Source organism: Aquarana catesbeiana, linkage group LG02, assembly GCF_042186555.1.
Source record: "Aquarana catesbeiana isolate 2022-GZ linkage group LG02, ASM4218655v1, whole genome shotgun sequence".
NCBI classification, from domain to species: Eukaryota; Metazoa; Chordata; class Amphibia; order Anura; family Ranidae; genus Aquarana; species Aquarana catesbeiana.
In genome coordinates, this window is record NC_133325.1 from 580853580 (window position 1) to 580969633 (window position 116054).

At 42.9% G+C, this 116054-nt stretch overlaps 2 protein-coding genes across 3 annotated transcripts; one reads left to right on the forward strand and one right to left on the reverse strand.

The window, feature by feature from the left end:
• Positions 1-1564: 1564 nt before the first annotated feature.
• On the reverse strand, positions 1565-28844 carry GPATCH3 (G-patch domain containing 3). The gene is made up of 6 exons (XM_073616169.1): positions 28373-28844; positions 22191-22618; positions 18682-18856; positions 18381-18562; positions 7817-7944; positions 1565-3637 (listed from the first exon to the last, which is right to left on the reverse strand). Exons 1-6 carry the CDS (start codon positions 28683-28685, stop codon positions 3472-3474), a joined length of 1392 nt encoding a protein of 463 aa, XP_073472270.1. The 5' UTR covers positions 28686-28844; the 3' UTR covers positions 1565-3471.
• Positions 28845-29572: 728 nt separating this feature from the next.
• Positions 29573-103098, forward strand: NUDC (nuclear distribution C, dynein complex regulator). 2 transcript variants are annotated; one of them, XM_073616170.1, is made up of 9 exons: positions 29573-29792; positions 49463-49540; positions 53975-54169; positions 59942-60010; positions 65666-65779; positions 75562-75756; positions 77014-77097; positions 79872-79990; positions 101789-103098. In XM_073616170.1, exons 1-9 carry the CDS (start codon positions 29706-29708, stop codon positions 101838-101840), a joined length of 993 nt encoding a protein of 330 aa, XP_073472271.1. In that variant the 5' UTR covers positions 29573-29705; the 3' UTR covers positions 101841-103098. The 2 variants fall into 2 exon arrangements, with proteins under 2 accessions (XP_073472271.1, XP_073472272.1); XM_073616171.1 differs by lacking the exon at positions 101789-103098 and having other exon boundaries at positions 29574-29792; positions 79872-79994.
• The last annotated feature ends 12956 nt before the right edge of the window (positions 103099-116054 follow it).

Genomic DNA, 116054 nt, shown 5'->3' on the forward strand with positions numbered 1-116054 from the left:
AAAAATGCTATACTTGCCTGTTCTGTGCAATGGTTTTGTACACAGCAGCCCTGATGCTTCTCTTTTTAGGTCCCCCGCGGGCGCTTCTGGCTCTTAAACCCCCCCCCCCCCCGCCGAGTGCCCCCATAGTAAGCTGCTTGCCCCCATAGTAAGCTGCTTGCTATGGGGGCACCTGTGTGTGCTTGCTCCTGAGCTGGCTGTGTGTGTGTGTGTAAACACAGTGTGGCTCAGCCCTGTCCCCCTGCTACCTCCTCACTGGCTGTGATTGACAGCAGCAAGTGCCAATGGCTCCCGCGCTGTCTCTGAGCCAATGAGAAGGAAAAGAGCTTCACCTTTTGCACAGGTACTTCTGGGGCTAGTCTGACAAATGTTATGGTAGAATAAAAAAAAAACAAGGATCTAAGTCAACTATAGGTTCTTTTTGTTAAAAATTGCCTTACTAGTTAAACCTGCCCCAAAAAAAAAAAAAGGGGGGGGGGGGAATTGCTGCATAAAGTGAATGGAACCCAAGTGTTGGCTTTGTGGCTACCATAACAGGTAGAGCTTACAATGGAATTTGCTAAAGTGCAATGTGTAACTGACTAGGGGAGGATTCCATGCCCCCCCCCCCTCCCCAAACAAATGTGAAGACCTTTAGATTACACACTTGACCTGCCAATTTTGTGCTATTCAGCACTGTGTTACTTTAACTGCCAATTGAACAGTCTATTATATAAAATGAAAAAAAAAAAAAAAAAAAGATTTTTTTTCTCTACAGTTATAAAACATATGCAATAGAATCAAAAATGTCTTCATAAAATGAAAAGGCCAACATGTATTCTGCTACATGTCTTTGGTAAAAAAAAAAAAAAAAAAAAAAATCCCAGTAAGTGTATATTATTTGGTTTGTATGAAAGTTATAGCGTCTATAAGCTATGGTATACACACACTGAAATTTACACAGCTCTGACTTTCTGACTGCCAGGACGTACAAACACTCCCCAAATGACCGCTTTTTGGAAAGTAGACACACCAAGGTATTTTGCTGAGAGGCTCTTGGAGTCTTTAAGATTTTTACCACAAGGTTTTGGAAAATGACTTTTTTTTTTTTTTTTTTAAACACAAAGTTGTCACTTTAATGAGCAATTTCTCACACATGTGATGACTATATGTGGAATTACACCACAAAACATATTCTGCTACTTCTCCCGAGTATGGGGATACCACATGTGAGAGACTTTTCTGGCAGCCTAGCCATGAACAGGGGCCCAAAATCCAATGACCACCTTCAGGCTTTCAAGGGATGTTAATTTGGCATTGGATTTCCTGACAACCCATCACGTTTTCAGAGGCCCAAAAATGCCAGGACAGTATAAACACCCCCAAATGTCCCCTTTTTGAAAAGCTGATACTCCAAGGTATTTGACACGGGGCATGGTGACTATTTTGCAGATCTAATTTTTTTGTCAAAAGGTTTTGAAAAAAAAAAAAAAAACAAACAAATTATAACGCAATAAAAGCAAACTTTTTTTTTTTTTAGTTCTTTATTAACTTTTTTTTGTAACTTTACTTTCAGAACTATAAATTTTCTAGCAGTTTCATGACTGACTAGCATCTTTCGAGACCCTTCTTGTGCAGAAGTGTGTGCTGTGCCCTACCCTAGACCAATAGTCCACTTTGGGGTGGCAGCAACAGAAGCAGTCCTTGATACAGAAGCCAGGTTAGCCAGGACAGGAGGGAACAAAAAAGTAAAATAAATAAATAACATGGCTGTCGCGCTGTATTCCGCATTTACCATAGATGCATCTTTTTCTGTCTGTCCTTTGTGTTGGGGTATGTGGGAGGACATCTGTGAAATGCCTCTCATGCAGCCAGCAAACTGCATCAGGATTTGGGCTTTGGGCCACAGCGCCTTCTGGATACTAAAGAGCGGAGGAGTTTATCACTTCCTGAAATTTTAGAAAGGATCCAGTTCTTGTAAATACCAAAGCATTGTATAGAACCAACTGAAAGCAATAGCCAGCCAATTAGAGTTTGCAAGCACCTTAGGAAGGCTAATATAGGCTCTACAAGCCTCTGCTCAAATTCTTGGTGGCTGCGGTTGCATTACGCTACTAGTGCTAGCCACCTCACCAGCTTGTACTGCACTGCTGATGCATGCCACTTCACCATGAAATACTGTAGTGCTGGTGTCTAAAAGGTCAGGATTTACTATGCTGCTGGTGCTTGTCAGGTCACCAAAAAGTAGTGCAGTGCTAGTACTTGCACCCTGCTGCAAAGGAGCATAATTAGGCGTTTCTAGAACCTCAGCAACATGGGGTCGGGTATGCCTGGTTTCACCATCTGAGCTAGCTGTTAGGGTAACGCTGCTTTCTACAGGTTTATATTCTGGCCCCCCTTCGCTCTTATCTGTCATGCTCTGAATCCTGTACGCCTCCTCACTAGTGTACCTTTTTTGGATATTTTGTATCTTTGCAATTACCTAGTGGCGACTATGGAGAAAAAAAAAAAAAAAAAAGTTCCTGGCTAGCATTCAGGGACTGCTTGTGCACTAGAAATAAAATGAACTGCTAGTGCTAGCAGAGATCAGGCCTTATCTTGCCAACACTGAAGTTTTGCAGACAGTGTATCAGAGGTGGCAGTGATCAGAAAAGTTATACTGACAGTTGGGGGGGGGGGTGTCAAATGTAAGTGCTGGCAGTGATCAGGGCTGATCCTGCTAACACTGCATTTTTGGGGACACTAGTATAGTTCTGACCAGGATACAGACCAGTGATCAGCGACTTAGTGTGACACTGATAGAGTAGCAGGCAATCAGGAACTTGCGCTGACACAGTGATCAGTGATACATACTGTACTAATGACACTGGTGTCAGGGCAATCAAGGGGTTAAATATGCCTAAGGTGTATGTATCTGTCCTTTCCTCCTTGAATGAAAAAAGCTCAGGGTGAGAAGAACCAGCCAGATTGTGTGTCTGTTTACAAGCAAGACACGGGGCTACAGCCAATCAGGTTCACAACTAAAGTAAAATCATTGGCTGAAACCAGCTGACAAACCTGTACTGTAGCCAATCACAGCATGGGTCAGCAGGGGGTGCACACTACAGGTACATTGCCGAGCCTGCACCTGCCACCTGCTCGCAGTATATTAACTGTGAGCGGGTCAGCAAGTGGTTAACGTTTTAATAAATAAACGAAAATCAATACAAAACATTAATATAATGTTATTAATAGTAAATAAAATACTTTGTGTATATAAAAATATATACAAAAAAAGTGTCACACAAGATTACTGCAATGCTTGTGCAAAAATCCACAGTGCTGCTCCTGAAATCCAAAATGCATTTACAAGACTCAGGTTCATGCGCAGAGGCTCTACAGGATATCCTTGGAACCGTATAAAAAGCAAACAAACATTCTCAAATCAGCAATCATTGTGGACTGATGTATTAACTTCATGAAGTTCTAGACACTCGAAGTCAAGGAATTTTTCTAATTGTTCATCTGTACATTACAATACTTCATAGAAGTTGAGGGCATACGTCGCAGCAGTGAGTCTCCAGTATCCTCTTCTTTTGGTTTATCATAAATTGTAGAAATGAAATACTTTGTTTTTTTTGGTGCCGAGTTGAATGTTGATAGTTTTTCTCCATGATACCTGTGAAAAACAGAACAATTACATTTACAATCCATTCATACCGATACTCTAGTTACTTATAAGGAATCAGTCTCAAAACAAATACATGTACGGGAAACCTTATTGCAAAGTGGCAATCTCATAACCTAAGCACAATCCGAATTACAGGACATTCATTTTTATGTGAAGCCGAACAGCGTCAGTTTTACTTTCTGGTAAATAGTATGTGGCATGGAGTCCGTCTTCTCACATAAGTTTGAGACAGATTCTTTGCATTTGATGTTGCCCATATCAACCACTTCTTGCCACTGGGTAGCTTTCTCCCTTGGATGACTGGCTGTTAAGAATTAACCTTCTACCCCACATTTCTTTTACTACCAGGTCCTTTTTCATGCAATACCTCCCAGGTCTTTTTTGTCTTCTGGTGGCTCTGGCTTCAAGATTACTTCCACAATTACCTTTCTACATTTCGCGCTTTCATAGTTACCTGGCCAACCTGATCTATATGCCTGCATGTACAGTTGGTACTTTAGCATTTATGTGCTTTTTATACCTTTGATACTCCCTTGCACTTTTAACAACTTCCCGCCCGCCGTATGCAGAATGACGTCCGGGAAGTGGTTGCATTATCCTGACTGGGCGTCACATGACGTCCAGCAGGATAACATGCTGGTGCGCAGCGCGGCGATCGCGAGTGCGGCGTGTCAGTCTGACACCCCGCATCTCCGATCGTGATAAGAAGTCTCTGTCAGAGGCTTCTTACCATGTGATCAATCACAGCTAATCATCGCGAGGCGAGAACCAGGAAGTGCCGGTAAACGGCATTTCTCGGTTCACGCTGACAGGGAGAGCCAATCGGCAGCTCTCCCTGTCAGAGGGAGGGTCTGTGCTGATAATCAGCACATTGATTATCAGCACAGCCCCCTCAGATGTGCCCCCTTAACTGTCAGTCAGTGCCCCAATTAAAACACAGCTCGCAGTGCCCATCAAAGTGCCAATAAGTGCCCATATCAGTGCCCACCACAGTGCCAGTCAGTGTCCATCTCAGTGCCCAGCAGTAAAACCTGTCAGTACCTCAACATCAGTGCTGCCCATCAGTGCTGCCCATCAGTGCCCATCACAGCCGCCTGTCAGTGCCTAGTGCCGCCTGTCAGTGCCCATCAGTGCCGCCTATTGGTGCCCATCAGTGCCGCATAGCATTGCCGCACATCAGTGCCCATCAATTCTACATATCCTTGCATCCTCATCAGTGCCCATCAGTGCCACCTCATCAGTGCCCGTCAGTGAAGGAGAAAACAAAATTTTATAACCGAAACGAAGAAAAACTTTTTTTTTTCAAAAATTTTGTTCTTTTTTAGTTTGTTTAGCAAAAAATAAAAACCGCAGATGTGATCAAATATCACCAAAGAAAGCTCTATTTGTGGGAACAAAATGATAAAAATTTTGTTTGGGTACAGTGTAGCATGACCGCGCAATTGTCATTTAAAGTGCGACAGCGCTGAAAGCTGAAAATTGTCCTGGGCGGGAAGGGGCGAAAGTGTCTGGTATTGAAGTGGTTAAGTACCTAGTCTAAACAGATCATGTATTTACATTGTACTGTCTGCCAGAATAAAATGGGGCCCTTAGTGTTTATACCTGCAAGCTCCTTGGTAGGAGGAAATGCTTCAAATGAGGCACATTGGTATGCATGATTCTGCATGGCTAATATCGGTAATAACTCACACAACAGCTTTGATATGATTTCTTTTTATTCAGGAGAGTGAAAAAGATTGAAGGAACAGCCTATTAAATATTAGAACCGATGAGCATGTAACTAAACATGTTTTGTATTCCTATGACGTATGGATAGATTCTTACTTGGTTATGTCATGTGTATCATATTGCTTTTGCAGTTCATGGTGAATATAGAATTAGAATTTGCAGAGGATCTCTTCTAGTGCTCGGTCCGGAAATAAGGAGGAGAATCTCTGCGAATTATATCTGAAAATTTGATCAAAGGTCTCTTTAAAAGCGGAGTTCCAGTCGTTTTTGCGTTTATTAAAAGTCAGCAGCTATAAAAAAAAGGAGCTGCTGGCTTTTAATAAACACACACTCACCTGTCCCAGGATCCAACGATGTTGCCGCCCAAAACCTCGGTTCTCTCTCCTCGGCGCTGGAATTACAAGTGTGGGCACCCGGCTGTGACAGCTTGTGGTTTGTCCTCAATGGTCAGGCAATCTTCTGGGACCTTTGACCTGTCCTAGAAGATTGCAGGGAGGGGGAGAGTAGAATTTCCCTCGGATCGCCTAAGCAGTCCGAGCGGAAACCTGTCAAAATTAGGTACCCCCCCCAAAAAAATTTACATGCCAAATGTGGCATGGGAGAGGGGGCTAGGACTGCTTAAAGCAGAACTTTCCTTTTGGTGGAGCTCCGCTTTGAGTAAGGATGTTTGAAAGGGACATTATAAGCTTTGCCTTCTTTTTAGAAAAGAAATGTAGGATGGACATAGAAATTTGTAGGTTCCATTTGTCCACTGAATGTACTGTAGATTTATATGTCAGTGATGCAGGATTAATGTGATTTTAAATGTCTGGTGAGGTGTGCAGTGACAAAATAATTGTTTTGTTACTTTTATAGTGGTAAATTGATTACGTCCCAGCTTGGTTATCTCTATTTTCAAAAAAAGGGGTCATTATAATGAGAGTCTAAAGATATGGGAACTGGTCCAGCTGGGAACGTCTAACTAGATAAAGTACACGCTTACTCCCTTTGGCGTTCATGAACCTGCAACTTAGCTAAAAAAATTTCACTACACAAAAACTTAAGAGTGAACTTGTTCTCCACACTGGATATTTCTTTTATTTTACATTGCAGAAAATGTAGTAACATGAAAAACACTTCTGCTGAAGCAGGAAGGAGTAAGGCCCCTTCCAGTGGCGGAGTCTGCCAGCGGATCCGCCCACTCAGCAGGGGATCTCTCCGCTGATCCCCGTTGTTTAGGCAGAGCAGACAAGGACGCAGCCCGCTTTCCTCTATGAGATGTCAGGTGGAAACGGACTGTCATCCGATCCGCTAGATGGATCCGTCCATCTGATTTTAGCGGATAGGATCGGATGTTGGAGGGTATCAACAAACACATGTCCGTTGACATCCGCCGCTCCATAATGGATGGTCCAATTGGGTCCATCTGAAAAACTGAGGTGGACCCAATCGGTTTGGAGGTGTGAAAGGGGCCTAAATCTTCAAGGCAGGTATACGAAGAGATAACTGTAATGCCGCGTACACACAGTCGGACTTTCCGACAGGAAGTGTTCAATGTGAGCTTGTTGTCAGAAAGTCCGACTGTGTGTATGCCCCATCGAGAACACTTGCTGTCGGAATTTCCAGCCACAAATGTTTGAGAGCTGGTTCTCAAATTTTCCAACAACTTCACTTGTTGTCGGAAAACCCGATCGTGTGTACACAAGTCCGTCGCACAAAAGCTCACGCATGGCTATTGAACTTCCTTTTGCTCGGCTCATCGTACGTCTTGTAAGTCACCGCGTTCTTGACATTCGGAATTTACAACATTTGTGTGACCGTGTGTATGCAAGACAAGTTTGAGCCAACATTCTTTGGAAAAAAATCCACGGTTTTATAGTCAGAAAATCCGATCGTGTGTATGTGGCATTATTGGATAGATCTCACTGCTGGAATGCGTTGAGGTTTAAAAATAACAATATATATTAGGTCAGATAGCACACAGTCTTAAATTTAATTCTAGTTATAAGTGGATTGACCTTTTAAAAAGGGGAATTCCACTACTGTTAAAATAAATAAATAATAAAAAATAGCCATACATGACATTTTGTAAATTTTAGGGTTATTAAAAATGACCTAACTGCCATTCCAAGAGTTAAATAGTTCTACAGGGATGCCAATACTTTTCACACTGGAACAACGCAAAGTGCAACAGGTGATTATGAGTACCCCTTTAGTATTCAGGAATCAGTCTTGCAAAATAGAGCAAAACGGACAGATTTCTCTTCAGAACAGACACAGGTAGGACTCTCCTACAAAGTTTAGTAAAATCCTTGTAATGTACCATAGATCTCCGAGAAGTGATTGTTTTTCTCAATAAAATTCGAGTTACCGTTAAAGAGATGACACAAAGGTTTAACAATAAGGATTATGGAACATTAGGATTATATAAACAAATATGCATTTTATTTGTGGACATACCCAAAGCCACGCTTGCATTTAGGATTCTGTCCTTCATTCTCCAAAGCCTCTGGTATTCCTAAACCCCTAGCACCAAGTCCTTTTCCTTCCATCCAGCCATGACGCTCCAATACCCTTCGCCCAACTCCCTGTAAAAAGAAGAGCATAAGATAAAGAATGAGTGGATGGGCAAATTGCAGTGTGTGTGTGTACTTAGCAGACACCAACAAATAAAGCTATCCAGCAAAAAAGTGGCAGTTTAAAGGGTTGAGAAAAAACATTTACCACGGTCAGGGGTGCTTACAATGGTCAGCATTTATTTTTTTCAACACCTTTATCCCAAAATGGGGAAAAAAAACATTGCTGGACCTGCTTAAAAAAGTGTTAGCTGGAGACTGGCTTTAAATTGTTACTCACTTATGTAAAGTCCAACTAACCTAGCCAACCTAAGAGAGGAGGTGCGTTTCTGGCTGATAGATAAAAATAAAGGAATAAAAGCTTTACTAAAAACAAAGAAATGCAGACACATTCAATGATTGGTAAGTTACAATAATGTACGTTTTTGTTTTTGTGTTTGGATACACTTTAACCGCTCTGGAAGATTTTACCTTTGTGACCAGGCCATTTTTTGCCATTAAAGCACTGCGCTACTTTTTAAAAAAATTTTAGTAACAAGTACAAAACAGACAACCACCACTACAATGCAACAGCACCAGCAGTCTGAAAGGCTCCTATTGAATACATTAAGTTTCTCATACAAGAATAAGGCTTCACATCACAATAAAAAGCACGTGGAAAAGAGAAAAACCCAAACACAAAACTCCAATACAAGATCCACATCACACCTAAAAAAAAAAAAAAAAAAAAAAGTCACATGAACAGAAATATAGTGGAAAAATGTATGTAGAAACCGCACTAAGGAAACCAAAAAAAAGTGGTGGCAAGACAATTACCAACCATCCACAAAATTGGGAGCCGCAATAAATATGTACAACATCAATACAAAGGTATATAAGAAAAGTAAAAAATCGTGCCAACCAACCAAAAACTGTGCGATTAATAATTAATAAGATCCAAAATCAATATACAATTGTGATATTGCATATCATATATAGTATATATACACAATAATATGTGAGATTAATCAACAGTGCAAAAGAATGCATATAAATACTTAAAAAACATATGACGTGAATTAATGTTAAACATCAAAAATCATTGGCAATTAATAAATTGAATAGCAAATGATAAATAAACCACTCTAGGTGCACAAAAATAAAAACCATAAACAGTACAATGTAACATACACCAGTGAGTGGTGAAATAAAGTCCATAAACGGTGAACAAATTGTCTTCAAATACTGTGTGAAATCCACCACCAATATCAGCAGGAATGCGCCCTTACCAAAACACTGTGATCCCCCATCACAGGGGATCAGGGAGAGCTTGTGTTATACCATAGGCTGGCTCCATGGGACAGCAGGCAATACCCCAGGTACTGGATGGCCACCTCACAACAGCAGAAAGATTGGACTTGTACAGGTGTACACCTGACAAGCCAATCAAGCTTGGAAGGTAACCAATGAGGCACCAATTCAATGTATGGAATACAGCGTTTTGATGGATGTTCCGCTGAATTCAGCAGAGTAGACACAGCTTACATGCAGATGAAAATCAGCCAAACCATAGATAAAGGAAAGAGATAGGGCACATAGAGTAATACTGTATAGGATATTTATTCCAGATAAAATCATAAGTATTACACTTACATTTGCCAATAGGAATACATAGCAAGAAATCCCGACGCGTTTCGCCTAAACAGGCATACCCCAGATGCCTGTTTAAGCGAAACGTGTTGGGTTTCTTGCTGGTCCACAGTTGTCTCTTTTTCAAGCGCCTGTATTCCTATTGGCAAATTTTAATTTTTTAAAATAACATTTTATTATATTTAAACAGATATGTGAGCATGCGCTAGGAGTATGTATGTGTGGTTTTGTTGAGAAGTCATTATTGCTGTTGTAAAGAGTATCCTGTTAAATGTTGTTGTATGTATACAACAACGACAATAAAGTATATCTTATCTTAACATATTTATGCAGATATTGTCAAATTGTACTCATAATTTCAATGTGGATTTCTTTTTATATTACTCTTGAAATATTTAATAAACATATTCAACCTAATTGCATGCTGTATATAATTCTAATGGAAAATGGTTATTGAAATGAATGATCTGGTGACAGGATCTCTAACTACTTGAAGCTGCCAGTTATAACCCTGTTTTTTTGGGGGGGTTTTTTCAGCCGGCGATCCCCCCCCCCCCGTTGTATCTCGGGCTTACTGCTCTCACCAGCAAGCCCAAGAAACAATCTGGCAGTTCGCGCAGTTGGCCCTAGAGCACCTTTATGATCTAAGAGGCTGGAAGCGAACCCAGATGTCTCCATAAAGAGGACCTGTAATCCCTTATTTCTATTACAAGGGATGTTTACATTTTATTCTGATAGAAATAAAAGCGAAAGGTTAAAAAATAAAAGGTAGAGGGTAAAAATTAAAAAAATTTTAATTCACATTTTTTACACCCCCATTCGTCCATGCTTGTGAGTAGAAGCGAATGCATGTGTAGGTTACGCACATGTAAATGGTGTTCGCACCACAGGTATCACCGCAAAACGTAATAGCATCGCCCATTAAGTATCATAGTTTGTCGCCATTCCACAAGCATGCACAAATTTTAAAGCATGACTTGTTAGTTATCTATTTATTCTGCATAGCATCATATTTTACCAAAAATTGGGACATATATTAATTAATGAATTTTAATGCAAAAAAATAAATAAAAAATGTTGTTTTTCCAAAAAAATTATATGTTTGCAAAACCGTTGTGCAAATACTGTGCGACATAAAAAAAAATTTTCAACGAACACCATTTTGATCTCTAGAAAAAAATCTATATATTTGAGGGTTCCAAGTGCATGTCTAGCAACAAAATATGGATTTTTAACTTATAAAAACAAAACAAAAAAAAAAAAAAGTGTCAGAAAAAGGCCTTGTCTTAAACATTGTGGTACCTGCGTCAGCCATGCAAATTCCACCATAGTTAGTCAGGTTGAAAAAAGACACAAGTCCATCCAGTTTAACCATAAAAAAACAAATAAAATAGAAAACATTGTACAATCCAAAGTACCCAATTCTATACCCACAGTTGACTCAGAGGAAGGCAAAAACCCCCAGCAGAGCATGCTCCAATTTGCTACAGCAGGGGAAAAAATTCCTTCCTGATCCCCCAAGAGGCAATCAGATTTTCCCTGGATCAACTTTACCTATAAATTTTAGTACCCAGCTATATTATGTACATTTAGGAAAGTATCCAGGCCTTTCTTAAAGCAATCTACTGAGCTGGCCAGAACCACCTCTGGCAGGAGTCTATTCCACATTTTCACAGCTCTTACTGTGAAGAAACCTTTCCCTATTTGGAGATGAAATCTCTTTTCCTCTAGATGTAAAGAGTGCCCCCGTGTCCTCTGTGTTGACCGTAAAGAGAATAACTCAAATCAAGTTCACTATATGGACCCCTTATATATTTGGACATGTTGATGATATCCCCCCTTATTCTCCTCTTCTCAAGAGTGAATTCAGTTCCTCTAATCTTTCCTCATAGCTGAGCTCCTCCATGCCTCTTATCAGTTTGGTTGCCCTTCTCTGCACTTTCTCCAGTTCCCCGATATCCTTTTTGAGAACTTGTGCTCAAAACTGAACTGCATATTCCAGATGAGGTCTTACTAATGATTTGAACAGGGGCAAAATTATATCTCTCTCTGGAGTCCATACCGCTTTTAATACAAGAAAGGACTTTGTTCGCTTTGGAAACCGCAGCTTGGCATTGCATGTTATTATTGAGCTTATGTTCTACCAAAACCCCCAGATCCTACTCCACTACTGATTCCCCCAGTTGTACTCCCCCTAGCATGTATGATGCATGCATATTCTTAGCCCCCAAGTGTATAACATTACATTTCTCAACATTAAACCTCATCCGCCACATAATCGCCCAATTAGACAGTGCATTGAAGTTGGCTTGTAAATTAGAGACATCCTGTAAGGACGTTATTCCATTGCATAGCTTGGTGTCATCTGCAAAGACAGAAATGTTACTTTTGATCCCAGAGCCAATATCATTTATAAAGATATTAAAAAGTAAGGGTCCCAGCACTGAACCTTGAGGTACACCACTGATAACTTTAGACCATTCAGAGTAAGAATCATTAACCACTACTCTCTGAATTCTGTCTTTTAGCCAGTTTTCTATCCATTTACAAACTGATATTTCCAAGCCTGTAGACTTTACCTTACATATGAGCCGTGTGTGCGGAACTGTATCGAACGATTTTGCAAAATCCAAGTATACCACGTCCACAGCCACCCCTCTGTCTAAGGTTTTACTTACCTCTTCATAAAAAGAAATCAGGTTTGTCTGACAACTTCTGTCTTTCATGATTCCATGCTGTCTGTTGCTTAAAATGTTTTTTTCCAGAAAGAACTCGTCTATGTGGTCTTTTATTAAATGCTCCAGTATCTTCCCGACTATAGAAGTTAAGCTAACAGGTCTATAGTTACTTGGTAAAGACTTTGATCCCTTTTTAAATATAGGCACCACGTTCACCCTGTGCCAATCCAGTGGTACTATTCCAGTCATTAATGAGTGCCTAAAAATTAGATACAATGGCTTTGAAATTACAGAGCTCAATTCTTTTAGGATCCGTGGGTGGATGCCATCAGGTCCAGGTGCTTTATCCACCTTTAGTCTGTCTAAATAGTTCTGGACCATATCACTTTTGAGCCATTGTGGATCATTCAGGGCTGTGTCAATACCACCCCCATTATGGACATGAGCTCCCCCATGCTCTTTTGTATACACAGAGCTGAAGAAAGTATTTAATAAATTAGCCTTCTCTTTGTCCCCGGTCTCCCACTCTAGATTATTTTGTAAAGGGCCTACATGCTCAGACCTGACCTTTTTACTATTAATATATTTGAAGAATTTTTTGGGGTTTGTCCTACTTATCTTTTGCAATCTGTTGTTAGTTTTGAATTTTTGCATCCTTGATTTCCTTTTTACATAGTCTGTTAAATTCTTTGTAACAATTAAACAACACTAGAGTTCCTTAATTTTTATATTTTTTAAAAGCTCTTTTCTTATGGTTTATAGTTTTTTTTTTTAACTTTGACTGTGAGCCACATAGGTTTTATTTTTAGCCTTTTAAACTTATTGCCCATGGGAATATACTTTGCAGTGAGGTCCCAAACAGTCTTTTTGAAGAATTCCCATTTCTGTTCTGTGTTTATCAATGCCAATATTCCCTCCCAGTCTAAATCCTGGAGAGCAGCCCTCATCCTTGGAAAACTTGAAGTTAAGTGTTTTTATCTTTCCCATATGTATTTCTTGTTTACAGCTAACATCAAATGAAATCATGTTATGATCACTGCTACCCAGGTGTTCCTTTATCTGAACATTAGTAATTAGCTCTACATGGTTTGAGATTACCAGGTCCAACAGAGCTTCATTCCTAGTTGGGGCCTGAAACTGGACCATAAAATTGTCTTGTAATAGGTTTATAATTTTTTGCCCTTTAACTGTCCCAGCAGTGCCATTACTCCAGTCCATTTCTGGGTAGTTAAAATACCCCATTATTATCACCGTCCCAGCCTATGCAGCCCTTTCCATCTGTGCAAAGAGCTGAGTCTCCACCTCCTCATTAACATTGGGTGGTCTATAACAAACTCCAATGATTAACTTTGAACTATGCACATCTATATGCAGTTCTACCCATAATGCTTCAGGCTCATCACATTCTCCATCAACCAGGTCCTCGTTCACACTTGCTTTGAGATCACTTCTCACATAGAGACAGACCCCACCACCTTGCCTTTTTACCCTGTCTCTCCGAAAGAGTGCATAGCCAGGAATAATAATAGCCCAGTCATGTGAGGATTGAAGCCAAGTTTCAGCAATACTGATTACATCATAGCTCTCCTCATGCACCAGAGCTTCCAACTCACCTATTTTGCTTGGCAGACTTCTGGCATTGGTGAACAAACACTTTAATGCATTATTACATTTTGCTCTGGTGTTTTTCATATAATTTTTAGTAGTACAAATGGCACTATAGTTTCCAATGGCTGTTTGCAACATGGGAACTTTCTTGTCACCTGCCATAACCCCCCCCCCCCCCCCATCTATCCTCATTCCACCCTCCATTAATGTCTGACCCCTAACTGACCTGTCTCCCCGATGTAATTCTACTTCACCCTCCCCCCTCAATTCTAGTTTAAATACTCCTCCAGCCTTCCCATAAACCTCTCCCCCAGCACAGCCGACCCCCTTCCATTCAAGTGCAAACCGTCTTTAGCATATAGGTTGCACCCCAATGAAAAGTCAGCCCAGTGCTCTAGAAACCCAAATCCCACCCCCCTACACTAGGTCTTTAGCCAAGCATTCAGCTCTCTAATCACCCCCTGCCTTTCCTCTGTTGCGCATAGCACAGGCAATATTTCAGAGACTATCACCTTGGAGGACCTTACCTTCAACTTGCAGCCTAGTTCTTGAAATTGATTCTTAAGGAGCCTCCACCTTCCATGTATACTGTCATTGGTTCCAACGTGGACCAAGACAGCTGGGCCATGCCCAGCCCCTCCCTCTAATTTATCCACCCGGTCCACCACATGCCAAACCCTAGCACCAGGGAGACAGCAAACCATTCGGTTGAGGCGATCCTGGCGACAAATTATTTTATCAGTCCTTCTGATTATAGAATCCGCTATTACCAACTGTCTAGGCCTACCTGCACTCCCCTCACCACCTCTACTAGATGGGCTGCTCTCCCGGTTGTTAGGGGGTAGCAATGACATCTAGGGCTGTCACCTCTGTTTGCCACCTCCACATCTTCACCCAACTTGGCAAATTTGTTTTGATGCACAAATGCAGGACTGGCCTTCCTTTTCTGCGAGCCTCTTCCACTCCCTCTAACTACATTAACCAATCTTCCCATCTGATAATCCTGACTTGCCCCTCCACCCTCCACATCAACCCTACTGACCACCTGCTCAGCGAGCAGAGGGCCCCTTTCAAGGTTGTCCTTTCTGCCCAGTGTTGCAATTGCTCCTCCAGATCTCTAATGTGAGCTTCCAGAAGGGCAACCTGCTCACATCTGTCACAGTGGTATCCATCCTGGAGCTGTTGCACCAATTTTTCATACATGTGGCACATTGTGCACTGAGCAAAACCTTCAACCCTGCTAGCACTCATTTCCCAGTTACAATACAATTACTTAAAGGAATTTTAAGATTTTACTTACAGGTTAGAAGACTCCTGTCTTAACTCCTGTTTTCAACTCCTGGTTATTAACTCTCCACTTTAGTTCAAAATTCCACCTATGTTCACAAAATCCACATGTAAGGCACCATCAGCAGGGAGCAAGCTCCTAGGGGAGTTTGTATAGACGCTTTTATACACCTGTGAATAAACCACTCCCCTTAACCACTTCCCGACCACGTCACGCAGATATACTGCGGCAGAAGGGCACGTACAGGCAGATTAACGTACCTTGCCCTTTAAGAGGCGGCTCGCGGGCGCCAGCCGGGAGCTCCGCGATCGTGGGTCCCGCGGATCAGATGTCTGCAGGGATACCTGCGATCGTCTCACGGTGAGAAAGAATGGGGAGATGCTAATGTAAACAAGCATCTCCCTGTTCTGCCTAGTGACGCTGTCACTGATCTCTGCTCCCTGTGATCGGCGATCAGTGTAGTGTCACACACAGCCCCTCCCCCCACTGTTAGAAACACTCCCTAGGACACACTTAACCCCTACAGCGCCACCTAATGGTTAACCCCTTTACTGCCATTGACATTTTTACAGTAATCAATGCAATTTTTTAGCATTAATCGCTGCATTAATAATAATAAAAAAAAAAAAAATAATCATCAATAAAAATGCCATAAAACTATCCTCTATTTTGCAGACGCTATAACTTTTGCGCAAACCAATCAATAAACGCTTATTGCGATTTTTTTTAATCAAAAATATGTAGAAGAATACATATCGGCCTAAACTGAGGAAAAAAAATGTTTTCGTAAATATTTTTTGGGGATATAGCAAAAAGTAAAAAATCCTGTGTTTTTTCAAAATTGTCGCTATTTTTTAGTTTATAGCGCAAAAAATAAAAACCGCCGAGGTGATCAAATACCACCAAAAGAAAACTATTTGTGGAAAAAAAAAAAAGGACGTCAATTTTGTTTGGGAGCCACGTCGCAAGACCGCGCAATTGTCAGTTAAAGCGTGCAGTGCTGAATCACAAAAAGTGCTCTGGTCAGGAAGGGGGTAAATTCTTCCGGGGCTGAAGTGGTTAATTAGCAGGAAGAAAAAAAAAAAAAAGCTGTTTAAAAAGTGTCAGAAAAAAAAAGGAGGGAAAAAAAGTATTTTAAAAACTGATAGCAAACGTATCAAAGGAGGAAAAAAACCCCAAAAACAACGCTTGCAAGCAGAAGCAGTCAAAAGCACAACTACTGGTTACCAACTCTCCCCACTTTAGTTCAAAATTCCACTTATGTTCACAAAATCCACATGCAAGCCACCATCAGCAGGGAGCAAGCTCATGTCACAGTAACTTACGGTTTAGTGACCGATTTTTTTTTCTTTTTTATGTATATAGCAGCAGTCATGTAAAATACCAAGCCGCTGAATCAGTGCCATCATTTAAGCACCAGCTCAAGTTATTTTAAACTATCTGGTTCTAGGGAATTCTCCAGGTATTCTATATTGATTTACATTTTTTGAAATCTTAAAATAAAAAAACAAAAAAAAAACAAAACAACAAACAAAAACAAAACAATTTGTCAAATATGGATTTATTTTTATGGACATTGGAAGCACTGTCAAACTGGTACGTGTTCCAGTTTCTTTGCTGTAAGGAGATGCTCTAGACCTACAAGCATTGTTTCAATAGTTTAACCTTATATAGTAAAAATGTGTATATAAAGAAAAATAAGGAAATTATATCCACACATACATACACACACACACACATACAGTTGTGCTCATAAGTTTCCATACCCTGGCAGAATTTATGATTTCTTTTCTTTCAAAAACTTTTCTTGGTTAGTGTTTGGCTGAAGCCATTTATTATCAATCAACTGTGTTTACTCTTTTTAAATCATAATCACAACAGAAACTACCCAAATGACCCTGATCAAAAGTTTACATACCCCAGTTCTTAACCACTTAAGGACCGAACCTCTGAGATTTGTTGTTTACAAGTTAAAAACAGGTTATTTTGCTAGAAAATTACTTGTCACACCGTATTTGCGCAGCTGTCTTACAAGCACATTTTTTTTTGGAAAAAAATACACTTTTTTGAATTAAAAAAAATAAGACAACAGTAAAATGAGCCCGATTTTTAAAAAAAAAATTGTTAAAGATAATGTCACGCTGAGTAAATTGATACCCAACATGTCACGCTTCAAAATTGCGTCCGCTCATGGAATGGTGACAAACTTTTACTCTTAAAAATCTCCATGGGCGACGTTAAAAAAATTCTACATGTTTTGAGTTAAAGAGGAGGTCTAGGGCTAGAGTTATTGCTCTCGTTCTACCAATCGCGGCGATACCTCACATGTGTGGTTTGAACACCATTTTCATATGCGGGCGCTACTCATGCATGCGTTCGCTTCTGTAAGCAAGCTCGCGTTTAAAAATATCTATTTTTTTTCTTATTTATTTTTACACTGTTCTTTAAAAAAAATTAAATAAATTGTGTCACGTTTATTCCTATTACAAGGAATGTAAACATCCCTTGTAATAGAAAAAAGCATGACAGGACCTCTTAAATATGAGATCTGGGGTCAAAAAGACCTTAGATCTCATATTTACACTAAAATGCAATATTGAGTTGGCCCACCCTTTGCAGCTACACATAACCAAATGATTTGAACCAGTGCACAAATAGAGATTATATATTAGGGCTGCAACTATTATTTTTTATAATCGATTAGTTGGCCGTTTGTTTAGATTAATCGGTTTAGAACCTTAAAAATTGTGGTGTATAATTTAGTTAATATGTAAAGTTTTTAAAAAAGGCAATTTATTCTTAAATATCTCTATGCAGTAGTAAATATAAATGACCAACTATATGGTTAGGGAGAAAAACATCTGATCCACTCTGAGAATAATAGACAGAAGAGATATACTGTATATACTATTTAAAGGGTGAATCTGGTAAATAGACTCAGAGATTAAATTTTTTTTATTTAACCACTTGCCAACCACTGCACGCCAATGTACGTCGGCACAATGGCAGCAGTGGGCAAATGGGCGTACCTGTACGTCCCCTTTAATTGGCGGGGCTAGCAGGCGGACGTGCCCGCCGCGTACATCGTGACCGTGCCCGCGGAACCGTCAGACTCGATGTCCGCCGGACTCCCGGCGATCGTGTCACGGAGCAGAATGGGGAAGTGCCTATGTAAACAAGGCATTTCCCCCTTCTGCCTTGTGACATGACAGAGATCACTGCTCCCTGTGATCAACACCACCAACCTTTGTATGTCGCTCAAAACAGCCAAGGCCATTTTTTTTCTCTTTTGCGTCATCCAGTCCATCTCGCCTTCTACATTCTAACCGCATCTTTAAATAATCTTTGGCATCCTTATCTCCAGCACCAGGTTCATAATATTCACTCATATCTACATCCCAATCATCAGCAGTTTGTTCATCAAAATCTAGTAAAGAAATGAAAATATTGTTTTAGGACAAAACACAAAGATCATGGAAGAAAAGCACTTTAAATGTGTATTCAATCATTTCTTAAATCTGCACCTCTTCATAGATCAATACTTACCCCCTTCTTCCTCTTGCCAGAATTGAGCATCTGTGTAGAACACCAGTCCTGATCCACCCTTCTCCCATTTCAGTTCAATTTCCTCCTCAAACAAGCGTTCCTTGCAACGCTCCTGTGACGTGACATCCTCATGTAAAGCTTCATGCCGCTCCCATTCCTCACATGTGTCATTATCCTTAAAACAAAAAAAAAAAAAAAGACAAATGCTCACACACTGTGCTAAAATAGTGGTCAAAAACATACAATTCCACCCTCCTAATTTGTTACAAGGGTAGAGGAGCAGCACCTCAACATAATGGGTGATATTTCACGTTAATGACTATTTAAAGTTTCCCATTGTTTTCTTGCTCTTTGAGAATGGTTATCAAGAGTCCTACTCAGTGAAATTTCCTTTTGATTGCATTTCATTCGATGAGATCAATTTGTGCTGTGTGCGCATGTAGGGAGATACTGTAAATCAGCCAATTCCTTTTTGTTATGTTTGTTTCTTTTTTTCATTTAAAAAGGTGCTCATTAGAGGACAATGAATAGTTTACTACTTACAACGTAAACAGCAGTCATTCCTAGTACCTACAAAATAAGCTGAGAAATAATCAATTAGGAGGTACATCAGTGCAAAACAGAATAAGGGCTCTTTCACATGGGGCGGATCAGTGATGATCCGCCCCGTGAACATCCGCTTGCCCACGGGGATCGCTCCGCCGATCCCCGCTGAGCAGGAAAATGACAGTGTGCAGCGACGGACCTGTCAGAGCGCCGCTCTCCCCTATGGGGGATCGGGTGATGACGGACCGTAGAGTCCGTCGTCACCCGATCCGAAAACGGATGGAAAAGTAGGTTTTTCCTCCGTTACACTTTTTCGGATCGGAGTGGGTCGGATGTCAGCGGACATGTCGCCGCTGACATCCGACGCTCCATAGACCTCCATGGAGTGTCCGTTCAGGTCCACCTAAAAAACTGACAGGCGGACCTGAACGGACAGTCCGTGTGAAAGAGGCCTTAGGAAGCTGGTATAAGCGGACAGTTAACTGCAATGATAACCTGCTAAGTAGACTATGAAAAAAAAAGTAAAATCAACACTACATGCTGAAGTGGCCAATGTCTTCCCAATAGTATCATCAAAGTTTGGGCAATTCAGAATTATAGTAGTCAGATGATGTAACTACATTGCAGTCTGTTGTAAAAGAGCCAAGCTGGGTCTGTGCGAACCAGAGTTTTTGAGAACTTTTTCTTTTTTTTGGGGGGTGGACAAAAGAGGACGAGGAGGATGGGACAAACAAATTTCTTTCCGACTGCACTGAGTGAAAGTAGGCCTGGGATATTCTGATGAGTAGAGCTTGCAGCAAAAAACAAGAGTCTGGGCATCACATTCATTTTAAGCACGTTGCAGCAGCCAAACCAGGATTAGGTCAGCAGACAAGGAAGACCATACAGGCTGGAAGTTGAGCTTAAAAATTTAATTTAAATTTACGGGGATGTTGGTTCCCAGGTATTTAATAAAGTGAGTGGCCCACCTGAATGGGAACGTTGGACAAAGCCCGGCTAGTGCAACCTGGGAGAGAAATGCTAAGTGTTATATGTTAAGAAATGGTAATGTTAAGTGATTTTTGGAAGTTGACCTTAAAAAAGTAATTACGATGACTCCTTTAAAAGTGTTACTAAACCTAAAAATGTTTACCTTAAAGTGCATTGTTTGCATTAAAAGGTAAACATTTTTTTTTTCAGTGTCCCTGTGCCCCCTGTGTGAAGGGGAAAAGAGGGGAGAAGAGATCAGCGCTGTGCAGTGCTGCATCTTTTCTCCCCTTACTTTCTCTTTGCATAGCATTCAAGCAGCAGCAGGAGCCATTGGCTCTTGCTGCTGTCAATCAGAGGCAGTGAGGAGGAAGTGGGGGGCGGGCCTAAATCCCGCTGTGTAAGTCTATGGAGCGCCGCTCTGTAGATACACAGGTCGGGAGCGCAGGGACTACGCTCTCCCCATAGCCAGCTGCTGGCTATGGTGGGCCCTCTAAAGAAGAGGAGGAGCCAAGATCGCCACCGGGGACCCCAATTGGGGGGGGGGGGGGGGGGGGGAATCGGGGCCACTTTGTGCAATACCACTGCACAAAGCAGGCACGTATACCAGGTTTATTTTAATTAAAACATTTTTTTAGTTTAGCAACACTTAGAGAGGGCAGGGAGGTGAGAGGTTCTGTGATGTAGAAAAGGAGATTGACAGCGTAAGCCGCTACCTTGTGGTTGTAGTTGCCAGCCTGAACACCCCATATGATCCATTTCCAAATGTCAATTACAATCAAAGTTTTATTAGAAAATATTACAACTTATATGTTGAATAAAATAAAGTGTTAGCATAGTTCTAACACAACACCTTATTGCATACATCCATCAATCAACCCATAACACCACTGGCTAAAGTTTTGATAGTATGTAACAGCTACTTCAGTTTGTGGGCGACAGGGTTAAAGCTGGGCGCATTTTATAAACACTTCTTCACTTGTGTGCAGTGGTTTGCTGTCTCCCTGTGGCATATCTTTTTGATACAGCGTTATGCTTTTGGGCTTTATTTAGCCATTAGCACTGTTGTAACCTAATTAAGGACCTGTATGACTGGACGACTTATGGCCCTCCTTTTTACCTCTTGTATACCAGGAATTTAATTTTTCATCTGCCCCGGCTTATGTATTCAGCGATATTATATTTATTCCTAGCCTCTGAACATACTACTCATCTTATCGTGGCTATATATGACTTTATATCCTAAACTAAGGTAGAGAAACATATTCTCTTATCTGCTTTGTCTTTGAACCTTGGCTGTGTCCTGAAGAAGCCTAGTGGCGAAACGTGTAGACATACAAGGGCTCACTGCACTTAAGCATAGATGCATATTTTTCATACTTTTATTCTATTTGATTGTTTTTGTATTGTTAACCTTAATAAATTTAATTGTTTATAATATCTCTTTTCCATTGTTTCTTAGCCTAAAAAGTCTGCCTTGTTGGTAATACTAAGTATTGCCCCCCTTCCTTCTATTTATGTTCCCCCTTTCCCTCTTTGGGATGGAATAGAATCAACATTGGCTATATCCATATTTTTTGTTCCTCGTCTAGTCCAATTATATTATTCATTACATTCATCTTACTTATATCATAGCTCTGGATATCAGATATTGTTGGCAACTTTTTTTTACCCATGGCTAAGTTTTTTTGGTTTGTTATAACCTAAATAATCTGAAAACGGCCTTTTTTTCTTAAATATAAAATTGAAAAAAAAAAAAAATTAACCTTTCACTATAGTCATCTCATCAAGCAACAGGTGTTCATAATCCTCAAAATGTCTTGGGGATCTGCATACTTCATCAATTCTAAGGGAAGATCATTCTCCGGTTTGTAGGATAAACCAAAAGGTTTCAAGTACGTCATTTTTTTTTTTTTTTAGGATTAATGCTTTATTAATGCTCTTTTTGACATAAATGGCAACTCCTCCTCTTTGCTAGTAGTCAAATCAATACTTACATCATCAGACTGTGACTCCTCCACAATGTTTTCTTCCTCCACAATGTCTTCCTCGTCTTTGAGCACTTTAGATCCTATACTTCCCCCTTCTGTTATCTCATGTCCAGTAGCTGTATATACACCTTCTTCTTGCTTCGCAATCTCTGTTCCTACATAGTCATACTGTACATTCCCATAGCGTCGTCTTGAGCGACGGAACTGTAGCCCCAATCGAGGTATAAGTTTAGGTGGTAAGCGACAAGACCTTATTAACTGTAAAAATGTGGATATTGTTGTCCCAACATTTCCCTGAGCCATCAGTGCTGGAGGGTTGAATTCAGACATCCTAAGTAGCTCTTTTGAAGTTACTTGTTTTTCCTCATCAGTAGTATGTTTCTGGGCTTCAAGACGTGCTTCACGACGTGTCTTGTATGGGAAGTCTTGCAAGTCTATTATAGTTTTCAAAACACAAGAAAAAAAATACATTAGCGTCTACAACATAACAGGAAATTTGACCTACTAGTAAATTCCAAATTTTTGAGTACAGTGCAGGACACAAAGTATTCATAGACCCTGGGATATAGTCTCACAGCCTCAAGTGATCGGACACTGGAAAAGGTTTTGAAGACATGCCCCCTGGGTATCTGGCCTATAATCCTATCCCACTCCATAAATTCTCAGTTTTGCAAGCAAGAAATGCAGAGTAACCAAGGAACGGAAAGGAGAGTGGCCTGTACTGTACTACAAGACATGGATTTTACATGCAAGTCATAATTTCTCTCATCTAAAAACGTAAAGCACAGGACACAGACAAAGTACTCATTGACCCTGGACATCCCCATGCATCGAATGAGAAGGTTTGGCAACAAGGCAAACAGTACTGTGCCAAAAGACTCAACAAGGGTCAAAAAGGAACCTTACTGCCAAAATGCCCAGGAAACTCCCACTGAGCTGGTGGGAATGGCATGTGAATGAGAAAGCAAAACCCGCCTAAAGCAGGTCAGAAGGAGATTAATAGCCCTTCTTCATGAATTCTAAATGATCTCAAAAGCATTTTTAAATTATGTCAAGCCTAAAGAATGTTGTCACTGGCCCTAAAGTCTCGTTTACACCTGAGGGAGGAAGGGTAGGAAAAACATGTGATTGAACTTTGTTTTTACCGGGGGTGTGCACATGCTGGGGCTGAGATCCATTGCAATGCAACAAAAATTATCCCTATGTTGAGCTCAGTGGGCAGTACTACCCACCGAAAGTGACCAATTCATCTGAATAAAGCTGCACTGCAACCATGTGTATTTCACGGGGGTGTGGTGGTGCAGGTATTTGAGGGTTAGCCTGGCGATCAAATCCCCTTTGAAATGCGATTCACTGTGCATCACTCTTCAAAAGGACATTGCAAGTGTAAATGAGCCCTTAACACAGACAACTATCCCTGTGCCAATGACAGCAGCATGTATCTGCTGAATCCTGCAGCTGTTTCTGCCACCTGTGAGCAGCTAGCTGCTTCCATGGCAGTTGTTGTTGCACTTTGCATGCATCCAGCAGTGAACACCGAAGGTAACCACTGGCTGTTCGGCTAGGCACAGATAGCTGCGGCTGCCACCGACTTGGCACTGAAGTGTACAGGGCTCAGCGGCCAGATGGCAGAAATGCAAGATTCATGCTGCTGTCATTTGGGCTAGGACTAGCCGCCTGTGTGAATGTAGCATTAGGGCTTAGGTTACCAGACATCCTTATCCTGCATTTGACATACATCTGGTATGTACTTCAAACACATATCAGCAAAATTACCACGACTATAACTGAGCGGTACACATGGCTGTTCAGGGGCTGCATTTCATCTGCTTGGAGTTGTGCTGAGGTGCTTTACAGGCAGCATGTCCTATTATAATGTATCTGTACTGCAGGCAGAGCAGATGAAACACAGCCTTTTCTTGCTTATTTCTACGTAAACCCAGCTGCTGGTGATAAAAGTAGAAAAAGCTGCGTCTGACTAGCACACTTATTGTCGTAAACCCCAAGACTGGTGCCAACCACCCTGCTTTTTACATATACCCTCCCCAGTTGCTGCCCACCACTTATTTATAAGTTAGGAGAGTGTAAAGTGACAATCCGCTATTCAATTGGATTGTACATTCTCCCATCAACTTTGCAGGCCTGTCTGATTTGATACAGATGCAATGAATAGTGTAGGTCTAGCCTCATAATACAGTTTTTTTAAGGGTAGCCAGATGACTGCTTATTCAATCAGCCCGAGGTGGATGGAGGAATCCTCCGGTGTCAGAATACATTGATAAGAGCTGCAGCTGACTGGCTAAAGTCACTGAACAAAAATGAAAATTTACCGACAAGACCATTCGATAGGAGTTGCTCAATAGATTGACTTCTCTAGACTGAAAACAGCCATAATTGGATGAAACTTTGGTTAGTCCTTGTTGACGCAATCGAATTTCAATCCACTCATGGCCCCATGGGGAGCAGTGATCCTGAGATCATGGCTACTGTCAAACTTTACAGCCAGCGAGCGGCTTATACATCTGTCTGACCACTTTTACAGGGGGAGGATGGGGGGTGATGTGGGTGGTTGGGCCATATGACCATAGAAAAGAAAGAACTTCTGTTCCCCAACCATCTCTATGATGTGTGAGACTGGAGCGGACGAGGATTTAGTCACTTCCAGTTTTGGCATTTTATTTACTGGGTTTGACTGGCTGCTTTGGAAGGCAGAGGAGAGATCTCGGTTCCCCGGACCTCTCAATAAAGAGTACCTGTCACTGCCCATGCTATCACGAGGGATGTTGTTCATCCCGGGGAAGGGAGGAGGGAGAAGAAAATGTAAAAAAAAAAAAAATAAATAAATAAAAAATGAAAAAAAGTGTCCCCATCCCTGCGTGCTTACTTATGCGCAAATGCAAACATGCACATAGGTCCAGCACACATATGCGATTCGTACCACACGCATGTAAGGTATTGCCACAAACATCAGAGAGCAATAATTCTAGCACCAGACCGCCTGTGTAACCCTAAACGGATAACCTGTAAGGGCTTTTAAAGCATCACCTATGGATAATTCAGTGTACCGTAGTTTGTCGCCATTCCATTGACGTACGCAATTTTAAAGTGTGCCATGCTAGATATCTATTCAGCAGAACGTAACATCATCTTCTATATTTTTCCAAAAAATGGGTATTATATTGGGTTTGTGTAAACGAACATTCAGCAAAGTGTATTTGCTCCAGAGAAATTGCGCTTGATAAACCGTTGTGCAAATATCAGGTGGGAAATGTCAGTACTGGCCCAAATGGCAAGTGGTTAAAGCTGCCCATAGATGGGTCCGTTTTTTTTGTTATTTTTTCATTCTGCCAGCGGGTTTAACGAAACTCCCCCCCCCCCCCAAAAAACTGACCCCATATCCCCAGCCACACATAAAATATAAATGCAGGAATCCTCCCTGCTATGGTCATTGTATTCGAACAGTGGGGCTCCCAATCATCAAAATACACTGATTGGCGCTGAAGCCGACTGGCTGAAAGTGCTGACTGAATGGAAATTTCCTAGCAGGACAGTTCATGAGAAGAAGTTGCTCGATAGATCAACTTCTCATCAACAGGAATGGCCATAGATGGATCAAAATTTGGCTGCTGAATTTCTATCAATGTATGGCCAGCTTAACCACTTGCCTACTGGGCACTTTTACTCCCTTCCTGCCCAGGCCAATTTTCAGCACTGTCACAATTTGAATGACAATTGCGTGGTCATGCAACACTGTACCCCAATTTTTTTTTCACACAATGTCCCTTTCTGGCCTTGTTCACATCAAGGTGCAGAGATGTCAGTTTTTCTGCACGCGTTTTGTTTTCTAGGTACCCTGTTTACACCACAATGTGCAGATTTTTTCAATGTGTATGCAGTTTTCTGCAGGAGAAAAAAAAAAAAAAAAAAAAACGGACATGACATCAACATTGGCCTGAATAGGGCACATAACTGATATTAACCACTTACAGACCAGCCTCATTTTGAGATTTTGATGTTTACATGTTTAAAACAGTTTTTTTTTTTGCTAGAAAATTACTTAGAACCCCCAAACATTATACATTGTTTTTTTTCTAACACTCTAGAGAAAAAAATGGCAGTCATTGCAATACTTTTTTTCACACCGTATTTGCACAGCGGTCTTACAAGCGCACTTTTTTTGGAAAAAAATCACTTTTTTGAATAAAAAAATAAGACAACAGTAAAGTTAGCCAAATTTTTTTTTATATTGTGAAAGATAATGTTACCGTGAGAAAATTGATACCCAACATGTCACGCTTCAAAATTGCGCCCGCTCATGGAATGGCGTCAAACTTTTACCCTCAAAAATCTCCATAGGCGACGTTTAAAAAATTTTAAAGGTTGCATGTTTTGTGTTACAGAGGAGGTTTAGGGCTCTAGGGCTAGATTTATTGCAATCACGGCGATACCTCACATGTGTGGTTTGACCACTGTTTTCATATGCGGGGCGTTTTAAATTTTTTTTTTTTCTTATTTTACTTGATTTTATCCCTTGTAATAGAAAAAAAGCATGACAGTCAAAAAGTCCTCAGATCTCATATTTAGACTTAAAGCGGGATTCCATCATTAAAAAAAAAAAAAATTAAAAGTCAGCAGCTACAAACACTGTAGCTGCTGACTTTAAATAAGTACTTACCTGTCCTCGGTGCCCGCGATGTCGGCTGCCCGAGGCCGACCCGTCCCTCGGCTCTCGGGTCCCGGCACCGCCATCCTAGGTACATAATCACACACATAGGTTGGACTTGATGGACTTGTGTCTTTTTTCAACCTCACCTACTATGTAACTATGTAGGTAAGGGAAACAGGCAGTGGAGCCTTGCGGCTTCACTGCCAGTTTCCTACTGCGCATGCGTGAGAGCTTTATGAATGCGACATACACAGTTCCCATAACACACCGCACCCCATTCCCCAGAAGACAACGCGGAAAGCAGAAGACTGAAGATCACCACGGTGTAGGAAGAGGCAGATTAGGAAGACTGCCTAGCAACAGCCATTTCACGTAAGTAAAAAATTTTTTTTTTTTCTTTTCCTCCATTTTTCAGGTATTTTTTGGTGCATTTTTTTTTCAGCGTGGACCTCCACTTTAAATGCAATAAAAAAAAAAAAAATTGTCATTTGAAAAAATGACAACAGAAAAACGTGCGTTTAAGACGTTTGGACGGAAGTGACGTTTTGACGTTGCTTCCGCCCTGCTATGGTATGGAGATGGGAGGGGGCCACCTTCCCCTCCCTCATCTCCATACCCAGCAAGGAGACAGATATGATCGCATCCGCCGCTGCCAACGGCTCCGGTAAGCGGCAGAGGGCACCGGATCGCGGCGAGAGGGCCCCTCTCCCGCCACTGATAAAAGTGATCTTGCGGCGAATCCACTTTTATCTTGTAGCCAACCGCCGGCCGAACACGGGGATACCGGAGTTATGGGAGCTAGCTGCTGCCATCACAACGATATCCGTCCCCAAAAAAGGGATGTACATCGGTGGTCGGCAAGTGGTTAACAAGCTTAAAAACTCACTGAAAACGCACATGAAATCTGTTGTCTCTGCAAGTGAAATTTGCATGGTTTTCCCCATCAGTTTTCATACATGTATGGTGTGAACAAACCCTTAGAGAAGACGGTTATCGGCTCTCTTCTCCTCTGGCAGCATGAGGAAAGGAGTGCCGATAACCGGCTTCTATTTACATCCACAATCAGCTGTGGCTGATCACATGGTAAAGAGCCGCTGATTGGCTCTTTACCTCAGTCTGTGATCAGCTGTGTACTCTGGACACTGATCACAATGTGTGCCACCCATGCGATCACGGGAGAACGTCATACGATGGCCTCCCAGAACTAGCCGTCATTCAGCTATAGTGCAGTTGGCAAGTGGTTAAAAGCAGAACACCCCCCCCCATACTTTACAGCCAAGAAGCTGCCATCTTGGCCTTGGTTTGAGCTTCAACCGCCATGATGATCAATTATATGCGATCAGTTATAACACCAACCGTTTGACAGTTTGGTTGAGAGCACAATCAATGTGACAGTTATAGTCCACGTGTAACTGTTTTATGAAACGGTTAAATCAATGGGTTTAGTCTGAAGGAGATTGTTAAATGTATGGGCAGCACATATCATGCATATCTTTCAGTGGATATAGCCAGACACACTCACCTTCTTTTGGAGCTGGCCGCACCTTATAGATCAGGCACTTCCCTGGCACCTGATTGCCCTCTTTATCTATCCAGGGTTTGCCATGATACATGGAACGGAAGCTGTGCGCTCTCTCCGGCTTCACCGTCACCGGGCAGCAGAAAGTCACAGGTTTACCGTCGGGACCCCTCCGCTCTGGGCGATGCCGGTAATGGAAGCAGACAAAGCCACCACTCTCCGTGAACTGGCTGAAGTAATGGCGGAGCTGGGCTGATCGAAAACTCCGAGGAATCCCACTCACAACAAACACTACCGGACAGCTGGGCGCCTCCATCTTCCAGGAACTGCTAGCGAAAGTCACCTGACCACTGTTTCGTCAGATTAGGCGACCCCTCGGAATGTGTAACGGAAGTGACGTTTCGTCGCCGCCATCTTGCTACACCCCGCACGCCTCCATAGTAAGGATACACTGGGAAGGGGGACAGCGGACATCTTGTTACACCCACCGGAGTTTTGCATTCTACACTATTTTTTAACAGTAAACTGAGGCTATATAGTGAAATACAGTACTTAGAACTCCGTATGACTGTTTAGATATTGAATTTTAAAAGCAGCGAACTTCTGTCAGATTAACAAACCTGTGAGATAAGCAGGCTTGCCGCTTCTTTGAAAATTCAACATCTAACCAGTCACACGGAGTTCTAAGTACTGTATTTTACTATATAACCTCAGTTTACTGTTAAAGATAAGTGTACAGTGCAAAATTCCGGAGAGTGTAACAATATGTCCGCTTACCCCCTTCTTAGTGTATTCTTACTATGGAGGAGTGCGGGGTGTAGCAAGATGGCGGCGACGGAACATCACTTCCGTTAAAAAGTCTGACGGGTCGCCTAATCTGACGAAACACCGCCCGACATCTTGCTTGCGGAAGCCAACTCCATAGTCACTGGACCTTCCGCCATCTTACTGAGGAGAAGGCGTGGCCGTTTTTTTTTCTGTTGCAGTTGATTGGAAGTGAGGGGAGATAGGTAGAGCTAGGAAGTCGTAGTGGTGAGGTCCCCTCATTTGTCGCTATACGGAGCTAAACAGGAGACAAACTAAGAACATTCTAGACTATTCTGATGATTGGCTGAAAACCACTTCTTGCAGCGTTAGTCGTTAGCCAATCGTCTTTTACTTCGGACCATAGAGTATTAGAAACGACACTTCCGGTCGCGCTTCTAGAGCGCCGTTGGGTAACTGTAGCAACGGCTGTAGCGTAGTAGAGTGATTGCAACGATTGGCTAGACTGGTGGTAGGAGGGGCGTATTGGGGGCTTCGCGGAAGCTGTGCAGCGTGTGTTAGACTGAGCAGGATGGCGGCGAGCGGGTGTGCAGATGACGAGCGCTTTGACTCGATGTTACTGGCTATGGCTCAGCAGCACGAGGGCGGCGTGCAGGAGGTGAGCGCTGTCTATACTCCGCACTCCTCTCTCATTAGCAAACCCCTACTTCATAGATCTCAATACACTCATTGATGTAAAGAGAGCCATGGTCACAGCATTGCAATACAATATATATATTAACTTTTTTTTTTTTTTTTTAACCATCCAATATAAACTTGGAAAATCTCCTTTAGGCCCCATTCACATGTAGCGATTTGGAATCACAGGTAGAATTCTGCCTGTGTTTCGAAAATCGTGATGAGACACCCGTTTGGGTGCCATTTCTTCTTAATGGTACCTCAAATGTGGTGCAATTTTGCTGTGTGAAAAAGTTAGGCAAAAAGATGCAGCAGCTCCTTTTTGTGTGACAAACACACAAAGGGCAGGTTGTTCAAATGAATGGGCTGCCCCGAGTGTGTCACGTGTAAATGGGACCCCCCCCCAAAAAAAAAAAAATCGTAAGAGGATAAGCTTCTTCCCACTACACAAAGTGTGAATGGGGCCTTAATGTTGTGAGTTTTGCCTGCCTGCTGGCCATCTCACCATGACTTCCTGCATGGTTTGCGGCTTCTCCTCCTGATGTTTACTTTCAAGGTCTAAGGACTACATATCCCATGGTACTTTGCTACCGAAACTCCTCCTCAGCATCTCTGTAGAGCAGAAGGCAGACTCTGTGAAATGTGTGACACAGCAGTGCCTACACGCAGGACATGGTGAATATGAGTCACAGTATTTAAAGTAAATATATGGGGATTTTCACAAAGGGTTTACAAACTATAACGGGGGTTGCCCACGACCTGCTCTGGGATGGTGGGGCTGCAAGCCCAGATTGCAGGTTGCTGACCCGCCATCCTAGAGCATCAGTGTTGTGTCTAGAGCCAGCGAAGGAAGCATGCAGCTGTGGATGGAGCATAACCGTATAAGCCAATGCTCCCTTTATAGTGCTGGGACAGTAACATTTCTACATCAGGCGCCCAGTGATTTCTGCAGAAAGGACGATTCCTGGAGATCACAAAGTGAAGGCTCATTAAAGTGTTACTAAACCTAGTAATATGAAAATAGTTAATCCGCCCCCCACAGCTTATAAATCTTATTTTGTACATTAAAATATTGCCACTAGATATACCTTTTGGAGCTCATCTGTATCACCACTGTCAGTGATAAACTGCAGTTTCTCCAGTGCTGAGAGTTCAGGTAGGAGGAGATTTCCACTGCAGCATGTATACACGCCCATATGTGTGATGTCAACATCATGTGACCTGGCTAGTTCATCTCAACAAGGAAATATTTTCTACAGCATAAAAGACACAACTGAACATGTGCAGGTCGGGTACCCTGCCTATGTTAGCTGGCCTATCCCAGATAAGACCGTGCAGGAGGGGAAGGATCTGAGTATACAGGATAAAACAGCCTTTTTACACAGTGCAGAGGATTAACCTCATAACTTCCACAGTGAGTATAACAATCACGCTATGCTGCATATACAGACTAATTTTACTGTTGGGGGTTTAGTAACACTTAAGAGGTCATTTTATGAAAATGACTGTTTGTGTGTGTGTGTGTGTGTATATATATATATATATATATATATATATATATATATATATATATTAATTACACACACACACTCGCTCTCACCAGCCACTTTATTAGGTATAGCTGTTCAATTGCATGGTAACTCAAATTGCTAATCAGCCAATTACATGGCAGCCACTCAATGCGTTTAGGCATCTAGACGTGGTAAAGACAGCTTGCAGAAGTTCAAACCAAACATTAGAATGGCGGAAAAAAGGGGATTTGCTTTGAACATGGCATGGTTGTTGGTGCCTGACGGCTGGTCTGAGTGTTTCAAAAATTGCTGATCTACTGGGATTTTTAGAAGATTGGAAACACCTTGCCTGGTCTGATGAGTCTCAATTAGGGCTGAAACAACTAATCAATTAATCGGCAACTAATCGATTATGAAAATAATCGATTACTATTTTCATTATCGATTAATCGGCAAGTAACATAATGGGGTTAAAAAAAAACTAAAATTAGTCCTTTATAGTACAAAAAGAGTAAATAATTGCTACTGTAAATATTACTTTCACAGTTCTACAGTAATAAAATTAACCCCTTACAGTAGTGATTATCTGCTTTTTTTGTACTATAAAGGGCTCGTTTTATTTTTTTAACCCCATCATGTTACTAAACGTCTTAGACCTGGTTCACATCTGTGTTTTTTGGTGCTTTTTGCAGAAACGCACTACAGTTCATTTACATGGTTTCCTATGGGACACGTTCACATCTATGCTTTTTTTTAGCCACTGCGTATTTGGAAAGGGTCAGGGACTTTTTTTAACGCAAAACTGTGCTTTTTTGGTTCAATACACTTCAATGGAGAAGCTGCAGAAAAGCATGTAATGCGTTTTTGCAGCAATTTGTGTTTTTTAACCACTTAAGGACCGCCTAACGCCGATTTACGTCGGCAAGGCGGCACGGGCAGGCAAAATCACGTACATGTACGTGATTTGCCTCTCGCGGGTGGGGGGTCCGATCGGACCCCCCCCCGGTGCCCGAAGCGGTCCCGTTCTGTTCCCCGGCGATCCGAGATGAGGGGGAGGCCATCCGTTCGTGGCCCCCCCCTCGCGATCGCCGCCGGCCAATGGGAACACTCCTTTGCTGCTGTATGCTAAACAGCAGCAAAGGAAATGATGTCATCTCCCCTCGGCTCGGTATTTTCCGTTCCAGCGCCGAGGGGAGAAGACATCAATGTGAGTGCACAACACACTACACACACAGTAGAACATGCCAGGCATACAAAACACCCCGATCCCCCCCCCGATCGCCCCCCGATCCCCCCCCAATCACCCCCCCCCCCTGTCACAAACTGACACCAGCAGGTTTTTTTTTTTTTCTGATTACTGCATAGTGTCAGTTTGTGACAGTTACAGTGTTGGGACAGTTAGTATTACCCCCCTTTAGGTCTAGGGTACCCCCCTAACCCCCCCTAATAAAGTTTTAACCCCTTGATCACCCCCCGTCACCAGTGTTGCTAAGCGATCATTTTTCTGATCGCTGTATTAGTGTCGCTGGTGACGCTAGTTAGTGAGGTAAATATTTAGGTTCGCCGTCAGCGTTTTATAGTGACAGGGACCCCCATATACTACCTAATAAATGTTTTAACCCCTTGATTGCCCCCTAGTTAACCCTTTCACCACTGATCACCGTATAACCGTTACGGGTGACGCTGGTTAGTTTGTTTATTTTTTATAGTGTCAGGGCACCCGCCGTTTATTACCTAATAAAGGTTTAGCCCCCTGATCGCCCGGCGGTGATATGCGTCGCCCCAGGCAGCGTCAGATTAGCGCCAGTACCGCTAACACCCACGCACGCAGCATGCGCCTCCCTTAGTGGTATAGTATCTGATCGGATCAATATCTGATCTGATCAGATCTATACTAGCGTCCCCAGCAGTTTAGGGTTCCCAAAAACACAGTGTTAGCGGGATCAGCCCAGATACCCGCTAGCACCTGCGTTTTGCCCCTCCGCCCAGCCCACCCAAGTGCAGTATCGATCGATCACTGTCACTTACAAAACACTAAACGCATAACTGCAGCGTTCGCAGAGTCAGGCCTGATCCCTGCGATCGCTAACAGTTTTTTTGGTAGCATTTTGGTGAACTGGCAAGCAAGCACCAGGCAGCGTCAGGTTAGCGCCAGTACCGCTAACACCCACGCACGCACCGTACACCTCCCTTAGTGGTATAGTATCTGATCGGATCAATATCTGATCCGATCAGATCTATACTAGCGTCCCCAGCAGTTTAGGGTTCCCAAAAACGCAGTGTTAGCGGGATCAGCCCAGATACCTGCTAGCACCTGCGTTTTGCCCCTCCGCCCAGCCCACCCAAGTGCAGTATCGATCGATCACTGACACTTACAAGGCACTAAACGCATAACTGCAGCGTTCGCAGAGTCAGGCCTGATCCCTGCGATCGCTAACAGTTTTTTTGGTAGCATTTTGGTGAACTAGCAAGCACCGGCCCCAGGCAGCGTCAGGTTAGCGCCAGTACCGCTAACACCCACGCACGCAGCATACGCCTCCTTTAGTGGTATAGTATCTGAACGGATCAATATCTGATCCGATCAGATCAGATCTATACTAGCGTCCCCAGCAGTTTAGGGTTCCCAAAAACGCAGTGTTAGCGGGATCAACCCAGATACCTGCTAGCACCTGCGTTTTGCCCCTCCGCCCGGCCCAGTCCAGCCCACCCAAGTGCAGTATCGATCGATCACTGTCACTTACAAAACACTAAACGCATAACTGCAGCGTTCGCAGAGTCAGGCCTGATCCCTGCGATCGCTAACAGTTTTTTTGGAAGCTTTTTATTGAACTGGCAAGCACCAGCGGCCTAGTACACCCCGGTCATAGTCAAACCAGCACTGCAGTAACACTTGGTGACGTGGCGAGTCCCATAAGTGCAGTTCAAGCTGGTGAGGTGACAAGCACAAGTAGTGTCCCGCTGCCACCAAAAAGACAAACACAGGCCCGTCGTGCCCATAGTGCCCTTCCTGCTGCATTCGCCAATCCTAATTGGGAACCCACCACTTCTGCAGCGCCCGTACTTCCCCCATTCACATCCCCCAACGAAATGCAGTCGGCTGCATGAGAGGCATTTTTATGTGCTCCCGAGTACCCCTACCCAACGAACCCCCCCAAAAAAGATGTTGTGTCTGCAGCAAACGCGGATATAGGCGTGACACCCGCTATTATTGTCCCTTCTGTCCTGACAATCCTGGTCTTTGCATTGGTGAATGTTTTGAACGCTACCATACACTAGTTGAGTATTAGCGTAGGGTACAGCATTGCACAGACTAGGCACACTTTCACAGGGTCTCCCAAGATGCCATCGCATTTTGAGAGACCCGAACCTGGAACCGGTTACAGTTATAAAAGTTAGTTACAAAAAAAGTGTAAAAAAAAAAAATATATATATAAAATAAAAAAAATAGTTGTCGTTTTATTGTTCTCTCTCTTTTTTTACTGTATTCTATTCTGCAGTGTTTTATTGTTATTGTTATTGTTATTGTTATTGTTATTATGTTTTATCATGTTTGTTTTTCAGGTATGTAATTATTTATACTTTATTGTTTACTGTGCTTTATTGTTAACCATTTTTTTGTCTTCAGGTACGCCATTCACAACTTTGAGTGGTTATACCAGAATGATGCCTGCAGGTTTAGGTATCATCTTGGTATCATTCTTTTCAGCCAGCGGTCGGCTTTCATGTAAAAGCAATCCTAGCGGCTAATTAGCCTCTAGACTGCCTTTACAAGCCGTGGGAGGGAATGCCCCCCCCCCCCCACCGTCTTCCGTGTTTTTCTCTGGCTCTCCTGTCTCAACAGGGAACCTGAGAATGCAGCCGGTGATTCAGCCAGCTGACCATAGAGCTGATCAGAGACAAGAGTGGCTCCAAACATCTCTATGGCCTAAGAAACCGGAAGCTACGAGCATTTTATGACTTAGATTTCGCCGGATGTAAATAGCGCCATTGGGAAATTGGGGAAGCATTTTATCACACCGATCTTGGTGTGGTCAGATGCTTTGAGGGCAGAGGAGAGATCTAGGGTCTAATAGACCCCAATTTTTTCAAAAAAGAGTACCTGTCACTACCTATTGCTATCATAGGGGATATTTACATTCCCCGAGATAACAATAAAAATGATTTAAAAAAAAAAAAAAATGAAAGGAACAGTTTAAAAATAAGATAAAAAAGCAAAAAAATAATAAAGAAAAAAAAAAAAAGCACCCCTGTCGCCCCCTGCTCTTGCGCTAAGGCGAACGCAAGCGGCGGTCTGTCGTCAAACGTAAACAGCAATTGCACCATGCATGTGAGGTATCGCCGCGAAGGTCAGATCGAGGGCAGTAATTTTTGCAGTAGACCTCCTCTGTAGATCTAAAGTGGTAACCTGTAAAGGCTTTTAAAGGCTTTTAAAAATGTATTTATTTTGTTGCCACTGCACGTTTGTGCGCAATTGTAAAGCATGTCATGTTTGGTATCCATGTACTCGGTCTAAGATCATCTTTTTTATTTCATCAAACATTTGGGCAATATAGTGTGTTTTAGTGCATTAAAATTTAAAAAAGTGTGTTTTTTCCCCAAAAAATGCGTTTGAAAAATCGCTGCGCAAATACTGTGTGAAAAAAAAAAATGAAACACCCACCATTTTAATCTGTAGGGCATTTGCTTTAAAAAAATATATAATGTTTGGGGGTTCAAAGTAATTTTCTTGCAAAAAAAAAAAAACTTTTTCATGTAAAAAATAAGTGTCAGAAAGGGCTTTGTCTTCAAGTGGTTAGAAGAGTGGGTGATGTGTGACATAAGCTTCTAAATGTTGTGCATAAAATGCCAGGACAGTTCAAAACCCCCCCAAATGACCCCATTTTGGAAAGTAGACACCCCAAGCTATTTGCTGAGAGGCATGTCGAGTCCATGGAATATTTTATATTGCGACACAAGTTGCGGGAAAGAGACAAATTTTTTTTTTTTTTTTTTTTTTTTTTGCACAAAGTTGTCACTAAATGATATATTGCTCAAACATGCCATGGGGATTTGTGAAATTACACCCCAAAATACATTCTGCTGCTTCTCCTGAGTACGGGGATACCACATGTGTGAGACTTTTTGGGAGCCTAGCCGTGTACGGGACCCCGAAAACCAAGCACCGCCTTCAGGCTTTCTAAGGGGCGTGAATTTTTGATTTCACTCTTCACTGCCTATCACAGTTTCGGAGGCCATGGAATGCCCAGGTGGCACAAAACCCCCCCAAATGACCCCATTTTGGAAAGTAGACACCCCAAGCTATTTGCTGAGAGGTATAGTGAGTATTTTGCAGACCTCACTTTTTGTCACAAAGTTTTGAAATTTGAAAAAAGAAAAAAAAAAAAAGTTTTTTCTTGTCTTTCTTCATTTTCAAAAACAAATGAGAGCTGCAAAATACTCACCATGCCTCTCAGCAAATAGCTTGGGGTGTCTACTTTCCAAAATGGGGTCATTTGGGGGGGGTTTGTGCCACCTGGGCATTCCATGGCCTCCGAAACGGTGTTAGGCAGTGAAGAGTAAAATCAAAAATTCACGCCCTTAAAAACGCTGAAGGCGGTGATTGGTTTTCGGGGCCCCGTACGCGGCTAGGCTCCCAAAAAGTCCCACACATGTGGTATCCCCATACTCAGGAGAAGCAGCTAAATGTATTTTGGGGTGCAATTCCACATAGGCCCATGGCCTGTGTGAGCAATATATCATTTAGTGACAACTTTGTGCAAAAAAAAAAAAAAAAAAAAAAAAAGTGTCACTTTCCCGCAACTTGTGTCAAAATATAAAATATTCCATGGACTCAATATGCCTCTCAGCAAATAGCTTGGGGTGTCTACTTTCCAAAATGGGGTCATTTGGGGGGGGGTTGTGCCACCTGGGCATTCCATGGCCTCCGAAACTGTGATAGGCAGTGAAGAGTGAAATCAAAAAGTTACACCCTTAGAAATCCTGAAGGCGGTGATTGGTTTTCGGGGTCCCATACGCGGCTAGGCTCCCAAAAAGTCCCACACATGTGGTATCCCCGTACTCAGGAGAAGTAGCTGAATATATTTTGGGGTGCAATTCCACATAGGCCCATGGCCTGTGTGAGCAATATATCATTTAGTGACAACTTTTTGTAAATATTTTTTTTTTTTTTTTTTTTTGTCATTATTCAATCACTTGGGACAAAAAAAATAAATATTCAATGGGTTCAACATGCCTATCAGCAATTTCCTTGGGGTGTCTACTTTCCAAAATGGGGTCATTTGGGGGGGTTTTGTACTGCCCTGCCATTTTAGCACCTCAAGAAATGACATAGGCAGTCATAAACTAAAAGCTGTGTAAATTCCAGAAAATGTACCCTAGTTTGTAGACGCTATAACTTTTGCGCAAACCAATAAATATACGCTTATTGACATTTTTTTTACCAAAGACATGTGGCCGAATACATTTTGGCCTAAATGTATGACTAAAATTGAGTTTATTGGATTTTTTTTATAACAAAAAGTAGAAAATATCATTTTTTTTCAAAATTTTCGGTCTTTTTCCGTTTATAGCGCAAAAAATAAAAACTGCAGAAGTGATCAAATACCATCAAAAGAAAGCTCTATTTGTGGGAAGAAAAGGACGCAAATTTCGTTTGGGTACAGCATTGCATAACCGCGCAATTAGCAGTTAAAGCGACGCAGTGCCAAATTGGAAAAAGACCTCTGGTCCTTAGGCAGCATAATGGTCCGGGGCTCAAGTGGTTAATCTGCCCAACAACAAATTGGCCAAAAAAATGCAAAAACGCAAATTGCAGAAAAATCACATGTGCAAAAATCAAAAAGCACTGCAGAAACAGATCACAAGCAAACTGCATAGGTGTGTACCGAGCCTTATGCTGGCCACACGGATCAATTTTCAGACAAGAATATTCAGACGAAAAATCTTTATACATTCGCTGAATGAAAGAATGTTGTTTGAAATTTTCACTTGCTTTTAACATTTCTGTTTAAAATGAATGTAATCTCTGAACGAAAATCACATACACTGTCTGAAAATTCTTTTGACCAAGAAGTTTTCTATTATTTCCAAATTTTCACTGTGGTTAAAAATGAACGTCAATTTGACCCCACTAACGATTAGAAAATCGAAAACTAACGTTCTTTAAATTACATTTTTTTTTTTTTTTTTTTTTTTTTTTTTTGAAGGAAGACTTTGTTTTTTTAATACAAAAATGTGATCTCTGAGTCTGATATTTACCAGATTTACTCTCTAATAGTATATACAGTATATGTTTTCTGTCTGTTATTCTCAGAGTGGATTAGAGATTTTGCTCCCTAACCATATGGTTGGTTATTTATATTTACCACCGCATAGAGATGTTTAAGAATAAATTGCCTTTTTTTTTTTTAAAAACTTTACATATTAACTAAATTATACACCACACTTTTATTTTTTTATGTTATTAACCAATTAATCGAAACAATCGGCCAACTAATCGATTATGAAAATAATCATTAGTTGCAGCCTTAGTCTCAATTTCAGCAGGGACATTCAGATGGTGGGGTCAGAATTTGGCATAAACAACATAAAAGCATGGATCCATCCTGCCTTGTATCAATGGTTCAGACTGGTGGTGTAATGGTGTGGGGGGATATTTTCTTGGCACATTTTGGGCCCCTCAGTACCAACTGAGCATTGTTTACGTCTCACAGCCTACCTGAGTATTGTTGCTGACCATGTCCATCCCTTTATGACTACAGTGTACCCATCTTCTGATGGTTCCTTCCAGCAGGATAATGCACCATGTCACAAAGCTCAAATCATCTCACCACTGGTTTCTTGAACATAACGATGAGGTCACTGTACTCAAATGGCCTCCATAGTCACCAGATCTCAATCCAATAGATCACCTTTGGGATGTGGTGGAACGGGAGATTCACATCATGGATGTGCAGCCGACAAATCTGCAGCAACTGCGTGATGCTATCATGTCAATATGGACCAAAATCTCTTGTTAAATCCATGCCATGAAGAATTGAGGCAGTTCTGAAGGCAAAAGTGGGTCCAACCCGATACTAGCAAGGTGTACCTAATAATAAAGTGGCCGGTGAGTGTATATAGCAATGGGCATATCTATTCTGCAATGGTTACTAGGCTGTTTTCAAACTGATCTGCAGGTGCAGTGCAATGCACCTGTGGTCTACCTGCACTGAGCCATAGATTTCTATTACCTGCGGTTTCAGCGCACTTTCTGAAAGTGCACCAAAGCTCCTGAATGTAGGAGTTTTGGTGTGCTTTCAGAAAGTGCACTGCACCTGCAAGTTATAATAGAAGTCTATGGCTCAGTGCAGCAAAGCCACAGGTGCACAGCCTTGAACCCACAATGTGGGTAAACCGCAGCACATTAGTACAAAAGCAGGCTTTTAGGGGGCTCAGGACAGTAGGGGCTCATTTATATGTGTGGTTGGGGGGGCTGTAAAACCCCATGGTTTATTAAGGTCCACAACTTGTTACCAAATCACTTAAGTAGCCCTTGCTCTTCAAAATGTTGAGCACCCCTGCATGACAAGATAGATTAGATTTGATAGATGTAGGCTAGAAAAGATTGAATATATAATTTTACAATGTGTTCTTGGATACCTTTTAAAAGTAGAACTAAAAGGTACATTTTTTTTTTTTCTTTCATTTTGGATAGCGTATCCAAAATGAAAAAGCCCTAACCCTTATCAGTGTTTTCCCTTATCGTCTTTCAGGACAGCACATGAGAGAGAGGCTCCACCCACTAGGAAACAGGAAACACAAACTCCACCACATTTTAAAAGGAGGCTCCTCTCCACAGCTCGTCAGTTTTTGTGTTTCCTCCGGCAAGGGAACACCTAGTAGGGGCCAGGGTCTCTTATGGTGCTATCCTGAGAGGCCAGGCTGCCTACCCCACCATACCTATCTTTTTCCTCCAGAGAGTCCGATCCTCCCACACCGCGCCACAGGGTTGCTGGTAAGTGGGCTCCTTTTTTCTCTTTCTTTGCTCATGATGAGCTGGACCGTTCTTGGAGCCGCTCCTTAGGCGGCGGCAGCCGTTCGCGGGCTTTTTTGAAACCGCGTGTCGGCGTTACTGGCCGCCGCCATCTTGGAAGAGTACAGACTCGACCGGTCGGAAGTGAGGTATCCGACGAGGGGAAGGCGCTAGGAACGGGCGCATCATTTCCGATCGGAAGTGGCGCAGAGGAAGAAGGGAGGAGCGGTCCTGGTGCCTATATTCCGGTTCCGGTCGGGCGCAACGGCGTTTTTTGACTCCGGAACCGACGTTCGTAAGAGCCACCGATCGGTGCAGCACCACTATGGATTCTGTGGCAGCTGCATGTGGGACAGGCACAGGCACCAGCAAGGCCCAGGTAAGAGGCTATAGTGAATATCCTGGTTACTTTGGTGCCCCTCTCACAAATGTTTTTTTCCCCCTTGGTGGCTGGGGCCTGTCTGGGCACATGGGGTTAACTGTTGTTCCTCCTGTGCACCTGTGGTGAGTCCGTTAGGAGGAAGCTTTGGCTTAATGAATGCTGGTGTTTTTTCTCTTTTGTCATTTTTTTCTGGCAGGCTAAGAGCTCTGAACCAGCCATTAAAAAGAGATGCCCCTCATGTAAAGCAAAGTTACTGGAGGGTTGGAAGAAGACTTTATGCCAAATTTGCATTGACTCCTTAGTCAAGGAAGAGGCTTCTTCTGCGTGCAGCGACATAATCGCATCAGTTAAGAAAGAGCTAGATGCTACTATACAGGCTTTTCGCTCTTCTCTTGTAACACCAGCATTAAGTCAGGCAACTACCTCAGACCCCTCTCAGGACTCACACTTAACCCCAACGGTAGAGGCTGAGGCTGGCCCAACTACCCAAAAGGGGTATTCCCCCTCATACTCTGGAGAAGAGGAGGAGGAGGATGAGGAAGAGGCAGATGCACCTTCTAGATACAAACTGTCCTTGGAACAAGTAGACAGTCTGTTGAAAGCAATTTATGCAACATTGGGAATGGAGGAAGAAAAAAGAGAATTATCGCTGCACGATAGAATGTATGAAGGGCTTGGTGAAGCATCAGGTCGCACTTTCCCTGTACATTCGGTAATCTCGGAGACCATTAAAAAAGAATGGGCTGACCCAGAGAGAAAACCCTTTTTCCCAAGAGCTCACAAGAGGCGTTTTCCATTTAATGATAATCCTGAGTCACTTTGGAATAAAGTCCCGAAGTTGGATGCAGCTTTTTCCCAGGTATCTAGATCAACAGATCTGGCATTCGAGGACATGGGTACTTTGAAGGATCCTATGGATAAGAAGGCGGACCAACAGCTTAAAAAAGCCTGGCAGTCCATTGTAGGGAATCTCAAGCCTGCTATGGCTATGACCTGTGTCTCCAGAAACATGGAGTTCTGGCTGAATCAGCTAAAAGCACATATTATAGCTGATTCACCCAAACAGGAGATTCTAGATTCCTTCCCAACCCTTATAGCAGCTGTAGCATATATTTCTGACGCCTCTGCAGATTCTATAAGAATGTCAGCTAGGTCAGGGGCCCTGACCATTGCAGCCAGGAGAGCGTTGTGGTTAAAGACATGGCCTGGGGACGCAGCTTCCAAAAATAAGTTATGCGGAGTGCCATTTTTGGGAGATCAGCTTTTTTGGTCCTGATCTAGAATCTATTTTGGATAGAACAGCTGATAAAAAGAAGTCCTTTCCGGTTAAAAAGAAAAAGCAGCCAGTTAGGCGGTTTTTTCGACCTCAAAAAAATCAGGAAAGGAGTAACAGGCCCCAAGAAAAAAGGAGTTGGGCGGCGCAGAGAGGAAAAGGCAAAGGGAATGTCCTTTTCAATCCTCCTACGCAGGCCAATAAGACACAATGACTTGGTGGTGCCTGTGGGAGGAAGGCTTCAAGAATTCCTTCCTCTCTGGGCAAACATAACAAAAAACCCGTTTGTTTTGGATTCAATAGCCCAGGGTTACAGGATAGAGCTGTTGAACCTTCCTCCAGAGAGGTTACTGCGTAACAAATTTGCCAAAAGACACAACAAAAGCCCTAGCCATGAAGAACCTGTTAGGGGATCTGATAAAACAGGGGGTTGTGGTTCAGGTGCCTCCGGAGGAAGTTTGCCAAGGGTTCTACTCCCATATTTTTCTGATAAAGAAACCATCAGGAAGCTTTCGGCTCATCCTCAATTTAAAACCGCTAAACAGGTCAGTCCAATACAGGCGATTCCGCATGGACTCCATCTTTTCGGTAAGAAATCTCTTAGTCAGAGGATGCTTTATGGCATCAATCGACTTAAGGGATGCGTACCTGCATGTACCTATAGCTGTTCAGTCCCAGAGATATCTGAGGCTGGCAGTAAATATGGGGAGGGAGGTTTTGCACCTTCAATTCAGGGCCCTCCCGTTTGGTCTATCTTCCGCCCCTCGAATATTTACCAAAATTATGGCGGAAGCCCTAGCTCCCCTCCGGCTACAGGGGATTGCAGTTATCCCTTACCTGGACAACCTCCTTTTCTTTGCCCCTTCCAGGGAAGGGTTACAGGAGGATCTGATCAAGGCTCGCAGTCATCTGGAGGCCTTAGGTTGGATTATAAACATCCAAAAATCAAATTTCAATCCAGCACAAAGAGTCCAATTTCTGGGGTATCTGATAGACTCAGTGGATCAAAAGTTTTTTCTTCCAGAAGAGAAGAAAGTGAAGGTATTGCAGGCAGTATCCAGCCTTCAGACGAACCTGGAGGTATCAGTCAGAAGGATTATGTCAGTACTAGGAACCTTGTCCTCAACCATGCCGGCCATTCAATGGGCCAGACTCCATTTCAGACCCCTTCAGAGTTTTCTCTTAAAGATCTGGGATCACAGTCCAGAAGCTTTAGACTCAAAGGTAAGGCTTCCCACCAGGGTAAAAAGGACCCTTTGGTGGTGGAGAAATCAGGCAGTGCTGTCAAGGGGTTTACTCTGGTCCTTCCCAACAGAGAGAAGGATAACGACAGACGCCAGCAGTTGGGGATGGGGAGCACACTGGGGTCAAGACATAGCTCAGGGAGTTTGGTCCCCAGTGGAAGCAGGAAGGTCATCAAATTGGAGGGAGTTAAAGGCAGTCGCTTTAGCCTTGGTTGCCTTCTCTCCAAACCTTCGGGCGTCCCATGTGCAGATATTGTCAGACAACGCCACCACGGTGGCATACCTGAACAAACAAGGGGGCACAAGGAGCGGGACTCTTCTATTGCTATCTTCAGAGATCCTAGAATGGGCAGAGAGTCATCTACTTTCCCTGTCAGCTGTACATCTCAAGGGCACGCTAAATGGAGTAGCAGATTTCTTGAGCAGACAAAGGATTCAGGAGGCAGAGTGGAGTTTGAATCCAGAAATATTCACTCTAATAACCCAGAAGTGGGGATGCCCGCAGGTGGATCTATTCGCATCAAGAGAAAATGCTCAGCTCCCTCAGTTCTTCTCCCTGCACCGAGACAACGGATCGATAGGGATAGATGCCCTGGCACATCCTTGGAATTTCCAGCTGGGTTATGCCTTCCCCCCTTTTCAGCTAATTCCTTTAGTATTGAGGAAGATACAGAAGGAGAAGGTGTCGGTAATCTTGATCACCCCGTACTGGCCAAAAAGGGCCTGGTTTTCCTCCATTCTACTAATGTCAGTCAAACCTTTCTGGCAGCTTCCCCTCAGACAGGACTTACTACTTCAAGGTCCAGTGTATCATCCGGATATAGCAAGACTAAGTCTCACTGCTTGGTATCTGAGGAGCAGCTGTTGAAAAACAAGGGTTTGTCAGAGCCTCTAGTATCTACTTTACTGGCTAGTAGAAAGAAGGTGACTAGAGATATCTACGCTAAGGTTTGGAAAATCTACAACTCCTGGTGTCGCTCGGCAAACCGAAATTTAGAAGATATTGTGTCGGTTCTGGAATTTCTGCAGAAGGGGGTGGACAAGGGGCTGGCAATCAGCACTCTTAAAGTACAAGTGGCTGCCCTAGGAGTATACCTGGATCAACCTATTTCCTCAGTTCCGTTGGTCACGAGGTTCTTTAGGTCACTTACTAGATCCAGACCAGTTCCCAATAGACACTTTCCAAAATGGGACTTGACAGTGGTTTTACAAGTACTCACAAAAGATCCTTTTGAACCATTACAGTCAATCTCGTTAAAGAATTTAACTCTAAAGACGATATTCTTAGTTGCAGTTACGACTGCGAGAAGAATTGGAGAACTTCAGGCTCTTTCAGTTAAGGAGCCCTTTATGTCAATTTACCCAGACAGGATTGTGCTTAGAACAGATCCTGCGTTTTTACCAAAAGTGGCATCAGTCCATAATAGGTCGCAGGAAATCATCCTGCCAACTTTTTGTTCAGATCCTTCAGGAAGTAAGGAAGAATTATTTCATAAGTTAGATGTAAGAAGAACCTTATTACATTACTTAGAGAAAACAAGGGACTTCAGGTCTTCGGACTCTTTATTTGTTCTGTTTTCCGGCAACAGAAAAGGAAGGAAAGCTTCAAAGGGATCAATTGCCAGATGGTTAAGAATGGCTATTTCAGAAGCTTATGTCCAGTCGGGGTTGTCTCCTCCTCAGGGAGTACGAGCACATTCTACCAGAGCTCTAGCCACTACATGGGCAGAAAAAGCTGGTGCCACCCCAGACCAAATTTGTAAGGCGGCTACGTGGTCAAGTTATCTTACGTTTGTCCGTCACTACAGATTGGATCTTCTGTCGGCTGGTGATCAGGCATTTGGCAGAAAGGTCCTGCAGGCTGTTGTCCCTCCCTAGTTGGTAAGTCTCGATTATCCTCTCATGTGCTGTCCTGAAAGACGATAAGGGAAAATTCAAGTTAGACTTACCGGTAACTTGTTTTCCATGAGTCTTTCAGGACAGCAGCAACCCGCCCTTCATGTTTATATATACATATTTATACGTATATGGAAGTGTGTGTGTGTGTATATATATATATATATATATATATATATATATATATATATATATATATATATATATATATTATATATATGCTGTGAATTAACCGTATTATGCTTATGTGTTCCAGCTTGGGCCGGAGGTACTCTACTACAACTGACGAGCTGTGGAGAGGAGCCTCCTTTTAAAATGTGGTGGAGTTTGTGTTTCCTGTTTCCTAGTGGGTGGAGCCTCTCATGTGCTGTCCTGAAAGACTCATGGAAAACAAGTTACCGGTAAGTCTAACTTGAATTTTCCCTATGAGAGATGTCTTAACTGGTCCGACACAAGTCGGTCCGACTTTGAAAATGTTCCCTGCACTACTTTGGTCTGACTTTGATCCTACTTCAGCCCATTGATTATAATTGTAGTCGGATCGCCATCTTAACTGACCTGACTTTGGCATATGACTTGTGCTCTGAGGATCTTGAAGGGGAACTCCACGCCAAATGTAAAAAAAAAGGCATGGGTTCCCCCTCCAAGAGCATACCAGGACCTTTGGTCTGGTATGGATTTTGAGGGCAACCCCCACACTGAAAAAATGGCATTGGGGGTAACCCCCAAAATGCATACCAGACCCTTATCCGAGCACACAGCCCAGCAGGCCAGGAAAGGGGTGGGGAGGAGCGAGCGCCCTGTGTGAAGTGGGGAGAGTTCTCAGAACTCTCTTCACTGAGTGCTGCAGCTCAGCTCTCCGACCCCTTTTTTCTGAACTCTCAGACAAGCTTATAAATTAAGTACTTTGAATGGAGGAAGAGAAGACTGCAGATAGACAGCTACAAATTATGTAGGAAAATTGTTTCATCCCTGTATCACCTGAGGCCAGTCATTTCACTGGGTATATGTAAGAGTTTACAACCACTTTTAAGGCCCCTTTCACACGGGGTGGACTCCACTAGCTCAGCGGGGAATCACTTCGTTGATCCCCTGCTGAGCAGGCAGATGACAGGTCCGTCTCTGCTCACTGTGCAGGGATGGACCTGTCAGAGCCCCGCTGTTCTCTATGGGAAGATCGGATGAAAACGGAGAGCCTGTTCATTTTCATCCAATCCGCTGGACAGATGGCAAACGTATCGCCATCCGTCTGTTTTCAGCTGATCTTGTCGGATCGGATGGTAGGAGGGTGTCAGCGGGTGGCCCGCTCAGATCCGCCTGAAAAACGGACAGGGGAATCTTTGCGGCTGATTGTGTGAAAGGGGCCTAAAGCTCCTGATTTAATAAGCCTGTAATAGGAAACAAAATGGGGCTGCCACTGCTTACCATCTCCTGGCTTGGGCTTTAAATGGGTTAAGTCCCATTTAAGAATTGCTAATGACTTGCCTTCTTGCCCCTGTGGTTTCTAGATCATGGATTTTGTCATACTATATATAATATGCCATGCCTCTTTATACTGATAAATAGGGATGCACCGATACCACTTTTTTTAACACCGAGTACCAATACTTTTTTTGCAAGTACTCGCTGATACTAATTACCGAGACCTATTGCCTGGGAAGAGTAGGTTTGGATGGGGGGGGGGTGTTAGGGGTGTTGGGTGAGGGCAGGGGAGGAGGGGGGAGTAGAGGGATAAGTAAGGGCAGGGTAGTTGAGGGTGGGGTGAAATGGGGATTGTGGGGTAGGAGAGTTGGGATGGGAATAGGCTGTGATCGCTGTGGAAAGAGGATGGGGATGGGGAGGGTCATTGGGAGACTTTCTCTTAAAATAGTGGACACTCAGAATACCATTTCTACAGTATATGCCAGCAGTGCAAATCACAGGGCTTGCAAATGAATGTTAACCCTCAATCCTGCAAAGCAAAGTCAATAGTCCAAAGCTGACAGTCTCTGAAGCAGATAATTAAAAGGAAAAGCAAAGAAAATGGACTTTGTAGGCACCAATTATAAAAATATATATATGAATTTTTATTGTACACATAATACAAAAAACACATGTTAAAACATTGCAAAATAAGGTGCCAAAGGCTAGCTAAGTCTCTCAGGTCATAGACCCCAGAGACACAACCCTTAAAACAAGTACATATCCCTACAGTGTAGTATAATGGACAACAAACTTGGTTAGCTCTACATGTTTCACAATTGAATGCTTCTTCAGGAGCTTGTTTGATTAGTCTTAGATGAAACAATTAAATAGTAATTCTGATAAATGCTCAGTATAAAACGAGCTTTTAGATTGTAGAACTGTGCTTGATAATAAACATCGTCACTTCTTATAATGGTGGTTTATATATAGAGTCTTTATATCAAACATAGAGAGTGTTCACTTCAAGGAACTAACAGTAGAAAAGGGAAGCTAGATTTATTTTTATTTATTTCAGGTACTTATATAGCGCTGTCAATTTACGCAGCGCTTTACATATACATTGTACATTCACATCAGTCCCTACCCTCAAGGAGCTTACACTCTAAGGTCCCCAACTCACATTCATATATACTAGGTACAATTTAGACAGGATCCAGTTAACCTACCAGCATGTCTTTGGAGTGTGGGAGGAAACCGGAGTACCCAGAGGAAACCCACGCAGGCACAGGGAGAACATGCAAACTCCAGGCAGGTAGTGTCGTGGTTGGGATTCAAACCCTTCTTACTGCTAGGTGAAAGTGCTATCCACTACACCACTGTGCCGATGGAGGTTTATCTGCAGCGGCACAGTAAGTTTGGCTGATGCCAGGTAAGAGCCATCAGAGAGTATGGAGTAGTAGGTATGAATATGTCCCACAAATGCAAAATGCCGTTTGGGAGAGGTAGCCTTGTTTTAGAGGCTTGTCTCTGGGGTCTATGACCTGTCTGAGAGAGACTTAGCTAGCCTTTGGTGCCTTATTTTGCAATGTTTTAACATGTGTGTTTTTTGTATTGTGTACGATAATTCATATATATATTTTTATAATTGGTGCCTACAAAGTCCATTTTCTGTGCTTTTCAATTTAAATATACTGATATTTTATCTAAAAAAATTCCCACACATCCATCCTGTGCTGGAATTTGGTGCTGCTTTTTTTGACTCTGAAGCAGATAAGAGTAGCTGAGTGATTTACAGGATTTCCCCACATAAGTACGATAACTCCAGTCACTGTATGTAACATCCTTCACTGCTGTCTCAGCCGGCATGTGATAGTTCCGCACCAGTCATCAAAGACCCCGAGAAGTCCAGCAGTTACCTTGCATGGAAACAGGCAGAGGAGAACCATCCACTGCGAAACTGGACACTGCTAGGAAGCTGGAACAGGATGAAGTCTGACAGTAATGCATCTATGTATTTTCAATGTTAGGCAGGTAGCAGGCAGCGGCTCTCAGTTACGGGACATAGCTTAGATCCATAAGACACTGGGACACAGTTAACTTTCCAGGGCAGGTATGCTACTGCTCTAAACCCTGCTGCCGGAGGGGAGGAGGAGGCGGCGTCCCGCCCACCAGCTGAAGACCTGGTATCTGTTTCCAGTATCGGTGCATTTCCGCAAGTACCAATACTCACAAAAATGCCTATTATCGGTATCGGTACAACCCTACTAATAAAGTCACGTTCAGTTTAATAAATTGGACCAAATCTGCTACATGGTAGTTATAAAAAAAAATATACTGCGTAAATACAGATTTCTTAGTACTTTTTTTTTTTTTTTTTTTTTTTTTTTTTTTTTTTAGGTGTTCTGGATCCTGTGCATAAATCTAAATCCTTTTGTCTTACTATATTAATGAGTCCCAATTTTGCACTTACAGAACATGAAATGTAAATTTGTTAAAGCGTAACAAATGGAAGGCTGTGTTTACCTGCATGGGGTGGCACAGTTGTTCCGTGCCAGCAGTCCCATTGCTGCACAGACGCTTCACTCCCAATTTACGTTAGTGGGACTACCTGCATGGGGGGTGCATGTAACAATTATGCATCCCCTTGCGGGTAAACATGGCTCTACACGGGTGTACGCTTTGAACAAGGCCTTGGCAGCTATGCCTGCTGTTTTTTCATGCATCACACTCCTCATTGTTTGTTTTCACTTTGAGATGACTTGTTGCAAAGCCTTTAATTTGTTCAACCCTTACATTTGTATTCTCCTAACAAAGCTTCAGAATATAGTATACTGAATGTATTGTAGCTTTATTATTTATTCCACAAAAGCTAGTCTTGTCAGTGCATGTTTGTGTACAATTTTACCTATTTTTGTTCTCTTATACAGCTTGTAAACACATTCTTCAGTTTCCTAAGGAGAAAAACTGACTTCTTTTTGGGGGGTGAAAGTGGAGCAGCTGAAAAGGTAAGATGGCTTAGAACTGTAGCTATTGTGGTTCTTAAAGTGGTTCTTCACCATTTGAAAAAAAGATACTGTAGCTGCTGACTTTTAATAAAAAGATATTCACCTGTCCAGGGATCCAGCGCTGTGCTCACCCGAACAGGTTCTTCGCAAGTCTTCGGGTCCATGGCGCTGGCATGTTTTATGTGGGCAGCTGGCTGTGATTCCTTGTGGCCTCACAGTCAGCTGCCCACTGCCCTTTGTGAATGGTCCTGCAACCTTCTGGGAACTCTGACATGTCCCAGAAGGTTGCGGGAGCTTGTGGAGGGAGGAGACCATCTGGTGGGTCACCAGAGAACACCGGTACCTGCTCGCCCTTACAAAAAAAGTGACATAACAGGGAGAGGAGGGCATAAAGCGAAGCTCAGCTTTATCCACTTCCTGTCCGGCCATGTATTAAAGTGGCTGGACGCGACAAGAGGTAATGCAGGCTTCCTGCATTAGCAGCTTGTGCTCAGCTCCTTTTAGCGTACAGTGGCACACTGTTTTCGCAGTGTGTCTCGGATACAGCAGATCGCAGAGTACAGGGCCAGTGAAATTGGCCCTGTACCATGTGATCACTATGAGCAATCACAGTTGTAAACAATAGCTGCAGCCTTTGAATGGTTTCACTGTGAAAGGGAACTGATTGCTTGCTATAGCCATCAGGACTGTAGTAAGCAATCAGTAAAACAACAAAAAAAAACACTGATTACCCTCCACATCCCAAACAAGTACAGTGTCACTATGGTGACATTGTACTGCTCTCACTATTGAACAGAAACATTGACTGCTGCTCTGATGACATTGTATGCCCGTGCAGCAACCATTGTCTGTGATGAATAGCCACAGCAGTGCAATGTCACCATAGTGACACTGCACTGTTATGGTGACAGTATCTTAAAGGGGGGGCCACCTATCTATCGTTTTTTTCACAAACTTTTCTTCTCAGCATTACATACTCACATATTGTGTGTAATATGTCCGCCTGTGTCAGATTTCGTCGGAAAGAATAACTTATATTATTCACTGCAGGCGGTTTCCATCTTCATTGTGGGCAGTTGAAGCCCACAAGCATTTATTTCCTGGATGTGGTGAATGCTGTGCTCTCAGCATTCACCGCTCGTTCCCGCACATGCTCAGTGGCATCCTGGGAAGCCTGAGACTAGCTCCCAGGAGTCTGGGAGAGGCTAGAAACACGCCTACTCCCACGGGAGGAGAACCAGGAAGTGCAAAGAAGAATAGAAAAATAAAAGGTAATTACAGCGTTTTAAATTTTTTTAAATGGCATGTCAGCATCTAGGCAAGGAAGAGAATACATACAGATATTGTTCAAAATTTGGGTGGAACCCCGCTTTAAAGTGTGTGTGTGTATGTATGTGTGTGTGTGTATATATATATATATATATATATATATATATATATATATATATATATATATATTATACACACACATATATACACACACTTTTTATTTATTCTTTGTGGTGATCATGTACAATGGCTGGCTGCTCTGATATAACGGTGTGGCAGTGTAGCCAGCCATTGCACAAGATCACTGCCACAGAATGTCACCAGACCATAGCATCAAGTCCCAGTATCACCATAAGGCCTCGTTCACATGTGCGGTGCTCTCTAAAGAGCAATACATGTTCAGATCGCTTTTCGGAAAGCATTTGACAGGTAGAGAGGAGGTGTTTTTATCACCTCCACATGACCTGCTTTAAACCCTTGGACCTTGCACAAGCACACCTATTCGCTTGAATGGGTCACAATCAGCGGGCGCTACACCTTCCAAAAGTGACGGGGTATAATTCCTGGCCCGACTACCAAGCAAAGCATCACAGCTGCAGCATGTGTACACCCCTGGCCTCTGCTTCTAAAGGGGGGAGTGGTTTGGGGATGGTAGTACCGCTCAACCGCAAGGTTCTACTGCCCCCCATCCTTTGAACAAGTACTAATAGTACAGAAAGTCATTGTCCCAGTCGCCACCACACCAGTCCCAGTATCAGCATCTCTGAAGATTGATTTGTGTGCATCCTGCCATCGTATTAAAAAGAATGGAAGGGACAATTGTTGATGCAGGAGGGCTCAACTGCAAGGTTTTACAACCCCCCATGTCTGAATGAGCCCCAATAGCAGAACCAGCCACAGGGTCCATAAATGCAATATGCAGTAAGGAAATTAAATGTGTAATTTATGCCTCTAGAACGCCTGAAGTCGCTTCTTGGAATTTGTGCCCCTCTATGTGGCTGGGCTGTGAACGTCTCACACGTGGTATTGCCATACTCAGGAGGAGTAGCAGTAGGTGTTTTGAGGTGAAATTCTAAGTATGTCTGTGCTGTGTGTTAGAAACATTGTAATAATTGACAACTTTGTGTGGCAAAAAATGTCATTTTCAAAAGACTCCCTATACTTCGGAGTGTTTACTTTCCAAAATGTGGCCAGTTTGTGGGTGTGTCTCCCATTGTGGCACTTCAGAGACTCAAGAAATGTAATAGATAGTTAGGAAATTGGATGCACAATTTATGATCCTTGAAAGCCCAAAGGTGCTCCTTGGATTTTGGGCCCCTCTATGCATCTATGCGAAAGTCTCATATGTGGTATCCCCATACACCCAAGGGGTAGCAGAATGTGTTTTAGGATATAATTATAAGTATTCCTTTGCTGTTTGTGAGAAATAACTTGTTAAAATAACAATTTTCACTTTCCAAAAAATTGTGACAAAAATTACAACTTCAATTCACTCACAGTGCTTTTTAACTTGGATTGTCTACTTTCCAAAAAGGGGTAATTATACTGTCCTTGCATTTTAGGGCTCCAAGAAATGAGATGGGCAGTCAAAATATCAGGGCATATATATATATATATATATATATATATATATATATATATATATATATATATATATATATATATATATATATATATATATATATATATATATATATATATATATATATATATATATTGTATATGTATGTTTGCTGGTTTTTCATTTACCAAAGAAATGTAGCAGAATACGTTGGCCTAAATTTATGAAGAAAGATTATTTATATGCAAAGTTTTATAACTGAAACTAAGAAACCCTTTTTTTAAGAAAAATTCAGTCTTGTTTTCGTTTTAATATCACCAAAAGAAATCTCTATCTGTCTGGTAAAAATATATATAAAATGTATTTGGGTACAGTGTCAAATGACTGAGTAATTGTTGTTCAGTGTGTAACAGCATTGAAAAATGGCCTGGAAGGGGGGTGAAACAGTTCAATCTCGAATTGGTTAAAGCAGAACGTCACCCAAAAGAGGAGAAGGGGAGGTTCTGCTTTTTTGCATCCGCCCCCCACTGCCATATTTGCAACCTTTTTGGGGGGAGGGGGGAGCGGGTACCAGATTTTGCAGGTACCCGCTCCCACTTCCAGTCAGATGCGTGGTGGCGATCTGAGCCATAAGTTGGTCCCCCCCCCCTTCCCCCACAGCCTTCTAGGACACATCACAGGTCCCAGAAGACCGCAGGACAATTCACAAAGCGATTCGCACACGCGCAATAGGAAACCGGCTGTGAAACCTTAAGATGCTAGCACCTGAAGCGAATTGAAGAATCGGCTTGGGTGCTGACATCGCTGGAACCCTGGACAGGTACAGTAAGTGTCCTTATATTAAATAATAATTGTAGCTGCTGGGTTTTAATTCTTTTGGGGGAGCCTGGAGCTCCTCTTAAAGTGTTTGTTAAAAAATATATATTAAGCTATTTCTTTAATGCATGTTATACAGCACAGTATTTGTGCTGTGTGATTTGGCCCCCTATAATACCTGGTTGATCCTGCCAGTTTCTGCCCTCCCCCCCTGTAAACTGACCACGGTGAATCATGGCTGCTGAGTCTGACACCGTGGTCAGTTTATGTGTCTCCGTCATCCGCAGCCTGCTATCTGCAGCTCTCCCCTCCCCTTCTATCACCGTTTCCAGCAGCTTGCACATTACTGCTCCCAATCATTCCAGACCCTCTGCTAGGATTACATGATGTATATAACATATGCCATTTTCTAATTATTTTTATAAATACCGTTTTTCTTATCCCAGATCAGCGGTCACGTGACCGCCTGGCACTGTCTTCCTCCGATGTTTGTATTACAGAGGGAGGTCACGTGACCGCTCTGTAGACAATAGAGGGAAAGCGCAGCCTCTCCCTCTGTAATACATACATACATCGGAGGAAGACGGCGCCGGTGGTCACATGACCGCTGATCGGGTATAAGAAAAATGGTATTAAAAATCGTTGATAACAAGAATTTTAGAAAATGGCATATAGTGTATATACACCATGTAATTCTAGCAGAGGGGCTGGCAGTGGCTGTGTGCACTGCCTTAACAAACACTTTAGGTAGACGAATAAACCACAAACTGTCATCTTCTTTGTTTCAGCTAATTAGTGATGCATTCAAGCACCACAATAAACTAGCCCAAGCAGTCAAGGAACAGAAGGAGGCTGAGAAGCGAGAACGAAAAGCTGCAAAGCTTGAGCAAGCTGCCAAGCACAAGCCTATGGAGCCTGGGGAACCAAGGATCACAGAGCTAACTGATGAGGAAGCAGATAAACTTCAAAAGGAAATTGATAAGGTATGGAAATGTAAAATTAATGTAAAGGAAATATACACATATGGTGCTTATTGCGTAGTACCTGCAATTTAGGGGGACAGTGAAAATTTTAGAAACTTTTCATCTGATCTCTTTAAAAATTAAAAGGAACACTTGATCCCAGGCATATTGAACACATACAGTCGTATGCAAAAGTTTAGGAAGCCCTGACAATTTCCATGATTGTCATTTATAAACTTTTGGGTGTTTGGATCAGCAATTTCATTTTGATCTATCAAATAACTGAAGGACACAGTAATATTTCAGTAGTGAAATGAGGTTTATTGGATTAACAGAAAATGCGCAATATGCATCAAAACAAAATTAGACAGGTGCATCAATTTGAGCACCCTTGTCATTTTGTTGATTTAAATACCTGTAACTACTTAGCACTGATTAATTGGAACACACAATTGGTTTGGTGAGCTCATTAAACCTTGAACTTCATAGACAGGTGCATCCAATCATGAGAAAAGGTATTTAAAGGTGGCCAATTGCCAGTTGTTCTCTTTGACTCTCCTCTGAAGAGTGGCAACATGTGGGCCTCAAAACAACTCTCAAATGACCTGAAAACAAAGATTGTTCTACATTATGGTTTAGGGGAAGGCTACAAAAAGTAATCGCAGAGATATAAGCTATCAGTGTCCACTGTGAGGAACATAGTGAGGAGATGGAAGACCACAGGCACAGTTCTTGTTAAGACCAGAAGTGGCAGGCCACATAAAATATTGGAGAGGCAAAGGAGAAGGATGGTGAGAACGGTCAAAAACAACCCACGCACCACCTCCAAAGACCTACAACATCAACTTGCTGCAGATGGTGTCACTGTGCATCCTTCAACAATTCAGCACACTTTGCCCAGGGAGAAGCTGTATAGGGGAGTGATGAGAAAGAAGCCTTTTCTGCACACATGCCACAAACGTAGTCACTTGAGGTATGCAAACGCACATTTGGACAAGCCAGCTTCATTTTGGAATAAGGTGCTGTGGACTGATGGAACAAAGATTGAGTTATTTGGTCATAACAAGGGACGTTATGCATGGAGGCAAAAGAAAACAGCATTCCAAGAAAAACACTTGCTACCCACAGTAAAATTTGGTGGAGGTTCCATCATGCTGTGGGGCTGTGTGGCCAGTGCTGGTACTGGGAATCTGGTTAAAGTTGAGGGTCCCATGGATTCCACTCAATATCAGCAGATTCTTGAGAATAATGTTGAGGAATCAGTCACAAAGTTGAAGTTACGCCTGGGCTGGATATTTCAACAAGACAATGACCCAAAACACTGCTCAAAATCTACTCGGGCATTTATGCAGAGGAACAAGTACAATGTTCTGGAATGGCCATCCCAGTCCCCAGACCTGAATATCATTGAACATCTGTGGGGTGATTTGAAGTGGGCTGTCCATGCTTGGCAACAATCAAACCTAACTGAACTGGAGATGTTTTGTAAGGAGGAATGGTCCAAAATACATCCATCCAGCATCCAGACACTCATTACAGGCTATAGGAGCGTCTAGAGGCTGTTATTTCTGTTAAAGGAGGCTCTACTAAATATTGATGTGATTTTTCTGTTGGGGTGCCCAAATTTATGCACCAGTCTAATTTAGTTTTGATACATATTGCACATTTTCTGTTAATCCAATAAACCTTATTTCACCACTGAAATATTACTGTGTCTTTCAGTTATTTGATAGATCAAAATGAAATTGCTGATCCAAACACCCAAATATTTATAAATGACAATCATGGAAATTGTCAGGGGTTCCTAAACTTTTGCATACGAATGTATATGCTTATGGGAGATAATTGTATGACTTACAGGAGTGTTAGGCAAACAGATCTTTATTGGTTGACTGCACCTTCCTATACCATGCCACCAATGTTAACTTTTTAAGATGTCTATATGCTGAATAATTTTCTTACTTTGCACCAATCTCACCTCCAAAAAAATAAGCAGCTAGGACCATAATGATGTCAATCATCCAAAAATGCATATGTGAAAAACTTTCTAAGTTTAAGATATATTAGAATATATATATATATTCATTTGGTAAAGTGCTGCACAAACTGTTGGTGCTATATAAACCTTGTAGAATGGGGGCGTGGCCAGCTAGCGATGGTGATGGCCGCTTGACTCTGCAGCTCTACACACTGACAGCGAGCCGGAGCCATCTACGAGCACTCGGAGCACCCAAGAATGGCGTTTTTTGCGGCTACAAAGTCGGGACCCTTCAGGCTACATGTCTGCAAGAGAAAAGAGCGGTACCAGGTGTGCAGAATGATGGACTTCTTCCCTCAGCCCTGCCGCAGCTCCAACCAAGATGGTGCCGGTATCCCCTGCAGATCTCAGAGCGGCCACTCAGATGTATGGGGGAGAACAGCACAGCGTTCTTCCACTGACTCCAGCCGATTCATACATCATGGAGCTCTGTCCTCACAATCCTCATCCACCTCCTCCAGCCCTTGTGAAAGCCAAGATGAAATCACATCTCCCATCTAAGTCTGCAGTAATGGTGAGTAAACCATTCACATGCTTGAACGACACTAGAGAACTCCATGACTCCATTTTGGAGTTCCCCACAAGTGATCAGCCTGTTCCTGACACAACCTTAAAGGATATGCTAGTGTCACGGAGGAGCTCAATCCACTCAGACATTATGTCTCTGGTACAACAGTTTAGATCTGACATCAAGGAAGTGGCTGACAGTGACAAATATTGGAAAAAAAAAATGGGGGAGTTTGCAGCGACGTTCAACAACTTAGTTGACGCCCACAATGAGCGGGAGGATGATCTGATCTGGATGAAATCCAAGCTGGCGGATTTGGAAGAGAGATCCAGATAAAATTATGTGAAAATAAGGGGAATGTCAGAAACGGTTAAACAAGCTGAGCTGAACACTTACTTCACCAATGTCCTGAAGGTGGCTTTACCAGATCTACTATTAGATCACCTGGCTATTGACTGTATCCACAGGTTGCCAAAGCCCAAGCATATTTCTGCACATCACTCCCCCCCCCCCCCCCCCCTCGCATTCACTACTTCCAGACCAAGGAAAAGCTTCTTGCAGCTTTTCAGAATATGGACCAATTCCCTGAACACCTACAAGGCTCATCTCTGTTTATCGATCTATCTGCCCATACTATGGAGCAACGGAGACACTAGCAACTATCACCAAGCCTTTAAGGAACCACTGAATTTCCTATCAATGGCGATATCCAGGGAAGCTTCTCATTACCAAAGATGACTGCAACTATACAGTCACCTCCTTGGATGATGGTCTCCACCTCCTGAGAGATTGGCGGATCTTAGAAAAAGATGACCCACTGAGGCAACACTCCTGTTCTCCTATTTATGAACCTTCGGAGCACAGAGTTCCTAGCAAGTGAGTGCGCTCACTTACCTACAAAGCAACAGTGCACCGTCGAGCTTAAAGCGGGGGTCCACCTATCTATCGTGTTTTTTTTTTTTTTTTTTTTTTTTTTGGAGTTCATTCACAAACTTTTCTTCTCATGATTATCTACTCACATGTTCTGTGTAATAAGTCCGCCTGTGTCTGATTTCGTTGTAAAGAATAACTTATAAAATTCACTGAAGGCGGTTTCCATCTTCATTGTGGGCATTTGAAGCCCACAAGCATGTATTTCCTTGATGCCGTGAATGCTGTGCTCCCAGCATTCACCGAGATGTTGTGATGACGCTGTTGCACAATGCATGCTGGGAAGCCTGAGACTAGCTCCCAGGGGACTGTGGGAGGTCTGGGAGAGGCTAGAAACACGCCTACTCCCATGGGAGGAAAACCAGGAAGTGCTAAGAAGATTAGAAAAAAAAAAGGTAATTACGGCGATTTACATTTTTTTTACACAGCATGTCAGCATCTAGGCAAGGAAGAGAATGCATAGAGATAATGTTCAAAATTTGGGTGGAACCCCGCTTTAGTGTCCCCTACATTTTTGGCACAGCTTACCCCCTGTGATTTGCGGTAACAATCCATTCAGGTTCTATTATTGAATCACATTTTTTTTTTTTCTTCTGTCAAATTAGCCTGTGGAATTTTGGCTACAGTTCAGTGTTGTGTGTGTGTGTGTGTGTTGTGGTTTGTTTTTTTTTTTTTTTGTTTTTTTTTTTTTTTTTTGTGTGGTGTCCTGTTCTACTTATTTTTTGTTTTTATTAACTTCCTTTTTGGAGTTTGCGGATCTGTACCCCAGTACCTAATGTTCTTGCTAATCTCCAGGTCGTGGGACCAACCTTTCACACTTACTGGCTGACAACATAACTGCTCACTTCCTGTATTCCTTTACACCTGACACCGAGGCAGTCAAGACTCTCCCCAGTTCCATAAACAGCTTCAACGCCAAGTCATCTGAGCCTTATTCTACTTAACCTCCTCCCAACCTTAATAACACGCTCCTCTCCACGATGCGGTTCAAACTGTCCTGCCTTAACAGCCAGCCAGCCGGACGGCACATGGCATGGAGGGAGGCACTGCGACTTAACTGCGACACCCTCTGCCTACAGGAGACCCATTTTTCTTCCCAAAAACTTCCCAACACAGAAGATTCCCTTATATTGTAGCCTCTAACACCCCTTCTAAGAAAAGAGGGGTGTTAATTGCAATCAAGGACACAGTGGCTTTCAAGCTTGTTACTTCAGAACAGGATCCTCAAGGTCGCTATGCTGTTGTGGTATGCTCGATCAATAACTCTCTACTATTATTAACATATACCTTCCTAATGTCAAGCCATTCTCCTCACTGAAGAAGATATGGAAAGTCTCTAGGCGACTCCCCCCTCAAACACTGTCATAGAGCGACCCTATCACTCTTCCTGGATGCTTCTTGTCTTTTTGACGTATGGCGTTGCCATCTCGTCACCGAGAGGGACTACTACTTTTTCTCCCATGCACATAACACCTATTCTCGCATAGATGTATGTTTAGTCGATAAATTTCTCCTGCAAAATGTACACAAATCCGACATAAGAAATATTTCCTACTTAGTCCATGCCCCTGTGTCCATCACAGTGGGGGGAAGTCACCAGGAGACGAGAGCCAACAGGTGGGGCAACAATGTCCCATCGATATCGCACCCAGACAATCATACAGCAATCACTGAAATAATTTTTTCAGTTTAATGCTGTCTACCACTGATGCCTTCACACTGGTGCTCACATAAGGCTTTCAGTAGAGGTGTAAGGTTCAAGCTTAGCTCTGCCACAAGGAAGCGCAGGACACAGCAGCTCAATAATATCCTATCCACTATTAAACGACTAGAACAATCCCACAAACAAGCTCCTGCACTATCCACCCTGAACCGCTTAACCCAAGCGAGACTTGAACATAGAACACTCCTACTATGCCAGCACCATTTTCAGTTAAGTTAATGCAATCTAACTTTTACCACCACAGCAATAAAGCCGGAAAATTTTTGGCCCAACAACTTAGAGATAAAACAACCAAACACAAATTGTCACACTTATTCCATCCTAAAACAGGTGAAAAATTACTAAACCCGCAAGAAATAGCCGACCTGTGAGCGATTAGCAAAAAAGTGTAGGGGGGATAGGTTTAAGAATTTCCGTATTGTACAGATGGACAAAATAGATTTGCAGACCATCAGATTATCTATAAATGGCAGAGAGAATACACACTTTACCAATACCATTTAAATGCGAAAACTTAATTGTATTAAACATGAAATGTTACCTTTTGTTGTGTTTTTGTTGAATTCATGTATGACTTTTTTTTTGTTTTAATAGAATAAAGCCAAAGAGCAAGAGCAGGATAAGGCCGCTGTTGACACAGATACAAATTCCGTTGTTCAAAAGGTAGTATTATTTTGAGTATTTTCACTTCTCTTTAGCTCTCTCAGCTGTATCTTTGTATTATCTATTTCTCGACTATCTTTTTGGTTATCACCTGTTTTACATATGTAGGGTACCCAAAATATTATGTGTATAGTGATCCAGTTTGAAAACTGAAGGAGACCTGCACTACAAAAATGGTGGCTGCTGTTGCCTTTTTACAAAAACTAGTTGCTTGTTTGTCTTTGGCCTCCAACAGTTTCTGACTAAATGGGCTCAGAACAAGAATGTGACAATGTGTATTCGACTTTTTAAATATCATGAATTTAAATGAATATGAATTTATTGTCGGCCATTATTGGTACCTTCTTTTTTTTTTTTTAGCTCAAGAAAAATGTATTTAAGTTCTATGTATGTCTTCACACTAGTCCGTTGCGCTTCAATTATGGTGTTAAAAATCCTGCTTGCTGCATTTTTGGACTGTTAAAAAAACACACCACCCCATTGAAATGCATTGAAAACTCATCAGTAACGCACCTGTTATGTTTTTAATGCGTTTTTTAGTCACACCTATTAAAAACACACCGTAAGCACAGTAAAATCGCTGCATTATCGGCACCTTTTTCCTTTATCGGCAAACTGCTGATAACACCATTTTGGGCCGGTATGTTTCGGCGTATCTCTGAAGAATATAAAATGCTAGTGGGAGTTACATTTTGGTGTCTAGACATACCTGAGCAGATCTGTTTAGTTGTCTTTAATGACGGTCATAGACGGTTTGAATCTTGGTTAGTTCAGCAGGAACCAGCCGAGATTTGAACCGTGTATGGGCAGACTGAATGTACCAAGTTGATTGATCCAGCCTGCCAAATTTTACTTGCGAATATCGCTAGCAGGTGGTATAGCCGCTAGCAATAATCTGTCTTTCTCCCAGTGGGGACAGCTCCCCACCAAGAGAAGACAATGTCTCGGCAGGAGAGATTCCCACATCAACACTCTGTAGTTGCAGGAAACAAATTTGCACCATGTATGGCCTGCCTTAGAGTTACCCAGGAGCCCTGAAAAAAGGGATACCCGGTTATGCAACCAACTTCATCAAGATATGTGGCCCACCCCTCATACCTTATCTCTGATCAGTGTGATGGGCTGCCTCACTGGCAGTAAGGTACGGGAGGGTAAAGGGGGTTGGCTAATGAGCCGGCTTTCTTGCTGAAGTTTTTATTTGTATCCCCAACTTTCAAGAATACTAGGTCACTTTAGATTGAAAATTGGTATGTGCACAAAACTGTGGTTGTCTACACATAATTCCTGCTGGCATTTTACAGTGAGGGAAAAAGTATTTGATCTCTTGCTGATTTTGTACGTTTGCCCACTGACAAAGAAATGATCAGTCCATAATTTTAATGGTCGGTTTATATTTAAACAGCGAGGGACAGAATAACAGCAAAAATATCCCGAAAAATGCATTTCAAAAATTTATAAACTGATTTGCATTTTAATGAGTGAAATAAGTATTTTATCCCCTATAAATCAGTAAGATTTCTGGCACCCAGGTGTCTTCTATACAGGTAACGAGCTGCGATTAGAGGGAGGGAGTGCTCCTAATCGCAGCTTGTTACCTATATAAAAGACACCTGTCCACAGAAGCAATCAGATTCCAATCTCTGCACCATGGCCAAGACAAAATAGCTGTCCAAGGATGTCAGGAACCAGATTGTAGACCTACACAAGGCTGGAATGGGCTATCGCCAAGCAGCTTTGTGAGAGGGTGACAACAGTTAGTGGAATGGGAAAAAAACACAAAATAACTGTCAATCTCCCTTGGTCTGGGGCTCCATGCAAGATCTCACCTTGTTGAGTTTCAATGATCATGAGAACGGTGAGGAATCAGCCCAGAACTACACGGAAGAATCTTGTCAATGATCTCAAGGCAGCTGGGACCAAAGTCACCAAGAAAAGAATTGGTAACACACTACACCGTGAAGGACTGAAATCCTGCAGCCCCGCAAAGTCCCCCTACTCAAGAAGGCACATGTACAGGCCCATCTGAAGTTTGCTAATGAACATCTGAAGGATTCAGAGAACTGGGTGAAAGTTCTTTGGCCTCAATTTTACGTGTTTAGAGGAGGAGGAATGCTGCCTATGGCCCCAAAAACACCATCCCCACTGTCAAACATGAAGGTGGTAACATTTATGCTTTAGGTTGTTTTTCTGCTAAGGGAACAGGACAAATTCACTGCATCAAAGGGATGATGGACGGGGCCATGTACTGTCAAATCTTGGGTGAGAACCTCCTTCCCCTTAGCCAGTGCATTGAAAATGGGTCGTGGATGGGTATTCCAGCATGACAATGACCCAAAACACACAGCCAAGGCATCAAAGGAGTGGCTCAAGAAAAAGGACATTTAAGGTCCCAGAGTGGCCTAGCCAGTCTCCAAACCGTAATCCCATAGAAAATATAAAATATGTGGAGGGAGCTGAAGGTTCGAGTTACCAATTGGCAGCCTCGAAACCCAAAAGTGGACCTTCTGCTCACCCCCCCCCAATTGGCACATTTGGGGGGTGGGGGACAGGATACCTGTCTTTTGACAGGTATCGGGAGCCACAGCCGCGAATATTGACGTCACGGCTCGGCTCCCTCCTCTTTCCCCCTGTCTTCAGGCCATTAAAAGAGAGGAGCGGAGCATTGCGTATGCACAGTAGGGTTCCCGGCATGAAGCAGTAGGGCTACATTGCCGGGTTCCCTTACCCGCAATGGCGACGGCATCACCCGACAGCTGATGGAAACAACAGCTGCGGTGTCAACATCGCTGGACTCCAGGACAGGTGAGTGTCCGATTATTAAAAGCCAGCAGCTGCAGTATGTATAGCTGCTGGTTTTTAATTTTTTCAGCGGTGGGCGGACCTCGGCTTTAATGACTTGGAGAGGATCTGCAAAGAGGAGTGGGACAACCCCCAAACATATATATATATATATATATATATATATATATATATATATATATATATATATATATATATATATATATATAATGTTTGGGGGTTCTAAGTAATTATTTTAACTTGTAAACAACAGTTGTCAAAAATAGGCCTGGTCCTTAAGTGGTTAAAATGCAAATCCATTTATAACTTTTTTGAAATGCGTTTTCTGGATATTTTTGTTCTGTCTTTCACTGTTCAAATAAACCTACCATTAAAATTATAGACTGACCATTTCTTTGTCCGTGGGCAAACATTCAAAATCAGCAGGGGATGAAATACTTTTTACCCTCACTGTACACCTCTGGGAGCATCAGTTTAACTGCTGATGGCTTTTTTACGTTTCTGGGGGCCTGCATTTAGCTGCTGATGACATTTTATGTCTTTGGGTGCCTGTATTTAACTGCTGCTGACATTTTACACTCTTCAAGGTCATAAAAGCAATACTTTAAGTTGCAATATTGTTCCAGCTTGGAGATGAGGTTTTTTTTTGTGTTTCTTTTTTCACTGAAAAGGAAAACTTCCAGCCTTATCCTGACCTGTCATATGGAAATACAAAGGCCTTCTTACCCTTAAAGCAGGCTGTAATAAGAAGCAAAATGGGGCTGCCACTGCTCACAGACTCCTGAAAATGTTAGTTGTCTAGTTGTTTCTTGCTACTTTGAAACATTGACCCAGAACAAGTATGCAGATCAGTAAAATCAAAGTAAGGTCAGAAGTCCTTATCTTTGTACTTGTTTTGGGCACGTTACAATAATGTTAAAGCCAGAGAGTCAGTAAGCCAGGCAACTAGAATTTCAGAAGAGGTCAGTAGAACCTACATATTTATCCAGAGGTTGCAGTCACAGAATTTACTTGTAACCTGCTGCTAAATCTTAAATTTGGGCTTGTTTAATTCACCTATTTGACTATTCCTAGCTACACGAAAACCAAAATGATCAAATATATAATGTGGGACTTTTTATCGCTCAACAGAAGTTCACAGACCATAGTTTGTAAAATCAGTTTGTTTTATTAGTACATATAGCCAAAGTTTTAAAAACCTGATGAAATTATTAAGTGATACTAAACCCAGGACCCTGCATTCACTATATCTGGTCTCCCACAGTACACAGAACATGGAAATGCAATTATTTTTAGTAAATATAAACTGTTAAACACTTTTTTCCCGTCAGCAGTACACAGTATAAAAGTCTTGTGACTTCTGTCAGCGTCTGGTTAAAGCTTGTCAGAGGAGTTTTTATTCTACTGACCTTTGAGGCTACAAGGGCCCCTTACCCTCTGTCTGGCCAATGCTGATTGGTCTTGTGCTGATCACATGCACCCTCCCAAAAAAAAAAAAAAAAAAATTCTCTAGCAGTACACACCAAACGGAGCATGTGCAGAGTGCCACCAAGGCTCTGTACTATCAGGACCTGAATTGAGGACTGTGATAGAAGGGGAAGATCTGAGAAGACAGGATCAAACAGCCTTTTTACACAATGTGCAGGATTAACCCCTTAGGTTCCACAGTGAGAATAACAAGCATGTTTTATTGCATATACAGACTGATTTTACTGTTGTGAGTCTAGTAACACTTTTACTATCGGCATTCATTTACCATCCTATTGAGGCCTAAACCACAATTGCCATACATTTATACTGACATATACATGTTGTTCCAAGTCTGAACAACAAAGCTTTGTAGTGCAGAGCAGTTCCTTGTTGGTTGGTCAGTTGTGGATATGGCGCCTCTCCACATGTTTTGCATAACGCTTCTTCAGGGGTAGTATGAAAATGGAAATTGTGTGGTCCATTCGCCAGCACAGAGCACTCTTTTCGCTGGCTGAGCGCACTGAAGCATGCTTCATATGCCCTAGTTTAAGTGAACACCCGTGTGCATTTGTGAACACTTGGATTGCCCTGAATTACTCCTGAATAAGCACATGTTTTAGAATACCCTAGTCTATAGTCTAGTGTGTTTGTGGGTGTCTGTAATATCCACTCCATTGGCGGCTCTTTGGGGAGGACTTTGGCTTCCAGTGCCCTTGTTTTGACGTCTGGACATCCTAATGAGTTTATCATGTTTTTAACCTTTTGACTATATGTACTAATAAAATATTCAGATTTTCTGAACTATGGTGTATGAACTTTTGTTGAGAGCTTACACTTTAAAAGTCCCACATTAAATTTGGTTTTCTAATGGTTCTGGGATGTGGTGCTGCAGATCACCCAATATATTTGTAGCACTGAGGCACCACTGGAGGTGACATACATAGCTCACCCCCGGATCCCAGGACCGGTAAAACGGCGACCCGATGTCTTACAATGGGTGACCGCGGGACTCCAGGTCAGTCAGTGGGACGGGGGGGGGGGGGGGGGGGGTGAGGAAGGGGGTCCAGTGTAAGTTCACCTTACAGATTTTTTGTAAAGGTATACTTGCACGCTAAAGTGGAACTAAACCCTCCTCTATCTTTTTTTTAAACAAGGAAGCTGCCATCTAGGCCTGTGTTTCATGTGCAGTTGCCATGATGCTGCACATGTGATCAGTTATGGCCATTTGACAGTTTGCTTGAGAACTCAAGCAAATACCACAATTGGCATTCATGGCATGCCTTAAATGTAAATGTTTTTTGAAACCGTTAAATTGATAGGTTTAGTTATGTTTAATTCATGCTAGTTAAAGCTGTGTTTTTTTTGTTTTGTTTTTTTTTTTAACAGGGTAGTGATGATGAGGAAGAAGATGAGAAGGACAAAGGAAAGCTTAAGCCAAATTCAGGCAATGGAGCAGATCTTCCAAATTACCGCTGGACACAAACCCTGTCAGAAGTGGATGTAAGTAGTGAGCTTCAGAATTAAAATGTTACTAGCTGGGACACTAGGTTTTAACCAGTTTAAAATGTCAACCTTATTAAACCCTAAGACAGTGTCAAATAAGTATTGTACCTACCTTTAATATTAAGGCAGTCTGTCTTATGGTTAGTTTCTTTAATAACAGTCATATAGAATATTGAAGTAATCTGGAGGAGTACTGGAGGGTGTCTCCAGATTGAAAGAGTAGATATAGGGGTAAGGGAAGTGGCTGAGCCTCTCCATATAGGTAATGTTTAGTTGATGGAATCATATTGAATCTATGGCTACCAAGTCTTTTCAAACCACATTATTTGTTGTTCAAATTGTTTGTCAGGGCAAAATTAAGAGAAAAATGCACACGGCACATTTCTGCAACACATGCACTTGTCCCCTTATTTAATTATTTTAAGCACTGCCATACCAGCAGTTTAGGCCATTCCGAACTATCATCACACTGAAACTGGACAGGAAGGGGGTGTGACATGCTGGTCCTGAAGTGGTTAATAATTTTTTTTTGTAATTTTTTTTTTTTTAACTATATAAAGGACATATGCATGTTGAAAAACAAATTTCCGTCACTTTCTGTTAAAAATGCCATGGCTGTACAACCACCCCCAAAATTACCCTTTTTTGAAAAATAGACACCCAAGTTGATTTAGGTTTTTTTTTAGTACAATTTTTTTTTGGGAAATGAAGAAACATGTCAGTATTTAGGGAGTTATAGACCTTGCAAGTACAAAAGAATACCTTTTGATCTGCCCGAAATTCACTCAGCTCCTAAGTCCTGTCCTGTCCCGTTTTCTTTTGCTAAACTGGTCAATTCCTCTCTCCCCCACATCTTCACCCCTTTCCCTGTGACAGCGGATGGGGGGGTATTTCTTTCTGCCGTAGCTGCTCTCACATTTAAAATAAGCACGACAAGTCCTGTCTCCCATTGCAAGCAGGTGTGCTTGTAGTTCCGAATGGACCATGAGTGTGTGCTGAAAATTTTATAGATGGGCAACTCCTATCCTCATATTGAGTATTGGTTACAAACTAATTGCTGCTGTAGTAGGGAACAGACACAAAAGATACACTAAGCATCTTTCCATATACAGGAAGTCCCCAAGTTATGAACACAATCGGGACTGATTGTTCTTAAGTCAAAGTTGTTCGTAAGTCGCAACACTGCATTTGTAAGTGTAACTTCCGGTCGGAACACTGCGTTCGTAAGTGTAACGTATGCCTGTGCATGGATGTGGGATATTCCGGGCGCTTGTTATGTTATCTGGGGCTCTTCTGGCCATGCTGTACATGTAGTACGGGATGTGTCCAGAGGTATCCAGGACCAGCGTGGAGCACAAGTGGGCGGCATTTGAGCCCATTCGTGAGTAGGAGTCGTTCGTAACTTGGGGACTGCCTTTAACTGTTCTGTTTATTCAAAGCAATTGAATTTTTTTTTTTGTTTTTTTACACATGATTATGTAAGTATCACTCTAATATTACAGTTGTAGTTTTATGGTAACTAGGGGCATAACATAGGCAGGCTAATTCTAATTAGGACTCAAAAGAATGCAAACATGTAATGAAAACATTATTAGTGCCGTATGCACAATGACTGCAGTATGTGATACATAAGCAAAGCATACAAAATAGAATACAACTATATACAGATTTTACAATTTCCTTAACAAGTGTGCTGATGAGCACACTCGTGGTTCAGTTACTCCTCCAGCTTTCTAAATTGGAGGGACAGTGTGCACTGATCACAAGTGAAATGCTTTGCAGACTCCAGTAGGCAAAATTTATTATTATATTTTTTTTTTTTTTTTTTTTTTTTTTTTTTTTTTTTTTTTATAGTACCATTTGTGTTCAATGAAAATGTATAGCACACTGGGGGAGATTTACTAAAACTGGTCCACTCAAAATCTTCTGCAGCCGGTCCCAAGCTAGTTATCTTTTCCTGGAATAAACTTATACAAGTGAAATTCCTACATAGAATTTATTATACCCCCTGCAGAAACTCCATCGGATTTTTCTGGCCAGAGACCCGGTCTGCCCAAGGTGTAACTCTCGTGTTGGTTCATTTCTCCATATGATCTGGGACTGTCCAGTCATTGCGTCCTATTGGACAGCAGTATTTGCTGAGATCAACAGTAGTCTACAATTGTCCCTGCCATTATTGCCAGAATTGTCCTTGTTGGGGGTGCATGAGGATGCCCAACGCTCTCGTTACGCTAATCTGTTGATCTTTTATCTTTTATTTTATGCCAAGAATGAGATTCTTATGAAATGGATCTCACCATCCCCCCAACTCTCTCCACCTGGGAGGCACTGATAGACGCAGCCCTACCTATGTATAGGATTACCTATATGAATAGAGGTGGAAATATGATAAGGTGTGGGCCCCTTGGACAGCCACCTGATACTTTTCATTTTACTATGCAGATTATTGCACTATGTATAAGATTTGGAGTACTGGATTAGATGGACCGCCCCCCCCCCCCCCCTTTTGTCTGCATCTCCCCCACCCAAAACACACCTTTTTTTTCTTCTTTTTTTTTTTTTTTTTTCTCCCAGCTGTTTTTATGCATCAGGGCATAAAAACCCATGGTGTATTTTAAAAGGCATTTTTTAAGTTTTGGATAAAATAGGGAATGGTTAAAATTAATATTCGACCAGTCGAATACTAGCATAGAAGGTGGCAGCTTTTATGAAAAATAGGTCACCAAAATTGTAATTGTATGCAAGCTTTTTAAAAAGGTATATCTTTACTTACATGTGACCCTGTCACTTTATATCTCATCCTCCCTGCCTGTTGTATTTAAACAAAGAATGGACTTGACAGGGCACTGCTGATGTTTTAAAAGATATATATCTATATATTAAACAAGGGGCCCCCCAGATCCCGCCCCCCCCCCCCCCCCATGTGAATCGCTATTGGGTACATCGTAACCCTACCTATTCTCCCCAAAAAGCCTATAAATGTAAGGAAAAAAACCTGCTAAAAAAAAAGGCTCTTCTGTGTCTGTCTTCCTCTGTTGTGTTGTCACCTGCTGACAGCTGAATGTAAAAAAATAAAATAAAAAAAATTGTCGGCGAAAAAACCGGGTCTGCTATGGATCCCCCACGCCAAATTTATTTTAAAACAAATGAAGTGGGGTCCCCCACAAAATCTATATCGGACCCTTATCCGAGCATGCAGGTCAGGAAAGGGAGGGGACGAGCGAGCCCCTTCCCTGAACCATACTAGGCTGCATGCACTCAACATGGCAATGTCAGAAGGGGTGGGCCGCAAAACACATAGATGTGAACGTGTACCATAGGCAACCATGTTTAAATGGACTGTAGTGTGTTTCTACAAACTGCAAAATGCAGTAAAAAATCGCATAGGTGTGAACCTAGGGTGAGAGAGCAGCAGAAAGATCCATATCTCTAGATTCCAAGTATGAACCTGTTGAAAGCTGCAGTACATTAACAGCAATTTCTGAATCTGAGGAGGAAAAGTTCCTGCGAAAAGAGCCATGCTTCCTTTCAAATACCTTAGGATGTCTGCTTTGCAAAGTGTGGTCGTTTTTTTATTTTGTTTTTTATTTTAGTTTTCCGGCCCTCCAGAGCCTCCAAAAATGTCATAGGTAGTCGGGAAATCAAATGTGTAATTTATGCCTCTTGGAAGCCTGAAAGTGCTTCTTATGCAGCGTACACACGGTCGGACTTTTCGACCGGACTTGTCCGACGGACCAAATCCGGCGGACAATCCGATCGTGTGTGGGCTTCACCGGACCTTCAGCGGACTTTTCCAGTCGCAAATCTGACAGACTTTAGATTTGGAACATGCTTCAAATCTTTACGTCGTAACTCCGCCGGACCCAGAAATCCACTCGTCTCTATGCTAGTCCGGACAAAAACCAACGCTAGGGCAGCTATTGGCTACTGGCTATCAACTTCCTTATTTTAGTCCGGTGTACGTCGTCACGTACGAATCCATCAGACTTTGGTGTGATTGTGTGTAGCCAAGTCCGTTCGTGAAAGTCCGCTGGAAAATCTATCGGACCAGTCCGATCGAAAGGTCTGCCCGTGTGTACGCGGCCTTACATTTTGGGCTCCTCTATCTGGCTAGGCTGTGAAAAAAGTGTCAAAAGTGCTGTTCCCATACACATTAGGAGTAGCAGATTGTTTTGCAATGAGTTTTCAAGTATGCTCATGTGCTGTGGGAGAAACGTCATTTTACTTTTTTTATTTTCTGAAAAATTGTGGCAACATTTTAAATGCTCTAAAAACTCACCATGCCTTTTTGGGGTGTCTACTTTCCAAAGTGGAGTAATTTTAGGGTTTTGTACTATCCTGGCATTTTAGAGGCTCATGAAATGCAATATACAGCCAGAACATCAGGGTTCATAAACTTAAATATATACACACAAACCATAGTTTGTAGACTGTAAAACTTTCACACAGACTAAAAATTATACACTTATTTTGTATTTTAGCAGAAAACCTTTGGCCAAATTTATGTGCAACATTAATTGTCTCAGTGGGAAGAGCTGTACCCTATAGTTGGTGGCAGTAGGATGAATCGTGCCCCAAAGATTGTCTCAGTGGGAAGAATTGTACCCTATAGTTGGTGGGAGGGATAGTGTCTCCATGGGAAGAATTGTACCCCATAGTTTGTGGCAGTGTGAGGAATAGTGTCTCCATGGGAAGAATTTCACACTATAGTTGATAGCAGTGGGAGAAATAGTGCCCCAGTAATGGTCTCAGTGGGCCGAATCGTACCCTATAGTTGGTGGCAGTGAGATGAATAATGCCCCAATAATTGTCTCAATGGGAAGAATTGTACCATATAGTTGGTGGCAGTGGGAGAAATAGTGTCTCCATGGGAAGAATTGTACCCTATAGTTGATGGCAGTGGGAGAAATAGGGCCCCATTAATTACGTTGTCTCCGTGAGAAGAATTGTACCCTATAGTTGGTGGCAGTAGGATGAATAGTGCCCCAATAATTGTCTCATTGGGAACAATTGTACCCTATAGTTGGTGGCAGTGGGAGGAATAGTGTCTCCATGGGAAGAATTGCACCCTATAGTTGATAGTAGTGGGAATAATAGTGCCCCAATAATTCTCAGTGAGATGAATCGTACCTTATAGTTGGTGGCAGTGGGATGAATAAAGCCCCAATAATTATCTCAGTGGGAAGAATTGCACCATATACTGTAGTTGGTGCCAGTGGGAGCAATAGTGTCTCCATGGGGAAAAATTGTACCCTATAGTTGGTGGCAGTGGGATGAATAGTGCCCCAAAAATTGTCTCAGTGAGAATAATTTTACCCTATAGTTGGTGACAGTGGGAGGAAGAGTGCCCCAATAATGGTCTCAGTGGGACGAATCGTACTCTATAGTTGGTGGCAGTGGGATCAATAGTGCCCCAATAATTGTCTTGTTGGGAACAATTGTACCCTATAGTTGGTGGGGGTAATAGTGCCCCATTGGTTGCATTGTCTCAGTGGGAAGAATTGTACCCTATAGTTGTTGGCAGTAGGATGAAGAGTACCCCAATAATTGTCTCAAAGGAAAGCATTGTACCTTATAGTTGGTGGCAGTGGGATGAATAGTGTCTCCATGGGAAGAATTGCGTTGATGGCAGTGGGAGAAATAGTGCCCCACTAATTGTCTCAGTGGGAAGCATTGTACCCTATAGTTAGTGGGAGGAGGAGTGCCCCAATAATGGTCTCAGTGGGAAGAATTGTACCATATACTGTAGTTGGTGGCAGTGGGAGAAATAGTGCCTCCGTGGGAAGAATTGTACCCTGTAGTTGAAGGCAGTGGGAGAAATAGTGCCCCATTAATTGCGTTGTCTCAGTGGGAAGGATTGCACCCTATAGTTGGTGGCAGTGGGAGAAATGGTGCCCCATTAATTGCGTTGTTAGTTGGAAGAATGGTATCCTATAGTTGGTGTCAGTGGGAGGAATAGTAACCCGTTAGGCCCCTTTCACACTTGTGCAACTTTTCCTGTGACTTTGGATCTCCAGAGTTGCATGACAAGTCGTAACCACATGATTCCCAATGATAACCATTTATATCTGTGCGACTTCAGAGTAGACCCTGTATTACTTTGGTCTAACTTTGATGCGAGTAGAGGTTCATAGACCTCAAGTTTACACATGCATTCCCTAAAAATCGCGGCAAAATTGCGTGCCTTTCAAGTCGCAGCGGTGTGAAAGTGGTCAAGCAAAGGTAAGCAATGAGCCGCTGTTTGAGGACCACTGATTTAAACTTTTTTAATTCTACTTTTTTTTTTTTTTTTTTTTAAGTTGTCCTGGTATAGCTGTGATGGGAACATTGACTTTCTTGAATGTTCTGCATTTGTGAATACACACTTTGACAAAATTTTAGGTACCCTTCTACATAAAAAAAAGAACCTACAGTTTCCTCTGTATTAACTTGAAACTGACAAGTAAATGAGATCCATCATTGTTTGTTCTATATTTAATAAAAATCTGACCTTGCTTTAGATTTTAGATTCAACAGAATATTTCAAATAGGAAAAACAAAAGAAAATGTTACGGACAAAAATAATGGGCCCCTTAAAGAGGGGTTCGGGCTGCGATATATTTTTTTTTTTTTTTAAAGTAAGCTGCTGACATTTATTAAGGACACTTACCTGTCCAGCGTGCCCGTAATGTCGCCCTTGCGGCTTCACTGCCCGTTTCCTACTGCGCATGCGCGAGTCGCCCAGCGCTTTGTGAATGGCCCAGTTGTTTCCTGGGACACACACAGTTCCCAGAAGGCAACAGGGCCGCTCGCCGAAGAGGAGGAAGCGCCGCGGAATAGGAAGAGGCAGATTAGGAAGACTGCCTAGAAACAGGGGTTTCAGGTAAGTTTAAAAATTTTTTTTTTTTTTTTTTTTTTAAGAATTTTAATGCTATTTTTTATTTTAGGGTGGCCCTCCACTTTAACCTGATATTTTGTTGGAGAACCCTTAAAGGCAATCGCTGTAAACAAACAGTTTCTCTTAATGATATCTCAGCACCTGTCAACAAATAATTTGGCCCACCTTTATCAAGCAAATCGCTAAAGCTGTCTGAGATTTGAAGGGTGTCTTCTTCAGATTGCATGTTTCAGCTCTTTCCATAGATGTTTGATAGGATTCAGATCAGAGCTCATAGAAGGCCACTTCAGAATTGTCCATTGTTTTGTTCTTATCCATTTTTCAGCGCTTTTAGCTGTGAGGGTCATTATCTTGTTATAGGATCAATGACCTTTGACTGAGACAGAGCTTTCTGACCCTGAACAGTACATTTTGCTACAAAATCCCTTGATCTTGAAGTTTAGTCATGTATCTCTTTGGCAATTTTTCTTGGCTATTTGTCTACTGTTCAAAACATCCTTCAATGGGGGGTACATTTTTTCTCTTGTGATCTCATCCAGGCTACATTCATGGACCATAAACTTCTTAAAAATATTTTCATCTATACAGATACTCCTCGTTTTAACAACTTACCTGTTTAACGACCACTCAGACTTGCGACCAGCTCTCCCCACCCGAACAACCTGCTATACTTCATTGTATTGTACAGTACGGAATTTGTTTGTGTTCTGTACTTATGCAAATTTAAAACCATGCTATTGAGCTGGAGTTTTGTTTTTGACCTTTTTTTTTTTTTTTTTTTCTTCCACAGTACAGTAGTTAAGATTGCTTAAAATATTGATTACTCGTGGCTCCTCGTTTAACGACCAATTCATTTAACGACCTGGTCATTGGGATGGAACCTGGTTGTTAAGTGAGGAGTACCTGTAGTCACAGGTACGTGAAGCTGCTTGGAGGGGATTCCTGACATGTTAGGTGGAAGGACTTTCTAGCATAAAAGTAAAGTACATGTAATAGCACTTTGGCGTATTTGTACGTCTCCAATAATGCCAAGTAGGGAGAAAATAAATTTTCTTTTATGTGAGGACCATTTTTGCATGCCTAAACAGGAGTTTCAATAGAGAGGGATTTGACCACAAAGTGTTATAGAGCGAGCTTGACCATTGTTCCCCAAATAAATGTTTTATTATGTAGAGGAACACTGAGAGGAAAGTGCTTAATTAAAGGATAAGTTCACTTTTAGGAGCATGTTACACTCATATTTAAGGTGTAACATTTGAAAACTGCATGGCTGTGCAATGCTCCGCCCTCACAGCCAAGTAATAATTAATTAGGCTTCCAGTGAAGGAATATACTGTCAGCCACTTCGGCTGGCTTCTTGTAGTTATCAATGAACTGCAAGGGTGTTGGTGAGCACTCTCATAGTTCATTGATTCTTCCCGCCATTCAGTAACTGCCTGCCTTTATCGGAGGTGAAGTTTCTGCAGGGTCCTGGCATTGCGGAAGCAATGCTGTAGAGGAGTCAATGTAAAAAAAAGTAATAATAAATGCACATTTTTTTTTTTTTTTTTATCTGCAATGAGATATGCATTTATTATTATTTTTGTTTTTTACAAAAGGGGAACTTGGCCTTTAACATAGTTTTTCCTGAAAAGGGGGGGCTTTGTTTATATACTATGCTGTACAAAGATTCCTAAGAGGTTGCTATGGCAGTCTCGGTTGCAATGCAGGCATTGGCCAGTGTTGGATAGAGCCAGTCTTGGATGTGGACTAGTTGCGCTGCTAGGTAGTGGGCATGGAAGTCTGGATAATGGATATCTGCATGGCTAATTTAAAGTGGTTCTAAAGGCTTAAGCAGTTTTACCTTCATGCATGAATATAAAAACCCTTCTGTGCTGCAGGATCTCCCCCCAGTCTGTGTGTATAGACGTAGGCAGCGTGGCTCGGGATCTAGCCCGCACAAGTGCCCCCATAAGAAGTGGCTTCCTATTCTGGGGGACTGGCCAGGAATAAATACTAAATCTAGTATCAATAGACACACAGACGGCTTGGGAGTGAGCACACAGGAGTGCTCCCAGAGCAAGCAGCTTGCTTTGGGAGCACTTGAGGGGGGAGGAGCCAGGAGCACTGGCCGAGGACCTAAGAAGAGGATCAGGGCTGCTCTGTGCAAAACCTTTGCACAAAGCAGATAAGTATAACATGTTAAAAAAAAAAAAAAACACGTTTACAATCACTTTTAAGCCAATATTTTGATTTCCACATTAATTAAGGAGATAGACAAAGGGCCAGTTTCATCAGGGAATGCTGTTTCTATGAAGAGGTATACTTGGTCAGCTAAAATGTTTAGATAGGTGGTACATGTCAAGTAACATCCACATGAATGGCAAGACTCAAGTTTTCCCAGCAGAACATTGCCCAAAGCATCACACTGGCTTGCCTGCTTCCTGTACTGCATCCTGGTGCCATCTCTTCCACAGGTAAGCAACTTACATACACCTTGCCATTTACATGATGTAAAAGAAAACGTGATTCATCAGAGCAAGCCACCTTCTTTCATTGCACCCATGGTCCAGTTCTGATGCTCATGTGCTCATTGCGGGCATTTTTGTCTGTGAACACAGGTCAGCATTGGCACCCAGACCAGTCTGCAGCCTTGCAGCCCCATACATAACAAACTGTGATGCCCATCTTTTCTGCATTCAACACATTTAACTTTGGGGCCAACATGTTTACTTTCTGCCTAATATATCCCATTGACTTTCAGATACCACTGTAATAATCAATGTTATTCAGTTAACCAATGACTGATGGGTGTGTATATATAATGTAAGGTTGGCTGCCATATTAGTCATTTGAGAGATCTGTAGGCTGGAATATAAGTTAATTGAGAGCACAAAATATTTTTCTTTCTTTGTCTTTCTAGCTAGTTATTCCTTTTCCTGTGTCCTTCCGTCTCAAAAGTAAAGATGTGGTAGTGGACATTCGGCGAAGAAAACTTAGCATTGGGCTGAAGGGCCAGAATCCTGTGTTGGATGGAGAGCTTTATAATGATATCAAGGTGGAAGAGTGCTCATGGCTAATAGAAGATGGCAAAGTGGTTACAGTTCATTTGGAAAAGGTGGAATTCAAATTACTTTTATATATTTTTTTTATCTATTTTTTTTATCAGTTTAGCAGTTGTATATTCAGCAGATAATTTCACGTTATAACTTATATGAGTACTAGTTGAAAGTTTAAGTGTTACTAAACCCACAATAGGAAAATCAGTCTAAATGCAGTATCGCATGTTTGTTATACTCGCTGTGGAACCCAAGGGGTTAAACCCCTGCATTGTGTAAAAAGGCGGTTTGATCCTGTCTTCTCTGATCCTCCCCTTCTACTGTCACCAATCCATTTGCTGATAAGACAGAGCCTTTGGAGGCAACTTTGCACATGCTCAGTTTGGTGTGTATTGCTAAAGAGTTTTTTTTTTTTTTTTCTTCCTCGGGAGGGTGCATGTGATCAGCACAGGGCCAATCAGCACTGTCCCCACAGAGGGTCAGGGGTCCTGCAGTCTCATGGGACAGTCAGAGTGAGAATGAAGACTCCCCTACAAAATTTAACCAGACACTGATAGAAGTCATAAGACTGCTATAGCTGCTGATGATCCAGATATAGTAAATGCAGGGTCCTGGGTTTAGTAACATTTTAAACTGGGGATTATAATTAAGAGGTTAGTTACTTGATCGGAAGAATAATAAAGTGGTCATAAAGGCAGAAGTATTTTTACCTTGCTGCATTCTTTGCAGTAAGGTAAAAAAAAAAAAAAAAAACCTGGGTGCAGCTTCCCCCGCAGCCCCCCTAAATACATACCTGAGCCCGATCTCGATCCACAGAGGCTCTCCCCCCTCTATAGCTGACACAGCAGCGGTAGCCATTGACTTCTGCTGTAATTCACAGCCAGTGAAACGAGAGTGAGAGTTTAAAAAAAGCCTTTACTAATCACTTGAATTGAGTTTTTAGAGCAGTGCCTTTTCTTTGGAACAACATAAAGCGACTTGAGCATCAGGCACATAGACTGGTATTCAGGTATCATAAAGGGCTGAAAATGTGAATCCCCAGATATGTTATCCAGCATTCGATAGGTGCTTCAAGAGTAGGGCTCTTCCCTTTTAAAGCACAAGCCTGGTTCTAATAGTCACTGGAATCTAACCCTTCAAAGCAGCCTTTAACAATAAGAAAAAAAAAATGATCTGTAGCCCTCTCTTCCCACCCCCCTTCTTGAAAATCACATCATTCAAGAGCCTTCCCACTGACTTTTGCAGTCACTTGCTTGTGTGTCCAAAGATTGTATTCTTTGTGAGGTATAAACTGATTTTTCTCCTGTTCCCTATAGATCAATACAATGGAATGGTGGAACCGTGTAATCAAAACAGAACCAGAAATTAACACAAAGAAAATTAATCCTGAAAACTCTAAGGTATGGTTTATGAAATGTGATAATTGTGTGCCACAGATCTACATCTGAATTACTTAAGATACACGGTACCCTTGGCTTGCCTACTTGCAGGTTCCTAATGCATAGAGATATTTATTAAATCGACTGGCGGGAGGCTCCCGGATGGATTTTCCTATTTTCCTCTTTCCTTCTTTCTACCCCGTTTCCTTCCTTTCTAATACTCTTACTATTCTTAGCCAAAGTTGGCATTGCGGGTGTGTAGCCTCTTTTTTTCGTAATCCAGACTATTCTGGGCTTACTTTGGGGAATTTGATCCATCATATGGGATAGTTATAATGGTGATAGTTATAAGTGCCTTAATTATCACACAATTTGAGTAAGATTTGCCACCAATACTATTCCATCAGGATTAAGTAATAATAATGCTAGGCTCCCAAGTCCATGATCTTTCATAAACCCATCTGCCTCATAAAGGGGTTAACTGGACGATGAACCTCCTGCATTTATATTCCTAAAACGCGCTTGTAGTATTATGTTATAAGTTGATATTCTCTATAAACTCCAGTCCACCTACATTAGAGGCCCCCACGGCAGTGATTATCAAGGTGCTGTGGTCCTCATCAGTTTCTACCTAGCCTTGTATTTGTATGTTTCCCCGTCACATGCTTGGAGCAGACGAGGATTGACCGCTGCTCCAATATAAGATCTCCCTTTTTTTTTTTTTTTTTTTTTTTTTTTTTTTTAAATCTTGTTTAAAAAAAAAAAAACTATTGAAACAGAATTACTTAAGATGAACAAGATAAGATCCTTATTTAGGGATGAGCCGAACACCCCCCTGTTCGGTTCGCACCAGAACTTGCAAACAGGCAAAAAATTTGTTCGAACATGCGAACACCGTTAAAGTCTATGGGACACGAACATGAATAATCAAAAGTGCTAATTTTAAAGGCTTATATGCAAGTTATTGTCATAAAAAGTGTTTGGGGACCTGGGTCCTGCCCCAGGGGACATGGATCAATGCAAAAAAAAGTTTTAAAAACGGACGTTTTTTTCGGGAGCAGTGATTTTAATAATGCTTAAAGTGAAACAATAAAAGTGTAATATCCCTTTAAATTTCGTACCTGGGGGGGTGTCTATAGTATGCCTGTAAAGGGGCGCATGTTTCCTGTGTTTAGAACAGTCTGATAGCAAAATGACATTTCAAAGGGAAAAAAAGTGATTTAAAACTACTTGCGGCTATTAATGAATTGCTGGCCCGACAATACACATAAAAGTTCATTGATAAAAATGGCATGGGAATTCCCCACAGGGGAACCCCGTACCAAAATTTAAAAAAAAAATGACGTGGGGGGTCCCCCCTAAATTCCATACCAGGCCCTTCAGGTCTGGTATGGATATTAAGGGGAACCCCAGCCAAAATTTAAAAAAAAAAAAATGGCATGGGGTCCCCCTCAAAATCTATACCAGACCCTTCAGGTCTGGTATGAATTTTAAGGGGAAACCCGCGCCAAAATCAAAAAAAAAAAAAAAATGGCTTGGGGTCCCCCTAAAAATCCATACCAGACCCTTATCCGAGCACGCAACCTGGCAGGCCGCAGGAAAAGAGGGGGGACGAGAAAGCGCCCCCCCCCCCTCCTGAACCGTACCAGGCCACATGCCCTCAACTTTGGGAGGGTGCTTTGGGGTAGCCCCCCAAAACATCTTGTCCCTATGTTGTTGAGGACAAGGGCCTCATCCCCACAACCCTTGCCCGGTGGTTGTAGGGGTCTGCGGGTGGGGGGCTTATTGGAATCTGGAAGCCCCCTTTAACAAGGGGACCCCCAGATCCCGGCCCTCCCCCCTGTGTGAAATGGTAAGTGGGTACAAAAGTACCCCTACCATTTCACAAAAAAACTGTCAAAATTGTTAAAAATGACAAGAGACAGTTTTTGACAATAACCTGCCAGGTTGCATGCTCGGATAAGGGTCTGGTATGGATTTTTGGGGGGACCCCACGTCGTTTTTTTTTTTTTTTTTTTTTTTTTTTAATTTTGGGGAGGGGTTCCCCTTAAAATCCATACCAGACCTGAAGGGTCTGGTATAGATTTTGAGGGGGACCCCATGCCATATTTTTTTTTTTTTAATTTTGGCCGGGGTTCCACTTAATATCCATACCAGACCTGAAGGGTCGGGTATGGAATTTATGGGGACCCCCAACGTAATTTTTTTTTTTTTTTTTGTAAATTTTGGTTCAGGGTTCTCCTGTGGGGAATTCCCATGCTGTTTTTATCAATGAACTTTTATGTGTATTGTCGGACCGGCAATTCATTAATAGCCGCGAGTAGTTTTAAATGACTTTTTTTCCTTTGAAATGTCATTTTGCTGTCAGACTGTTCTAAACACGGGAAACATGCGCCCCTTTACAGGCATACTATAGACACCCCCCAGGTACGACATTTAAAGGGATATTACACTTTTATTGTTCCACTTTAAGCATTATTAAAATCACTGCTCCCAAAAAAACGGACGTTTTTAAAACTTTTTTTTGCATTGATCCATGTCCCCTGGGGCAGGACCCAGGTCCCCAAACACTTTTTATGACAATACCATGAATATAAGCCTTTAAAATTAGCACTTTTGATTTCTCCCATAGACTTTTAAAGAGTGTTCCGCGGCAATCGAATTTGCCGCGTACACCCCAAATTGTTCGCTGTTCGAACTGGCGAGTCAAACTCATCCCTATCCTTATTCTTGGACTTTGATGCTATTCACACTCATCCTTTTCATTAAACCATTGTATATCTGTTTGCCTTTAGCTGTCTGATTTAGATGGAGAGACCCGGAGTATGGTAGAAAAAATGATGTATGACCAAAGACAGAAATCAATGGGCCTTCCAACTTCAGATGAACAGAAAAAACAGGACATTTTGAAAAAGTAAGGTTTTCTTTTTTTTTTTTTTTTTTTTTTTTTTTTGTGCATTTTAAAATGAACCCCAGGTAACTAATATGTGTATTTTGATAGATAACTAGGCACCAATAGGTATTTGTGGTAATCTAAAATTCCACTTTGAATTGAACGAATGCATCCTTGTCTATCAGGGAGTTCTGGTTTTTGATTATTCATTGATATTGTTTCCCTGTCACAATAAAAGGGTCAGGGTGAAAGCTCATTGCCAATAAGACAGATGGTGGTCCAGATGACACATTCTGCCACCTCTCGGTCCAGGCGCCGCCATGTTGATTGTGACATCATAAAGAGGCCCACCGGCATGCCTCCTGATGATGTGCCAATAGGTCCCCCTCCTTTCTTCTGAATGGATCACTATGCCTCCTGGGATATGTAATGTGCAAATACAAGGAGGCAAAGGGAGGACAGTACACGTCATTCGCCCAGGGAATAATAGGTGGGCAGTTGGGACAGCCCTATTCTATTCAGTGAAAAGGAGGGGAGTCTCCTCTGAGTCGTACATCCAGCACTGCAGTATCACATGGTGATGTGGCGAGTCCCGTAAGTGCAGTTCAAGCTGGTGAGGTGGCAAGCACAAGTAGTGTCCCGCTGCCACCAAGAAGACAAAGACAGGTCCGTCGTACCCATAGTGTCCTTCCTGCAGAATTTGCCGATCCTGATTGGGAGCCCACCACTTCTGCAGCACCTGTACCCTCCATTCACTGTCCGACCCGGAATTCAGGTGGAAACAGTTGATTTTACGTCACTTGATTTTTATTCGCTGTTTTTCACGGAAGTTATCTATAGATTTATTGTGGACCACAGTAATTTGTATGCTGGTCAATTTATCGCCACTAATCCCCAGTTGTCCCTTGCCAGAGATTGGAAACCAATTATGGTTTCCGAATTTAAGACCTTTCTGCACCTATCCCTCGACATGGGCATAGGTAAAATGAGTAAGTTGCGGTCATATTGGTCCATTGACCCAATTTACCATATGTCCCTATTCTCTGCCTCCATGGCCAGGGCATGATACAAGCAGATCTTGTGGTTCATGCACTTCAACGACAATGAATTCTGTCGTCCTCGTGGAGACCCTGGATACGATCGGCTCTACAAAATTTGGCCCCTCGTAAACCACTTCAATAAACGTTTTGCAGCCTTGTTTACTCCTGATCAAGTTTTCTGCAATGAGTCCCTGATTAAATTTTATGGCCGCTTGTCTTTCAAACCGTATCTTCCCAGCAAGCGTGACAGATATGGGGTCAAGATGTATAATTCTGTGACAGGGCAACAGGCTATACATATAGTTTTATGGTTTACGAGAGAAGAGATAGTCACGTAGAGCCTGAGAACTGCCCAGATTACATAGGGAGCGCTGGCAAGATTGTGTGGGACTTGGTGTCACCCTTATTCGGAAAGGGGTGCCATTTGTATGTGGACAATTATTACACGAGCGTGCCACTTTTTAGTCACTTGTTTGATTATCAGATTGGCGCGTGTGGCACCGTGCGACCTAATCGCCGGGGCTTACCCCAGCGGCTTGTAGATTGCCGTCTTAGGCTGGGGGAGAGAGCCTGTTTCAAGTGTAATAATTTGCTTGCTGTGAAGTGATAATAAGAATGTTTTTGTTCTGTCCTCACTTCACGCAGACACGACGGTCCAAATTCCTACGGCAACTGGTGTTGTGGAGAAACCCCTCTGTGTCCACGAATATAACCAAAATATGGGAGGGGTGGACCTCAATGGCCAGTTGTTGGCGCCGTACCTAATTGCCCGTAAGGCCAGACGCTGGTACAAAAAAAGTGTCTGTATACTTATTTCAGTTGGCTTTGCTGAACGCTCATGTGCTATACAGAGCTTCAGGACGGACTGGATCCTTCCTTAAATTCCAGGAAGAGATCGTCGGAGCCCTTCTGTTTCCAGACGGTGCTTCACCTCACCATGCCAATCCAAATGCAGTAAGCTGGCTGCATGAGAGGCATTTTCCGTATGTCCTCCCTAGTACCCCTACCCAATGATCCCCCCCAAAGAAAATGTTGTGTCTGTAGAAAGCGCGGATATAGACATGACACCCGCTCTTTTTGTCCCTCCTGCATTGGTGAATGTTTTGAACGCTACCATACACTAGTGGAGTTTTAGTGTAGGGTACAGCACTGCACAGACTAGAACACACTTTGACAGGGTCTCCTAAGATGCCATCGCATTTTGAGAGACACGAACCTGGAACCGAACTGTTACAAATAAAAGTGTAAAAAAAAAAATAAAAGATAAAAAAACAAAAATAGTTGTTTTATTCTCTCGCTCTCTCTCGCTCTCGGTATCCCCGTACTCAGGAGAGGCAGCAAAATGTATTTTGGAGTGCAATTCCACATATAACCATGCATGTGTGAGCAATATATCATTTAGTGACAACTTTTTGTAAATTTTTTTTGTCATTCAATTACTTTGGACAAAATAATTAAATTATTCAATGGGCTCAACATACCTCTCCGCAATTTCCTTGGGGTGTCCTACTTTCCAAAATGGGGTCATTTGGGGGGGTTTTGTACTGCCCTGCCATTTTAGCACCTCAAGAAATGAGATAGGCAGTCATAAACTAAAAGCTGTGTGAATTCCAGAAAATGTACCCTAGTTTGCTATAACTTTTGCGCAAACCAATAAATATACGCTTATTGACTTTTTTTTTTTACCAAAGACGTGGCTGAATACATTTTGGCCTAAACGTATGACTAAAATTGAGTTTGTTGGATCTTTCTTATAATAAAAACTAGAAAATATCATTTTTTTAAAAAAAAATTTCGGTCTTTTTCCGTTTTATATCGCAAAAAATTAAAATAGCAGAGGCAATCAAATACCATCAAAAGATAGCTCTATTTGTGGGGGAAAAAAAAGGACGCAAATTTTGTTTGAACGCGCAATTACCAGTTAAAGCAGCGCAGTGCCAAATAGTAAAAAGTCCTCTGGTCTTTAGGCAGCCAAATGGTCCAAGGCTTAAATGGTTAATATTAAAGCGGTTGTATACCCGCTGAATTTTTTTTTTTTTTTTTACCCCTGTAAAGCAAAAGGCATAATGAGCTAGTATGCACCGCATACTAGCTCATTATGAAATACTTACCTTAGAACGAGGCGTCGGTATCTTACCTGGTCCACACCAAGGGAGCTGTCATGTTGCCTCAGCGTGTCTTCCGGGTATCGCGGTTCCAGCACTGTGAGTGGCTGGAGCCGCGATGTCAACACTCCCGCGCGTATGCCTTACCCGGCAAGGTCCGGCAGTTGCCGGGCCTTCAGCCGAGAATACCCTGTGCGCATGCGCCGCTGCAGTCAGCGGCTCATAGCAAGGGGAATATCTACCTGTAGGTAAAAGTGTAAAAAAAGACTATACAACCACTTTAATGAGAAAGCTTATTGCAGCCTGACCATAGTGTAGTTATTACTGCAGTAATGCTAATTATTTGATAGGATTACAAGTGTATAATGTATAAGTAAATAAGGAATGTTTTTTTTTCGATTTTTAAAAAACTTAAACAGAATTCCAAATGATCTACTTAAATCCCACTTGTCTATGAAAAAATAAGGGTATTGTGGGGATGTAAAAAAAAAATTTAATTTCAGTTTTAACAAAAGTGTTCCCCCTTCCCTAGAACCAACAATAAACACAATGTTTGTAGTTCCCTTAAAATCCTTTTCTTGGAGTCCATTGAAGGACACAGGATTAGGGCTGCGGAAATTAACGATTAATCCCTTGATTAATCCATTCATTTTTTTGATCGGTAGGCTGCCTGCCCTGGGGCTGCTTTGGGCCAAGCTGTGGCTGCAGCGCTCCGCTCCCTCCTCCACTATATGTCATACACAGTCTGCGGGCATCTCCCGCTGTGTGTCTGAGCTGAGTGTGAAAACTTTGGCCGCGCTGTGAGAAAAGTCCCGCCCTCCTCCTAGATCAGCTTGTGTGATAGACGTAGTGTTTTGTCTATCACACAAGCTGATCTAGGAGGAGGGTGGGACTTTTCTCACAGCGTGGCCAAAGTTTTCACACACAGCGGGAGATGCCCGCAGACTGTGTAATCCAGGCACTGACTACAGTGAGGCTGCTATTATGGGCACGTCGAGGCTGCATTATGGGAACGGTGAGGCTGCGATTATGGGCATGGTGAGACTGCATTATGGGCACATGAGGCTGCGATTATGGGCACGGTAAGGCTGAGATTATGGGCACGGTGAGGCTGAGTTTGACATGTGACGTCCTAGAAAACATGAAAATCCTGGACTGCCGCACTCTGAAGACAGACATCTTTATTTCATAATCGATTAAAATCCAACGATAGCCATTTCATAGGACCAGAGCATAACAAACGCTAACGCGTTTCACATGTAGAGATGCTTACTCCTAGCTATAGACTTGCGCAAAGTCTGCACCTGATATCCATTACATAGGGTGGAGGCACTCAGATGTGGTTCTGAGGCTTAGTGAGCGGCATATCCTCTACGTGTGACGTTCTAGCCATGCCCCACTATGTCCGGTTTCGGCCGTTTCCCATAACAACAGTGCTAAATCAGCTAAAAGTAGTTGTATCTCTTTGTGCGTTATAATTGAAATTAATTGAATAAAAAAAAAAAATTGATTAATCAAACACAAAAATTTTAATCAGTAACAGAAAAATTAGTCACTGGCAGACTAAAAAAAAAAAAAAAAAAAACGGTGGGCCAGCCTAGTATAATCCCTTCTATCAGCATGCCTCGTTTTTAAGAAAAGCAGCAGCAGGAATATGATCATCAATACAGGGAGGGTAAGACCTGTCTCCCTCAGTGGACTCCAAGAAAAACAAAGCAAACAAATGCCAACAGGCCAAAAGTAACAGGGTATCCAAAACTATAATGGAGTACTGCCTGTACCTTAAAGAGTCATCTGAAGGAGCTAATAGCTGAGGATGGCATCAGATAAGTTAAAAATGTCCACCTGGTGAAACTTCTAGATCTGGGTAACGGTTGCCTGATGACAAAAAGTCAACTAAGTGCTCACAGACCTAGTAAAGTGAGCTTTAACAGGAAAAGAGAAGCCAATCCTTGAATGATGGTTTGCCTAAACCACCTTGATATGGTGGAGCAAGAAGCAATGGGGTCCTTCCAGAGGCCATTCAAAATAATAAAAAGGAAGCCAGTTTCCTTTTTAAAAGAAGTTTCAGGATTTAAAAAAAAAAAATAAACAATTTATACTCATCTAGGTGGATGCAGCGTTGCTCTGATGATGCATCTGTTCTGTTCCCCATGGGCTCTGCAGCGTGAACTGCATGATCAAACATTGCTCAGTTCTCTCCCTCTACTCTGGGCAGAGAGCCGGGACTGTCAGTCAGCGGCTTTCTGCTGTCTGCTCCAGCGCTCACTGGAGTGCTGGGCTGTGGAGGGGGCAAGAGCATCTGGCTCAGGCTCTCAGTGCATCACTGAGAGCCTGAGCCAGGTGCCGGTCCAGGCTTCTGGGTGTATCATGACCTTATGGTTGGGATCTTTCCTAAGCCTGGACTGGCTGAGTGACATCAGCTTTAGCTTGCTGTCAGCTGAAAATGGGTCATAGGAGTGCAGAATGAACTACACTCCTGTGATCCATAGAAGTATGGACCTAAAAGCTTTTCCCATATTTCTCCTTTAAGCATTGGCTGAGAGTGCAATTTGCACAGTCCAAACCACATCCAGACAAGAGAGTGAAATTTCCTTTAATGAACCTGAGCTGGGCAAAGGGAGGGAAGGAGAACATCCTGGTTAAGGGGAAAGGCAGCGACTACCTTAAGCAAAAAGGAAGTCCTGTGCAGCAACACCACCTTCTCCCTGTACTAGACTAAAAAGTTATTTTCGAGATAAAGCCCCCAGTTCAGGCACGCACATCGCATAGACTGATAGCTGCAAGGCAGGCAACTCTGCAAGTGAGAATAGGTTTAAATGGCTACTTCTGAAACAGAGATAGAACATTGCATGGCAGAGGTCTGGAATTAAATTGGGCAAAGGGAATTGCTTCAGAGAAGGGCAGTGAACAAAACTCTGTAAACAGCATTACAGGGTCCCACCCCCCCACTATGGAAAGTGGAGTACAGTTTCACGGGGAGGAAGACATAGCCGATGATTGAGCTGACTTGGAATGCCAGACTTTGCAGGTGAATGGGGAGTGCAAGTTAAAAAAAAAAAAAAAGACATATCCTGACAGTCGGAGGTAGACAACTTTTGCAGTATGTTTCACTGGAGAAGATGAGTGCTGTTATCACTGGCATTATCCTTGATGAGAACAAGCCTCAAAGGGCATGCAGATCAAACACTTCTAGCAAGTCAGTCCACAATTCAGCATGTTAGCCAAAGTGTCCTACCCAACAGGAAATGTATTTGAGAAACCAGTCATGAGCTTTCAAATAAGCCATCCCACCACATGTTTCACAAGCAGTGGCAGTGGTTAGATTCAGTTTATGGGATTTCACCTAGTCAGACCAAAAAAAAAAAATCACAGCCGGAATCTGGTGCAAGGTGGGACCCACTAGCGAGAACAGAGTTCTGGAAAGAAACTCAAACCACTCATCAGCTGGGTCTTTAAAAGCAGGTGCATCCTTCATCCAGTACAGACACCATGCGCCCCCTCCTTACTTTCCCCATGTCACAACCGCAAAGCAGATAGGCAGCATACAGGCTCGGGTTGAGAGGTGAGGCCTCAAGTACTTGTGAAACCCAGACAGCTAGTAGCAGGGTGGGTCAGTAACTGGATGGTTAGGGGTGACCAAATTTACCATAGGTGGGCAACGGGAACAGATCAAAGTTTCACTTGGCTCTTTGCAACAGACAGTGTGACATTAGGTAACTCCCAGCTGAAAATGTCACCACTCAGTCCCACAGTGTTAACCACTTCAGCCACGGAAGATTTGGCTGCAGAATGACCGGGCCATTTTTTGCGATTCGGCACTGAGTCACTTTAACTGACAGTTGCACAGTCGTGCGACGTTGTATACAAACAGAATTAACATCCTTTTTTTCCCACAAATAGAGCTTTCTTTTGATAGCATTTGATCATCTCTGCGATTTTTTTTTTTTTTTTTTTTTTTTGCGCTATAAACAAAAAGAGCGACAATTTTGAAAAAAAAGCAATATTTTTGCTGTAATAAATATCCCCCAAAAATATATAAAAAATTTTTTTTTCCTCAGCTTAGGCCGATTTGTATTCTTCTACATACTTTTGGTAAAAAAAAAAAAAAAAAATCACAATAAGCGTATATTGGTTTGCGCAACATTTATAGCGTCTACAAAATAGCAGATAGTTTTATGGCATTTTTATTATTTTTTTTATTAGTAATGGCGGTAATCTGCGATTTTTATCGTGACTGCGACATAGCGGACACATCGGACATTTTTGACACTATTTTGGGACTATTGTCATTTATACAGTGATCAGTGCGATAAAAATGCATTGATTACTGTGTAAATGACACTGGCAGTGAAGGGGTTAACCACTAGGGGGCGGTGAAGGGGTTAAGTGTGTCTTAGGAAGTGATTCTAACTGTGAGGGGGCTGGGCTTGAACACACAGGACAGTGATCTACTGCTCTCGATGACAGAGAGCAGTAGATCACTGTCCTGTCACTAGGCAGAACGGCGAATGCTTTGTTTACAAAAGCATCTCCCCGTTCTACCTCTCAGTGACATGATCGCCGGGAGACCGCCGGACATCGAGTCCGCGGAACCCACGGCACGGCGGGTAATTCAAAGGGACATATAGGTACGCCCATTTGCCGAGCCGTGCCATTCTGCCGACGTAAATGTACATGCGGCGGTCGGCAAGAGGTTAACCTAATTCACAGCAAAGCCGGTGGGAAATAATGGTGCCCAGTAACTTAGCAACCAGGCCTACTCACTAAGTGAGTCTTTGGGGATGCCAGTGGCTCAGGACCTGGAAAGCACTCCATAGCTAACTTTTACCAGAACAGAATCTGGAAGGCATCCCACGTGGAACCCAGTGCTCAAAGGTCACTACCAGGCTATCCTTGCAGAGTTGCTAGAAAAAACTGTTTAGTCTGTACAAAAGCAGAGCTGAAGAAAAGTTATCCATCTTAGGACAATTGCTAAAATTGAGGTAGGCCAGTAGTAAGAGGGTTTGTCCTGGGCTGGCCTACAGGTGTTTTCTTTTTTTTGCCAGTATCCAATTCTCCTGGTAGATAGGTGGCAATATAACCTAAAGGTTTAAGATTTCCTGTTTCCCTCAATGGGTAAAAAAAAAAAAAAGTTGATGGAAGGATGATTTAGTGCAGATGAAAAACACATGCTTAGTAGCACCTTAATTGGTTCCCACTAGTTAGGGAGCATATTAATCTATGTATTGAAGTTACCACCCTGTTGCAGCCAGTGTCTATATTGGGCAAGATCTGCCCGGGATCGGCAGGAGGGACGCCGATCCTGCTCACCCGCGGCCGCCACAATTTCCCCGGCCTTCATCCTGCTAGGAGCTGCTGCTGCCCTGGTGGTGGGGTAAGAGACTCCCCTCAACATCCAGCCTGTCCTCCTGTGTACCTGGCGGGGTCCGGTGATCTGCGGGGCCATCGGGATCGCCCGTTGCGGCCTAGTGAAAACTGCTGCCCACCGCACTTTCCTACACCGCCGGCCCGCGGGGGAATGTGGAGGCCGGCCTGGCCTGTAATCCAGGGCGCGGATGCTGCGGTCCTCAGCGGCCTCTCTATCCTGCTAGGAACCGAAGATTGCCTGTGTGAGCTGGCTGCGAGACCCCGAGCCCAGTATCCTCTGCATTCTCCTACCTTCATCCCGGCTCCCTGTACATACCTCCCGCACTGAGTGACATCTCAGCCGGCGGATAGCTGCATCGTGATCGGGGGCACCTACCGAATCCTTAGATGCCATCCAGAAGGTGATCAGAGCAGAGCAAGCCGCGGCCATACAAACAGCCCTGTAGCTTCTAAGGGACATGGAGCAGCCCTCAGGTATGGAGCAGTCAGCAGCTACTGACTCCACTGCAGCCATCCTGGCGGCCATTGAGTAGAGTAAAACCATGGTCATGGGGAGGATAGATACACTGGCCATGGAGTGTGGTCTTATGCAACAAGACAAGGACAAGTTTAGAGGCCGTGTCACTGCTGTAGAGAATCGTATCTCGGATATAGAGGATACTACGGCTGCCACCTCCCAGAATGTCGCTGACCTGTAACGCATGGTTAAAACCTTGATGGCGTGATCTGAAGACGCTGAAAATAGACTGCGCCACAGTAATGTGCGTGTGGTGGGCCTTCCTGAGGGCTCACACCCAGCCAGCTTTGCTGAAAATTTCTTTAAAGAAATCCTCAATTTACAACAAGTCTCCTCAGCATACATTGTGGAGCGCGCTCATAGGGTCCCCACAGGCCCGAGACCACAAAGCGCCTTGCCCAGACCATTCCTTGTGCAGTTTCTAAATTACAGAGATAGACATCTCATCCTTGCTGAAGCCCGAAAGAAACCACAGCGCTCTGGTTTGAGAACACCACCCTGCATTTCTTCCGTGATTTTACCCCGGAGTTGCAGAGACGCCGGCGCGAATTCATGGAGGTTTAGAAGAGGCTCCGGGAAAAGGGACTTGTTTATAGTATGCTGTACCCCAGTAAGCTCCACGTTGAACACCGGAGCTCTGTGAAATTCTTTGAGGTCCCCTGGGATGTCTCGGATTGGCTGGATACCTTAGGTTGAAATGAATAATCCATTTCATTCTCCCCCCTTTTTTGCTGGAGACACATTTTTTGGCTGACATACCACAATCCGGTGCAGTAAGGACTGATTGCACACTGGCAGGCACACATACTTTGACTATAATCCTACACCAAGTTACCCTTCCTAATAGGTTTAATAGCAGTGTGCCTTGTCAAGAGATGCATATGTACGGAACTTGCTTTTACTGCGCAAAACATTCTCTTCAAGGTGTGGCAGCGTATGTGTAGCTGTTTGGTGCTTCATGGCTACAATAATGCATGGAGCTGGATGCTCTCTCTGCAAAAAAGAGTATTCACAGAAGGCGCATAGTGCCAGTGCTCACCCTGTTGATTTTTTTTTTTTTTTTTTTTTTTTTGTGTTCGCTTGTTTGTGGTGTCACCCTCGGTACTACATGGTTGGTGGACCGGTGGACACTCAGAAACAGGCTCCATCACGGGGAGGAGCCGGATGTGGGTGGCTTACTGGATCGGCTGCTGATCCCGGGATGCCGGACGTCTCCCCCTCCAGCTCCAGCTTGCGGCTGAGAGCAACCCTGTCCCCTCGATAGATTCGATCGCCGCCCGCGCCGCCCGCGGCGCGCCCCCCCCCCCCCCCCCCCCCCCCCGTGCCGGAGCCGGGAGATCCAGGGCCGACGTTGTCTCGTTGCCCCGCAGAAGCTCCGCTAACCCCCCGTAGGACACTGGACACGAACCCCCCAGCTGTATCAAAAATCTCAGGCAAGCGCTGACACGCCGGGAGGCAAAGGAAGTGGACGGCAGCCAAGCTGGGAGGGATCCGAACTGAAGGCTGCTCCGTCCGTAGAAACAGCTGACACAAGGGAAAAAAAAAAAAAAGGAGAGGAGTTTGGTAAAACCGTTTGTATACGACAGAGGGGGTAAGTGCTTTCCTTCTTATCTCAAATAACTCGTGAGACCCCCCTTCTCTGCAGGGGACTGGGAACTAAGGATCAAAACTCTGTAAGGTAATCCTATATCGGTGTTAATATGCAAATGCAAACTACATCTACTATTGAAGGCTAATACCTTTTTATGACTCACATTGTGTGCAACCAGCAAAAAAAAAAAAAAAAACATGTGCAGTTAGCCTTACAGCCATATGTAAGATACGACGGATATATGTGTTAGAACGGGCTTTCACAAGTTGTAACCTAATCAGCCCCATGCAGCTCTAAAGTGATCAAAACTATGTAAGGTAATCCTATATCGGTGTTAATATGCAAATGCAAACTACATTTACTGTTGAAGGCTAATACTTTTTTATGACTTACATTGCTTGCAATCAGCAAAAAAAAAAAAAATCATGTGCAGTTAGCCTTACAGCCATATGTAAGATACGACGGATATATGTGTTAGAACGGGCTTTCATAAGTTGTAATCTAATCAGCCCCAGGCAGCTCAAAAGTGAATACGTCCTGCAAGCCTGTGTCAGTTTAAGGCGGTTAGCCTTTATATAAATCATACCCCTGAAGATAACTGAGAACGGGACTTGTTAAGATTGCAGTAGACGAAGGCAGCTGACTGGGAAGACTTCTAGAATTGCTTACTGGAGGGGCCACCAGGCCGGGGGGTCGCTCCCCTTTCCACTTGATTACTTTACTTGACCACTTCCGCTTCCCTTATCTACCTCTTCTGAGGTCTCCAGGGGTCAGCTGCTCTCTTTTTTTTTTAGGCGTAAAATCATAGTAAGGGTATACGGAAAGCACCTGATCTAAGGGGGCAGGGACCCCAGAAGAAAGCAACCCCTTGGGGACTGCAGGGTGTACTGGGGAAGGGTAGAATATATACTACATTAGCTTGCGGGGGATCACGTCAGCAGGATACCTACACTCACCCTGCAGGACCCCCAGGGTCTACAGCATAATGAAGGGAAAGGGAGGGAAAGCGGCAGCGGCCAATACGGCCAGCAGTAACAGAACAAGCGTGAGCCCGGGCGCCATAAGGAAATATATGGTCCAAGAGGGGAATAAAGGGAGCCCAGGGAAGGCTGGCGGTACTAAATGTAAAACCCCTGAGCCCTTATCCAAAGTCAGTACACGAAGACAGCTGGCGGAGACAGATACCAATTCTTCAAGTTTGGAGACAAGGGAAGAGACTGCTGCGACCCCCCAGGAAGACAATCAAATAGCAACAAAAAGTGAGATGGTAGAAATGTTCGCAAGACTAGAAGCAATTATTAAAAGTGAGATCGGAGCAATCCGACAGGACTTGAGCCATACACTAAAAAGAGTGGAAGAGTTGGAAACAACAACAGATACCCAGGGAACGGAGATAAATGTTCTTAAACAGCAAATCGAAGAAATCCAAAGAGAACAAAGGAACCTCCGGTACAGATTGGAAGACCAGGAGAACCGTAATAGGAGGAAGAACCTGCGGATAAGAGGCCTACCTGAGAAGGAAGGGGGGAAAGAAAATCTCCAAGAAATAATAGATCAAATTTTTGGTGACCGCCTGGATCCAACTGAAAATAGATCGAAGATCAAGCTAGACCGGGCCCACAGGGTAAGGAAACCAGTGGAGATCAGGGGAGATGCCCCACGAGATGTAATTGTCCGATTTCACAATTTCCAAGATAAAGAAAAGATCAAGTCAAGCTTAAGAGCAAATCAACAAGTGAAATACGGAGAAGAAAACCTCCAGATCTTCCCAGATCTATCGGCAGAGACTCTAGCCAGGAGAAGAACTCTCAAACCACTCCTAGCCCATCTCAAAGCAAATGATGTCCAATATTCCTGGGGCTTCCCAGCATGTCTGATTGGACACAAGGAGGGCCGCTCTGCGACACTTAGATTCCCAGAAGAGACACAAAAATTTTGCCAACGCTTGGAAGTGCCACTGGTTGAAATACCGGGGTGGTGGGAAAAATCCGAAACTCAAGAGTATAGGGAGGGGATACCTGCCTGGAAGCCAGTTACCGATATGAGAAGACCGTAAACAGGCGACACAAGATTGTATATGCACATAGATGGGAGGGGAAAAAAAAAAAAAAGGGGAAAGAAGAAAAAAAAAAAAAAAAAAAAAAAAAAAGGGGGTGTGAGAAAGTGAGAAAGACGGGGGGGGTGGGCCCCGGGGGGGGGGGGGGGGGTGAGAGGGAGTGGGGAGGAGGGGGGGAGTCGGGTACTCCGACGGGAGTGGGTAGATCCAGGAATGGCACCCCCGAGCTCAACCTCTAGGGGGAAAACCGGGGGGCCAGGAGGAGTTAGTGGGGCCACGGTTAAAAGGGCCAGGATAAGGTCTGCTACCCCAAGGGAGGGGGGAGGTGGGGGGGAGGATAGGGTGGGGGTGAGGGAGGGACAGGGGCGGGAGGGGGAGGGGGGTGAGGGTATGACCGATAAGCGTGACACTGCTCCCCGCTATCCAGATTTAAAAAAAAAGAGGTTCAGCCCACGAGGGGGTGCGTCAACAGGATGGCTGGGATAAACGTAATTTCATATAATGTGAGGGGTATCAACTCTCCGCTGAAGCGTGTAAACATAGTAGGGGAGTTGAGGCTCCTCAGGGCAGAGGTAGTCTTCCTGCAGGAGACGCACTTCCTCGTGGGCAGGAATCAAAGAATACGCTCGAGGGACTTCCCAAACTGGGAATATGGGGATACCCCAGTTAAGAGTTCAAAAGGTGTGGCGATAGGCTTTGCCAAAAACATCAGGTTTAGTCCAGATGAAAGAATGATCGACCCGGAGGGACGGTACCTATTCCTCAGGGGCAAACTTAATGGGGTAGAATGCACGTTGGCAAACATCTATTGCCCGAACACCAACCCCGGGGGGTACCTAATGGGCATTCTTGCTAAATTGGAAAGCTTTAAAAGGGGGAGGACCATCATTGCGGGAGATTTTAATATATGTCTTGACCCAGCGAAAGACAGTACGTCGTGTGTCCGTGGGACCGGAGGGATTTGGATGAACAAACTAAAAAGGAAGCTGCACCAATACCAACTGTTAGACATTTGGAGGCTGCAGCACCCGAATAACAGAGACTACTCCTACTACTCCCACGTACACTCGACGTACTCTAGGTTAGATTTTTTTCCTGGTGGAACACAGGTATGTAGACGAGGTAGAAGCCACAAGAATAGGATCGATTACATTTTCAGATCACGCGCCAGTGAGTCTTCTGTGGAAATTAGTTAAGGGAAGCCAGTTTTCCAATAACTGGAGACTAAATGAGGAGTTACTGCATGATAGAGAAATAGACCAGCGCATTAAGGAAGGACTAGAATTCTACTTTAAAACTAACTCGGTCGAGGAAACTTCAAAAGCTGTAGTATGGGAGGCCCATAAAGTATTCATCAGAGGCATCTTAATAAAAGCAGGATCAGAAAGGAAGAAAAAGGAGGCTAGGGAAAGATCAGCCATACAGAAAAGTATTCAGGAGCTGGAACAACGACATAAGCAAACGGGAGAAAAGGAGATATTGGTAGAATTATATAAAAAAAGAGAGGCCATGCGAGAACTCATAGAAATAGACAACCGTAAGGTTTATAACCGGGTAAAGAAAGAAAGATATATAGGGGGCAACAGACCCGGGAGGCCCCTGGCTAGGGTCCTAAGCAAAAAGATAAACAATAACTATATTGATAAAATAAGAACTAAATTAGGCGAGATCGCCTATAAAGATAAAGACATCGCTAAGACTTTCCAGGAGTTCTACGGGGGACTGTATGCCATAAACAAAAAAATTAGCACTGAAGAAAGGACAGAAAAGCAAGGGAAAATCAAAAAATACCTAGAAGATAGTGGCCTGTCTAACCTCTCAGAAAATGAACAAGTAACTCTGGAGGCCCCATACACTGAACTTGAAGTGAGGAAAGCGCTCAAAGGGTTGCAAATGGGAAAAAGCCCAGGTCCGGATGGACTAACGGTGCTTTACTATAAAAAATACCAGGATCTACTAATACCAAAAATGTGCTCCTATATGAATGAAGCTGGGGAAAAAGGAGAAATGAGAAAGGAAGCCTTAGAAGCCATAATAGCAGTAATACCAAAGGAAGGCAAAGACAATACAGTATGCTCAAGCTATAGGCCGATCTCTCTCCTAAACGTAGACACGAAAATTTACGCTAAAGTAATCGCGGATAGACTAAAACCCATAATAGAAAGGATAGTGCATCCAGATCAGGTCGGGTTCGTGTCAGGCCGTCAAGGGAGAGATAATAGCATTAAGACCCTCCTGGCGGTGCAGCAGTTGAAGAAAAGCGGAGTCCCAAGTCTACTCCTGTCAATAGACGCTGAAAAAGCATTTGACAGGGTAGACTGGGACTTCATGATGGGCACACTGGAGGAGATGGGTTTCGGGATCAAGATACGTAGAAGAATAGGGGCACTATACTCGGGACCCACTGCCAGAGTAAGAACAAACGGAGTCCTTTCAGAACCATTCGATATGCATAACGGGACTAGACAGGGGTGTCCGCTCTCCCCTGTCCTGTTCGTATTAGCCCTAGAGCCCCTACTAGAAAAGATCAGGAGGTGCCCGGATATTAGTGGGGTAACGATAGGAAAAGATCAATATAAACTAGCCGCATTTGCGGATGACATCCTCCTATACATATCGCGCCCAAAAATTTCCCTCCCGAATATAATGTCAATACTGCTTGAATATGGCAAGCTTTCTAACTTTAAAATAAACCCAAGCAAATCGGAGACACTAACCTTTAACACCAGCAAACCCAGAGATCATTCATATCAGAAGCACTTCCCCTTTCAATGGGGGCAAAAGGAGCTAAACTACCTAGGGATTAAGATTACAACCTCATACGAGACGCTTTTCCACGCCAACTTCATACCACTTCTTAACAAGATCAAGCAAGAACTCAGCAGAATCCACATAGGACAACTATCTTGGGGAGGGAGAATAAATATATATAAGATGGTTGTATTGCCAAAAATCACCTACGTAATGCAAATGCTGCCAGTCGCACTTCCACAGGCATATTTAAGAAAACTGCAATCAATTTTTCTTAGGTTCATATGGAGAGGAAAAGCACCACGTTTAAAATTTACACAAGTGACAAAAGCGAAGGGCCAAGGGGGATGGGGAGCACCAGACGTATGCAAATACTATGAAGCCATATCTTTAGCTAGAGTAATTGATTGGGCAAAAAATAAGGTAGACAAACACTGGGTGAAAATGGAGAGGGAGATTAGTAATGCTGGGTTGAATAAAATAATTTGGATACCCCCACACTTAAGAGAACTTAGCTCTGAAACACACGAGATCACCAAACACGCACTAAAGATTTGGGACAAGGTCCACAAGAGGGAGCACTGGGGATACAATTCCCCCTTAATGTCACTTAAGGACTCAGCATACTTTGCACCAGGGAGAGGGGAGTGGTTCGGGAGATGGCTATTAGATGAAAACATCCAGTTAAAGGATGTTATGCAACAGAATAAAATATGCACATATCAGGAACTAAAAGAAAAAAAAAACTTGCTGGTAATAAACACCTGGCGATACAGCCAACTGAGTCAGTTTATTAGATCCCTCCCAAAACCAATTAGATCAAAGGAAAATCTTCGCCCACTAGAGAAAATGTGCCTGGATAATGACAGGAGGGGGGGGTTCTCTCAGACATACAGAATACTGATAGAATTAGGGAATACGGATACCCCCTCTTTTATAAAGAAGTGGGAGAAGGAGCTGGGGAGGGAGCTCACTCCTCCAGAAGGGTCATTGATCCTAAGCAGAGTAACAGCCACGTCAGTTAACAGTAAAATTCTGGAGCTAAACTACAGATGTCTAACCAGGATGTACATGACTCCAGACCGTTTGAGCAAATTTTCAAACGGACCTCCACAATATTGCTGGAGGGGATGTAAGGAGCCGGGATCAATGACCCATATCTGGTGGCAATGCCCGATAATAAAAATATTCTGGACAGAGGTCAGGGGTGTTATTAAGGACATAACAGGGATCAATACCCAGATGACCCCTGGGTTTGCCTATTCCACCTGAGCGAAATGTCTAATAAAGCCTATTTAAGAACGCTACTACCGCACCTTTTAGATGCGGCTAAAAGCCTGATACCCAAATACTGGAGAAAGGCAGAAAGACCAGCTATGAAGGAATGGTTAGAGAAAGTCAATGAAATACATAACCTAGAATATTTAAGATACAGTGAGGGTATGAAAATGGGCGTCTTTGTGGAAAAATGGAAAAGATGGGAAGAGTTTAAAACCTCCCTGAGAGCGGCTGAAATATGGATAGCCTAGGTTGGAAGATAAAGAGATAAAGAGACCCAGAGATTAACATCTAAAATAACCCTAGAAGTTGAAACAAAGATGGTCCAGAGGAAGATAGAGAAAGAAGAGGGAGGCAGGAGGAGACGCTCGGTCATGGGGGGGGCCAGGGGGGAGTAGGGGGGGAGGGAGAGAAATGTATAAAGATATAACATCTAAACACAACATAAATAACTTTTGCAACCCGAAGAAAAAGAGAAAAAGAGAAAAAAAGAAAAAAAAAAAAAAAAAAAAAAAAAAAAAAAAAAAATACAATTAGCATTACCACGATGATGAGAAGCAGGAATGGGAAGAAGTTGGATGTACTGATAACTGAAGAACGACTCCCAGATAAACAATCTTGCTGAGTGGAAAAAAAAAAAAAAAAAAAAAAAAAAAAGAAACAGGCTCCATCACAAAGCGATGTGTATAGGTGGATGAATGTGTTAAACTTCAGCATGCTGTATGGCTCTGTGTGACTCTGAACCTCACTTGTGCTCCTAGGCCCCCATCTTGTGGCGAATTTTTGAATTGCAGTCATGTCCTTGAATATTACAATCATCTCCTGGAATGTCAGGGGTTTGAATTCAAAATACAAGAGAGCTCTGGTGCTGAAAGCCCAGCATCCCCACCTGGATGCACAGAGCGATACATGCCACTTTTTTGTCCTATGCGAGGGGTGTGTCTATTTTGTTGCACAAGTCCTTACCTTGCTCCATTGAAATGGTGATTACAGCTCCCGGGGGAAGATAGTGGTAATAGTTGAAGTTTATTCACACAGGTTAGCCCTTGTAGATGTATACATTCCCCCTCCTTTCACAAGAAACATCCTGTAGGAGGTGTTGGAGAAACTGGCATCTCACTCTTAATTCCAGTTATTGGTGGCTGGAGATTTTAATAATGTTCTCAATTATACACTGGACACGTCCAACCCACGACTTGTCGCACTGGGCGGAAGCCGTGGGTTTCACTGAGGTCTGGCGGTGGAAGCATCCCACGAACAGATGCTACTCATATCTGTCCTCAGTACATGCTTTGTCCTCCAGAATTGACCTGGCGTTTGCCAATGGGACATTATTGCCTCTGTTAGCTGGGGCATTCTACCTTCCAGGGGGTGTATTGGATCACATCCCACTTCAAATTACCCTACAGTTAGGCTCTCAGAGTTCAAAGAGGGTTCGGCGTCTGTCCCCTAGATGGGTGGGGGAACCTACCATGGAGGAGATGCTGAAACAGCACATGGATGCATTTTGGCAGATTAATGAAGGATCAGCAATGGTGCACACTGAATGGGAGGCCACCCGAGGGCCAGTCAAAAAAAAAAATTAAGTCAGCAGCTACAAATACTGCAGCTGCTGACTTTTAATAGGACACTTACCTGTCCCAGGGTCCAGCGATGCGGGGGATCGAAGCCCCGCTCGTCTCCCCCTCCGTTCAGCGGCGCCGGCATTGCAACTGTGGGTGCCGGGCTGTGGCTTCACAGCCTGGCACCCACTGCGCGAGTGGCGTCGCGCGCCGTGATTGGCCGCTTAGTCACCTGGGACCTGTAATGGGTCCCAGATTATTGACAGGAGGGAGGGCGCAGAGCTGAGCCCTTCCTGTGCCGAGGGGGAAGTGATGTCACTAGCCCAGGCACTGGAAGAGGCAGACTACAAGGGACCACCTAGCAACAGGCATTTAGAGGTAAGTACAAAAAAACATTTGGATATTTTTTTTTTTTTTTTTTTTTTTAGGATTTTTTATGTAGTTTTTTTTTTTTTTTTTGGGTGGAACCCCACTTTAAGTCCACCGCTAGGGGGGTATACATATTAGCCATTAAAGCCCAGAGAACGGAGCAGAATAGTGTGGAAAAACAACTCCAAGATAAAGAACAAGGCACATGCGGCTCAGACACTTTGGCTCAGTTGCAGTTCGCAAGGAGGAATGTATCTCTCCATTATCAGGATGTGACTGCTTGTCAACTGCAAAGGAGTGCGGAGCGTTTTTGAAAAGGGAGATAAAAATGGCAAACTCTTGGCTCTCCTGACGGCAGGAGACACGTCCTCGACAGTTCCCTGCATACTGTCCCCATCGGGACAACTCTTAAGAGACAGAAAGGACATAGTACTCGAGTTTGTATCCTCCACTCGGAGACCCTGGCACCCAGACTACTGCAGTTGTACACAGACTGTTTTCAGAAGGGAAGCCTCCCCTTCACTTTTTTTGAGGCCCATATTGTACTATTGGCTAAGCCGGATAAAGACCCACTGCAGTGTTCATCTTATAGGCCCATATCCTTATTAAATATGGACTTCAAAATATTGACCAAACTGCTACTACTAGACTTATGTTGGTCCTACAGCATGTTCTTTCCCCTGATCAGACAGGTTTTATGCCCAAAAAGGCCACAGATATTAATTTACGCAGGATTTTCACCCACACTCAGTTGGGCCTGGATATTTTCAGCGGTGGGATACTGGTCTTTCTAGATCTAGAAAAGGCCTTTGATTCTGTGGACTGGAATTACATGAGGGTGGTATTGGAGGTATTCGGGTTTGGTCCTCAGTTTCGGAAGTGGATCGACATTCTATATCATTGCCCCACAGCAGCCATAAAGCTAAACAATATGTTATCGAAATTTTTTTCCAGTGCATACGGGCACTCGCCAAGGATGCCCATTATCCCTGACCCTATTCTCTATTCAGATTGAACCCTTGGCAATGGCCTTGCGAGCCTCTGAGGAGGTACGGGGGATAACGGTGGGTAGCTTGACCGAAAAACCGGCACTATATGCTGTCTATATGGTTCTTTTTTTGCGAGACTCGAATTCCCTGTCGGCAGCTTTAGACATTCTAAATTCCTTTGCTCATTTTTTGGGTCTGAAAGTCAACTGGGAAAAATCCCAGATTCACTCAGGACGCCATCCCCCAGAAGTGAGATTCCCACAAATTGTCCCTTGCAGAGGGTAGAGATGAAATATCTGGGTTTACATATCTCCAGCTCTGTATCAGACTTTATTTCCTTGAATATCGATCCGCTTTTGACTAAACTAAAATCCAGACTGCAGGCATGGCAGAATCTACCTTTGACACTCCTAGGTAGAGTGAATTTAGTAAAAATGAAATTTTTACCTCTGTTTTTATATATAAATATTTCGGAATTCAACTGGATACCGAGATATATATTCAAAAGAATAGATCTACTTATAACAACTTCCCGAATTAAATTCTGGGTGTTACAACTGCCGTGGAAACAAGGGGATCTGGCGGTACCGGACTTTCACAGATATTTCTTAGCGGGCCAGCTAGTATTCATACACTGGTCGTTTACTCTACCTGAGGATGACACTGCCAATACATTTGAGGCGGCTATCGTTTGTTCCTATGAGACGCTGACACATCTCCCGTATCAGGGTATCAAAGCTCCGTATAGGCTCACAATATCCATGGGTGGCAGTGACCGAGATGGGTAGCACTTTGGAAGAATCCTAAATTAATACACTTTTGTGAGTACCCTGATCCAATCATCTGGACTAAATTTGGTATTAGGACGCTGAAAGACAAAGTGGGTGGTGGGAAACTTCTGCAGTTTGACGCCCTGAAAAATAAGTTTAATCTTCCCAACACTCACGTGTTCCATTTTCTTCAGCTCAGACATGCACATAATGCCCAATTTGGAGATATTGGTATTACCCTGAAAATGAGTGATTTGGAGTCTCTGCTGAGGGAGGACACTTTAGACAAGGCCTTGTCCACAATATATAAACAACTGTTCGGTGAGTTGCAAAGTGTAGGGCGAGGTGTTCCCTCAGGTGGACAGGGATGACGTATGGGACATTAATTTTACTAGATTGGTCTCTGCTAGGTACCAACTCATTCAATTTAAATTCCTGCATCGTATATATCTTAATCCAGCTAGTTTGGCCAAGATGTTCCCTACCCAGTCACCTAGTTGCTGGTGGTGCAGTTCCCTCACTGCCGATTTCATGCATATCTTTTGGAATTGCTCGAACATTCAAGCTTTTTGGAAGGGGGTCACAGAATGTATAGCAGAAGTGACCGCCATTACTATACAGCCCACGATAGATGTGTGTCTTTTGGGTCTGGTAGACAATCTAGCCCCAAAGAGAGTAACTCATACTTTGCTGACAATCCTAATCTATTACGCTAGAAAAACAATAGTGTTATCATGGAAAAAGCCCAATCCTCCATCTGTATCAGCCTGGAAGGGTGTGGTTAATAGGGCTGCACCTTTATACAAGGCTACATACATTAGTAGGGGGCATACCACAGAAATTTGATAAAGTGTGGGGCATTTGGATGAATAGTGAAAATATGGTGGCGAATTGAGTGGCACCTGATGGAATGCACCTGCTGTGGGATTTAATATGTATGTAACTATTTGACGTAATGAAAGGTAATATTGACTGTCAATAGGAAAAGGTGGCCTTATTATTACCATTCTGATCCTTTCACTGAGTGAGAGTCTGGATGGAGGAGGAGAGAATCAATGCTGAAGAAATGTAAATAGTTCTTTTTGTGTGTGGCCCATTGGGTCTAGTGTATACTTGTTATGTTAAAATGCAATAAATAAAACTTAAAAAAAAAATAGAATATGACCCACAATCCAGTCACAGGCAGTCCAGTAATAATGCATTTGCTAGGGAGTCCTTTTGGGTTGGTGAACAATGTATGACAGGTATTTTCCAATAATGATTGTGGTATTTGAAATAGATGTATTAAAAAAAAAGTGATTTTTTCATAAACAAAGGTGCGTGATAGAGAATTACCAGTGCCCCTCTGAAATTTATATTTGAAATAGCAGCTAACGGCATGCACAGATTGGAAGTAAATTCCCTTGTGTTCTGTATTTCAGGTTCATGGAACAACACCCAGAAATGGACTTCTCCAAAGCTAAATTCAGCTGATCATCTTCATCCACAATATTTGCTTGAACGGCACTGTCAGTATTGCGAAATGCCCAAGGACAGTTTTAGTCTGTGGTTAAAGCAAGACTCCATTTTGTTGTGACAAAACAATACTTACTGGTTGGTTATATACAAGGATTTTGATTTTTTTTTTTTTTTCTTTTTTCAACAAACCTTAAGGCTGGGTTCACACCTATGCGAATTTCCCCTGTATCCAATTTGCATAGCAGGAGTATATGACTGGCTCCCTATTGGGTCGGTTCACATATCTCCGTTGTGGCTGCAGAGCGCACTGCACAGAAACGATGTGCGTCTTTGGCTCCGTTTCAGGACAGAATTCAGGCACAGAATCGGCCCTGAAACGGGGAACAGGGACGCACAGCAATCCACAGTGGGCTACAGTGCTAATCCGGCCTTAACTACTGAAATGAATGGTCCATGCTAGAGCATTTTCTGAAACCTTTTAAAAATTAGCACCAAGTGTAAGGCTTTTTGATATTAGGTTTACCCCTTTGTAAAACAATGCTTGCACCTGGTTATTAAAGATGAACCTAGCATTACATGGCATAATATTTTTCCCAGAATCCTCATGCTTCCGTAAAATTCTGGACAGAACTTAAAGCGGAACTAAATGGTTAGTACCTACCTTTCCAGTTGTCCCTCGTTGGCACTAGTATTTTCTTCTGTGTGCCTGTCTTCATTGGGTGGCGCTAGCTAACATAATTCCAGCACTATCGCAGGAGCCACCTTGTGCTGTAAGCTGAGCTGCACATAATAGCAAGCAGGTATGGGCACTTTATTGCAGAAGTGACATTGCATGTCTCTTCTGCAATGAAAGCTTGCCTGCTTGCGGTTTGTCACAATGGAACTTCAGTTCCACTTTAAAGACAAATTACAAGCAGCCTGCGTCATAAAATACTGAATCTCCTAGACGTATTTGTTTCTTGCATGTCTAGAGGGAAGCTAGAGTGCTATTTTTAGAACTTAAATTGTGATTCCCATACGCTATCATGCTCAAAGACCTTGTAAGGGTCTGCAGCTACATTTAAAAAAAAATCCTTACTTAATGTCTACTGTAGAGGTACATGTGTCCAAGTAATACAACACCCACATAGGTGAACGAGTATGCCTTCTGTGGAAAGAGCAAGTTGCATCTGTCCAAATGTTGTTGTAATGCATTCGCTAGCAATATGCATGTGCACCACTCTGTTATTACATCATTTAAATGAGTACAGTCAAATAAAGAAATTTGCTAGTTTTTCTTGGTTTTTTTTTTTTAGCCTTGACAACACAAACTAATGTGGGAATATTAAGATATATATATATATATATATATTATACATTTTTTTTTTTTTATTATTATTACAAGCTTGTCTCAGTGTAATGAATCTTGTTTCCAAGCCCTGTCACACATGTAAAAAAAATGAAGAGTCAGAAAATCTGCTAGCTGAACACTCTTAAAGGTGCGTTTTTGATATTGAAATCACTCTTGTGACCTCACTTAGTACCACACTGAATAGCATTCTCTCCCCCCCCCCCCCCCCCAGTTCAGTGTGCAGCAAAGTTTACTTGACGACTTTTTTTTTTTTTTACTGGTTTTCACACCAACTTATAGTTACAGATCTTCAGTTCGGAGTTTGTACACTTACGACTTACGTTGACTGAAAACCTTGTGTCTGTACTTGAGCATTGTTGCAGCTGTGCCTTTTACATTTCACCACCCTTTTTTTATTTGAGACATCTAAAAAGTTGTATTTCAACTGGACTTATTTAATTAGGCAATGGGCAGAGATCCACACTGAAATGTCGGTGATCTTTCAGTGTGATGACTGCTATAAAGTGACAAAAGATGAACTATTGAACATTTCTATGGGTGACTTCTAAAACGGTAATTTCAGATTTTTGTTTTTCAGTGACAGATGTCTCTGAATATTATATGTTCAATAAAGCTCTAGTTCACCAAAGAATTACATGAGGCACTTTGAACTTTTAAAGTGCCCTTTAATGCAGTTTGGGGATGTTAGATCCATATTACAAAAAAAAATAAAATTAAAAAATCCTTTTGACAATTAGTTCTGAAGCTTCCTGGAAGCTGGTTTTCTCCCTGCTGAAAGTGACAGCCAGCACTCCCCTTGTAAAAAGTATTTGACATCCCAAAAATTCAGCTAAAGATTTCTTTAAAGTCTTAAAAAAAATCTGCTAGAAGCTAAAGCCTGTGTGTACAAGGTTTAAAAGTCAGTTTTGTCATTACATTCTAATTACTGGTCTCAGTACAATGATTTTACCTCTGTAACCAAACAGGTTTGTGGCATGGGGCTGAAACACCAAAGACTGATGTTTCAGCTATACTGTACCTGCTTTAAGCCATTCATCAACCCTAGAAAACAAACATTTTCAGAGCCAATGAAAAGTGATTACATATAGTTAAGTGATAGCATGCACACCCAAGTGCTGTAAGAATTGACACTTATACAGTGCCGTAAATTTTTCACCTACTTGGCTTTTTACCTATTTTGTTACGTTACAGCCTTTGGTTCAATGGTTTTTTTTTTTTTTTTCTTCTGAATTATATGTGATGGATGAGAACACAATAGTCTAAGTTGGTGAAGTAAAATTAGAAAAACATATATATAAAACTGATAATTGGCATGTGCGTTGTATTCACCCCCTTTGTTTTTGAAAGTCCATAAAAAGCTCTGGTGCAACAAATTACCTTCAGAAGTCACATAATTAGTGACATGATGTCAACCTGTGTGCAATCTAAGTGTCACAATCTGTCATTACATATACCGTATTTATCGGCGTATAACACGCACTTTTCCCCCCTTAAAATCAGGGGAAAATCGTGGGTGCGTGTTATAAGCCGATCCCCGCTGTCAGGTGGAGCGAGCGCCCACATATACACCTAGCCGCGTGTGCTCGGCTCCGCTTGCAGTCACGCTCAGTCCCATCATTGGACCCGTATTATGTCTATCAGAGGAGCCAAGTACACAGGACATCCGGCTCTGTGTATCTCGGTGGCCGTCATTTTAAGCGATAAGGCTGCAATAACACTGGGAAAGGCTGCAGATGGACACAGATAAGGCTACAATAATGGGCATTTAAATGTAAGTTTTTTTTTCCTTGAAATTCCCCCCTAAACTTGGGGTGCGTGTTATACACCGATACAGTAAATAAGGTACACACCTTTCTGAAAGGCTCCAGAGGCTGCAACACCTAAGCAAGAGGCACCACTAACCAAACACTGCCTTGAAGACCAAGGAACTCTCTAAACAAGTAAGGGGCACTGTTGTTGAGAAGTACAAGTCAGGGTTAAGTTATAAAAAAAAAAAAAAAATCAAAATCTTTGATGATCCCTAGAAGCACCATCAAATCTATCATAACCAAATGGAAAGAATATGGCACAACAGCAAACCTGCCAAGAGACGGACGCACACCAAAACTCACAGACCAGGCAAGGAGAGCATTAATCAGAGAGGCAGCACAGTGACTTAAGATAACCCTGGAGGAGCTGCAGAATTCCACAGCAGAGACTGGAGTATCTGTACATAGGACGACAATAAGCCATACGCTCCATAGAGTTGGGCTTTATGGCAGAGTAGCCAGAAGAAAGCCATTACTTTCAGCAAAACACAAAATGGTACGTTTTGAGTTTGCGAAAAGGTGTGTGGGAGACTCCCAAAATGTACAGAGGAAGGGTGCTCTGGTCTGATGAGACTAAAATTGAACTTTTTGGCCATCAAAGAAAACGCTATATGTTTGGTGCAAACCCAACAAATCACATCACCCAAAGAACACCATCCCCACAGTGAAACGTGGTGGCAGCATCATGCTCTGGGGATGTTTTTCAGCAGTCAGGACTGGGAAACTGGTCAGAGTTGAGGGAAAGATGGCTACAGGGATATTCTTGAGCAAAACCTGTACCACTCTGTGTGATTTGAGGCTATGACGGAGGTTCACCTTCCAGCAGGACAATGACCCCAACGGCACTGCTAAAGCAGCACTTGAGTGGTTTAAGGGGAAACATGTAAATGTGTTGGAATGGCCTAGTCGGAGCCCAGAAAATCTGTGGTCAGACTTAAAGATTGCTGTTTACAAGCGCAAACCATCCAACGTGAAGGAGCTGGAGCAGTTTTGCAAGGAGGAATGGTCAAAAATCCCAGTGGTAAGATGTGGCAAGCTCATAGAGACTTATCCGAAGAGACTTGGAGCTCTGATAGCTGCAAAAGGTGGCTCTACAAAGTATTGACTTTAGGGTGGGGTTGAATAGTTATGCACATTGACTGTTTCTGTTATTTTGTCTTATTTGTTGTTTGCTTCAAAATAAAAATAAAAAAAACATCTTCAAAGTTGTGGACATGTTCTGTAAATTAAATGATGAAAATCCTCAAACAATCCATGTTAATTCCAGGTTGTGAGGGAACAAAACGTGAAACATGCCAAGGGGGTGAATACTTTTGCAAGGCACTGTATCTTGACCATAACACTGTGGCTTACAACTTCTTTTAACAGAAGTCCATGCCAGTGAAAATCGGTAAAAAGTACTGCAGAAACCTTTTTTCTGACTCACAGCTATTTGAAAGGTTCCAGTGCAATGCGGTGTGGCTTATGCAATTTGGAACTGTCAAATCGCATGACAAATCTCACCAAAGTGAACTGAGGCTAAAAGAACTGAATAAAACTTTAAAGGAAATAGAAAATCCGTATGTTCCTACAGTTGAACTGTAATGGCGTTTCTATAAGCAGTCACTGTTTGGGTATATGGCCTGCTCCCAGGAGACTGGAAACTGAAAAGGTGGCCTTGGCTCCTTCTCTAGGCTACACCCTCCTGCATGGCAAACCAGTTTAGCTTAGTGCCCTAAGAAAGTGGATTGTTTCTCCTAGCTCTGCTGGTCACAATTTTACCTCAGAAGAGAGCTTTTCTGATCGCAATCACTTCAGCAAGGAGAAGGTCTGAGATTTCAGTAGGAAGCATCTTCCTTCCACATCAGAGAGGACATCATTCGACCAAATCTCCTTCCCTACAACCAAAGAACTTTTTCTCTGGATGTAGTAATTAGGATCTACCCAAGCTATACTGCTGCTTTACAAAAGATAAAATCTAGTGCTTTCTGGCCTCCAGTGCAACTATGGCATTGTATCTGGCTATGATCCCTTTCAGAATTGCAAATGGAGCAGTTTGAAATTACCCATGGGAGACTCAGCGGGAATCCTTGCAGGCAAATAGCCCTTTTGAAAACAATGGGAGCCTGACAGCACCCACAGTCATTTGGGACCATAGCATGTAATCGCTTATGCATTGATTACCTGTGGATAATCTGTCTCTAGATGCATAACTGTTTTCCATGGGGCTTCCTACCTGCAGCTAATAGCCCTGGCGAGTCTCAAACTAGTGATTGCAAAGGCCCCATTTTCAAGTCTGATAAGGGCCTGCCTCTTCTGACTCTGCACATGTTTGATATGACACGTCTGCCACTCAGGTATGCAGAGGATCTACCCACCTGGTCTTCAGTTCAGTTCAGTTTTGGCATATGGACATAACTGCCTTGGTGTAGCCACCTTTGTCCAAAAGGTCTTGCAAGCAGCTGTGTGAATTACTGGACCTAACATTACCTGGCAGTTGCCCAAGAGGTGTTGTTATGCTTTACCCTCCCCTTTATTTGGGACTATTGTTAGATATCCAGCAGGTTTGTATGTTCCCATAAAATTCCTTTTTCTCCAGTCATCTTTCAAGACAGCTTAATGAGAGAGGCTCCTCCCACCTCACACAGGAAACACAATCCACGCTAAAATTAAAAAACAAAAAAAACAAACAGGTGTGAGCCTAGGGTTCCTCAGTATTTGTGTTTCCACTAGCCAGACAGGACCTCTACAAACTATGGCATCCAGGCCTTTTGGAGGACCCCCTCTCCCTTCTGTGTGTCCTTTATGGGTGGCCACAGTAGCAGTTAGCCTAGTCCCTGGAAAGGGGGGTGTTAGTGTGTAGATTTTGCATACCGGGAGAAGTTGTTTCATTCCCTATGACTGCATTGGAGCTTGGAGGAGCTGAGAACACTGAAATTATGTCACTTCCAGCAAATCCGACCCCTTCCAGTGGAAGTTATGGGCCACCAACAATCTCTGGAGTGGCTGAAAGGGGGTGTGGGAATAGTGGACTCTGAGGCAGATTACCAGCACCCCAATCCCCAGGTGCTGGTCCAGGACCTGTGCTGGGTGTGGCCCGCAAGTACTTAAGGAAGCTGCACATAGCGATTGAGGTGACTGCTGCAGGAGATGGATCGGGGGACATAAGCAGATCCTAGCCCTAAAGTAGGAGAGTGATGTTGGTACATCAGCTGGTCCTTACCTACCACTTGGTGGAGGGGGCACTATGGCGTTTAGGTTTTAAGTGTGTCACTGGGTGGCCTCCCTTTTCTTTTTCTACACACGTGGCAGTTTTTTTCCTTAGGGCTCTCTATACCGCTTGTGCCTTACAGGGTAAAGGGCCACAACGCTAAAGACAGAGCAGGTCCTTCTGAAGCTACACCCCCCCCCCCCCCCAAAAAAAAAAAAAAAAAAAGGATGTGCCTCGTGTAAACAATAACAGTCATCTTCTTGGAGAAGGTTCTATGTCAGGACTGCATAGATGCCATAGCCAAAAAATAAGCAGGCTGTACATTTAAGAAACGATTAGATACTATGAACACTGAAACCTAGTTTTGACAGGTATCTGCTCCCAGTTCTCCTCTCCCCCTCCCTCCCCACAAACTTCTGGGACAAGTCACAGGTCCCAGAATATTGCCTGGCCCTAGAGGAAGCGCAGGACAACTTGCACATGTGGCTGTGAAGCGGCAAGTTGTTACAGCCAGGTGCCCACACTTGAAATGCCAGCAAGTGGGAGAAACGAGGGTTCAGGTGGCTGGATCATGGGACAGGTGAGAGTCTGCATCTAGTGTGAACTGGGCCAGTTCACACCAGATGCAGTTCTGATTGCAGCCTCCTAAAAAACCATCTACCTTCAGTTCAAATTTAGCTCTGAGGAAGAGGGGACACCCTCAAAACGCATCAGCTCATTTTGGACTCTCATCATCCCACTCTGGTTCCACTGCCCAGTGGACCCTTTCAGGACAGGGCCTTTGACTGGCTGTTTATTTTGTGCCTGATTTTACCATTGTGTTTATGAGTATAACATTTTATCAAATAAAAAATTATCTTGGTTACAAAGGTAATGCGCAAGGCTGGTGTGCCCTCTGTCCTTATTTTCCTTTAGATTATGCCTGGGTTCTCCCTGACCTTTTGAGTGGCAGCACAGCCGATGCAGTGGTGTGGTTTGTGAAAAGTTCCCCCACGGCAACCTTTCGAGCGCAGGAACATTTGTTTTTTGTACCCAATTAATCATATGCCCATGTTTTCTGCTGCCATGGCCAAGACTCGATATAAGCAAATCTTGTGGGGTGACCTGGAATATAATCGGCTCCAAAAAATTCAGCCCCTCAAACCACTAACCAACAATTTGCAGCCTTCTTTATGTCTGATCAAGAGGTCTGCATTGATGAGTCCCTGATTAACCAGTTGCCGACCGCCGCATGCCAGCACAATGGCACGGGCAGGCATAAGGGCTTACCTGTACGTCCCTGCCAGCTCTGCGGCTGTCAGATTCTTGTCAGGAGCTATCCGAGGTGAGGGGGAGGCCACTGATTCATGGCCACCCCCTCACGATCACTCCTGGCAAATGAGGAGCTTCTGAACTGTAAACGGAAGCAGAGGAAGTGATGTCATTCAAGAAGACATCCAAGTGCACCAAACACTACACATACAGTAGAACACTCTAGGCACACTTTTCACCCCCCTGTCACAGTGACACCAATAGCAGTTTTGTTTTTTACTGATAACTGCAATGGTGTCATTTTGTATAAGGGGTAGGGCAGTTAGTGTTAGGCTCCTTTAGGTCTAGGGTACCCCCCTAATAAAGTTTTAACCCCGTGACCACCCCCTGTCGCCAGTGTCACTAAGCGATCATTTATCTGATCGCTGTATTAGTGTCACAGGTGATGCTAGTTAGGGAGGTAAGTATTTAGGGTTGCCGTCAGCGTTTTATAGCATTAGGGACCCCCATATACTACCTAGTAAAGGTTTTAACCCCCTGATTGCCCCCTAGTTAACACTTTCACCAGTGATCACTGTATAATTGTTACTGGTGACTCTGGTTAGTTCGTTTATTTTTTATAGTGTCAGGGCACCCGACGTTTATTACCTAATAAAGGTTTAACCCCCTAATCGCCCGGCGGTGATATAAGTTAAGTTTTAGGGTCTGCGTCGCCCCAGCAGCGTCAGGTTAGTGCCAGTACTGCTAACACCTATGCACACAGCATACACCTCCCTTAGTGGTATATTATCTTAACGGATCAATATCTGATCCGATCAGATCTATACTAGTGTCCCCAGCAGTTTAGGGTTCCCAAAAACGCAGTGTTAGCAGGATCAGCCCAGATACCTGCTAGCACCTGAGTTTTGCCCACCCAAGTGCAGTATCGATCGATCACTGTCACTTACAAAACACTAAACACATAACTGTAGCGTTCGCAGAGTCAGGCCTGATCCCTGCGATCGCTAACATTTTTTGGTAGCGTTTTGATCCAGTCGCTAACAGTCAGGAGCTTTTTTACCTGTGAGTCTCACTAGTGTACCACTAAATTTAAAGCCCAAAATGGCAAATCGAAGGTACACTAGTGAAGAGGCCTACATGTTTCTGAAGAGGTACACTACTGAAGAGGAAGTCATTCATCTGTCAGATTCAGGCTCAGAATACGAACCTGTAGACAGCAGCGGCTCCATGACAGATAGCTCTGACGACGGAGTTGTGGTCCCTGCCAGCGTCAGGCGTACCAGACCCCAATCTTCTTCTTCTTCTGCTGTTGAGGTGCAAGAACCGCAGGTCCCTCGTATGGAGCAGAGAAGTGCTAGCGCCACTATTCCTTCTGGTGAACTGGCAAGCACCAGCGGCCTAGTACACCCTGGTCGTACATCCAGCACTGCAGTAACACGTGGTGATGTGGCGAGTCCCATAAGTGCAGTTCAAGCTGGCGAGGTGGCAAGCACAAGTAGTGTCCCGCTGCCACCAAGAAGGCAAACACAAGCCCATCGTGCCCTTCCTGTTGCATTCGCCAATCCTAATGGGGAACCCACCACTTCTGCAGCACCCGTACTTCCCCCATTCACTGGCCAATCTGGCATTCACGTGGAAACAGTTGATTTTACGTCACTTGATTTTTATTCGCTGTTTTTCACCGAAGATCTCTATAGATCTATTGTGGACCAAAGCAATTTGTACGCTGGTCAACACATCACCACTATTCCCCATTCCTCCCTTGCCAGAGATTGGAAACCAGTTACGGTTTCCGAAGTTTAAGATCTCTCTGGGCCTTTCCCTCCTCATGGGCATAACCAAAAAGAGTGAGTTGCAGTCATATTGGTCCACTGACCCAATTCACCATATCCCCGTGTTCTCTGCTTCCATGGCCAGGGCACGATACGAGCAGATTTTGCGGTTCATGCACTTCAACAACAATGAACTCTGTCGTCCTCGTGGAGACCCTGGATATGATCGGCTCTACAAAATTCGGCCCCTTGTAAACCACTTCAACCAACGTTTTGCAGACTTGTTCACTCCCCATCAAGTTGTCTGCGTTGAGTCCCTGATTAAGTTTTCTGGCCGCTTGTCATTCAAACAGTACCTTCCCAGCAAGCGTGCCAGATACGGGGTCAAAATGTATAAGCTCTGTGACAGGGCCACAGGCTATACATGTAGTATTATGGTTTACGAGGGAAGAGATAGCCACGTAGAGCCGACAAACGGCCCTGACTACATAGGAAGCGCTGGCAAGATTGTGTGGGACTTGGTGTCACCCTTATTCGGAAAGGGGTACCACTTATATGTGGACAATTATTACACAAGCGTGCCACTTTTTAGTCACCTTTTTGATCATCAAAGTGGAGCATGTGGCACCATGCGACCTAATCGCTGGGGCTTTCCCCAGCTGCTTGTAGATTCCCTTCTTAGGCTGGGGGAGAGAGCCTGCTTGCAGTGTAATAATTTGCTCGCTATGAAGTGGAGGGATAATAAGAATGTTTTTGTTCTTACCTCCCTTCATTCAGACAAAACTGTCCAAATTACTACAGCGACTGGTGTTGTGGAGAAACCCCTCTGTGTCCACAAATATAAACAAAATATGGGAGGGGTAGACCTCAACGACCAGTTGCTGGCACCGTACCTAGTTGCCCGTAAGGCCAGACACTGGTATAAAAAAGTGTCTGTATACTTATTTCAATTGGCTTTGTTGAACGCTCATGTGCTATACAGAGCTTCAGGATGGACTGGATCCTTCCTTAAATTCCAGGAAGAGATCGTCAGAGCCCTTCTGTTTCCAGACAGTGCGCCACCTCACCTTCCCCAATCAAATGCAGTAAGCCGGCTGCATGAGAGGCAATTTTCCTTATGTCCTCCCGAGTACCCCTACCCAACGAGCCCCCCAAAGAAAATGTTGTGTCTGTAGAAAGCGTGGCTATAGGCGTGACACCCGCTATTATTGTCCCTCCTGTCCTGACAATCCTGGTCTTTGCATTGGTGAATGTTTTGAGCGCTACCATACAATAGTTGAGTTTTAGTGTAGGGTACAGCATTGCACAGACTAGGCACACTTTCACTGTGCTGCAGCGCGGATTTATTTATCTTGACAGCAACAGCGCTTGCTCCCACGATACATAAAGCCGTGACTCCAGCGCTGTCGGAGGTGATTTCGCCACCATAGTTAAAAAAATATATATATATATATATGCCGAAGCATAGGGGCGGAGGAGCGATTTGCTCCTAACTTTTGGGGCGGATGCCCCCATGCTTCGGCCTATATAAATGGTGCATGTATGCCCATCATTAGAAGTGGGTGGATGAAGAGAGGTATTCTAATGGTGGGCATACCCACCGATCAATCTTTTTTTCGTTCAGCCCACAGGCTGCATGGGAAAAAAAAAAAAAAAAAATAGATTACAATATATGCCCAACAAGGACCAGCAACGTACTGGTATGCTGCTGAACTTTGAGTGGTTATACCAGAATGATGCCTGCAGGTTTAGGTATCATCCTTTTCAGGCAGCGGTCATCTTTCATGTAAAAACAATCCTAGTGGCTAATTAGCCTGTAGACTGCTTTTACAAGCAGTGGGAGGGGAATGTCTCTCCCCCTCTTCCCCACCGTCTTCCGTGGTTTTTTCTGGCTCTCCTGTGCCAACAGAGAGCCCGAGAATGCAGCCGGTGATTCAGCCAGCTGACCATAGAGCTGATCAGAGACCAGAATGGCTCCAGTCATATCTATGGCCTAAGAAACCGGAAGCTACAAGCATTTCATGATTTAAATTTCACCGGATGTAAACAGCGACATTGCGAAATTAGGAAAGCATTTTATCACACCGATCTTGGTGTGGTCAGATGCTTTGAGGGAAGAGGAGAGATCTAGAGATCTAGACCCCAATTAAAAAAAAAAAAAAAAAAGAGTACCACCTGTCACTACCTATTGCTATCATAGGGGATATTTACATTCCCTGAGAACAATAAAAATGATTTAAAAAAAAAAATGAAAGGAACAGTTTAAAAATAAGATAAAAAAGCAAAAAAAAAAACAATAGAGGAGGAAAAAAAAAAAAAAAAAAGCACCCCTGTCCCCCCTGCTCTCGCGCAAAGGCGAACGTAAGCGTCGGTCTGGCGTCAAATGTAAACAGCAATTGCACCATGTGCATGTGAGGTATCACCGTGAAGGTCAGATCGAGGGAAGTCATTTTAGCAGTATATCTCCTCTGTAAATCTAAAGTGGTAACCTGTAAAGGCTTTTAAAAATGTATGTAGTTTGTTGCCACTGCACGTTTGTGCGCAATTTTAAAGCATGTCGTGTTTGGTATCCATGTATTCGGCCTAAGATCATCTTTTTTTATTTCATCAAACATTTGGGCAATATAGTACGTTTTAGTGCATTAAAACATTTTTTAAAAAGTGTGTTATTCCCAAAAAAATGCGTTTGAAAAAATCGCTGCACAAATACTGTGTGAAAAAAAAAAAAAAAAAATGAAACACGCACCATTTTAATTTGTAGGGCCTTTGCTTTAAAAAAATATAATGTTTGGGGGTTCAAAGTAATTTTCTTGCAAAAAAAAAAATATATATTTTTTCATGTAAACAAAGTGTCAGAAAGGGCTTTGTCTTCAAGTGGTTAGAAGAGTGGGTGATGTGTGACATAAGCTTCTAAATGTTGTGCATAAAATGCCAGGACAGTTCAAAACCCCACCAAATGACACCATTTTGGAAAGTAGACTCCCCAAGCTATTTGCTGAGAGGCATGTCGAGTCCATGGAATATTTTATATTGTGACACAAGTTGCGGGAAAAAGACATTTTTTTTTTTTTTTTGCACAAAGTTGTCACTAAATGATATATTGCTCAAACATGCCATGGGCATATGTGAAATTATAACAGAGTATTCTTAATGAATAAAATAGTGGCGCTATGACTAAGATATCCTAAAGTGTTAATAAATCATAAAGTAGTGATACCTACTGATATATACCATTGACCTAAAGTGCTAGTATTAAACAATAAGCACTACGTGATAATTCAAATAATATTAATAATGATGAAAATGAATAACTTCCATAAAAAAATTTAAAAAATCATAAAACAGTCCATGCAGTGTTTAAACTGTTACATAAAGTCCAAGCTAAATAAGCGTGTTAAACAAGTGACTCAAAGATTGTGATCTTCCTCTGCCATACAAAAAATCTCCTCCACCACACCGATCGTGATTGTGTTCCACTCTAATGGAGCCGCACTCACCAAATACATATGCCTTGCATTCTCATGCGCGACATGTAAGCATTATAATCATCCCTCCAGGGGGTCACTCAAGTTGAATGGAGCTGGATCCACAGCAACAGAAGCTCTTTACTAAACAGCAGCTCTCAGCAGGCAAAGATGTATCACCATGCTGGTGCACATTAGGGGACCTCTGTGCGATGATCTTCTTCTATTGGGGAGGTAATGCGGATAGCAATATCTTGCTTCAAGAGGATAGCCCACCTATCATAGGTACACGTTTTATGACAGGCAGCTTGCTAGTCCTCCGTTACCCTTGGTAACCACTTGCTGTCTTCATACCGCAATGTGCCTACTGACCTGTTATATTCATGTATAGGTATTCAAGTATAAATCGCACACAACGGCTTTCCTTCGTTCATATTCAATGGGCTCAACATGCCTCTCAGCAATTTCCTTGGGGTGTCTACTTTCCAAAATGGGGGGGGGCCTGCCATTTTAGCACCTCAAGAAATGAGATAGGCAGTCAAACTAAAAGCTGTATAAATTCCAGAAAATGTACCCTAGTTTGTAAATGCTATAACTTTTGCGCAAACCAATAAATATACACTTATTGACTTTTTTTTTTTTTATTACCAAAGACAGGCTGAATAAATTTTGGCCTAAATGTATGACTAAAATTGAGTTTATTGGATTTTTTTTATAACAAAAAGTTGAAAATATTTTTTTTTCAAAATTTTCGGTCTTTTTCCGTTTATAGCGCAAAAAATAAAAACCGCAGAGGTGATCAAATACCATCAAAAAAAAAAAAAAAAGCTCTATTTGTGCGAAGAAAAGGACGCAAATTTTGTTTGGGTACAACATTGAATGACCGCGCAATTAGCAGTTAAAGCGGCACAGTGCCAAATTGTAAAAAGTGCTCTGGTCAGGAAGGGGGTAAAACCTTCCAGGCTGAAGTGGTTAAGTTTTCCAGTCGCCTTGTGTTCAGTTTCTCCCCAGCAAGCATGCCAGGATATGGGGTCAAGATGTATAAGCTCTATAAGGCTATACATATAGTTTCCTGGTTTACGAGGGAAAAGATAGCAGCGTGGAGCCGCATGACTGCCCAGACTACAGGGAGCAGCGGTAAGATTGTTTGGGACTTGGCGTCACCTTTATTCCGAAAGGGGTACCATTTATACAAGCGTGCCACTAAAGCGAGAGAAGAGGGTTATCAAATCTGGAGGGCTGGGTATGCCAAATCCAAAGAAATTTCTCATGGGTGTCAAACTATGGCTGACAATTTTTCATTAACCAGAATATCATTCATGCAGTTTGACGGCTTCAAAACGGAGTATGGGGGCTTTCGCGATAGTTAACTTGGTTGCAGTAAAAAGATGCA

Excerpts from the sequence above, each read along its gene's own strand:
- GPATCH3 (XM_073616169.1), bottom strand. The coding sequence starts at position 28,685 with ATGGAGGCGCCCAGCTGTCCGGTAGTGTTTGTTGTGAGTGGGATTCCT. Across the intron at positions 18,857-22,190 it reads AGGAGTCACAGTCTGATGAT|GATAATGACACATGTGAGGA; the intron begins GTAAGTATTGAT and ends TTTTGTTTTAAG. Across the intron at positions 18,563-18,681 it reads CTGGCAAGAGGAAGAAGGGG|ATTTTGATGAACAAACTGCT; the intron begins GTAAGTATTGAT and ends TTTCTTTACTAG.
- NUDC (XM_073616170.1), top strand. The coding sequence starts at position 29,706 with ATGGCGGCGAGCGGGTGTGCAGATGACGAGCGCTTTGACTCGATGTTA. Across the intron at positions 49,541-53,974 it reads AAAGTGGAGCAGCTGAAAAG|CTAATTAGTGATGCATTCAA; the intron begins GTAAGATGGCTT and ends TCTTTGTTTCAG. Across the intron at positions 75,757-77,013 it reads TTACAGTTCATTTGGAAAAG|ATCAATACAATGGAATGGTG; the intron begins GTGGAATTCAAA and ends TGTTCCCTATAG.